Source organism: Candoia aspera, chromosome 1, assembly GCF_035149785.1.
Source record: "Candoia aspera isolate rCanAsp1 chromosome 1, rCanAsp1.hap2, whole genome shotgun sequence".
Lineage (NCBI taxonomy): Eukaryota > Metazoa > Chordata > Lepidosauria > Squamata > Boidae > Candoia > Candoia aspera.
The window spans coordinates 111,711,897-111,856,075 of record NC_086153.1 but is presented as its reverse complement, the minus strand read 5'-3'; the positions used below and the strand labels follow the sequence as shown (position 1 = coordinate 111,856,075).

At 40.4% G+C, this 144,179-nt stretch overlaps 2 protein-coding genes across 3 annotated transcripts; both read left to right on the top strand.

The window, feature by feature from the left end:
- The first annotated feature begins 62,298 nt into the window (after positions 1–62,298).
- Positions 62,299–97,000, top strand: UFL1 (UFM1 specific ligase 1). Its single transcript, XM_063311951.1, has 19 exons — positions 62,299–62,446; positions 65,603–65,748; positions 67,261–67,289; positions 68,065–68,162; positions 69,192–69,306; positions 70,175–70,305; positions 74,578–74,636; positions 79,511–79,657; positions 80,756–80,931; positions 82,991–83,170; positions 84,277–84,397; positions 86,545–86,667; positions 87,747–87,867; positions 89,797–89,960; positions 90,957–91,087; positions 92,343–92,423; positions 93,453–93,538; positions 94,783–94,963; positions 96,752–97,000. The coding sequence occupies exons 1-19, from the start codon at positions 62,370–62,372 to the stop codon at positions 96,968–96,970; spliced, it is 2,385 nt and encodes a 794-aa protein (XP_063168021.1). The 5' UTR covers positions 62,299–62,369; the 3' UTR covers positions 96,971–97,000.
- Positions 97,001–99,805: 2,805 nt separating this feature from the next.
- On the top strand, positions 99,806–135,281 carry FHL5 (four and a half LIM domains 5). 2 transcript variants are annotated; one of them, XM_063311974.1, is made up of 6 exons: positions 99,806–102,038; positions 113,872–114,048; positions 117,255–117,429; positions 120,749–120,918; positions 124,376–124,562; positions 134,912–135,281. In XM_063311974.1, exons 2-6 carry the CDS (start codon positions 113,890–113,892, stop codon positions 135,061–135,063), a joined length of 843 nt encoding a protein of 280 aa, XP_063168044.1. In that variant the 5' UTR covers positions 99,806–102,038; positions 113,872–113,889; the 3' UTR covers positions 135,064–135,281. The 2 variants fall into 2 exon arrangements, with proteins under 2 accessions (XP_063168044.1, XP_063168034.1); XM_063311964.1 differs by having other exon boundaries at positions 99,807–102,038; positions 113,869–114,048.
- The last annotated feature ends 8,898 nt before the right edge of the window (positions 135,282–144,179 follow it).

Genomic DNA, 144,179 nt, shown 5'->3' with positions numbered 1-144,179 from the left:
GCTGTGTGCCTTGCTATCTGAGCAACAATGGGCCAAACTTTACTGGAGCCAGGACTAAGAAGATCATCTTTTTAGTGACAGTAACTTTTTCTGATCGTCCTGTCAAGAGTGCAGCAAGACTAGCTGTTTAATCTTTGAACAATTTAGATATTATCATTTTGTTATGTCTGTAGACTTTTTGTTTTACAAATTATCCCATCATTTCCTTACTTGCTTGAATCAAGCATATGACTAACCAAGATTATGTGGAAAGGATTGACCTCCAGGATGTAATACTGAATGCTGTGGAAAAGAGCTACAAACCCTAGTTTTTTCTAAGTGTCTTTATTATATGCAACAATTATGCTTATAGGAGGCGTTTTAATGAATTGTTATGCTTCAGGCATGTTTCTCTTGTTGGTGTATGTGGAATGAATGAAGAGCAGTATAATGATGACATCTTAGTATTGCTTTTTAGAAAAGTAGTTTGGTTAGCAAACAACACTAGGAGCTCTTAGGTATGCTGTTAGCAGCCATGGGGGCATTCCCCTAGCCCAACACCGTTCAAATGCACCCCACGCCCTTCAAACGTTTTAGTTCAAGCTTCCAACTCTTAGTTTCACAATCATATTAATACCAAACACACCTGGAGAGATTTACATGTTGGCCACGCAATTTATTTAGTTGTGCTCAATAGGAAAGGGATATATTGTCTTTCCAACAATGGTATAATACCTTTCCTAAGTAATAGAATTTGCAGATGAACACAAAAGCAAGATGGTTGGTTCAGTAAAAATAGGATCAGAGTTCCTCTGATATGTTACAGTGTGTGGGAAGCCAGCTTGGCTGTCCTGGGTAATCTCCAATTCTTAGAGAATAGAAAAGCAGAAACAGTCATCACCTAGTATCTCTAGGACATTGCATTATATAGTCTTTCCCCTTTGATGGATAATGTGCCTCAAAGGATGAGCCATCTCAAGGTTTGTTTGCTCCAACTAGTACTGTAGCTTGACCAGGACTCTACTGAAGACTTACCTTGGTGCCATTCAGGTCAAGTGTATAAATGGAGTATAAATACTTTGATAGAGACTCACCTGCCACACTAAGATTCTTCCCCACCCAAAAGAAAGGATAATGGAACCTCGTAGACTATGGCATTTTAGCTTAACTTGAAGTGGGGAATCACAAGTTCTATCAACTAGCTCTACACATCAGTGGAAAGGCTATATAAAGATTTATTTCTGTTTATCAGTTCCATGCCTCAGCCAATGCATCAGCTCAATGAATCTGCATTGTTTCATGGATCATAATGGGAAGAAGAATAAAAAGCAATTCAAAGCACACAAAAGGAGAAGCATTTGACGTTGGCCCCAGGCATGTAGATTATTCTATATTAACAAGCATTTTCTCTTTCTCTTAAAAGTACAACAATTTGGCCTTTCTACTTGCAGAGGTAGTTTTCTTGTAGGCCAAGTCAATGAATAGCAGAATTTGGAAGGGATAACATGACATAGATAATCATCTATGTGTGATCTTATAGTCCACTATAAAAACCATGTGTCTAATTCCTATCTATTATCTATCATCTCCCTCTCTCCCCTATCTCTCTCTCTCTCTCTCTCTCTCTCTCTCATCTATCTATCTCTAAACTACTACAAAAAGACACCCAAATGAAAAAAACAAACAAACCAAAAAGGCTGAAATACATTTGCTTTCTATTGATGCAACTGGCTCTAGATATGAAAACCTTCAACTTTCTGTGGTCCAGTGCAGGCCCTAAGGGAAAATGACTGGTTGCTTAGCAACCCTGATCCTTCCATAGAACTGAAGTGAAATAAATTGGCTACAGCCAAAAAAGTCCTTTCACCCTACTTCCTTAAAGTCAAATTAAAGTAGAAGAGTTACATGGAAAGAAGTCAACAGTATCAGATCTGATCACTATCTTAAAAAGAAAAGAAAAAAAAGACCTTGATAAATTTAGTAATTCAGGGAGGTATATAGAAAACACAAGCAGTAACATGAGAACTGAGGAAGAAGCAGGGTTTTTAGATTAAAAAAAAAGATTATTCTCTAGGATTTATAAATGAGTGCCTTCATTTCAGAGACATTTTATAGAGTCGTAGAATATGAGGCTTGGACTGGATCTTGGAGATCATCTAGTCCACCCCCCGGCCTGTGCAGGAATTTTCTACTGCAGCATCCCTGCCAAATGGCTTTAAGCTCTTATTCCCGAGGTAGCCTATTTCATTGTTGAATAGCAGTAAGCATTAGGACTTTTTTCCTGATGGCCAACCAAAATCTACTTCCTTGTAATTTAAACCAATTATTTCTTGCCCTGTTTTCTGGAATCACACTGGACAATTTCATTTATGTAACTATCTATACTCTGCCTATTAACCCCAAAGAGCCAATGAGGCATATTATAGTAGCATTTGACAGTATATAACCCATAATAAGATTCATGCATCCTTCTAAGCTATAGTTTAAGCCACAACAGGCTGGATTCCTTCCTTACTCTAAGCTATAAACAATAATCTATAACTGACAATAGCCAAGTCTGCATTGTATGCTAACCCAGAATAAAACAAACCACAACAGGCTTAGCATGATATGTAAACTCAGCCAATATAGAAGCAACCAACCAAATACTGGACTGAGCAATAAAAAATGATTTTTAAAAAGCTGAAGCAAAACCAACTATATTTCAACCACGTACCACAAGTGTAAATAAAAAAACAGAGTAGCAGTGCTTTCTGTGGGAGAGCTCTATTATCTGGACCTTCCACCTTGAAACTGCTTATCCTAAGTCTCAAATGCAACAGAATGATTGAAACCACTGATCACCATAGTTGGCAGTTTCGTTCATATGCAGCTAAATTTGTGATATTGTTGATTGACATCATATATCACCACTGAGCAACTAAAGAAAACATACCATGTGCTAGCCTCAGTTACTATAGTCCTAAATGTCATTAAGAAATAACCTTAGCAAAACTAGTCTAGATTATTTGTTAGATCAAGACATTTCAAGACTCTTTGGTTTTAAAAGATTTTTTTAAGTCAATCATGTGAAGTCTCTCTCTCTCTCTCTCTGTCACACACACACACACAGGCAGACACATACACAGACCAGTTTGAAAAGCAAAGATGAAAGGAGAAGCATCACAGTTTTTCACTATAGTACTTCTTTCTCTCCTTTCTCTTGAACAAATACCCACAGCATGTAATTGCTTCCTTAAAAATTGTCAGCTTTAATATCTGCTAGCCTTGCACAAGAACTTTGGTTTACATAAATGTGATTTACAATTCTGTAACTCCAACATTATTGGACAGTGTGATGCCAGCCTTGTTACTCTATCATGTTACACAAGCCATAGAATTATTATGCTTTATTACCCATATCTAATGAGCTGGGAAAATGGGTGAAGTTACAAAAATCGATTTATCATCTCAATAACATTACACATAGGTCCAACTGCCTGTTAAATGTTTCTCATGTATCTGGATTTCCATGATTTAGATCAAGGCCATTTATATAAATGAGACTGAATTGCTCCAACATGCATTCTGAGGCATTTGTTTTATTTATCTTAATAGGTTTTTCAAGAAGAAATACACAAAAATGGTGGGGAAGGAAGGAAAACTTTCAAAAAACAACAAAAGAAAACAATAATAAACTTAAATGGCTTCTTGGATATGTTTATCTTGCAGAAATCAATTAGTACTTTGCTGTGAATTAATATTACATTCTGGTCAGGGTTACACAGGGGAAGTTTCATGTTCTGTACAATTCACATTCAACAAAGATGGAGAATTCTAATGCTGAGGAAATCTGGGCATTGGCAATACCTGTGTTTTGAAAAGTTAACATTGTCTTTTACTTGCATCAACTGACAGCAGATCAATCGGAGCAAATATTTGTAGCTCAGGGCTGAACTGTGGAGTCCTTGGTGCTCTCTGAGCCTTGTTGTTTTCTTGCAGACGTTTCACTACCAGACTAGGCAACATCTTCAGTACGAACAGGGAGAGGGCCTTGCTCTCAGTTTACATACCGTGGCTTGCCCTGCTTGTGTTGGTGGGGGTGTTGTTCTCTCCTTGGGAGTTCTTTGGGCTGTTGTTTGCTGCTTGGTTGATTGCCTGAGTTAATACTTTATTTATTTATTTATTTATTTATCTAATTTATCCCTGCCCATCTCCTCCTCTCAGAGGCCTCTGGGAGGTTTACAACGATCAATTAAAACCATCACAATAATACAAAAAGTAAAATACAGTAAAAAATACTATAAATAGAAATAAAGAATAAAGAATAAAAAATCCAAGTGGTGAAGCATCTAAAACAGTCCAAGTGTGGGAGGAGTGGTCTATAACAACCATTCCCGTGTAGCTCTATTCCCCTCTCCACCCCAAGCGAGGCGGCAGAACCAGGTCTTCAGACTCCGCCAAAAGGCCAGGAGCGATGGGGCCAATCTCACCTCCGGGGGCAGCATGTTCCACAGTTCCTTGATTAGGGTGTATTGTGCTGTTTGATTGTTCATCTGGTGTTAATCCTAGTGTTGATTTTTGCATATCTGGGTGTTGCTTGCTGGTGAGGAAGTGTTCTGGTCTTTTGGCTTTCCTATTGTCTCTTTTGAATGGTATGTAAATGTTGTTTACCTCTGTGTGCCTGTTGATGGCTGCTTTATCTGAGTGCCAAGTTTCCAGGAATTCTCTGGTGTTTTTGGATTTGGCTTGGTTTAGGATGCTCACAGTTTCCAGTTGAAAGTATGGTTGAGTCTGTCCATGTGTTGTGATATTAAGGAGTTCTCATCGTGTCTTCTGATTGCTAGTTGGTGTTCGTAGATGTGCTCTGCTAGTCTTCTGCCTGTCTGTCCTACATAGTGGCTGCTATAGTCCTTACACTGTATGTTGTAGATAACTCCTGTTTTTTTCTTCTTGGGCTACTGGGTCTTTTGGGTTACTTAATACATTTTGAAAAGTTTTAGTTGGTTTATGTGCTACGGTGATGCCATGAGGTTGTAACAGTCTGTTGGTAGTTTCTGAGATATTTCTGATGTATGGCAGTGTTATCCTTTTCATAGCTTCTGTTGGTTGGGTTGTAGTGGGTTGGGTGGTGAGGCACTTTTTGATGAAGTTGAGAGGGTATCCATTTTGCTGGAAGTTCCTGTACAGATGATCTATTTCCTTTTCCTGGTGTTCTGGGTTGCTGCAGTGTGTAAGTGCTCATCTGAATAATGTTCTTACACAGCTTCTCTTGTGGGAGGTTGGATTGTTACTTTGGTAATGGAGCACTTGGTTGGTGTGGGTAGCTTTCCTGTAGACTTGTGTTTCTAACTTGCCATAATTTCCTCTACTGATGTGGCTGTCCAGGAATGGTAGTGTGTTGTTGTTTTCTTCCTCCCTTGTGAATTTTATTCCATTAAATATGTTGTTGATGGTTTCATGAGTTTCTGCCAGTTGTTTCTTTTGTATTATGACAAAGGTGTCATCCATGTACCAGATCCATACTTTGGGCTGTATGTGTGGGAGTGACAGCAGATCTATGGTTCTGCTGCACATTTACTGAAGTTGATATTGGATTTAAATGTGCACTTACAGAGCTAAAAGAAGTAAATGGTTCTGATTCGAAAGGATCATCAGGAAAAATTTAAAAAAACAGAAAAAAAGGATGATGAAGCTTAAATATAGCTGAAGAAAGCTTCAAATGACTCTTGTGAACTAAATTATAACTCCTGAAATTTGATGAAATACAAAACATGAAACTCTAGGCACTGTTTTCTTGCAGTTATTCCTTCCAAGGTACTTCTGTATAGAGATTATTTCATTTTATTTTAATAACAACTGATTAACAATTTACCTCTGTGACTGGAAAAAGAATTATAAACTCTGTGAAATAGTTTTTAAAAAACAGTGGAATTGGTTAAATTTTGGGAAGAATAATCCTGCTTCTCTAAAATTTCCCACAAACACAGAAAATTTGGAGCTTTGGGTGTTTTGACAAGTTATTTTTATTTATAGAATTTTCACAAAGAGCTCAGATAACAGTTTATGCCAATGGTAATTTTCCATTCTTTTCCCACCACTTCTTCAATTACTTTTCTGCCTGGGAAAAAATATTAAGGAAGAAATGGAGTACACAATATCTTTTGAATGAAAGTTCCAGGAATCATCAGTTTGAGAACACCCCCTGCAAAACTTTTTATTAACAGAGAAAGTATTTACAGCAGAACAAATGATTCTGTGCAGACAATATCTGGGCTAAAATTCATAGGATTATTAGGTAAACCTTTATGTACATTCATAGGATTATTAGGTAAACTTTATTCCTGTACAATGTTAGAAAAGTTCACATGGCTTAACTTACAAAGGCAAATGATGTTTCAGTTATCATAAAAAAAAATAAATCAAAATTCTCTCCTTTGTCCCTCTGGTTTTAAAGTAGAAAAATAGCTAGTTTGATTTGCACTGCTCCATAACTGGCTTTGATTCAAACGGGTTTCCTGGAAATTATGAGATTCTAGATAGATCTCTAGAACTGCCTCTATGCTACAGGGCTAAATCAGTTCAACATTAATTGCCTGGCTCAAGGAATCCTGTCAAATGTAGTCTTGTGAAAGAAATAAGATACCACTAACTGAAAATTCTCAGCAATTTCATCAAATTACAATTTTCAGTATTTTTGTGGAATGTGTAAAATAAATACTGATTTAAAGGCTGTTCATAGATGTTTGCATTCTTTTCTGAATGAAAGCTGATGATGCCCTTGCATAAAAACTATACAGACTTATTGCTAAGTAAGAAGCATTCTTCCCCCTCCCCTTCATGACTCTTTCAGATAGAGGCATCACTCCATCAATGGAGTGAGATGACCCCCTGGCATACATGCGTGCAGGCAGTCACATCACATTCTTCTTCCTTCTTTCTTCAGTCACTGGGTTTTGGAGAAAGGAAAGTTCCCTATTTGTCCAAAACCACTCAACTTAAACAGGAGAAAATTGAGATTTATTATACTCACATCTGCCTGGGGGCAATGCTATGGGAATCAAGTGGGTCATCTCACTCCATTTCTGGACACAAACTTCCATTTATGATTGCCCTCAAGCTTTCTCCCATTTCTCTTTCAAAAGTTTGTTCAGAGTAATATCAATGTGCAGGGTCTGAAATTCTGAATACCTAGCAATATAAACTATCACCTTTTAACATTTAACCTCATCAGCACATAAAATACATTGAATAGTATGTATGAATCTTGAGAAATATGTTTAGAATGCTAAAAAGTATCAAGATAATTCACTGAAAAAAAATAGGATAATTTATGTAAAGAAATACGTTTTGGGATGGAATACCAAATGGACTCAAATTATACAAACACTAATTATTTAAAGTGGGTTAATTTAGTGTTACAGCAGTGCACAAAAGCTTTATTTATTTATTTGTTTGTTTGTTTATTTATTTATTTATCAAATTTGTCACCGCCCATCTCCTCCCACCAGAGGGACTCTAAATTGAAAAGAGCTAAAGAAAATAAATATATCAACAAAATTAGAAAACACTCCATGGGGCATAATTGTTTAAACTGAACAAGGAGATACAAGAAACTACACAACCAACTCAAAGGACTCAGGGAAATGATATTACTTTTGTTCAGAGTGTTGGGATGGAGGGGTTACTGTATAGCAAAATTAGTATAAGACAGCTGGTGAAAAGAATTATTATACTGTGTATTCATGATGTTTTGCTTTATAAAAATATGTCTGAAATCTTTATTGCTTTCTGGCTCAATGTTTGTAAAGTTGATTAGTTAACACTTGGAGAGGCTTTACATCCCATTACTGCTAAATCCTGATGTGAATTACCTCTGATGTATAGCTATTCAGCCAAATAGGGTCCGGCTATCTAAGGAGACATCGATCTCTGATAGTTTCTGCCTGGGATGTATGACCAAACAGCATTGGCAGGTTCCTGGCCCCCTCAATTAAACAATGTCATCTGATGGGACCCAGAAAGTGGGCTTCCTCTGTGGCAGCACATGCTTTCTGGAACAGCATTCCCTCAGGGATTCATATGGCCCCTACCCTCACCACATTTAAAAACCTGTGGGTTTTTTTTTTTTCCCTTTCCTAGGCTTTTCCAGACTTTCACAATAGCTATACATTGAATCAACTTTTCCATTAGCTACCTGTCACAACACCATGATCTCTTTCCTAGAAAGTAACATCTTCAAATTTCATCAGTGTAAATGTGAAGTGAGATTTTTTTTCCCAAATGCGTACAGCATTTCTTTAGCTTATACCAAAACATATATGCCAAGTTCAGTCTCATTCCCCCAGTTTTGAAAGATCCAGTTGGAACTATTTGCTGTCTTTTATTATTTTGATAATCTTAAATAATGTAATATATTCAACAGACTTTACCATGTATTCCTCATATCAATTATGAAAAAGTTAAAAAACACTGGTTCCTTTATAGAACCCAAGAGAGAGCACTATTTTCCTTCCTGTATTATGTGAACCTGCATTTGTGGCTTCCCCACTTTTTATTTATTTAAAATATTTGTACAGCCACCCATCTTAAGCAGCATAATCTTGGGTGGCCCTTTCATCTTCTGAATTAAATCTACTCTTCTAAAGTTACACCTTAAGTTGCTAATTAACCAGCAACTTTTACATACATATCATAAACGCATTGTTATCACTGTTTTGAATTTGGTCAATAACACATTTCACATGAGCTCCCTGGATAGCACTTACGATTCTGTCCAAGGTAATATTTCCTCTGGTTGCAGGGTCTCTGATCTCCGAATTCATAATTTGAAAGCCTCTATCTTCTTTCTCTTTTCCCCTGGTCTAACTTTCAGTCATATGTTACCACTAGAAAGACCACTGCTTTAATTATTCTGATCTTTGTTGTCACTGAGTATCTTTGTATTTCATGAATTTGTCTAAGTTTAGTGTACTGTTTATTTCTACAGAACATTATTTACATGTTTCATCTATTCCTCAGCCAAAGAAAGCAAAACTATCTATCACCTTTACCTCTTCATCATAAATTATAAGTTCACCAAAAGTGCAGGTTGACATTACTTTTGACTTCTTAATATTTAACATTAATCTGGATTTTTCACTTAGTATTTTTACTTTTATAATAAGCTCTTCAAATCTTCTTTACTGCCATCTAACAAAGTGTCATCTACAGCCATCAAATTCTTTGTGTTTTAGCCTACTCTTTTGATTTTGTCCATCATCTCTTCCAATTCTGCCATTCACTGTATGATAAATATGACAGAAAATACACATCCTTGTAGGATTCCTTTTCCTATTCTGAACAATTCTCTTTCTGTAAATTCTCACAGTAGCTTAATATTCACTGTAAATATTTCTCAGAAGACCAGTTTCTGGTACAACAAATTAGTCTTAATATATTCAACATTCTGGAACGATTTACATAGTCACAGGCATTAGTGTAAATCTCTTGCTTATATTGTCTTGCTGTCTCTGTTGTCCATCTCATGCTATCTGAACTTGTGCCCTTCTGCCGTTTCTGAAATCTACATATTCATTTGTCATTTCTGTCTCCATGTATGTTTCTATTATTCTTTGTACATTTTAAGCAAAATTCTGCATGAGGAAATAATGCAGTGGTTTGGTAATTTGTAAAATCTCTTGAATCGCCCTTCTTCAGTGTTGTATATACACAATTTTTAGGCATTGGGCCACAGAGTCATGTTGCATAGTTGTTGACACAGGGCTGCTAGAATTTTAACAGCCTTTTCTGAAGCTTTGAGAGTTCACTGAGTATTTCATCTGTCCCTGGTATGTTCCTTTTTGACAGCAGGCTTATTTCCTGTCTTATCTCACTTTCTAATGGCATCAGTTCTTGAATGTATTCTCTTTCTACAAATGTTTCTGCCATTCTACAATCAAGTTTGTAAAGGTTTCCAGGTTTTCCATTTTTCCTTAATATCATTTGCCTCTGTGATTGCTCTTCAGAAGTTCTGCTTTAGCTACTTTCCTGTAATTTCCCTGATCTTCTTTAAAAGATCTTATTCTTCTTTTTGTATGGTATCTCTCTATTTGTGGACAGTATTGATCAAGATACCTTTCCTTGTATTTTCCTGTTTGACGTAGGAAATCTCTGTTCAGTCATCATATGTCCTTTTTGCCCAAGTCTTTGTGAGATGGGTGGCCTTATGAGATAGACAGCAATATAAATCAAAATAAATAAATAAATAAATAAATAAACAAACAAATAGGTATTTTATCCTTTATCTTTCTCTGCTTTAAAGACAGCTTGCTATGAAAGCCATTTGGATCTTTTCCTGTATTAAATTTTAACAGTATATTTTTTCACTTCAGTTTCTATCATGTCTTCCCATACTTCCACAGGTTCACTTTTGTCTAAGTTAAGTGAACTAAATCTGTTCCTATGCTTTGTCTATATGTTCTCCAGATCATATCTTGTTGGCGTGCCTGCCCTCATTAATTGTGTAAGTTTAATATGTATATTTGATACCATAATTTAAAGTCTCTCTGGTAGATTGCAAGCCAATCAACTAGTTTGCACTTCTCTATCTTCTGTTTCTTATGATGATTGCGATGTTGCCCATATGGTTTTGTCCATATGTAGCATCTGAGTTTATGTTACTTTATGTAACATAAAGTTTATGTTAGGTCTTAGTAATGAGCAAAGAATTGTCTTTGCAAGATTACATTAATCTATATCCTGTTTTGTTGTTTGCTTTGTTGTTTTTTTATGCCTTTGAGCCAGACTAGTCCCTGCAGTTATCTTGGCAAGGATTTTCAGAAGTGGTTTGCCATTGCCTCCTTCCTAAGGCTGAGAGGGAGTGACTGGTCCAAGGTCCCCCAGCTGGCTTTGCACCTAAGATGGGACTAGAACTCATGGTCTCCCAGTTTCTAGCCTGATGCCTTAACCATTACACCACACTGGCTCCCTACCCAATCATAATTGTTTCCACCCAATCATAATCCTTTTGTGATTCCAGGTTCCTCTAGTTCTCCACATTTACATTCCAATCATCTATTAATTGATGTTGCATTTAGAACTTCTTGCAATGTCCCATATTCCTTTTAATGTTTATTGGATGCCCATGATTTTAATAGATTTAATCCTCTCAGTTTATTACATTACAGCTAAGAACAGATGTAACAATGCCCCTTTTGAGTATTATTGCCCTCCATTCCTCTCCTTGAACTCAGATTCTGAATATCACATATTCATCTAAGTTAAAGTTAATTCATTCCAGCTCATCTAATTTCACTTATTCCTGCAATACCCAATTTGACATGCTTCATTTATGCTTCGACACTTTCAAGTTTCCTTGGTTCATGTTTCTCACATTATATATCCTTGTAAAGTGAGGAACTTCTCTTTCAGTACTATCACCATAACTAAACAAAGTTACTTTGATCTAGCAACATCATGACCTCTAGATCTACTTGAGGAAATTCCATGTTCTTCCCCAGTAAATAGAGGATATTTTTCTGACCTGGAAGGTCTTGTCATCTGAACAATGTTATCTAACCATTACGGTCATATCCATACAGTTCTCTTCTGCAATGGTACAGGATTGGTTTTCATTGCCTTCTTCAGGTTTGATTTTGGAGTTCCTTCTAGATGGCTTGGCTTCACCTGTGCCTGCAGACTCCACAAGCCCACCGGCTTTCACCTTCCTTGTGGATTGCAATTATCTATTGAGAAAGGTGGATTTAACTTTCCACAGTTCCAGGTTTATCAAGGGATATTTATCCTAGCTCCAGTTACTGAGTCCATATTTTAGCAAGATCAAAGGGCTGAGATGAGGAGACAGTGTTTTTCCATATTCAACTTTGGGAACAGCCTTCCTGTGGATGTTAGATTGTCCCACATGGTACAGTCTTCTGGAGATCTGTAAAGAAAAAAAAAATGTCCTAGAGGATCTTTGGAGGCTTATGGTCAACTTGAATGGATGTATTCTATGAATTTCTGGCATAAATTAGCTATCAACTTATTTGAGTCACTGGATGTTTCTGGGTTTACTGTAGAAGCTTTAATGTTCAAATGTGAAGATACTAAAACAGCCATTATTTTAATATTTACTACTGATGTTTATATTTGTCTAGTTTTACCATAGTTGTAATTCATATATACTGTATATTGCTGCTGTTGAAGTTCTCTGTTTTATATTGATTTTGAGTTGCCATAAATCTATGCAGATTTGGCAGCATATCAATTTAATAAATAATACATTGAAAAAATAATTCATCTCCTTTTTGGACTCACCTTGTGAGTTATCTGATCCCACTGGTATTTTGATCCCTGTTTTGTGTGGGGACTGATTTCAGTACCTAAACAATGCTGCAAGATATATATGCAAAATATTGGGTCAAAGGTACATGTAATTTTGATTCATCCATGAAAATTTACATAGTGGGGTAATCTTAGTTTAAAAATAGCACCTAGATCTGTTTCTTGGGTAAGCTGGCTGTCTCACCAAATTATCTGGGAACAACTCACTTCTCAGGAAATTGTTTTTAAAACTTTTATGGAATTAAAGAATGAATTTGACTTATTTCAGAGTACTTCTTGGTGGTGTATTCAACTTTAGCATTTGTTATTCACTTTATTTGGTCAGCTCTTTCTGAAGTTCTATAGTTATTAGAGGTTCTAAAGGAATTATTTGTGGCTCTCTGCTTTATAGGAAGTTGAAGGAAGGTGATAACAAGTTTGAATGTCCTGACTTGGTAAAGCCAATGGAATTTTATATTAAATAACACGAAATTAATTTCATATTATCTTTAAATGAAATTACACCAGAAAATGTTCATTAAGTTTTATAATCATCCTATTGTTGGGGATGTAACTATTTAATATGACTTATGGATCAATCATTGTGTGTTATAGAAGTATCTTTTCTTCTTGGCTATATCCCCAGTCCCCTCTACCTCCAAGTCCTGCTGCCTCATCAAGGTGGTGAGGTGGTGGTGTTCCTAGGAGGGATGAGCAAAGAACACCAGGACTGTATGCCAACAATATATATTCCCATCAGTGTCACCCAAGACATGAAGGTCATCCCAGCTGCCCAGCTAAGGCAAGCAGGCATATTGAGCACTAGTGATATAGGAAAATACTGGAGACAGATGATCACTTTAGTGACAATGGCAAAGGCATTGATTCATACTGAGTGGAAGAAGGCAATGGTAAATCACTTGTGTATTTTACTAAGAAAGCCACATGGATGGAAAATATAAAATGATTGACAATATAGTGCTAGCTGATGGGCTTTTCAGGTCAGATGGCACTCAACATGCTATTGAAGAAGAGCTGAGGATCTTCTGGAGTACTAATGGTGTTTATGATGTGGCTAGATTAAAGCCTTCAGGACATCTAGTTGCTGATGTTGCCATATAGGAAAAGAAAACCCAAAGTTACAAAGACAGAATTAGCGTGTAAGAAGCATGAAAATGGGAAAGCTCAATACAATGAAAGATGAAATGACTACAGATTGACATCTTGAGATTGGACACTTTCAGTCATAAGATCACACTGTTTATTACTTGGGACATGAAAAACAAAGAAGGAATGGTATTACATTTATAATTATTAAAGGCATAGCTATATTGCAATGAATGACCAAATAATATCAATTAGACTCCGTGAACACCCCTTTAATATGACAATAATCAAAGTTTATACTGCAGCCATTGGTGCAGAAGAAAAAGAGGTTTACGATCAAGTTTAATTTGAAATTGACAAAACATGCAAGCAAGATGTGCTGCTTGTGGTTCAAGGATGGAATGACAAATATTCCATCCTTGAACCATCCTTGGAAATATTAAGGAGGAAATTTGGTTGTATGACTTAGGAAACTGAAATGAAGCAGAAGAACAACCTATTATTTCAGCCATTGCAAAGATTTCTTCATAGCCAGTACTGTTTTCAAACAACCAAAATGATGTCTATATATATGGACATCATGAGATGGAGTGCATAGAAATCAAATTGACTATATTATTGCTGAAAGGATGTAGAGGAGCTAAATTACAGCAACAAAGGCATGGCCAGGTGCTTACTGTGGAACAGATCATAAACTGCTCATGTGCAAGCTCCAGGAAGAGAGGGAGAGGGAGAAGGGGAGGGAGAGGGAGAGGGAGAGGGAGAGGGAGAGGGAGAGGGAGAGGGAGAGGGAGGAGGAGAAGAAGAGGAGGAGAAGAAGAGGAGGAGGAGGAGGAGGAGGAGGAAGTTGTTTCCACAAAATGACCTTGAGCATATACCCATCATTTTCAAGGAGAACATCCAGAATCACTTTGAAGTCCTGAATCTCATTGATAGAGACCCAGAAGACTTAATGAAAATATTAGAGGATGGATGTGGCATCCTCTGCCTCTTTTGCAGACTGCCAAAGATGAAGGCATAGAAGAAATCAAACTGGATGTCAGAACAGATGGAGGAAATTGCCAAGAAGGGAAAAGAAGCCAAGATAGACAAACATCTCAGGAAGGAACTTAATAAAGGAATTCAGACAGCTGTTAGAAGAGGCAAGAAAAACTATTACAACATCTGTAAAGACACTGATAATGGAAACAGGCATGAAAAACAAAGAAAGTGTTTTTCTTTGTTTCCAAAGGATCTCTGAACTCAGAAGGAAGTTCCTACCTCGAATTGGTATGCTAAAGGATGCCAATGGACAGATAGTACTGATTCAAAGGAGATCAACCTCTAGTACTAGAAGATAAAGCTAGGTAACTTTATCTAGTTACTAGTTACACACTCCAGTCCTTGCCAAGTCAGAAGGCTACAGGAACAAATGGAATATCCACAGAAATATGGCAAGCAACAGAAGAAGAATCAGTAAAGTTTTTAACCAAGCTATGCCAGCAAATCTGGAGAATGACACAGTGGCCAACCGATTGGAAGAGGACAATCTACATTTCAATACCCAAAAAGAGAGAGAGAGAGAGGGAGGGAGGGAGGGAGGGAGGGAGGGAGGGAGGGAGAGAGACTTAACAGAGTGTGCAAACTATCATATAATATCCTTAATTTCACATTATAGCAAAATAATGCTTAGAATCATCCAACACTGATTACAGCCCTACTGTCCAACTCCACAGTCAAATGATTGCTAATCGTCTGATCGTGTTCATCTGTGCTGATGAGTCAATGCATGTCAAGAAGGAAGATGGGAGGGGGGAATTGCAAGGAATATGAATCTCTGTTGTCTGGGCTGAAAAGGGGGAGTCAAGGTCATCCTGCTAGGGACATCTGTGGCTGGTATGGCTGACCGTTAGAGGATGGATGAGAAATAGATAGGAGGGGGGAGGGGTGTTGGAAAGTTTTAATGGGTGAGTTTAGGCAGGAATCTTTTAATTGCAGCTTTCTTCTGTTCTGTGTACTTGTCTTCATTAAATCTGAATTCGGCATATTCCAACTGTGCATGAGTTGGGTCAATATTGGGACTGGGTGCCAATTCTTACACCTACATGGAAAAAGAGATGCCAGATGTTCAAGCTAGCTTTAGAAAAGGCACTCCTTGTTGCACTCCTCTGCCAACCTGGAGCCAGTCTGCTTCACCATGTTCTTCCATATTGTGGCTTCCTGACTTACATATAGGTTTGGCATGAGGACAATGAAGTGTTCTGGGATTCTCATTGTTCTAAACATATTCCACAGCTTGGTATGATCAACACAATCAAGAAACTTTTTATAATCAATGATGCACCTAGTGACTTCTTTTTGGTTTTCTTTGACTTTCTCAATTATTCAGCATGTATCATGTCTTGTGTTCCTCTGCCTTTTTAAAAATTATTATCCTTACTAATTTTGAGGTCACTGATACATTAATGTTGTTGTATGTATCTGTATTTTCTTTTGGTGACTAGTTTAGGGAAATCAATGAATAAATAAAGTTTTCCTCCTTCCCTTTTAACCATACCAGTAACTCACACCCTGGATCATTGGAGCTACTGAGTCCTCTCAGCAATTAGCTTTTACATAGGTGTAGAGTAAGGGACATGATCTTGACAGAGATATGCAAGAACTATTACCTAGGCAAAGAGGGCTGAAACATTCTTTAAGTCCAGGGAACCAAGATAATATTTGGCAGCGGATTAGACAAATGCTTCCCTGATTCACTGGGGTAGAAGGAGGAAAGGAGGGGTAGCACAATCAGATCTGTAAGACTCTGTTATTGTAGCCTCTCTCAATAAAGGATAGTTCTAGTCTTCCTGCAGAGTAGATTTTCTGCTCTGGTCTACCTCATGGGGCTGACAGTAGCAGACATTTTTGCCAGGCTGTGAATCACAACTGGGAAAAGGTAACTATTGTCTCCTGAAATACTAAGAAGCCTTCTTGCAAATTATTCCCCTTGTGTATAGCAATAAATTCTAAAGTTGCAACATACCAGTTTGCTATTTATTTTTATTTCATTAAGAGTCTTAAAAAATAAAAACAAAGAGATGTGAAAATGGATAAACTGACTTATCAAACTAGCACATTAGGGACTTAAGAGTTATGGCAACTTTTTCTCCTTCAAATACCTCAGTTTCATTCCCTGATTGATCTCTCAGCATTTTGAGAGGTTGATGATAAAATGTTCCAGTAATAAATTACTTTTATGGCTTGGCTGATTTCACTCTATATCCTTTCTGATATATAAAGCAAATACTATGCCTACTCTGCCCTTTTGTATCCTTCCTACAGAATTGATGTCCAGATAGACTGCTTTCCACCTGTTTCCTTATTTTACCAGGTTTCCATTATATCCACCATAATGGATACAATCCATTATACAATCCTTTAACACCAACTCTCCCATCAGAGGCTTCTGACTTGTTAATATGTATATGTACTGTATGTTCCATTTTAAATATCTCTGCATTCCTTTGTTGTTGTTTTTGATTACCTGTCATACATTCCCACGTAGCCTATTTTTAACCTGTCTCTATTTGGGTTACCAAAATACTATCTGAAGTTACTGTCGCCTTGTTATCCTTGATCCAAAGATAATTTCTGTTACTGAGCACCAGAAATCTGGTTCAGGCTGGACCATTCCATTCATTTAGTCTCAGCTTCTCCAACCTGCCCTGCCTTATTTAGACAATTCTGTCTTCATTTGTGACAACTCAGTTTTATTTAACTGTTCCTATGTATGGTTAAGGAAGCATCTAATTAGAGAAAAATACTTGATAGGTTCTGACTTTGTATAGGTTATGCTGCTTCTTTTATTCTACCTTAGACTGAGAATAGAATTCAAACATTCAATACCACACTCCTTTGTTTTTCCAAAAGCAGATGCAAACACTGGAGATTTGGACTACAATACTGGGATTATGATAATTCTGGAATCTAGAGGTTGATTTTTTTTTATATCTCCCTGGCCATGCAGCCTGCTATTATGACGGTTTATTGTATCAAATAAGTGTATATAGAATTGCAGACTGCATTCCCATAATAATCAATTGTGTGGTGAATAATGGGGTAGGTCTGTTGGTTTTTATTTAGGAAAAGAAACAAGCACGTGAAAAGTTAGAAAATTAAGCCAAGGGTCTAAATCTGCAAATGAGCAATGCAGTACAACCAATATGTGGCAAGAAAACTGAGCTACATTGGCAGTTCAAAGTGTCAGCTGTGGAAAAACTGATATGGGGAATTGGGCTAAATAATGCAAGTGAAGCTTATCTGTTGACATATGTAATATATATTTAATATATCATATAGAGGTAATTGAAGACTTCAGAAACATAAGCTTCCTTGCACCAGGTTAGTCTATTGGTTTGTATAGCCCGAAGTGTATTTGCATGTATTTTATTTTGTTAGGAAGCCAGGCAAGGAATTACCTAAGTTTGACATAAAATTCACGTTACTTTCCTTAGAGCTATAAAAACAAACAATATCCATAGTATCAATTCTGTCCATTACACTAAATATAGAATATGGTATATGTAGATTCCCCTCCCCATTGCAATCTATACAACCTGCAGGGTGACTTTGCAAATAAGGGCAGAATTATCTACATTGCAGTAGGTCTCCTGTATAATAAGGCTCTGCATGCACTTGCAATGTAGATAATTCTGCCCTTATTTGCAATGTCACCCTGCATGTTGTATAGATTAAGAAGAATTGTTTCAGTTCTCCTGCAAGTGCAGCACTCTTCTGCTATTTGCTGAAATAGATCCAAATCACTTCTTCCTAATAATTTTCAAATTTTCAACTTTCTGCCTATGGAAACTTTCTACTTTCTCTCATGCTAGTATCATAGAATGTCTTCAAATCAGGAGGAACTCATTCTGAAAAGGCCTAATCTTCAACCAGTTACATCAGTATGCAAATCCTGTTACCCTTCAGTACAGTTAATTATCAATTAAGATGGCAACTTTTATAGGAGAGGTAATCCTACTTCTTTTAATTACATAATGTATGTGCAAAAAAACTCTAGGAAGATCCAAGCATTTTAATCCATTTGTAAATATTTGAGACACTCCAGGATTTTGAATGGACACCAAAGAAGACTTGAAAAAAGAAGTGCATAATAGCAATATTCACTATGAAATTGCTTTAAATTTTGGCTATTGGAGGTACCCTTATGAATTGACTGCTTCCATTGCGAAGAGCTAAAATCAGCTGCTTGTTACTAGTCATAAATCCCAAACAACATGCTGAAAATCCATTACTAGCCCCTAGATATTTAGATGATGATGATGATGATGATGATGTATATACTACTGAAACTCTCATTGTGTTTATCTGTGTGTTTGTACCCTCAAGTTAGCCCAAATGGTGCATTACACTACAGTAATTTCTGAGTCAAGGTACCTAAAATCCAAGAGCCTTGTGTGGAGCAAAGTGATAGGCAGCAGTATTGCAACCAAAACTCTCCCCACGACCTGAGTTTGATCCCAGCGGAAGCTGGATTCTCAGGTAGCCGGCTCAGGTTGACTCAGCCTTCCATCCTCCTGAGGCAATGGCAAACCACCCCGCTATAGTCTGCCAAGAAAATGTCACGAAAGCAGCGTCCCCTCAAAGGGTCAGACATGACTCGGTGCTTGCACAGGGGACCTTTCACTTTTCACCTAAAATCCACTAACTTAAATAATGTGTGAACAATCCAGGACCCATTACTCCTGTGGAATTGAAATTTCCATAATGTTCAGACCAGTTTTATTTGCAAAGTTGTGGCCGCTGCAGCATCCCTGTGGTCATGTGATCATGATTTCCAATGTTCCCTGCCAGCTTCCCATGAGCAAAGTCAATGTATATACATATACATATTCTAGTCACTAGAATCGCAGTTATCCCAATGAATAGAAGATGTTTATTTCTGTCATATAAGGATTTTCCCAAGAATAGTTTATGAAAACACTAGCTAAACAGTCAATAACAAAATGCGAATGTGGAATGAGTTATTTGGGCTAATTGCAGCCCTTCTTTGCCTTCATCACTATCTTGCATGGCAATAAGGAGCTAAATAATCATACACTAGGTTGTGACTTAAATTGTGTCTCTAATGAGCAAAAAAGTGGGATTGATGAAAATGTTTATGGCATCTGGGACAATTAGTGCTTCATTTTATAGCACAATGGAAAACAGCATGTCATTTTCATTTCAAGTCAAGAATAATAATGTATGCTGATGCTGACCATACTGTTACTGATTTTTGGATTACATATTGATGAAGAATAACCCATATGGCTAATGAATAGAATGAACAGTTCAGAGTGCTGTGTGCTAGGTGGAAAATTAAAAATTGACTCTGTGGGGAAGTCATTTTTGTATATACATAAATCTCTGCTGAGTTTCATCAGCTCTATTGAAAATATGTTCCACTTAAACCAGTAAGATGATTTGGTAACAATCTGGTAAAGACAAATATAATCTAAGCCTATATGGTTTCCAAGATTTTAAATAGCCTCTCTATTGTGATTGTCCCTGCTGACAAACCATTCACATGCAAAATATTTTTAATTTAGATTTTAATGAAACATGATTCATACAAAACAGGGTAATCAAAGACATGTAAAATTAGTAGTACTCATTACATTCCAGATCAGATATTCTTCTTCCATTTGTTTCAATTGCTTAGAAATAACCCTAATGCTGAACCTAGACTAGATTATTTGCTTCAATCTTAGGAAGGAAGAATCATGGCAATTTAAAAAAAAAACTTACATTTTGTCTTCATATGTAATTTTAAAGTAATAAAAAGGAAGGGAAAAAAATAAGATTTTGTTGCCAGTGTCTGGTATTTCCAAATGCTTAAACTTACCCTGGTGTATATTATGAAGCCAAATGAACAGACCTATTTTGAATAATCATTCACCCAACCCTTCTCTTTCTCAAAGGAGATCACACCCACCCATCCTCTTTGCCCTTGCCCAGAGTTGCTCCACTAACCATTTCCTGAGCACATGTCCTCATGTCAGCACCTGTATCTCATTAGCAATTTACAAGTGAGGCAGTCCAAATATGGCTTCAGATTCTTTGTTTTGAAAGAGTCATTTTCCTTATCCTGGCTCCAGATCTTTCATCTGGATAATTCATGGCACATGAAGGTGGAGGCATGAGTGACACAATCAAGGAAGCAAATCTGCTCAGCCCAGTTAGTCTGGAAAGTCTTCTGTGGGACTGCCCCCTTCCATCTGGTTGCTGGCTTGGTGCCTCTTCTGCGGTGCTGTTTTATATGTCACAGCAACTAGAACCCTGCTTACACAGCCATTTTTAAAAACTGATTGATTGATGGGCCAACAGGTTGATCAAGAAAGTATGAAGCCATATAATTGAAAGTGTAAGGAGTTAGCTGTTATACTTCTGTAGCCTACATGGCTGGGACTCCCATTCACAAAGGGTGCTGTTTCTAGAGAAGCCCTTGTTCCTCACTTCCTCTCCTAACATAATGTTCTTAATTCCCACACCAATCCCCACAGCAAAGCTGTTTCTCAGACTCCAGGTTTTTGAAAATACTTATCCAGTCACTTCATAAACCCAGATGATCATTAGATTCTTTGTGAATTCAGCATTCAAAGAAAATTCTGTTTGCTGCCACCTACTGATAGAAGGTTGGTGGTTCGAATCCGCGTGACGGGGGGAGTTCCCGTTGCTAGTCCCAGCTCCTGCCAACCTAGCAGTTCGAAAGCATGCAAATGTGAGTAGATTAATAGGTACCGCTTCAGCGGGCAGGTAACGGTGTTCCGTGTAGTCATGCCGGCCACATGACCACGGAAGTGTCTACGGACAAATGCCGGCTCTTCGGCTTTGAAACTGAGATGAGCACCGCCCCCTAGAGTCGGACACGACTGGACTTAATGTCAAGGGAAACCTTTACCTTTTTACTGATAGATGAACCAGTGAATCAGCTGACACATCGCTCTTAAGAATAAAAATAAAGTTCAGTTTGTCAGTGATACGTGACAAAAATTACAAGCACTGCACATGCCAATTGGAGAAGCCTTTTCAGTGGATAATGTTGTGCTGGGCTGGAATTCAGCTGAGGAACCACCAATCTCAGCCCTTACAATGGTGTGTGTAAAACCGTATGGACAGTAGTGTAGCAAGGACCTGTGTAAGGGTACACTGAGGAAGCAGCAGGATTTAGGGCAGCACAATTTCCTCCTTGCTCCAAAATGTGAGGAAAGTATGGCAAAGCAGCTATATGGATGTTGCCTCTGATGCCTAAGCCAATTTATATAAAATATTTATTTTAAAATCTACAGATAGTGAACACACCAAAAAATTTCCCAGACTTGGTTTAGTTTGCATATGGACTCTGCATGCTCTTATGTCTCTTTAGATTACATTTCAGAGTCCATTTTAAAATGCACAGCCTATCTTGATTTAGGCTACTTTGCTGAGCCTTTGGATTTGCACTGTGTGCATTTTTTAATATCTTGTTAATATTGAACTTCCAAAGTGTATTTTAAAATGCCAAGATGGAAGATTCCATTTAGGAGTTTGGGTGAGATTTCACTGGTCAGAGGCAGGGTTTTCAGGCCTCATATCACATTTTTAAGTGTGCCATTGTGCATCTGAACATCAGGTTATATTCGGAATTGATACGAATTATTACCCAATTTTGAAGAATGTAATTTGTATTAGGAATCCGCTTTCTGAATCAGAATTAGTTGTATTCAAAGGGAAAAATATAACCTCCACAGAGAAAAGACAGCAATAAAAATATCCCTATTATAATATATGGTATGCTTTCTCCATATTTCTATTTTGACAGCCTGATGAGGCATATTTAAAAGAACACTTTGATCTTAAAAATCACAGTAAAAATAAGCACTGAGAGTATATTAATCCCAGGTCATTAAGGGTTTCATAAAGAGACCCAAGTCGTTTAGGCTTATACAAAAAAGATCCACTAAAAGAACATTACTATACAGAATAAACTTCTTATTTTAGATGCACATTTACCTTGCAGATAGTTGTCCTAGGACTACAGCGAAACAATATTTTGGCAATATGTTGTGAAAGACAGAGAAAAGGGGCTCTCACTGTGGGTCCAAGTTCTTCCTTCTTTGCTGTTCTGTTTAGAGTGGGCTTGCTAAAATACCACAAAGGCCAGGAATGTAAAAAGTTAGTAAATTACAACAAGCAGTACAGGCAGTCCTCAGTTAACAACAGTAATCAGGACAGGAGTTTCTGTTGCTAAGCAAAGCAGTTGTAAAGCATGACATCATGTGACCGCATTGCTTAGTGACTGCAATCCCTGCAGTCCACATTGCTGTCATTAAGTGAGAATTCTGGTTTGTTGAGTGAGGTCCTCCTTGCAACTCCTGACAGTTTCCAACAAGCAAAGTCAGTGGGGAAGCCAGCAAGAAGTTGCAAGTCCCAGGCAGCTCGCAAGCAGGCTGGTAGGCAGGTAAGTGGCTGATGCCAGGTATGTGAGGGGCCAGTGTGGCACAGTGGGGCTTGTGGTGGTTGCTGCAAGGTGCAGGAGGGTGCCAGTGAGGTGAGGCCTGATGAAAGATTCTCTGGGGAGACATGACATGACATTCCTTGTTTTCACAAGTTCGACCAGTACAGAAACCATTAATCAGTCATTAGGGGAGGTGAAAGTGAAGTTTCTTGCAGTCATTATTTTATGAGTAATGAATGCAGTATTTTGACCAATACTTTCTGGTTGATGCTGTGCTGGTCTTATTAATTACAAGGAAGACAGTACAAGATTGTCATACATAAAAATTGTGCAGAGTCTTCATCTGCTTACTAAAATTTTGGCTTTCTGTTCTTTGTCCTACAAGGAACTTTCAGATGCACTGAAAGAAGCTCCATATTTCTTAAACCTGACCCAAAATTACCACAGATTCTTCCTGAAGGCCACATGAGCCCTCCAGCTTCATAACGATGCACCAATAATCACATGACTTCTCAGAGAATAATCCAACAGGCTGTTATAAATTTCAATTTACTAGAATCATTAAAGAATTTTGTTTCAAGGAAAAAACCCTTGCCAACTTTACATAAAACAAACTTCAGTGATATTGCTATTTGCATTATACCTGCAAATGAGACAGGCATCTATTTCACAGAGCTATTTCATATAGTGATGTCTACTATCATATGAAAAACATACAGTCTCTAATTTTAGTATGACCAATCTTGAACAGAAAGGTAACTAATTCTACCTTCAGGCCTAAGATAGGCATTGAAGCTTTAGGATAAAATAGATTTTATTTTTTATCTATAGCTGCTGTCATATTATCCCAAAGGAAACCTGAAATATATTGACTCATTATTCACTGAAGTAGCTAATACAGTTTTTTTTATCTCATTTTGTGTTTTTACAAGCTTCACTGTTTTTATTAATATTCTTTATCACTCTGGCATTTTATTCACTTGATACCAAGGTTTTTCAATATGCATCACTCCAGTGACCACAGCATAAAATGTTAAGCTGTTTTGATAAGCAATTATTGTTCACTGAGAAGTAGAGTTTCCTAATAGAATTTAATTTTAGAAAAAAAATGATTCTGGAAGTTAATGAAATTGTATGTTGTGTGTGTTTTAATATCATCACTGAAGGCAATGGTCTATTAAATAAGACCATTTCACAACAACCTGCTACCAACTTATATCAAAATATTTCTGATGATAAAATGTTACAGAATTCCTTGATCATACTTGTCTTCACAAAAAGTAAAACTTATATTTAAAAATTATATATAAAAAAATACCCCAGTACTCAGTATCTCAATAAATGGATATTTTTTGCAACTTTAACTGATCTGATCACTTTTTAAATGAATAGGATGGAACTGTTGTAGGTCTGTGATCAGCAAATAGGCTGGACCAGCTGTGCAAAATAAGCTTATCCGGTCTCCTTAAAAGCAGCAGTCCTGAACTTGATTCTGTAGGGAAAAAGAGAGCAAGCAAACCTTTATTTAAGGAAACAAAACTTTTGGTCAGCATTTATATTACAGAGTTCTCCTTGATCATTTATTTATTCAGTGTTGATGCCACCCAACTGAAATTGACTTTGAGTGGCTCACAAAAACTAAAGAGCATCATAAATACAAAAAGAAAAAAAGTAGACAAATTACAAAAATAACTACAAAATAATTACAAGATGGCAATCCAGGCAAAATATCAAAAGACAAAACAACATAAGCAAGGGTGTCACATCCACTCAACCCCAAGGCTTGGGAAAATAGCCAGGTTTTCAAGGCCTTCTGGAACATCACCAGGGTGGGGGCCTTACTGAGAAAACATCCTTCCTGTGTCCTGGAAGATAGCACTGTTTAACTGAAGGAACCTGGAGCACACCCATTCTGCTGGATCATACTGGACAGGCAGAAACTGTGGGAGATAGGCAGTCCTCAAATAACCAGGCTGTATACCATGTAGAACTTTACAGGTAATAATCAGCACCTTGAATCATACCCAGAAGCAGTGCAGCTTGTGAAGCAGAGGTGTCGCATAGGCATGCTGAGGCAAGCCCATCACTACTTGCACCACTGCATTCTGGACCAGTTGAAGCTTCCTGGTGGTCTTCAAGGGCAGAGCCACATACAACATGTTGCAATAGTTGAGTTGTGAGGTGATTAGGACATAAGTGACTATCTGGAGGGCCGACCAATCCAGGAAAGGGCACAACTGGAGGACCAGATGGAGTTGTGCAAAGGTCCTCTTAGCTATAGCCATCACCTGCTCTTTGAGTAGAATCTGTGAGTCCCAGAAAACCCACAAGTTGTGCACTAATCTAACTGTAGAAGTACAACCCACTCAGGAGTAAAGATGAAAAATCCCTGGATCTAGGCAGTCCCAACAACCACAGCCATTCAGTCTTGGTAAGATTGAGCCAGGTCTGCACAACTTCCAGATGCTCGGTCAGAACTGAAACAACGTCACTTGACCAGCCTGGGATTGAAAGGTACAGTTGGGTATCAGCAGCATACTGATGATACTATACCCCAAACTGGTAGATGACTTCATCTGGCAGTTTCATGTAGATGTTAAACAAGAAGAGGGAGAGTGTCAAGCCCTGTAGCATCCCACAAATGAGAGGTCAAGGCAGTGACACCCCACCCAAAAAATTGACTAAAACTGGCCATGAAGGAAGAGAACCACTGTAACGTGCTGCCCACAATTCCCAACCGCAGAGTCGATCCAGAAGGACAACATTGTTGATGGTATTGAAAGCTTCTGAGAAATCAAGGGCACAAGGATGGACATACTATCTCCTTCCCAGTTCTGCCACAGGTCTTAGGCAAGTGCCCCCTCATGGCTGTCTTCACACTAAATCCCAGCCTGAACCCCAAGTGCAATGGGTCTAGACAATCTGCTTCCTCCAGGGTTTTCGGGAACTGCAGCCAGGGTCCAGGGATGGCCTTTTCAGGAGGGGGCACACCACAGTCTCCTTCAAGGCTGCCAGCACCACCACCCCTTCAGTGAGGCCAACACCACTACATAGACCCAACTACAAATGACTTCTCTGGCCATCTTAATGAGCCAGGAAAGGCCTGAGTCCAACAAACAGTAGCCAAGCTAAAAGCACAGAGAACCCTGTTCACTTCCTCAAAAATCATGACTTGTACCCATCCCAGATCATATCACCAGACTGTACCCCTGGCACCTTAGCTGAACCTGCCCAGCTGGAGTCCAACTTAAGGCAGATCTGAGCAACTTTTTCTGCCAAATAGCCAGAATATACCTCATAGCAGCCCTGAAGATGATCCAGTGGCCTGTCCCTATCCAACAGGTGACCCTGCTAGACAGCTATCAGTGAACACAATAAGGATGGAGAAATATTGTCATTTTACACCCTTATAGCCACAAGGTACTCTTATCAGCATTTGGTCAGACTCACTGTTGGTCTTTTTCCAACAGTGCTTCTGGGTCTCTTCTGGTGCTTCAGCTCCCAGGGCTCCTTGGGGAACCAAAACACAACCCAGGATCAGCCTACAGGGAGAGGCCACATAGAAGCAATCCAATCCAGGGCTCCAACCATCCACCCAGTCCAGGCAGTGATTAAGACCTTGATCAAACTGTCCACCAGATCTTCAAGGAAAAACTCAAGTTCTCTCTGGAACCCATACAGGTCTATCAGTCACCTGGAGCAAACTGATCAAATAGGCTCTATCTCCCTGGAGGGGAGGGTGGCACAAGCAAACCAGAAGGAAATGAGAGAGTGATCTGTCTATGGCAACGAACTGATGTTAATGTCTTCCATTACCAGATCACACTGCCATGTCTTGAGACAACAACCAAATCTAATGTGTGGCCATCAGTATGTGTTGGGCCATGGATTTGGGACAGGTTCATGGTTGCTATGGAGGGCACAAACTCCTGAGCTATTCCAGACTCTATACCACCCAGGCAGCAAATTTTTAAAAAACTTAATTAAAAAACCCATCCAAAATTGGTAGAATATGCAATACAACAATTATTTTATTTTATTATTTTGAATGTTCTTCTTTTGTCTTGTGCAGAAACTGCTGGGTATGGGTGAAGGGAAAGATTTCATAGCCTAGTATGGTGAGGAACAGTAATACCTCACAGAGGTCAAAGGGGGAAACATTGTCTGAAACTATGTGAATACATGCAACTTGTTTTTCAAATGACTTTAGGCACACATTTTGGGGGAATAATATTGAGAGCATTGAATCCGATCCACAATAGGGTTAGGCAGATGATGAGTACTTGCAGTCATAGAATGGGCACTTCTGTCAAGAGGCTAAGGCAAGGGGAGGCCTCATATGTCCACCTAGATAGAGAATTTGAGGATTGGACTATCCCAGCCAATAAGAGAAGGTAGGCAAGACTTCAGATCTCATAGGAATGTTATAGGAACTAGCCATCCCCGAAGGTTGCCCCAGCACAATAGCTGGGGAGAGTGATGTAACCATAAAGTACAAGGTATTTTGATGCAGGCTTTATGTTGCATCAACATCTTATGTTTGCTATAACTAATGCGGTTGTAACCAATTATCCCATTTTCTGAAACATGTGATCAATTCAATTATAACCCCATTTTATCTCCTCCAACATCCTAAATTTAGCACTGTCAGGCACACTGAAACGCAGTTCCACACAGGAAAGTTTGCCAAGAGGCAATTCAGTCTGAAACAAGGCAGCAGCTCTGTATCCAGTTTGTTTTCTGGAATGTTATCCAATCCTTCTCTGATTTTCTATAATAAGAAGAACTTAAGGTTGATCAGTGTTCTTTCAGTTGCATCAGGACCAAAATAAATGTTACATTAAGCAAGTGGACTTTGTGACAAGAACAAGTCAAAAATCTGAAATCTCAAGTGTTATACTGAACACAGGTCACTGAGATCAACATGAAGATGAAAATGGAATTTGGACGAGTCCAGTGGATGAATTTAGAACAACAGTAACCAGAGGCTGAATTCAATGCTTTGATACAGAACAAACTTTTGGGATAAGATTTTTTTAAAAAATTAATATGTTGTTCTAATTGGTAAATCAAATCAAGCGATATCTCAATATATCTCAGTGTTTCTCTCTCTTTATTCTCTCAAATACCAGTTAATGAAAGAATCTGACATTTTTATTGCACTTCTGTGCAAAATTCCATGGTTCAGTTACAGAACATTCTGTGTTCCCTGGAACATGCTGATCCAATCATTCCAGGGGTGGTTTATTGTTTTCTGGAAAAGAAAGACTTCCAAAACATTCCATGACTGGATGACGAGGATTTTGCACATCCATATTTTAATATTTCTTTGAAGACTACATTTAACATGTTGTGACTATTCTTCTGTAATAAATGTTTTTGTACATGGCTGTCAAGCAAAAAAAATTTTTTTAAGTTTTTAATAATTTTCCCTATATATTCCAACAAATACTTGTCCCAGTGTAAATAGTGGTTTTTGCAGATATAATTCATCATTATTTAGTGTTCTTTTTAATGTTATAGTTACTGTTGTTGCAAATTCTCTGCTGTAGGGCCTACCCTCTGGAACATTCTCCCTTCAGAGATCAGGATGACCCCAACCTTGTTGGCCTTTCATAAGGCCGTGAAGACCTGGTTATGTGCCTGGGCCTGGGGCCCCAAGCATTTTTTTTTTCCTATAAGAATTTTATTAAGTTTCAAACAGAGATAAAAACTACAGAAAAACTACAAACTACAAAGAAAAAGAAGAACTAAAAAAGTGTAGAAACACAAGAGAAAAATTGTTTAAGTTACAATAAGAGGTGACTTCTGACTTTTAACAGCAAGGATATACAACAAATCCATAATCAATACCTTACTCAATATTAGACCAAGATCATATTATTTCTATAAATCGTACCATTGGCACATTATAAAAATCACTAAGTACAGTTACTCCCTCCTCTTACATTAAAAGAAAAAAGAATATATATATATATATATATATATATATATATATATATATATATATACACATACATACACACACACACACACACACATACATACATACATACATACACACATACACACACACACACACACACACACACACACACAAAGAGTATATGTCTCCTAATCAACTTCTTTCCCAAAGATAACATTCATTTAATTATTTACTTCCTACTACTATTCTATGCATTCCTGTCTACTATAATAAAGATCAAACTAAAAAGCATATAAATTGTCTACCATTATACTTGATAGTACAGCAATTTTAATAATCTTAATCATGTCAGGCCAAAAACCAGATTTTTTATGCCTTAATAATCATAATCCAAATCGTTAAAGATAAATGAAATCAGCCAAACCTTAAAGCAATCCAGATAAATTTCTTAAACCCTTATCTCACTTCAAAATAAACCAAAGCATTTACATATCCCAATACACACAAAGCTTTTTTCTTAAAGAAATCAAACAGCCCAACTGCCCCCCTCAAAAACTCTGACTTCTCTTCAGGAAATGTCCCATACATAGTAACACCTTCTTTTCCAAGGCATTCCATCAGAAGATCAATTTCACTTATGGCTTGCAACTCGATCTCTTCCTTTAATTTCTTCAACACAACTATCCAATCTTCCTCCAGCATCTCAGCAGAAGTCGAAGAGACATTCCTGACACTGTTAAATTCATCACTTTCATCCACAACATCCCACACCAGATGAGACATTTTAAAGCTCATATTTTCCACAATATCCTAAATGCCTTACATAAAATCTTGATAAAAATCAGAAAAAAATCTGCTTCATGTCCTGATAGAAGTCTGAGAAAGTCTGTTTGAGGTCCTCTATGTCTCACGCAGTAGATTAATATGCTCCCTAAGAGTTTAACCAGTGAAAGTTGAAGATATGAAAGAACGTGTTTACTTAGAGTGAGAGTGAGATTGCAGAAAATTCCCCAGAGAAAGTAGAAGCAGAAAAGTGAAAGTCCAAACAGCCGATTCAACATGTAGGAAAATGTTATTTATTTATTTATTTATTTATTAATCCCTCCTTTATTATTTTTATAAATAACTCAAGGCTACGAACATACCTAATACTCCTTCCTCCTCCTATTTTTCCCACAACAACCACCCTGTGAGGTGAGTTGGGCTGAGAGAGAGAGTGACTGGCCCAAGGTCACCCAGCCGGCTTTCATGCCTAAGGTGGGACTAGAACTCACAGTCTCCTGGTTTCTAGCCCAGCACCTTAACCACTAGACCAAACTGGCTCTCTGAAATGCTAATTCTTAATTTCTTAATTGAAGAAATGCTAATTTCTTCAAATTTAGTACAAAAATAATAACAGGGAGACAATTATTCACTCTCAGTCTTCCTTAATATTTGGATGGAAAACAAGCCAAAACTTGAAAAGAATTTTTTAAAAATTAATCCCAAAAATAACGATAAGCACTAAGACAGCCTGCTTCTCCTTGTTGTAGAAAGCCTCTCTTAGGGTACATAAACTTAAAAATATATATAAATTGAGTGATTTAGAAATGGGGTGGCCGGTCTTAGTGTCCCTTTAAGGCTACAGCGCAGCTTGGAAAATGGTAACATCCCAGCCTCCTGGCAGCTCTTACCAATCGAGTGCAAATGCTGTTTACAATCTCCTGGCTACAGGCCACTGTCCTGGAGGACAAATGGGGTGATCCCAAGCATTTTCCTTTACTGGTAAAATGCACCTGGGCTTCAGGAAAAAGCTGCCTGAGCCCCCAAAAAACCTGCCGCACTGTCAGTTCTGCCCACTAAGCCTGCAAGCACAGCTGTTCAGTCCGCCATGTCCCCACTGGAAGTCATCGGGCCCCAAGTGTATTAAGGGCCCCTTTCTTGGCTATATTAACATCCATGGCAATAGTTTTACTCAGCAGTTGCATATATTTATTTTGAATTGTTTAAATTGTTTTATGTTTTTTATGATTGTATGACACTCAGAGCCACTTGTTGAGATGGGCTGCTATAGAAATCAATCAAACAAACAAATGTGAGCTTTATAAGAAATTCTTCTCTTTGCATTTTGAAAGTAAATAAAAGTTTTAAGAAATTGTATTTAGGCTTATAAAATAGAAGTCTCCAACCTTTGGAGCTGGAGGGCATATCTGGAATTTTGAGAACATATCATGAATATTTGAAAAATCACTGCATGGAAATTATAAATTGATACAACTGGTGAGATGGCTTTCTGCCATCCTTTAGGATATTCCATTTCATCTCTTCCCAACTTACCTTTGCTTTTGTTCTTTCAAAATAGACATATTTCCAGACAAATAATTGGGTTGCAATTGTATATTTTTATTTTGAAATAAAGTTGATGGGGCCCATGTGGAATGGGGCATGATTAGGAACTGCACATAGTGGTTTGATTAATTATGTGCTGTCAAGTCAGTGTCGACACTTACAACCACATAGATTTTCTCCATAACAATAATTTTCTACCCATGTGCTTTTCTTGGTAACAGTATAGGAGTGGTTTACCATTGCCTTCTCCTGCACAGTATGAATTAATGCATTTGCCATCTGGTTCTGCCACCTCGCTTGGGGTGGGAGGGGCACCAGTTCACCTTGGGGGTGGCTGTTATAGATCTCTCCCCAACTAACAAGATCTATGCTGCTGGATTTTATATTTTATAGTTATTCTATTTTATAGAGTTATTTATATTGTAATTTATGTGTTTTAATTCTGACTGTAAACCGTCCAAAGTCCCCTTTTTGGGAGAGATGGGCGGTGATAGAAATTTGAAATATATATATATAAATAAATAAATAAATAATCACTAAAGTGATTATCTGCCTCCAGCATCTTCCTATATCATGCTACCCAACATAAGTGCCTGCCTTCTTTAGCTAAATAGCTAGCTTCATGCCTTGGGTGACAGGCTCCCTCCCTGCCCACACCGCACCCCAGTTCCAGACCTGGAGCTCCAGCCCGGATTGGAGAGCCCCGACGGAAGATGAAGTCGGGGGCCAACAACTCTTCACATGGGATGGCAGAGCAGGACCCCAGATGGGGACATCCTACACCACCTGGAGACTCCACTACCCCCAAACGCCCGAGCAAGGAGTCGCAGGACTGCCAATCGGGCAGCAACCAGCAGCACCGAGGACGAATGACCCTGGCATACCGGACAGGGTCAGCACCCTGGAAGCCAAGGTACGAGCCCTGGAACACATGCTCCAGTCCATGGCATCGGTGGTGAGTGAACTCACAAAAACTGCTGCTGCACAGGGGGCAAGAGGGGATCGGGGCACCCTACCCACCCCATCGACAACCACGAGAGGAAGGGGCCAAGCACGGGACTCTTTTGCAGGGCTTCGTGGTCCCAGCCCAGTGGGGGTCATCCCTAACCACCCACAGGTGGGGGTCTCGCAAGTTGGGGGATTCGCCAAGGACTTCCCCGTAAAATTTGACGGAGACCCCACGAACCTGTCATTCTTCCTCACGAATGCCAGGAACTACATGGCCCAGTACGGACATTGCTTTGGGACGGAAGCGTCCAAAATCTCGGCAGTGGCCACAAAACTCAAAGGCAAGGGCTGCGGACTGGTATGTCCAGATGTCCGAGTCCGGAGCCCCAGCCCTGGCCACTTTTCACAACTTCCTGGCCGCACTGAAACAATACTTCGAGGACCCCCTGGCAAAGGAAAGGGCCAAGAGTACCCTCAAAGGACTTCACCAAGGGAAAAAAGTGGTGGCTGACTACGCCCTCAAGTTCAAGGTCCTAGCGGGCAAAATCCCGGAATGGTCTGAGGCCACCTTGATCAACATGTTCAAGGATGGCCTCAACCACGAGGTGCTACAATGGGCACTCTATAGGGACGACCCAGACTCCCTACACGGGTGGATTTGTCTGGCCGGAAAGGCAGAGCACGACCAGCACACTTTCATGCTAGCAACCGCAAATGACAGGACCCCTCCCAGCGCGAGAGGACCAGTCCCACAGTCAGGCCCGACCTGGGACGCAGAGCGACAACAGAGGTTTGCCCGCAGACAATGTGCCAGGTGCAGGAAGACAGACCACCAAGCAGCAGACTGCTTCAAAGACAGGACGATGGATTGCCCGCCCAGACCAACACAGAAGGCGCCACACAAGCCACCCAACTCTCCCAGACGGCTGACAGGAGCGCTAGTGACCCTGGACGAGGAAGCGGATGCCTACCTTGCAGGGGACGTGGTTGACACCCAGGAGCAGCTGGCAGGAAACGCCTCCCACCTGCCCTAAGCAGCGCCGCCAGGCAGGTGGTAAAGGAGGGGCGCAACAACCCCAGGGTGAGTAAAGATTGCTCCATCCTGGCAGGGCAAATCGAACTGACTTATGGCTCTAGAGACATCGCGGTTGAAGCTCTGGTGGACTCTGGGTGCTCCAGAAACCTAATCCACCCAGACATTGTCACCGCACTAAAACTGCCCTGCTCCCCCCTCCCTAAACCGCTGGTGTTCCAACAACTCGACGGCTCTACAGCGGGGGGGGGGGGGGACCAGCCACCCAGGGTACAAGAAAGGTCACCCTGAAAATGGGCACCCACAGGGACTCCATAGACTTTGTGGTAACCCCGGTGGGGAAGCCCATAGTGGTGCTGGGGATCCCCTGGCTAGCACGCCACAACCCCTGCATAAATTGGAGGACCCACTCTATAACGTTTGAGGACGGGGTCTACCAAGCACCAACAAAGGAGAAATCCTCCGCTCTGACTGTGGGGAGGGCAGAGACCATCAACCAAACCCACGCCCGCCCCCCCCGAAGGACTGCCAGAGCAATACTTGGACTTCACAGACGTCTTCGGAGGAGGCGGACCAATTACCCCCCCATCGCAAGACGGACTGTGCAATCGAACTGCTCCCGGACGTCCCATTGCCCAAGCCCAAAATCTACCCCATGACCCAGAGGGAACTGGTGGCGCTGCGAGAATTTTTGGACAAAAACCTCTCCAGGGGCTTCATCGAACCAGCGAACCCGCCGGTTGGAGCACCCGTCCTATTCTGAGAAAAGAAGGACGGCACTCTGAGACTATGCACAGATTACCGCGGATTAAATTCCGCCTCCCTATCCAACAAATACCCCCTTCCCCTCGTAAAAGACATGCTGGCACACTTGTCAAAGGGAAGGGTGTTTTCCAAACTCGACCTCCGCGAGGCATACTACAGAATTCGCATCAGGGAGGGGGACGAGTGAAAAACGGCATTCAACTGTCCCTTGGGCTCCTTCCAGTACAAGGTACTGCCTTTCGGTCTTGCGGGGGCCCCGGGGGTCTTCATGCAACTCATCAACGAGGTACTGCATGAACATCTGTTCAAGGGCGTACTAGTTTACCTGGACGATGTCCTAATCTACACAAGGACTCAGAGGGAACACGAGAGACTAGTGAGACAAGTTCTCACTAAGCTCCGGAAAGCCAAACTCTATGCTAAGCTGTCCAAGTGCGAATTCCACAAGTCGCACTTGGACTACTTAGGGTACAGAATCTCTAACAAGAGCATAGAAATGAACCCCGCAAAGGTTCAGGCAGTTTTGAGCTGGGAACGCCCACGCACCAGGCACCAGCTTCAAAGCTTCCTTGGGTTTGCGAACTTCTATAGGTCCTTCGCGAGGGGGTTTGCGGAAACTGCCCTGCCCTTAACTGATTTACTAAAGACCAAAGGCGTCGGGGAGACGCGCAAGGTCAAAAACCCAGGGGCTGTGCTTAATTGGACTCCCGCCTGTCAAACCGCTTTTGACAGGCTAAAAGCGCTGTTCACAGCGGAGCCCATTCTATCCCACCCGGACCCCGAATGGCCTTTTGTGGTGCAGGTGGACGCCTCTGACTTCTCAATTGGGGCCATCCTGCTGCAAAAGGATTCTGCTGGAATCCTGAAGCCATGTGCCTATCTCTCTAGGAAATTCTCAGAGACAGAGAGGTGCTGGCACGTGTGGGAAAAGGAAGCCTTTGCAGTTAAAGCAGCACTGGAGGCTTGGCGTCACCTTTTGGAAGGGGCGACTTGCCCATTTGAGGTCTGGACAGACCACCACAATCTCGAGGCGCTCCGTACGCCCCGGCGCCTCAGTCCCAAACAGATACGCTGGGCTCAGTTCTTCAGCCGGTTCAAATTCCAGCTGAAGTTCATCCAAGGGAAAAAGAATTTCCTGGCAGACGCACTCCCCAACTACCCCAGGATGCAGAGCCTATCTCTGACATTGTAGGGACAGTGCTCTCTGATTCCCAGCTGGGTCTGGCAGCTGTCACCCGGGGATGCGCTCAGGGACAGACTGCCCCCCACCTTACAAGCAACTCCGGCGCAACCCGCCCCCAGGCGCAGGCAACCCCAAATGCCAGGTGGGTTATGGGCAGATTTTATAACAGCGATAAAATCTGACCCCTGGCTCCTTGCCAACCCTAACAAAGTCACTATGGAACAGGACCTCGCATGGGCGGAGGGAAGGTTATACGTCCCTGACTCACAAAGGCAGACGATCCTCAGCAGATCGCATGACAGCAAACAGGCTGGTCACTTCGGGTTCCTGAAAACCCTACACCTAACTCGGAGACAGTTTTGGTGGCCCTCGCTGAGGAAGGACATCAAGATGTATGTGGCGTCCTGCCCGGTGTGCGCAATGGCCAAGCGACCGGCTGGCAAACCCCAGGGGCTGCTGCAACCCGTGGCTGAACCCTCCCGCCCTTGGGATGAAATCTCAGTGGATTTCATTGTAGACTTACCACCTAGCCAAAAGAAAACGGCCATTTGGGTAGTCAAAGACTACTTCTCAAAACAAGCCCATTTCATCCCCTGCGCCTCGATCCCGTCAGCACAACAGCTGGCGAAACTGTTCCTAGTACATGTGTACCGCCTACACGGCTGCCCCTCCTGCTTGGTGACCGATAGGGGCACACAATTTACCTCGAGGTTTTGGCAGGCTTTTTTGAAGCTGATAGGTATCCAGCAAGCCCTGTCAACCTCCTGGCATCCCCAGACGGACAGATCTACAGAGATCCTTAATGCCACACTGGAGCAATTCCTCCGCTCCTACATAAACAACCACCAGGATGACTGGGTGGACCTACTCCTGTTTGCAGAGGTCGCATACAACAACGCGATACACCAAAGCACGGGACAAACCCCCTTTGGGGTGGTGTTGGGTTGGGAGTTCGTTCCCATCCCTGAACTACCTCAGCCCCCGTCCCCAGCAGTGGCCGCCTGTGATTGGGGTGCGAAACTCGCAGATTCCTGGCCGGTCATCAAGGACGCGCTTAAAGAGGCACAAACCGCATACAAACTGCAAGCGGACAAACACTGGTGCCAACAACCGTTTCGGGTAGGGGACCTGGTCCACCTATCCACCAGATTCATCAAATCACCGCAACCGTCTAAGAAACTGGCCCCCAAATTTATTGGGCCATTCCAGGTGACACAAATCGTGAACCCAGTCACGGTGCGCTTGGACCTGCCCCATAATTTAAAGAGGCTGCACCTGGTGTTCCACTGCAGCTTACTCAAGCTGGCAAGTGACCCCTCCCAGTGGCACCCACGCACACACACACCCCCACCAGTGATGATAGACGGACAGCAACACTTCGGAGTGAAGGAGGTACTTGACTTCCGCAAGCTGCGGGGCTCCCTCCAATACCTAGTAAAATGGAAACACTTCCCACACCGAGTGGGTCGCTGCCCGCAACATCCAGGCTCCCGACCTGGTCCGCAACTTCCATACCACCTATCCCTCCAAACCCGCGGCTTGACTTTCTAAAGGGGGGCAGTATGTCATGATCACCGTTGCGATGCTTGTGACATCACAACGGCTCGCATGACAATACAGGGAAATGGGTCCCTGGCGGATTAAGGCAAAAGGCAACCATGAAACAAAAAGAAAGCAACAGGTGCTGGAAACTAAGTAACAACCAAAGCCAGCAGCACAGAAGACAAAGATACAAAGTTGCCAAAAGGTAATTGACAGGACAACAGGAGAGGCGTGCCCGAGCTGTCAAAGGGATTAAGAGCCTGATCGCCCAGCAATGAATCATTACCGTTCAGGAAGGCGATCGAGGCCCGGGGCACAGGGGGGCTGAACGACCTCTCACCTGACAAGGACGAAACCGGTGGGACTCATGGGACACACCTGGAATAAGGTGGGGTGGAGCGCTGACCGGCGCGGGCTATTTAAATCCCGTTCCGGCGCGCTCCCCTTACTCTCAGCTTTTTAAAGGCATGCACTCTGTTTTCTCAATAAAGCCAGAACCTAAGCCTACGCTAGCGTCTGTGTCTTTACTGGTTAGCAGGCAGAGCCTGACAGCAAGTGTGAGAAAGAAACTCACAATACCCTACCATGATTTTGTTTAGTATAAGGTGAATGAATGAATCTGGACAGGCTTTCAAGATAGTCTACAACACAGTAACATTCCTGAAATCCCTGTGGTGTCTGTTTCTTGACCTGGCCTACTTTAAAGGGCTGACACAGATTTTATGTTTCATTACACACTGTGTTTGTTGGGCCATTGACTTCAATGGACAAAAAAATAGGATGGTGAGAAGAAAGGAGTGGTCTCAAAAGAATGTTCTATTCTCCTGGACAAGATTAACCATTCACTACTTTCCCCAGTATTCCTGACTCAAATTCTAGGAAACCCAGGCTCTGTGCTTCATGCTAATCTAGGATCAACTTAGACTGACAGCATTTCCATAATCAGACAGACAATAATGAGTCTTATACTGAGTTATTTAACATTTTAATTACATATCTTGCATTAAGATAAACTAATTGTCAATACAACATTTACATTTGGAAAGTATCATTCAAAAGCCCCATATCTATTTCTTCCTAATCATTATTTTAGTGTGTCCTGTCCTGGTACTATATCTACACATCTGGAGGCTTGAAAGGACTTTGGGGTTTATTGGAAATATTTGGGGTTTATAGGAAACTAGTTAAGTCACCATGACTAACTAGGGGGAATAAAGTAGAGTTGATAAGGGTTGTACGGTTGGAGATTCCCTTTTACCTTGTTATTGAAGACCATTGGATGGACAAAATTTTGGGATGAATCACTGTTAAATTCCAGTGATCTAAAGCATAAGGCATTTGTTCTGACTTCCTAAAAATTGAGAGCATAATATTTAATAGTATATTCTAAGAGTAAATAACCAAATACAACACTACACTCTGACTTTTTAAACTGAAATCGTACTAGCTGGTTGCAAGGAAGATCCTGCACATTATGTTTTATAAAGAGAAAAGAAACCACAAGTACCTTATCATTTAACAATTCTAATGTGTTAAAAAAATTGTCTTCACACCTTCTGAGATAGTTTGAAACCTTTTAATGTGAGTTCAGCAAACCCTTGATTAATCATGCTATTAAAACCTCTTTTTTTCAAAATGATCACTCTGAGATCTACAATAGTGTCCTGATATTACTTTTGTCATTGAGTCCTGATGTCAAATTTGTGTCCATTAATTCTTTTGCACAAAATATATGCTATTTGTCCCACACAGAACCCAAAGGGTTGCTGACAAATGATGGCCTAGGTCATGTGAGAGAAGAACATGTGAAAGTGCCTCTAATCTTGCATGTGTACTTGCTGGGGTCTGTAATGGTGCTACTGGTGTAGATGTTGGGGCAAAATAGACATCTGGGTTTGTTGAAGAATATGGTTCCCATGTTAGTGTCATTGGCTTATTATTTCTTGCTGCTTGTGAGAATCTTTTTTTGGGTTGGGTGGTTGTCAGTGTGCAAATATAGTCTGCCACCCAGTGCCTGAGAAAGTGCAGTGTCATTGTCCAATAAGGGGTGCAGCTCATTAATAATGTGTTTCAGTGGTTTTAACTGTGAACTGTAGGTGACAACTAGTGGAGTTCTGTTGTTCTGTTCTTGTGGTCTGTTTTTTAATAGGTCCTCCCTGGGAATCCATCTGGCTCTATTGCTTTGTTTATTGATCTCATTGGCTGGATAGTTTTATCTTCTGAATGTCTGGTTTAATGTTATCAGTTGAGCATCTCTGTCAAATGGGTTGGAATGAATGCAGTGGGAGTGTACAGCCTCCCATAGGCTACATATTAGTTGCATGTTCTGGGTGGAAGCTGGAAGCATCTAGGTATGCATGGTGATCTGTAGGTTTAATGTGTCCATTGTGTAGTTTCACTGTGACATCAAGGAAGTTGACTTGGTCAAGGCTGAGGTTGATGGTGGGGTGGAAATTGAAGTCATGGTGGAATTTGATGAGAGATTCATTTTCATGGGTCCAAATAATGAACATGTCATCAATGAATCTCAAATAAAGGAGGGGCTTCAGGAAGTAAGAGTTGAGGGAGTGTTGTTCTAGGTCAGCCATGAAGATGTTGGCATATTATGGGGCTGTATGTGTGTTCATGGCTGTGCCACTGATTTGCAGATGATTGCCAAAGATGAAGTAGTTGTGGGTGAATACGAAGTCACACAGTCTGACAGCAAGGCATAGTATGTTGACATCAGTGATGATATTATTGATGGCTTGAAGTCCAGGTTTGTGGAAGATGTTGGTATACAACACAGGGCCTCAACATCCATGATGGCTGAACAGTGTTATGGAGATTGCCTATGGAGTTCAGTTTTCTTAGGAAGTCTGTGGTGTCTTTTTTGTAGCTGGGGAGCTGGTGGCATAAGGTCTGACTGCAGGGTCTATGAAACTTGATATTCCAGCTGTAATGGTTCCAGTGCTTGAGACAATGCCACTGCCTAGGTTGCCTGATATGCATTTTGAGAAGTACAGTAGATAGAGGATGCCTGGTCAGGGTTCCTGGGGTGTTTCCATGTAAGATCTTGTATGTCCTTTGGGAAATTCTTTCACCAGATTGATTAGTTCACTCTAATATGTTGTTGTGGGATCTGAGGAGAGAAGTTGGTAGAACAGGGTGTTGGAGAGTTGCTTCTCAGCTTTCTTGCCATAATCCACCTTATTCATAATGACAACTGCCTGGCCTTTGCCAGTTCATTTAAATAGGAACTTACTGTCATTCTTGAGGCCTTGAATGGCATTTTTGTTCTGCTCTGTGGAAATTATTTCATGAGGGGAGGGGTTTTTAATTGAAGATTGTGGCTTTAGCTTGTTGGCAAAAGCATGCTATGCTTTCTATATTGCAGACTATAAAATCTGCTAGTTGGAAAAGGTGATACCAGACTTCTGATTTTTGGCTACCATTGACTATCATGGGTCTCCTACAATGACTACTGTGGCAGAAAGAGAGAGAGAGAGGGATGAAAATGGAATCGAGTATATCATACAGATCTTGGACTCAGTCGTAACAAAAATGTAACCATCTGGATATTTTGTCAACTCTGTCATTTTTGCTGGTGAATCGTAAGCACACTTACAGAAGAGTTCTGTCTATGATCAACATTTCCTATTCCTGCTTTACTTAGCAGTAAGTTACCATCTATGATCTGAAATGGTGAATTTATCTGAGCAGAACTGTCCTTTTATTTACTTACTTACTTACTTACTTACTTACTTACTTACTTACTTACTTACAGGACTTACATGGCCACCTCTCTCATACAATGACTCTATATATTTCATACACGTCCCTACAGTCAAACTAAGCAGTCATGACAATAACTCTGTGTCTAGCCATCCCTTCAGAATTAATATTTCTATCAATCTGTATTGTAACCTAACTTTTTTGGTATAATATTATTAATAGAACAAACAAAAACGTGGTAGATTCTTTTCTGTTAAAAAAACATGTGAAGAAGAATATTTCTAGCTAACAATTTAACTGTAACATCCACACTGTGAATGCAATTGGTTAGCAGTAAATTAAAAGATTTCTCAGGGCACATCCAAGCACACACAATACAAATGCTGCAGCATGCTGGAAGAGGACCAACACCACCTAGAATAGATGCTCTGCTGGATTATTTAAGTTTCCATTTTGGAAAACAACCTTTTCCTCCACAATTTCTTTTCTGGACAACAAAAAAATAGATACATCTTCAATCCTGAGGGCATATACACTAATTTAAATAAAAATATTCTTTATAACATTTAAATGAAAACCAACGAAACATAAAAAGTTTTATCAGATACAACTTGGTGCCTTTCCAATCATTACTTTTTTAAACTGTTCACATACTTTTTAAACGACTGTAGCTCCATCCAATTTATCTGTTTACTATGAACTGTCATGAGCACCGTTGAGCTGAACGCGTCAGCACAACGGCACAACAAGAGCAAGGGATTAAAAGATAAGCAAAGCGATGCACAACAACAGACACAGACCCCGAGGAGAAGGGAACGACCTCGGCCGGAAAATCCAGTCAAAAGAACGCAAGGAGGAAGAAAGAGCGACAAAGACAGGGCGGAACACGAGGCACGCCTGGAGCTGTCAGCAGGAACGCAAAGGATATCGCCCAGCTGAAAGCAATCACCGGCCGGAGGAGGAAGACGATTACGAGAGAAGCCCGGGGCACCAGCAGGGGCCCCGCGACCCCTCACCTACCGGCAACGAAGCATACAGGGCTTGGGGGGATGACACAACCCGAGGTGGGGGGGGCGCTGACCGGCGCGGGCTATTTAAATTCCGTACCGGCGCGCTCCCTTCACTCTCAGCTTTTTCTAGCTATGCACTATGCTGAAATAAACCAGAACCTGATTTTCCTTAAATTAGTGTCTGTGTCTTACTCAGTAGTAGGCAGTGCATGACATGAACTTATATTGAGCTTTGGTTTCTATTTGATAAATGTTTGAATTGGAGGTCCTTGATTATTCTAAACAAGCTTTTTCTTCTGGATTCCTATCAATAATAAAACTCATTTAACAACACAATCTGCCTCTACTTCTTGAGTCTGATTGTGTACAAATCTTACTGAATCAAATCCATATTAGACTACTTGTTTGTTTTTTTTAAGTGCTTTTCCATGACTAGGTAGACCAGAGCAGGAAATAAACTCCACAGGAAGGCTAAAACTACTTTTATTTATTTAGTATATCTATCTATCTATTAATAAATAAGCATCTGTGAGTTCTAGTCCCGCCTTAGGCATGAAAGCCGGCTGGGTGACCTTGGGCCAGTCCCTCTCTCTCAGCCCAACTCACCTCACAGGGTGGCTGATGTGGGGAAAAGAGGAGGAGGAAGGAGTATTAGGTATGTTCGCCGCCTTGAGTTATTTATAAAAAATAATTAAAGCGGGATAAAAATATAAATAAATAAATAAATAAAACTACTTTTATTGAGATTGGCTATAGGAACAGAATTCTACAAATCTGATTCCACTGTACCTCCTCCTCCTTCTAGTTCAGTGAATTAGGGAGGTGTCTGAGCCACTTCCAAATGTTATCTTGTTATAGGCTAAAAAATGCTTCAGTCCTTTTGCCTAGATAATAGTTCCTGTATATCTCCATGAAGCTTATAAGCCTTCCTCTCTACTCATTATCCTTACTGTGGTGATGTTACTTTTATTTAGTGAACAACTGTCATAAAGGAAGCACAACAGAATTCACTAAGAATGTGAGTCTGGTAATTGATGTTGGGAAGTTACTAAATCAAACTTACCAAAGCAAAATCCTTTAGGAAGAATTGCACAGAATAGGGAACATGAAGGGCAGGAGACAACCACTAACAACAGAACACATGAAGTATTACTTTCTGTTTTTAAAGAATAGTTATTCATCATTATGCTTTCTCCTCAAGCCTGGTCCTCAGAGTAATGAAACAATCCCTGTCTTAAAGGATTTACTTACATGCTATCAACATCCTCAAATACTTTGTTGAGATCTTGGTCTGTAATAAAGTACTCATAGGTAGTTATTTAGAGCAGCAGTGGCTCCAACAAAATGTTTCCTCCTAGTTTACTGTGTGTTCTGAGCCTGTCCTGAGTCTATGGCTAACAGGATTATCTGTGACCTTCTGACATGCCTGTTTCACCTATTCAGCATTATTACATATATAAAAGCAAAAATTATGGTGTCTTCAAGCCACCATAGGCAGTCATGGGCTTCTAGATTTAAATGATAAATCCTTTGGACTTTTACTGTATGTTTAGGGGAAATAATAATACAGAAATTAAAAAAGGAAAAAAATCTGGTGATAAAAGGAGAAAATTCTATCAGCATATGTTTGAATGTACTTGTTTAAAGCAAAAGAGCTTTTCTTCCATCATTTAATATCCACTCATCTATGCTGCCATCTAGAGTTCACTGTCAAATATAAGGAAAGAAATGAAATCAGGAAAGCAAAATAATATTCACATAATAGTTACTAAAAATGTAAATCTCCGTATTTTTGCAGAAAAATGATAAATAAACGCTCCTGGTTTGGAATGACATTCAGTGGTAAAAAACAGATATATGTCATTTTCCTTTTGTTGATTGACAGAACACTGCAAAGGTATATATGCTGCTTTATTGCCTTGATAGAATTTTCAGAGTTACAGTAACCCATAAGTAGTTTGCTCCAAGGAGAGTCACATTTTGTCATTTTGAACAGCCTTTGAAATTGACAAAAGGTTGTGGCCAGCTCTCAGTGAAATTTTGAGAAAGTATGATTAAGGTTTTCTTCCTCAGGAAAATGCTACAAAAGTAAATGAATAAGGAACCATACGGGGTAACCTACTTTGATATCCAAAAGGTAGCTTTGAAAATGAGCCATCCTGCCATTCTTTAGAAATTTCTAACAGTGGCAGCCCAATTTCTCAGCTAACTTGAAGGAGATGGTAACATTAATTACAATGCCTCAGTTCTGAGCTTGGACTCCCATGCCACATTGAGTTTGTTTAGGAATACGCTGTGAACCTGGATCTCAATTTTGCACAACAGGATATGGTTAGATTAAGTATTTCTTGTTATAGCTGCAGTGGAATTACAGATTTCAATTAGGGACAAGCAACAACCACAAAAAGTGATATTCTTTAATGTTACTTTCAGAAGTCTACATCAAGGGCAAAAATATTAGCATTTGTCTCCACATACTTCCTTCCTTTTTGTTTCCTTTTCATCTTTCAAATTGTATTTTGGAAGCCAGAAGTTTAAAAATAAATCTTAAGCAGAAAGCAAAAAGAGCCAAATGTTTAGCATTCCTCATTATCCAGTATAAAATTCCTACCGCCTCACAGCTATTTCTGTCAAATGGAGAAACTTGTTCACAGATTATGAGCATTTCCAGAAAATTAACTATTGTCCAAGCCCTGTTATTTCAATATACAATGCAGCCAAATCACTGTGTTTGTACCTTTACTGTGTTCATATATTAACATTATGTTATGTGCACTTTAGTTGGCAGGAAATGTTCAGATATTTGCTGATCAAGTTGACCAAGCACCACTTGCCTCTGCCACCCAATCAATGATTGCCCTTGCCTGTTTGCGCCTGTTAATAGATGGATCTTGGAGCAGATTTTTTTCAAAAAAAAAAAGCTCTCTATAAGAAGACAAGAAATGAACACACTGGCTGTTTACTTCCTCTTTCCATATTCCTTGTACTTGTTTATTATAATCACAACATAAGCTTTAGCTGCGTGAACGCTGAAAGACGACAAGAAGTATGATTGAACAAGTGTCTACATGAATAAACATCTTGGAGATGCTACAGAAAAACCTTTCTCCAGAAGGATAGAAGAGTAATGAAATGTCTGAATATTTAAATGGTGTTGGACATGATTGGTTTTTGAAGAAAAACATTTTTTTTTTGCATGATGTAAAATCAGGGAAGAATTATACATGCAAATATTGGACTATGCAGTGCAGTCTGTTTGGCATCATCAGGGAGTCAATAAATTTCCAGTAAATGGGGCTTTCCAGTGGCACAAAAAAAATAAAAATAAAAATAAACCAAAACAGCCATACAGCAGACCTCCTGTGTTTCCAGATTGTAAGATAATTACATTTAGCAGGCTGTAAGCAGTTTACATGGACAGACCAAGACAGCTGTAAAAACAAATAAATTAATTAAATGTCATTCCTAAACTGCTTTTGTTGCCACCTAAATAGCGATCTTACTCATCTCATTATAAGCAGCACCTGGCTATTAACAATTTCATATGGGTCATCTCTTCTTATTAAATACTATCCACTTCTCCTTTGTTCTTCTGTGGTATCTTCAGGACAACCTTTCCACAATCAATTTTTCTTCAGAGTTCAAATCAGTACAGCTTCATCTAATCAGGTGTTTTAAAAAAGGAAGCAAATTTAAATACAGGTAGCATTAAAATTGCAAGAAGGAGAGATGTCATCTGTATCCTTTACCATCTGCAGTTCTACAAGTGCTTTTAAAAGATACAGGGCAGCATGAAGTGGTTGAAGTTGGGGTTAAACTTGGCAGTTCAATAAATAAGGCTCTGATTTGTACATTTTAAGGGAATTAGGATAGGCTGGGAAGACTGTAAGGTAAAGGTAAAGGTTTCCCTTGACATTAAGTCCAGTCGTGTCCGACTCTAAGGGGCGGTGCTCATCTCCGTTTCAAAGCCAAAGAGCCGGCGTTTGTCCTTAGACACTTCCGTGGTCATGTGGCCGGCATGACTACACAGAATGCCGTTACCTGCCCGCTGAAGCGGTACCTATTAATCTACTCACATTTGCATGTTTTTGAACTGCTAGGTTGGCAGGAGCTGGGACTAGCAACGGGAGCTCACCCCATCACGCAGATTCGAACCGCCGATCTTCCGATCGGCAAGCTCAGCAGCTCAGAGGTTTAACCCGTAGCGCCACCGCGTCCCTTTAGGAAAGACTGTAATTGGCTTTAAATAAATTTGGCATCAATAAAAAGAAAAGACAATGATCTGAGGGAGCAAATTACAAAACAAAAAACAAGGAAAAATTGCAATGCATCCCCACCCCCAATTTCAATTTGTCCCATATATTCGCAAACCTAGAATTTATTTTCAAAACTACCAGTTCTGGAGTAGATATTACAGATCTTGTCTCCCCCTTTCCCATTTTTACATTAAACTGTAATTTAGAAAAATAACACTTACTTTTAGAGAAAAATTAAAATGTGAAAAACAAGTTTGAATTAATAAGTAATTACAATGAACATAAACCCCAAGTATGACATCTCAGATCTCTTAGTTCACAGCATACGTTCCAGACAGAAGGTTAAAAATATACATTTTCAAGGCAATTCTTCTTATAAGAGCAACTTTTTCCTGTTTTTAAACCACTCTGATACAGCTTTAAAAGAAAATATAACAAAGCAAACACAAGGTTCACCCAGTAACATGCAAGTAAGTTTGATAAAAAAAACCAAGAATAAAATAAAGACCTAAAAGTTTATAATTTTTTAGTTCAGTGGAAAAAATACTGTCGTTTCTATCCCTCTTCTACAGGAGGGAGACAATGCAAAACAAAAATACAGGGAAGTGTTGCATACAATACCATTTATCTACCAAGGATATATTCCTTTAAATGTTTAGTGGCTAAGTCAAATTATCCATTGCAGCATCAGTGTGACATTATTTTCTCACACTTGTCATTCTTTAGCAGCAGTGTTTTCATGGAGTCCAAGGGCCTCATTTTATTGGAAACTATTCAAATATCAATACTAAGGTCTTTTCTACTGTTCCAGTTCATTAAGTTGAGCACACCTAAAAAATGCTGATAATCAGTAAGGCATTTCATCCCTACCTCCTGTATAGCAGCAATCTCTCCAATGCACCACAGAAGATACCAATCCAAAAACCAGAGATGCTTCCTCTAATTCATGCCACAGACTGAATTCACACTAGGCCCTGTTAACTATTGAATTAATCACAATTGGCTTCATTCACAAAATATGCCAACTACCCAATAGTGGTTTACAATGCACAACAGCTGCATTCAAACAACAACTAACCTAAAACCAAACAAACCATATTGGTTTTGACATAGTGATGAAATGGAAGAATTAAAAATGCCTCTCCCTCTCCATCTGAGTTCAGTAATATTGCTTTTAGGAGGATGAAAGTAAAGGTTTTCTTAGACTACACAGACTTAGACTACATAGACTACAGTAGGAAAAACTACATGCAGTGTTTTTTTTCTCCACTTTGCAGTTCTCTTGCGCACTGCAAATGTTTTTATTTCTATACCATTCTTCCTCCAGAAAAGCCGAGAGCTATTTGCCAAATGCCAATTACCTTAATAAGCACAATAACCCTTCACCCTAGTTCAAACTTATTCAAATGCTGGAACACAACTTTATTTTGAGGAGAATGATGAAACTAGACTAGAGCAGAAAAAGAAACCAGCTTCATTTTGTAGTTATTGAGCCTGATCCACTCCAATTCAGCAATTCGGCATCCTCAGCGATGTACCTTAATAAACGAGATATTAACAAACTGGTGAGCTAAGAGAAAATGATATAACTATGTGGGCATAAAGGCACCAAGGCAATTCTTGAGGCAGATCCCAAATGGTGCTCCTCTACTGTTTCAATCACAGCCAACTGCATCAATGCAATAGGCTCCCTGCATTTCAGCAGTGGTATCCTGTTTCATTCAATAACAGACAAGAAGGCCTTTGATAAAAACAGGACAGGAAGGAAATGGGCAGTGTTAATATATTACCATATTATTCAAACAATTCCAAATGCATTCTGGGTGGCTCCATGGTTCACCAAGAAGCCCTGGAAGAAGAAGTGGCAGAAATGACCTCTGGAATGCTAGTGGCCCACGGTGAAGCATGAATATGACTGGACACAAAGATGAATCAAGGTTTGGGCCTACATTGTGGTGGTGATGATGGTGGTGAAATGCCAGCATTTTTCTGCCTGTACTGCATTGTTGGAATGTTATCCAGCTGCGTTGTTTGAGGTATCTCACAAATCATTGTGGAAGTGTGGGTTAAACTTTCTTAGGCTGCTGGACATTTCATCCACTTTCCTTTGGAGTTAGATGCCACATTGACAAGTCCTTATGAGATAACTGGGACAATGAGAAGCAAGGCTACATGGGATTTTCTTAATCTTGTGAACTATGAGAAAGTGGACCAAAGTCTTTGTCACTTGAGTCTGACCACCTGTATATTGGATCCTTGCCCCACTTGGCTCTTTCAAGCAGGGATGAAGTTTTAAGGTTGAGAGGTGATTGTCTCTTTAAGGGAAAGGGTTGCACCTTCTGTCCTAAAGGAGGCAATTGTGCATCCTTATTTAAAAGACTACCTCTAGATCCAATAGAGTTGGACAACTTCTATCTGGCCATTAAACTTCCCTTTTAAGAAAACATGTTAGAGGAGATGGTGCAACTGCAGTTACAAAGAACCCTAGATAAATCAGATTATTTTGACACCTTTCAAATGAAGTTCAAACTTGAGTATGGGATGGAAAGTGTATTGGCCATCCCATGGGCGATCTCCATCAAGAGTGCAACTTTCCTGTTCCTATCAACAGCCACTGATACCATCAGCTATGGTATCTTTCTGAGCTGCCTGCAAGAGATGAAAGTTAAAATGTCCAGTCCTTCCTTACTGAACAGTTCCAGTAGATAGTGATGGAAAAGGATCATTCAAGCCTTTTTGTGTGTGTGCCTTCAGGTCAGTTTTTGACTTCTGGCAACTGCTGGACAAATCCCTGCAGTTTTCTTGGCAAGGTTTTTCAGAAGTGGTTTGCCATTGCCTCCTTCCTAGGGCTGAGAGAGAGTGACTGGCTCAAGGTCCCCCAGCTGGCTTTGTGCCTAAGGCAGGACTAGAACTCAGTGTCATGGGGGGCTTGGAGTCCAAGTCTGAGGACGAGGAAGGGCAGCCAGGCCCTGGAACAGCCTCGGAGTGCAAGCAGGCAGTGACAGGGGTGCCAGACGAGGGGCTGGCCAGTGAGCAATGGGATCAGGTGCTGCTGCTCAGCAAGGGTGAGGTTATGGAGCTGCCACCCACTCCCAGCTCAAGAGCAAGGAGAGCGGAGATGAGAAAGGAACAGCAGAGATTGGCAAGGCTACGTGCAGGAAAGAAGCCCTGCCCTCCTAATTAAGCCCCACCGGGATCTGCTCCTATAAAAAGGGACCTGAAAGCCCACTGTCTGCTTACCTAGACTTCATGTGCCTTGACTCTTCACTGGAAACTGTGAGGTTTCAGCCCACTTCTGACTCTGAAAATGAAAGTTATCCAGAGTCAGAAGGGGAACGAAACTCAACAGGAGAGAGTTGAAGAAGCTGAACCAGGAAGTGACTCAGAAGAGCAGGAGAATTTGCAAACGTGGATTGGACAAACTCCAGTGGGGGATTTGAACTCTCCAATCAGCATCTGAGACAGGAGAGCTGAGAAGCACACGAATCAGAAAGCAGCTCGATTGGCTGCTGGAGAGAAAAGGTGTGGGAGGGATCGGCTTAAAAGGCAGACGCGCAAAGAGCAAGCTGCCGGAGACAACCAATCCTCTGAGCTCACAGCCATTGCGGAAGAGTCCTTACCTGCGTCAGAAGCCTTGCCTGTAGCCAGAGTGGAATCAGCACCAGAGTCTTCTACCTCCGCGGATTTGTCTTCTGCACAAGCTGCTCAAGTCAAGCCTCTCCTTGCCGTCCCTGCCGAGCACAGCCTCGTGTCTAGCTCCGGACCTCCTCGCCGCATTCCAAGGCATTCCAGGCGTGCATCCAGTCTTGCCTTTAGCTCTCAGCCTTGCCTAAGATCTCCAGTCCAGTCCAGCCTTGATTCCAGCTCACAGCCTTGCCTAGAGTCTCCAGTCTTTCTCCAAGCTCCCAGCCTTGCCTAGAGTCTCCAGCCCAGTCTTTCTCCAAGCTCCCAGCCTTGCCTAGGATTTCCAGTCCAGTCCAGTCATGCTTCCAGTTCTCAGCCACGCCTAGGATCTCCAGTTCATTCCAGCCTTGCTTCCAGCTCTCAGTCTTGCCAAGGATCTTCAGTCCAGTTCAGTCTTGCTTCCAGCTCTCAGCCTTGCCTAGAACCTCCAGTCCAGCCCAGCCCTGTCTTGTTTCCAGAGATCAGCATTGCCTTGATTCTCCAGCCCAGTCCAGCCTAGCCTCCAGAGCCAAGCCTCATCTAAAGGTTCCAGCCCAGTCTTGCCTAGCCTCCACGCTGCAGTCTGATCCTTCCTGCATGCCAGTCCATGAGACCTTGCCTTCCACTTCCTCCTTGACTTGCAGTCTAGCATCACCAAGTCTGAGATTCAGTCAGAGAGTTAGCTGGATTCTGCCCTGAGGTTCTGCCTCAGTCTGACACCACAGTCCTGCCTGTTCATCCACCATTGCCTGGGTGGTCTTGATTGAAATTGCTTGCTTTATCACTCACATACTCTATTGTTGTAAATAGTTGTTTTTAATAAAGAGTTTGATAATACTGCTGTCTGGCCACCTCACAGTCTGAACAGCACAGAAACCTTGTGTCTTGACTTTGGACTGGCTGACAAATCTTTTACAACATGAGAACCCTTGGAACTCTCTTGACTAGTGCTTTTGTACTCAGAACCCCCGTAAGGCAAGCTCTCTGAACTTTGGGGGCTTGTATCTTGTAGTGTGTGTGTGTGTGTGTGCGTTTTGTGCTCACACTTCCTTGCCGCCTGTTTGTTTACCTCACAAGTTCCTCAGTAAAGTTTGCAATTGCCTCCCTGGTGTACTGCATGTGATTTGGGCTGGGACAGGACACTCAGGGTTTCCTGGTTTCCAGCCTGGTGCTTTAACCCCTACACCACACTGGCTTTCTCAAGCCTTTAGCTACTCCAATATGGGGTTCTACAGGGTGCACCTCTCTCCTCCATTTTTTAAGACCTATATGAATGCATCATTGTGAGTTAAGATACCTCAGAATTGGAGTGGAGCAATGGGCAGCTTAGCCAATGTTTGGAAACCATAAGGGATTGGCTGCGATGAAATACATTGAAATGCAGTTGGAGTTGCTGTTCCAAAAACACTTCATTGTTTCTTAGTCCCTCCTGCTGGCTCTGGTGGGGACTGAATTCCCTTGAAGGAGCATGTTTGTGACCTGGGAGTGCCCCTAGATTCACAGCTGTGACTAAATTAACAGATCAAGTCTTTAATAATAATGAAATCTTTGGTTTTGGTATGATCAATCACACTACAAAAATAGTGTAAATAATAATTAGTTTTGAGGGGAAAATATTTTTGCACACACACTTTTCTTTAAAGTGTTATAGCCAATTTAAATAACAAACATGTTGTTATTTGCTTAGTCTTGATTAAAAAGAACACACCTGAAGCAATACATAGATGCTACATATTTCTTTGTGATCAGTAATCTAATCCAGGATATACAAATGAGTGCATGTCAAAGGATGGCGATAGTACTGAATGATTTATTTTGAAGGATGGGATTAAAGGATTATGTTAATACTATTGCCAGTGATCAAAATAAACTGGGCTGATCTCAAGTGTTTCTGTATTTATGAGCTTTTTTTTGGCCTGTATTCAGAAAAGGATTATCTATGTCCTGAAAATTTTCCAACTCTTAGAATGCTGCTATATGTGAACTCATGCAGCCATGCACATGGACATTATCAGATCAGTTTCTGGAAACAGGAGCACAGTTTGGCAGCATATGTATATGCTAAATGGATTAAACTGACTTTCTGGTCCTTTTTTATTTGGAGTTTAGTCCAGAATATGATCCTGAGACTGCTTTGGTCACCTTTGTGGATAACCCACATTGGAAATAGGGGGAGTTTAACCTTGCTAGTTCTCCTGAAGTTCTTACAGCTTTTGATACCATCAACCACAGCATCCTTCTGGGCAGTCTGGAAGGGCTGAGCTTTGGGGACACTGTTCTGCTGTCAATCTGGTCCTTCTTGTTGTGCTAGGCCAGAAAGTGGTACCCCCTGTCTTGTTTCCTATGCAGATCTAGATTATGGCTAATTAGACCATGAAAAGAAACCTAGTTTACACATGTAAAAAAATTGTCCACTATTTTGTATATGCATACACAAAGCCCATCCTAAACTACAACCATGTGAAACCCTGTACTGTGGATAATGAGGTCTGGTTTGTATTTTGTGACTATGGATACACAAAACTGCAAATAATAAGAGCATGGCTAATGTTCATGCTATAATTATTATGTTTTTAATCTATAGGAAAATGTCTTTTGAGTCTCAAAATATTTTTGCATGGGTATGGATGAATTAGGAGCTTTAATTCCTTATTCTAGGTTTCTCTACACATTTGACAATCTAACTTAATATAATAAATATAATATTATAATATAATACAATACAATACAATACAATACAATACAATATAAAGGCCAGTTATAAACAATTATAGACCTTTTATTTCATAAGGAGTCTGTTAATGTCATGAGTGCCGTTGAGCTAAAGTCATCAGCGCAATGGCACACATGACAATGACAAGGAAATAGGTGAAGGGGTACAAGTTAAGTAGCCATCAACCCACAACGACTAACGGCCAACAAACAATAGCCAAACGGATCACGGAGCCACCCAAGCCATCAGCGGCAATACAACGAGGATCGCCCAGCTGAAAGCAATCAGCAGAGGAATGGAAACCTGATGATGGGCGATCCCGAAAACCCTCACCCACCGGCAGGGCAACGCATGGGACAAAGGGGGGTGACGTGACCGTGAGCGAGGGGGCGCTGACCGGCGCGGGGTATTTAAACCCCGCACCGGCGCGCTCCTGTCACTCTCAGCTTTTTTCTACCAACGCTGTACCTGCCCTGCAATAAACCAGAGCCTGATTCGCAAACCAGTGTCTGAACGTTATTCAGAGGTAGGCAGCGCATGACATAAAGCTGAGAGTCATAAACTCAGCCTCGCCGAGCCCCACCGGACGACAACGAGCCGCGGGAGGAGTAGACGGCGAGAAGACCAGCAAGATGAGGCCGGAACGGCGCGGGCAAGGAGGGCGAGCCGCGCGGCAAGAGACAGAGGAGGACCGACCAAGGCCAGAGGCGCCGCGGACTCCCGGAGCCATGGACGCCCACCCCACCCGACCCGAGCCTCAGCTCCAACCCCAAGGGGAGATGGCGACGGAGGCAACCCGATCGCGGGAGGGAGCAGCAAGACTTCCGAAACCAGCGGAGGACCCCGCGCTCCACATCGCACCCCAGCAACGGGCGTGGAGCGACAGCCCCACGGCGCTCAACACGGAGGAGGACGACGGAGACACCCATCAGACGGCGGAGGAAGCGGACCCGTGGCAGAGGGACGATGAACCCCGCCGGCAACCCACCCCCGAGGACGCGCCAACGGAACCGGCCCCAGCGGCGGCGCGGGCTGTGGACGAGGAGGCACGAGCTGAACTCGCGGCCATGCGGGCTCAACTGACGGAACTCCGGACCATGCTCCAGGCGCTTATGCCCCCCGCGCCACCCAACGACGTCCCCGCACAAGCCCACACCCCGAGCGAAGCACCGAACCCACACGGGCCAGCGGAGGGCCAGCAGACGGCACAGGCGGCCGACACCACACCCCGGGAAGCGAGAGGCGGGGCCGCACAAAACGCCCGGGCCCCAAAGGACTTCCCCATCTTCTTCGATGGGACCCCCACAAAACTCTCGTTTTTCATGACCAACGCTAGGGAGTTCATGGGGAGGCACGGACACTCCTATGACTCCGAGGCCGACAAGATCGCCGCCGTGGCGATCAAACTCCAAGACAGGGCGGCGGACTGGTACGTCCAACTGTACGAGTCCAGCTCCCCCGCCCTCGCCACCTTCCCTGCTTTCATCAAAGAGATGAAAAACTACTTCGAAGACCCCCTAGCCAAAGTACGGGCGAAAAGCGCACTCCAAAGACTTAAACAGGGCACACGCACGGTCCCTGACTACGCCCTGGAGTTCAAAGCCCTCGCGGGGAAGGTCAGCGACTGGTCCGAGACCACCCTGCTGGAAATCTTCAAAAGGGGGCTCAACCGCGACGTTCTCCAATGGGCCCTCTACCGCGACGACCCAGAAACGTTACACGGGTGGATCCACCTCGCGGGGAAAGCCGAACACGCGCACCGCACCTTCCTCATGACAACCACGGAAGACACAAACTATGCCGGGAAAAAGGTACCCGCACCACACGGGGGGATGGCCGGCCCCATATACCCAAAAAAGAAGTTCAACCGGGAGCCCTGCGGGAGGTGTGGCAAATTAGGACACAAGACGGCGGATTGCTTCGCCAACCGACCGCCGACCAGCGCGCCCAAGCCCACCCCAAAAATTAGCCCCAAACCACCCAACCCGGGGCCGCCTCCTCACCGCCGAATGACCGTGGCCACAGCGACACCGGAAGAGGGCTGGGACGCTTACTGGGGGGAAGAGGACAATACCGACCCCGACCAGCCGGCGGGAAATGCTCCCCGCCTGCTCTGAGACGCGTGGCGAGGCAGGCGGTGGGACAGCAACGCGGACCACCTCAACGAAACGACAAAAGCTCCGTAATATTGGCAGCAATTCAACTCTCTGCCGGCAACGGAGCCACCACGGCCGCGGCGCTAGTGGACTCGGGGTGCTCAAAAAACCTCATCCACCCCGACCTAGTCGCCAAACTCGACCTCCGCTGCTTCCCCCTCCCCACGCCGCTGGCATTCCACCAGCTGGACGGCTCTACAGCGGGAGGGAAACCAGCCACGCTACAAACCGAGCCGGTCACCCTGCAAATGGGCACTCACACCGAGCGCACATCGTTCGTAGTCACGCACATCGGACGGCCCATTGCAGTCCTGGGGATGCCATGGCTCGCGACAAACAACCCGCGGATCAACTGGGCGACCCGCACCTTCACATTCGGCGACGGCGAGTATCGAGCACCAGTCCCAGCTGGCAGAAGCAACCCCACGGTAGGACGAGCGGAGGCGACCACACAAGACAACGCCGCTACCACAGCAGACCTACCAGAACAATACGCCGACTTCTCCGAGGTCTTCGGAGAGGCAGAGGCTGACCGACTACCCCCCCACCGCAAGACGGATTGCTGGATCGACCTACTGCCCGACGTCCCCTTACCTAGACCAAAGATCTATTCGATGACCCCGAAGGAGATGGCAACCCTCCGGGAGTTCATCGATAAAAACCTAGACAGGGGATTCATAGAGCCAGCATGCTCACCGGTCGGAGCCCCCGTCTTATTCCGGGAGAAGAAAGACGGGACCCTACGGCTCTGCACCGACTACCGGGGCCTAAACGCGGCTTCCCTGTCCAACAAATACCCCTTACCCCTGGTGAAGGACATGCTCGCCCACCTGTCCACGGGCAAAGTCTTTTCCAAATTGGACCTTCGCGAGGCGTACTATCGCATCCGAATCAGGGAGGGGGACGAATGGAAGACGGCGTTTAACTGCCCCCTAGGCGCTTTCCAGTACAAGGTACTGCCCTTCGGACTCGCGGGGGCCCCTGGGGTGTTCATGCAGCTCATCAATGAGGTACTGCATGAACATCTGTTTAAAGGGGTCCTGGTCTACATCGACGACGTCCTTATTTACACAAAAACGCACGAGGAACATGTAACCCTAGTCAGGCAAGTCCTCGACAAGCTCAGAAGGGCGCAGCTCTATGCAAAGCCTACAAAGTGCGAGTTTCACAAAGAGCGCCTAGACTATCTGGGGTATCGAATCTCCGGGGACGGCATCGAAATGGACCCCGCAAAAGTCGAAGCGGTGCTAAACTGGGAGCGGCCCCGCAACAGACGGCAACTACAGAGCTTCCTGGGATTCGCGAATTTCTACAGGTCATTCGCCCGGGGGTTCGCTGAGATAGCCCTCCCCTTAACGGACCTCCTCAAAACCAAAGGGGTGGGGGACACCCGACGCGCCAAGAACCCAGGCACAGTGCTGAATTGGACTCCCGCGTGCCAGACCGCATTCGACAAGCTGAAAGCGCTGTTCACTACGGAGCCAATCCTCGCGCACCCGGACCCAGAACGGCCGTTCGTGGTCCAAGCCGACGCCTCAGACTTCTCCCTGGGAGCCATCCTGCTACAGAAAGACCCCACGGGACTCCTGAAACCATGCGCCTACCTGTCAAGGAAGTTCTCCGAGACAGAGAGGCGATGGCACGTCTGGGAGAAAGAAGCCTTCGCGGTGAAATCGGCACTAGAGACTTGGCGACACCTACTCGAGGGAGCCACCCAACCATTCGAGGTCTGGACGGACCACCGGAACCTCGAGGCCCTACGAACGCCTAGACGCCTTAGCCCAAAACAGGTCCGATGGGCCCAATTCTTCAGCCGCTTTGATTTCCAGCTGAAGTTCATGCCGGGCAAGAAGAACTTCCTGGCCGACGCCCTCTCCCGACTGCCCCAAGACGAAGAGCCCGCCCCAGACACCATTGGGACGGTCCTATCCGCCTCGCAACTGGGGATGGCCGTGACCACCCGAAGCGGCGCACGGAGGCAGCTCGACTCTATGGCGCAGCCGACGGCGGGACAACCGGCGACGGAAAGAAGCCAACCGCAACTACCAGGGGGAATGCGCACGGACCTCGCTGCCGCCCTCAAAACCGACCCCTGGTTCCTGGCAAACCCCAACAAGGTAACAATGGCGCAAGACCTGGCATGGGGGGAAGGCAGAATCTACGTCCCGGACTCGCAACGCCAGGCGATCTTGCATAGGTCACACGACGCCAAGCAAGCGGGACACTTTGGGTTCCTCAAGACCCTACACCTAACACGGCGTCAATTCTGGTGGCCCGCGCTCAGGCGAGATGTAAAAACCTACGTGGCGTCCTGCCCAACGTGCGCTAGGGCCAAACGGGCACCAGGCAAACCCGCGGGGCTATTGCAACGGGTGGCAGAACCCTCCCGCCCATGGGAGGAAATCTCTATGGATTTTATAGTGGACCTCCCACCCAGCCAGAAGAAAACGGCCATTTGGGTGGTGAAGGACTACTTCTCAAAGCAGGCCCACTTCATCCCCTGCACGTCGGTCCCATCCTCACAACAGCTAGCCAAACTCTTCCTCATCCACGTGTACAGGCTACACGGATGTCCCGCACGTGTGGTGACCGACAGGGGCACACAGTTCACCTCCAAATTCTGGCGGGCCTTCCTGAAGCTGACGGGGACCCAACAGGCCCTATCTACGGCTTGGCACCCTCAGACGGACGGAGCCACTGAGGTTCTTAATGCCACCTTAGAGCAATTTATACGATCATATACCAACTACCACCAAGACGACTGGGCTGAACTGCTCCCGTTCGCCGAAGTCGCATACAACAACGCCGTCCACACGAGCACGGGGAAAACTCCGTTCGAAGTAGTCTCGGGGCGCGACTTCGTCCCCATACCGGAGCTACCTCAACCCCCGGAACCCCAGGTGGACGCTAGCGACTGGGGACGGAAGATCGCGGAAGCATGGCCAGTAATCACGGCGGCGCTGAAGGAGGCACAGGCTGCCTACAAAGAGCAGGCCGACAAGCACCGGCGCCAACAACCGACGTTCCAGGCGGGGGATATGGCCTATCTATCCACCAAGTTCCTAAAGTCAACCCAACCCTCGAAAAAACTGGGGCCTAAGTACATCGGGCCGTTCCGAGTCACGCAAATAGTGAACCCGGTAGCAATACGCCTGGACCTGCCACACAACCTCCGGAGACTCCACCCGGTGTTCCACACCAGCCTCCTAAAACCGGCAACCACCTCCCGATGGCACCCAAGCACGCCACAGCCCGCACCGCTAATGATCGACGGGCAACTCCACTTCGAGATAAGGGACATTCTCGACTCCCGCAAGCAACGAGGAACTCTACACTATCTGGTCAGGTGGAAACACTTCCCCCACCCGGAATGGGTGGCGGCGCACAACGTTAACGCGCCTGACCTGACCAGAGAATTTCACCGGGCATACCCCGACAAACCGCAACCAAGGTCAGCAAAACTAACCCCCCCCCCGCAGGCCCCCCCCCCGCCTCCCGTGCCCCAAGGGAAAGGGCCCCCCCCAAGCCCGCGACTTGGGTGGACCTTCCCCCCCCCGGGACTCACTCCCCCCGCCCCGGGCCCACGGGGTGGTGACAAACGATCGCCAGCACCCTCCCCCCGCCCCCCGGCCGCGGGGGAGTGGCAAGCAAGTCAACAGGGCAACCTGGGGGCAACGCCCAGGAGACACAACAAAGGCGACGCACTCTAAATAAGAAAAGAAGGGCCCTACCTGGAGCTGAGAAGCACCCGACCAGCCACGCCTCTCGCCTCGCCGAACTGAGCCAAACAAACAGGGTGTGGCTGGAGCATGCGCACGCCAGGTCAGGACCCGAGCATGCGCACCATGGACACACCCTGGGAAGGCACGTGGTAGAGGGAGGAGCGAAGGGAGGGGCGACAACTACTCCGGCGGGAACTTTGAAAAAAAAAAAAAAAAATGTGGCGTTTTGACAGCTCCACGGGGAAAACCCAGAAAACCGGGGGAGAACACTATTCGAAAAGGGGGCAGTATGTCATGAGTGCCGTTGAGCTAAAGTCATCAGCGCAATGGCACACATGACAATGACAAGGAAATAGGTGAAGGGGTACAAGTTAAGTAGCCATCAACCCACAACGACTAACGGCCAACAAACAATAGCCAAACGGATCACGGAGCCACCCAAGCCATCAGCGGCAATACAACGAGGATCGCCCAGCTGAAAGCAATCAGCAGAGGAATGGAAACCTGATGATGGGCGATCCCGAAAACCCTCACCCACCGGCAGGGCAACGCATGGGACAAAGGGGGGTGACGTGACCGTGAGCGAGGGGGCGCTGACCGGCGCGGGGTATTTAAACCCCGCACCGGCGCGCTCCTGTCACTCTCAGCTTTTTTCTACCAACGCTGTACCTGCCCTGCAATAAACCAGAGCCTGATTCGCAAACCAGTGTCTGAACGTTATTCAGAGGTAGGCAGCGCATGACAGTTAATTTCCCTAAAAATAAGGCATTTAGTCCCAAAGCACTTAGGTCTGTAGAGTCACACATTAATGTCAAAAGATGTTCAATTGTTTTGAAATACATGGGATGTTAGGATATAGTGGCAGATCAGTAGATATAATATATAATATTGTGACTATTATGTATTGAATTAGAGCAAATTATTAGACTGGTGTGATCAACTATGAAATCAGGCTGAGATGTTGAAGGTTACAGAGACACTAAAACTACAGGAGGAGACCAGGCAAGAAGAGATAATAATGTAAGTATACTCAGCTGGATGAGAAAATTATCTGTCAAAGACATTTGAGATGTCCAGAGAGAATGAAGGAATTGTTCAAAATGTGACAGTCCAAAGTGGGATGGTTTGCATCTGCACCAGTCAGAAAGAAAAGAAGTCTGGATCTGAAGCATAAAACAAAAACCTTAAAACCCAGATTCAGTAGTGAAGACTTCATTAGACCTACGCACATGCACAAACCCTGCTTACTGGTGTTCTTCTTTTCAATCTGTCCAGAGGAACATCTCCTAAAAGAAATTCCAGGTTGTTGTTGTCATAATTCCTAGTAATCTGCCTTGCATCTTGGTAATAATTTCATCTCACATCATGGCTTTTACAGTTTTCTTTAAGACAGAGGAACAGCTTAGCAATGTTGGGTTGACGTTGTTTTCCTGTAATGTATTGTATGGGGTAGTCTTGCCAGCAAACTGCATGCATACTTGGTATTTGTGTCTGTGAGTATATATGAAGTGTGTGCATGGAGTAAGTATGAACTTGAATGCATGAGTTCTTTTACTTCCCTCTGAGCCTCAGTTCGGCTGAATGAGCTTTTTGCCAAAGACAGATCAGTTTGACCCTAGATGTGAGTTAGGTAGAATATGCTAAAAGAATTGGTAGTAAATTTATTGATTAAGGTTGTCATCCAATGCAAAAGCCACTGAGGCATACAACTGAACTACATGAATAAATCATAGATTAGCTCCTAACAGAATGACTCCTCTTTCTATATTAGATTCTAATATAGCACCTCAGGTCTGGTTTGAACTTGATTAAATCAAATATTGTCCAGCTTTTTGAGTATCTTGGGATTTTTGTGGGAGGAGGGGGGACTTTTTTCACAACAGTAATCATTCAAACTTTCATTATTGTGACTCGTAAATTATCTGCTACTTTCTTTCCCTCATCTGTCGACTGACTCAACAACCTAGACTTACATTATTCAATTTATTTCCTGATTCCAGCAATCGGCTTCAATCCAGCCCCTTCAAATCTTCAATGACTGTAGTCTGTAAATCATGTGACTCATCATACATTTCTATGGTAAAATTTGAAAAACGCATCACTGTCAATTCTGTATTATTGCTAGCATATGTTCTTGAAAATAAAGATTTGTTGGAAAAATATTGTGATTGAAAAATCAGTCTTTCTGATACTAGAAAAAGTAATTTCATATACATGTAGGCCTAAGTACTTTTTTTTCAGTTTTTCACTGTATTTTTTGAGGTGGATGCCAAGAAAGTTAAACAGTTAGTCTGTCCTCCTTTTCTCTCATTTGTCCTTCTTCCCAATAGTTTGGGTCCTCCTCCTGTTCAGATATCTAGTAACCCTGTCCAGGTTTGAAAGGATCTTGTATAAGGTAACTTTGGTATTTCCTGTATTCTAAGCTGCACTTAGTTTTCCATAATGACCTTTCCATTTTCCACAAAGCTAAGTTAGAGAGTAAGGAGCATTCAAAGGGATAACTGTGTGAACTATATGAAGTGCTGGATTACAAAATAATTTGTAAGTGGAACCTAAGGAAAGAATTAACAATAAAATGAATAAACTATTCACCTCACTGGGTTCTTTAATGGCCCCATTAAAGTATTATCATCCAATCTGAGGGCTCATCCTCACAACCAAAGACTCCCCATAAATCATTTTTCGGTGACACATCCCCACTGTGACATTGCCTTTGTCTCATCCCCAGTCCACAGTGGAGATAGCTTAAAATTCTATTTTTACTGATAATTACTATAGGTACTATATCTGATAATAAAAATTTACTGGCATATACTAATGTTCTTCTTTCAGGCTGCAACCATGCTATCACCAGTACAGTAGCCAAATTTTGTGTGGCTGCAGTAAAAACGTGGCAACTACAAATGTGACAAATTTGTCAGTCTGGACTCATTCTACTACTTTTATTAATTTTATCTTGGGGGGGTGATAAGCTGATCTTTGATTGCAGAAATAAATTTGATTTGATTTTTACCTTTTTACCTTTTTTGATTTGATTTTGAGAATTGCCAGATGTATAAGCTGGGTTTAGAAAAGGCAGAGGAACTAGGGACCAAATTGCCAATATCCGCTGGATAATGGAAAAAGCCAGGGAGTTTCAGAAAAACATCTATTTCTCTTTTATTGACTATTCTAAAGCCTTTGACTGTGTGGACCATGACAAATTGTGGCAAGTTCTTAGCGGTATGGGGATACCAAGTCATCCTGTCTGCCTCCTGAAGAATCTGTATAACGACAAAGTAGCAACAGTAAGAACAGACTATGGAACAACAGACTGGTTTAAGATTGGGAAAGGAGTACAGCAGGGCTGTATACTCTCACCCTACCTATTCAACTTGTATGCAGAACACATCATGCGACATGCTGGGCTTGAGGAATCCAAGGCTGGGCTTAAAGTCGCTGGAAGAAACATTAATAATCTCAGATATGCAGATGATACCACTTTGATGGCTGAAAGCGAAGAGGAACTGAGGAGCCTTATGATGAAGGTGAAAGAAGAAAGTGCAAAAGCTGGCTTGCAGCTAAACCTCAAAAAAACCAAGATTATGCCAACCAGCTTGATTGATAACTGGCAGATAGAGGGAGAAAATGTAGAAGCAGTGAAAGACTTTGTATTTCTAGGTGCGAAGATTACTGCAGATGCTGACTGCAGTCAGGAAATCAGAAGACGTTTAATCCTTGGGAGAAGAGCAATGACCAATCTCAATAAAATAGTTAAGAGCAGAGACATCATGCTGACAACAAAGGTCCGCATAGTTAAAGCAATGGTGTTCCCCGTAGTAACATATGGCTGCGAGAGCTGGACCATAAGGAAGGCTGAGAGAAGGAAGATCGATGCTTTGGAACTGTGGTGTTGGAGGAAAATTCTGAGAGTGCCTTGGACTGCAAGAAGATCAAACCATTCCATCATCCAGGAAATAAAGCCAGACTGCTCACTTGAGGGAATGATATTAAAGGCAAAACTGAAATACTTCCGCCACATAATGAGAAGACAGGACACCCTGGAGAAGGTGCTGATGCTAGGGAGACCGGGAGGCAAAAGGAAGAGGGGCCGACCAAGGGCAAGATGGATAGATGATATTCTAGAGGTGACGGACTCGTTCCTGGGTGTGTTGTCGACCGACAGGGAGCTCTGGCGTGGGCTGGTCCATGAAGTCACGAAGAGTCGGAAGCGACTGAACGAATAAACAACAAAAATCTTGGGAAATGTCAATCATCAGAAGAATATGTCCTTGCAGCTGCCACTACAGGTCACACTTTCCTCCTCCTTCAGGATACAGAAACTCACAGAAGCAGCCTGCCACGCCTCCGCTCTCCCCGTTGCAGCTCCGCTTTCTGCCCCGCCGAACGCGCTCTCCTGCAGATGGCGCCGTCACGGGCCGAAGCTCATTTAGCGAAGACGTGAGGAATATTGTTCCTCCTCGCGGCCCGTCGCTGGAAAGGCTTCGTTGAGCTGACGTGTGACTTTCGAAGCCCTCTTTTGGGCACGCCCCTTTCTTCCTGCTCCGCCGCCTCTCCTCCCTCCCCATCAGGACCTGGGGCTGCGATGGCCGCTACGTGGGAAGAAATCCTCACGTTGTCTCAACAGTTTCAATCCGCTCAGTTCGCCCAGGCGACGCAGAGGTGAGGGGAGGGGAAAATATTGGCAGGCGGAGCGAGGTAGAAGCCCCCCCACCCCACCGTCACGAATCACGTCCCCTCCCAGGCCGCGCGGGACGCTTCCCGCTGCTCTGTAATGGCCCTCATTTTCTGTCCCTTGCCGCTTTCCCTGATCAGGACCGTAATGCTTGTGGAAGCGACGCGCCCCTTCCCCGCTTTTAATAAAAGGGGTGGTCTCTGAGCATGCCTACCGTACTCTCAAATAGGGCTGCTCTCCCTCCCTCCCTCCCAAAAGCATTACCTGAGATCCTCCATACCACACTGCTAATGATTTTTCCATCACTTATCTTCATGTCAGGAAGCAAGCAAACAAGCAACAAAGCGTGGGATTTGCTAGATTTTCCTGTAAGCCTACTGTCAAAGGGATAGTCCAGATCCATAAAAACAAAACTGCCCACGTATATCTGTTCAGCATGTCTTGAATTTCCTTGCTACTGTTGCTGCCTTTCCTGTACGTGAAATCTACCAGGGTGGTCTTCCTGTCTGGAACATACTTATAGGTGAAAGAGTTTTCCTGGTGACATCTTCAAATGTGTAACACTTACAGTACCAGTTTCTTTCACAGACTGCAACGCTCTCATAGCAAAGCTTTACTGTGGAAGGCATTTTCAAAGACCAGAGTAATGCAACTTCTGTCTTCTAAAGTTAATGTCACAAAAACTGTTAAAAATTCTTTCCACTGACATAGAAAGCCTTATAAACGTTTTTACTGGTGGGCAGGTATTGGAAAAGCTAGAAATCTGAAGCTTCTAAATGAAAATCAAATTGTCATTCTCCTATTAAAGGATAACAAAGAGGGAGTTCAGTTTGTTGTAAAATGACAGCCTTTCAATTTTGTCCACACACTTAACTTATTTATGTTAGAGCTTTGATGAATATTAGAGCAGTACAAGGCTTTGGATTCAATTCCAAATAAGAGCGTTGGAATGCATGGGGATACATATGTAGAACATGTTAACTCCTTAAAGGAGAGGAAAGCAGCCACACAATCCTGGGAAAAGATGTGGTTGTTTTAAAGAGTTGCAATGATGTGCTACATTTGTGCCCCCACATTCTGAAGCATCTTTTGGTAATTTAATCCAAAGCATTGCACAGCCCTAGTGTGATAATCTACATTATATTGGTGCTTCTTACTTTAGTACAGCATATTTTAAAAACACCAAGTTCTTCCTATAAATGTTTGAAAATACTGTCAGGTCCCCCATTCAAGAGTGGCATCTGTCCTTACTGGGAAAAAATTTCTGGAAGATGGCAGTGACAGACCACTTCCATATTGTTGCCAAGAAAGCTACCTAGATCTATCCATGAAGTCTTCAAGATGTAGAATTTAATTATAAAGTGGAAGATTCCATGCCAGGTCTAATGTTTGTATATATAGCAGGCCGCATTTTTGTGAATTAATGTTCACATTAGCAGTTGCTTTACTTCAGCATAACTCAAACTCTAGATCAACTCCTGAAATATTCTATGATGATCATACTGGTTGGGGAATTCTGGGAATTGAAGTCGATACATTTGAAGAATATCCAGATTGAGAAAAGTGGTTTCAGTTTGTTGCTAAGAATTATCATGAAGTATATTATGAACTGGGTCCATATCAGCCTAGGAAATGGGTGAATAAAACTGACTTTCATACTACTCTTTTCATCACCAACTGCATAGGTATACAACAGGAAATTGAGAAAGAAGGTGGCTTTTTCAAAAACACATGTGGTGAAAGAGCTACCAAGCTCCACAGGCTTCCTGAAGAAAATTTTTCAGGGAATGAAGTTACAAAAAGAACTAATCAGCTTCCATTACTATTTTGGTGTTTGTGAAATATTTTGAGTTCTGGAAGTTTGGTGGAGTTTGATAGAAAATAGACAAGAAGCTCCAGAGCTGATTTATAAACAGCTTTAAACTTTTAATTTTTGACTTGTGATAGCACATACCACAATGCTGGCATGTGCATTTTTTCAAATATAATTTTATTTTAACTTGAAATAAATGAATTAATATATTGGTATGTATATCAACATTCCTAAAATCACCAGTATCGACATAAACCTTACAACCTTAAGCATGGGAAAAGAACATTACTTACAAAAAATAAGAAATTATTGAAAATGTTTAAAATTACACAGATATAAAGGGATAGCTTATTTGTGTTCTATACCTGTAGGGAAGAAATGTCCTAACAAATACATCTGAAATATAAATAGATTATTGAAGTAACTATAGATTATATTACAGGTAGTCCTTGTTTAGCAACCACAATTGCTTCCAGCAACTTGGTCGTCAAGGGAAATGGTCACTAAGTGAAAATTATGTGACTGCAACTGTGCTTACGATTTTACTTCAGCTTTCCTTTGTTTTACAGCATCACAAGGATACAACCCCAGTCCGGTGAGCCCAAATGGCAGGGAAGGTTGCCAGAACTCAACTCATGAGGAACTGGGAAAAAGGGCAAATCGTAGAGCCCTTTTTCTCCATTCCCCCGCACTTTGGAATGCTCAACCCAGCGCTGGGATAATTAGCAAGAAGACAATTAATGTTTGTATTTACATTAATTGGAGAGGAAGGGGTTACAAGAGAGTAACCAGACAGATGATGGAGAATAGGCATTGAAAGAAATGAGCTTGTGCCAGCTGTGACCCTATACTGGTCACAACTGTGAGCCACTAGCTGCTTAGGAGGCAAACAAAAGCCTTTAGTGTGAAATTGACCAGATTAAGGTCTGGTCAATTTCAGGTGGCAGAGCTGTATTCAACTAAGGTCACAGCTGAGCTTGTTAACTTGCAGTAGGGACCCTCTGTGCTGTGGAGAAAAGCAGCTCAGGAAGAGATAGCTTGTTAAGGCAGTCTCTCCACTCTGTGAGAGGGGAAAAAGAAAAAAAATGGGTCAGGCACAGGACAACAGGTATTAACTCACTTTAATGGCAAACACGTGACAGATGCTGCAAAGGTTGTAAATGCAGGCATTGGTTGCGAAGTTACTTTTTCATCACCATCGTAACTGAATGGTTGCTTTCCAAGGCGGTCCCTAAACGAGGACTACCTGTAGTTACAAAATGTCACTTATTTAAAGTCAGATGTTTAGAATTACATGCAAGTTATCTTGTCTGTTCTTTCATATATACAGGCTGTCGGAACGTAATTGCATAGAGATTGTTTCTAAGTTAATTGCTGAAAAACAGTTGGATGTAGTACATACTCTTGATGGAAAAGAATATATTACTCCTGCACAGATTAGCAGAGAGATACGTGATGAACTTCACATTCGTGGTGGTAAGTGTTTGTGTATTAATGTAATGTTCAAAATTGACCTAATTTGTTAAGCTTAAGTTCTTAAAGCTAACTTATTAAAAGGAAGATGTTACTGAAATGTGTAACTTTCTTATTTAGGCATTGCAGAATTATAATTCTAAAACTGAAGTCATGTTCCAGTGCTTAACAGTAGATACTGAGATTCTACAAAGTCATATTTGCAGTAGAAATACATTTTTTCCTGACATTACAAGGTTGAGGGAGTAGTTGAATTTAGCAAGAGAAAGATTTTAGACATTTCATTTCTAAAAACATTAGCCAAAATGCTAATGATAATTTTATTTAAGTTTATGTTGAAACATTAAACAACTCTATTCAGAAATTCCACTGAGTTCAGTGGCATTTGCTGTCAGGTAAGTAGGTATATGAAATCCCTTTTTTCTAGCTAGATAATTGCTTAACTAGTGTAATACTCAGTGGTCACTGCTTAAAAGGAATGGCAAGAAAACTATATATGGATTACAAGCACAGTATTCCTCTCTGATGGAATAATACATATCTGTATTGAATAGAACCATTAAAACAATTCATTGGACACAGATTTTTCTTTTATCACTACATTAATTTACTGATATTTTATCCATAAAGTGAATAAGAGACAACAACTGGATCTCTGATCTCTTTACATTTTTATAAGAAGTGCCTCTGAAGTACTTCAGTTTGATTCAGGACTACTTTGCTTGGAGTATTTTCTCCCTCCAGTGAAGTTTTCTTGACAAATATTGCATAACTTCCTTCACCCTCCTGAAACTGATATTTGCATAATAAAGGCAGTACTTCTGTAATACAGTATGTAAAATACTTTCCAAAGCAACTTTCACTCCTGTGGATATGTTCATACTAACACTTAGTCATCAAGGAACAGAGATGATTGTCTTAGCTCTTTTAATATTCATTGTAAGGATTATCTCCATGTCTGTAATGTGATTGCAGTTTATATTGCAGAATCTAGAAAAAAACACTGTCCATCAAGACTTCACCCCTAGGAATCTTGTTCTTTCTTTAGACAAATTAATGTTTGCATTGTTGACCTGACTTCATGTTCACTTCAGCCAAGAAAGAAGGCATCTTCACACCCAGCTTATTTTTAAAAATTCATTGAATCAACCCCTCCACAGATATAGCATGCCATGTCAGTTTGGATGGAAGGGTTCTTTTGCATGCTTGTATTCTGGATATCAGCATTTTCTTCCTCTTTACTATTCCTGATACAATTTTTGCATTTAAAATTGTAGAAGTCGCACTCTGCATTGTAAATGGTATATTTCCCTCAGTGCAAGAGAGCATATACAGCTGAAAGTAGCATACAGACAGTGGCAGCCATGCTGTAAAAAATAGTATAGTTAGCAGTCATACACATAATTCATGTTTAAAGTTGTCCCAAGTAACTCTTGAGATTTGGGGTCACAATGTAAAAGATAATGAACAAATATTAATATTTCATGTACATTCATTTTTTTTATCTTACTACAGGTCGGGTGAACATTGTAGATTTGCAACAGGTAATTGGTTTTATTATAAACATTGTTTATTTTTCCTATATTCAGTCAGTTTGAAGTTTATAGGTATTTTTAATAGTTCTGTCATTACAGAATTTTTAAAGGAGGTATAAACTTCTAATTGCTATATATAGATATTAAAATAACTGTAGATATCACCTATTCATTTTCTCTTATGTTTTTTATCTTTATAATTTTGTAGTTAAATACTTCATTCATATTGAAATATTCTATCATACCAGTTTAATTTCTTTAATTTCTTTTAAAGTTGTAAATTTCAAGAAAAGCTTTCCATTTATTATGCGTCCACTGTTAAATGTTGGTGAGCGAAAAAATAAAAATGAATGTTCACCAATGCATGCAAAAAATTAATATTCCATTTCCATTAATCTTTTTTTCTTCTCAGACTTCAAGTAAATTGAATTATTTCATAACAGACATTATATTTTTTAGTGAAATGTGTTTTTTTTTGTTTTATCTTGTCTTAATTGTTCTTTTTAGGATCCATATTTTTTAGTTAAATTTTTTTTAGTTGGGTATTGAAATAGCTGCTATGTAGGAATTTGACAGTAGATTGTTTTAACGGGAAGTAGTAAATTAGATTTTTTTTTTTTGTTATACTATTTGTAAAACCAGATACATTTTGATTGCACTGATGATCTAGCTGTAAACTATACTGTTTATTCTGTTTCAACTGCTGTTAATTTGTTGAATTCTGGTCAGTGATGGTAATAAAATACTAATTACTAACTTATTTCCCACTTCCTTGCTCTCCCAGGTAATAAATGTCGATCTGCTCCATATTGAGAACCGAGCTAACAACATTGTCAAATCAGATCGAACAGTTCGATTGGTATTGGGACAACTTATAGATGAGTGAGTTTTTCTAAGGATAGTTAAATGCAATCTAATTATGATTAAGACCATTTTGAGGAATAGATTTATCTGCATTTACATAAACCTTTCAGGTTTCAAATCCAATCAAAATGCTATTCTAAACTCTTACTGTAAACTGCAATACATTGTATTTTTCTAGTTAAACTGGAGACAAATGGTTCATCTTGAAATTCATAGTGTCATAGTCTATGTGGTAAAAAAAATCCAAAGTAAAGAAAAGCACTCTGGATTTATGTTATATAGTATGACTAAGTAAGACTTGGAGGGGAAGAGCTAGAAAGAGAAAATGCAGTGAAAATAGCAGCTTTTATGTCAACTGTCTAAAATGAAGGTGGATGAGAACAGCTAATGTCAGCAACAAGTAGTCTGTGTTTGGGGACTACTAAAAGAGACAGAAACAAATAATAAAAAATCTTATTATGTACAAAATTTCCCATACTTTTAAGTTCCACTATTTGTGGAGTTTGGGATTTTAGCAGAAGGAAATACTAAATTTTATGAACTACATGGAAGTTTATGGAATAACAAAAACAAGAAAGAATTAGCTATTTGTATATCTCACCTTACATTTTGCAGTTACATAGGCCTGTGTGCAGTTATATTCCATTATAGACTGGCTGTGAACAGCTTACAAGAAAAGACATTGCATTAAAAACAGTAAACAAAAACAATATGAAAACAGTGCCATCTACTAGGGGCAGGCCCAAACTAACATTCCCCAAGCCCTATTAAAACCCAGCAAGGAAACAGGCCCAGAGGTGTGATTGCAGACTGTTCCACAAACAACAACAGTTTTGTTTCATTATTTACCTGAAAATACAGAACTTAACTGTAGCTTCCATTTCAATAAAATGATTCTGTTCCTTTAAAGTTTTATAGTCAGGCATCATACAGTTATATCTTTTCTGTTTTATCATCAGGTACCACTCATAAACCAAATACTGGTATGATGTACATTAATAGCCCATTTGAAACGTTATACTAATACTGATTCTTCATTTCATTTAGACATTATTTAGATCACATAGCAGAAGAAATAAACGACAAGTTGCAGGAATGTGGCCAAGTGAAAATATCTGACTTGTGCAAGACGTATGATCTTCCAGGAGACTTCTTGAAGCAGGTAATTCATCTGCAGATTACCTCCTTTCACTGAAATTAAAAATATTTCACTTGGCAGCTATTTGGATTGGCAAGTATATCCTAAATATTGATCTTAGTGTAATAACACTATTTTCTCTTGAGATTTAAATCTTAACTCATCTCATATGCATGGGTTTAATTTAGTTATTTCTGCCATATTGTTAACTGCTGCATTGAATTCAATACCTTGGCAACTGCGTGCTTAATAACTAAGGTATCTTTAAATTATAAAAGGAAATTAAGAACTTATTATATGATTGATTGTTCTAATGAAATTCTCCAAAAAACAGTACTAGCTTGCATCCTGAGTTTGTGTCAACACATTGCTTATACTGTATCCCCTAATTTGTGGGATGCAGGCAACAGTAAATCCTATGAAAACCCAGCAGCAGGAAAGAAGTCTAGCCTGTACCTTTCCTGTCTGAATAAGAAGCATTATGTGAAAGCCTTGATTGACCAAAGCCATGATGGATGGTGGTTGTTAATATATTTGAGCCTATCTCTTGATGTCCATGGTAAATGAAACCATGTATTTTGGCATGTAAGAGAAGTAAATGGAAAAGAGCAGGATGAATTGACAGGAAGAAAAATAGACAATAAGTGATAGTGATCCATTGCTTTAACATTTGAATTACATATTAGCAAGGTCAGTTAATCTGTAATATTGGGAAAATAGTTGCAGCCAGAGGTAAATGAATCATTTTCCTGAATTAATATACAAGTAAAATAAGATAAGGTGCGAGTTACATATCACTCATGTGTTGAACTTAGAATTGTTCTGCACTTTCTCCTACTCATTACAAAATGTAATGTGATTCTTGACTTAATTGCTGTATTGTTATTCTCAGGTATTTTCTGTTCGCTTGGGGAAAATTATCCACGGCCAACTCGATCAGGATAACCGAGGGGTGATTTTCACTGATGCCTTTGTCACTAGACACCGGGCCCGTATTCGTGGTCTCTTCCGGGCTATTACTCGGTAAGTCAAATAAAATGCACAGGTGCTTAAGAGTAATTTAGTATATTTATAAATATTTTTGGTGAAATCTGTATTTTGAAGGCACAAGTAAGATAATTTGGCCTTCTGCTCTTTACTGATAGTCATGAAATTCAGGTTTGTGCAATGCCCAAAGTTTTAATGCGGGTTGTTTGTTTTTTGCTTAGCATCCAGCCATTCAGATTTTAAATGACATTTATGGCTTAGTGTATTGGGGAAATTAGTCATTTGTGATTTATTTAATGGCCATGGTTAAATAAATCATAGTTTAGTGTGATATCCAAGTCTAGCCTGTGATTCTTCTGCAAAAGGTTAAACTGGGTATCAGTGAAGTCTTCCACAATAAATCAGATAGTGGTTTGTTTTCTTATTTTTTAAAACTTAGCAGTGACAGCACCATAACACTTGTTTTTCTGCATCTATGACCATTTCACCAATTAATGAGCATGTTTTAACATCCAACATCTAGCTTGGATGTCTCATTATTACTTGTTTTAGAATCTTTTAAAATGGTACCAGTCTGTATTAACTTTGGTGGGAGATGCACATCAAGCAGATTACCATATGTGTATTTATGGTCACATTATCTTGTTTTTCATTAATTCCCCTGTATAGTCTGAAAGGAAAGGATTTTTTAAAATTTATTTTCTATCCCGCCTTTATTATTTTATAAATAACTCAAGGCAGCAAACATACCTAATACTACTTCCTCCTCCTATTTTCCCCACAACCACTACCCTGTGAGGTGAGCTGAGAGAGAGGGACTGGCCCAAGGAATTGCTGGTAAAGTGTTCTCTAGAACACTGAAGAAGCAAGAACATATATTACTCATACTCAGACCTCAGATTCCACTAATATACTTTTATGTGCAAATAACCAGTTTGGTCAATGCAATTCAGCCTTACAATCATCCCACACAAAGGAAAAATATATTGTTCCTAATATTATCAATGAAGTCAGAGGCCATGTTTGACCAAGGCTTGGAATGAGAAATAGTTAAATGTATCTCTTCCCTCTCCCTATTTTGCTCTAATCCGTGCTATGGTCTCCAGTGGTCTTTTCAGTTGCCTGTTTTGTGCTGGTAGTAATCTAGCACATGGATTTTTCCTCACTGCATAGCTCATAGCATCTGTATAGAGACACAGTACAAGGCAATATTTCCAGGAGCATTCTGTGTACATGATATTCACCTTTTTAAAAAAAAATGCTTTAGTATGGCTACAAAAGAAAACATATAAATACAGATAAAAATTCTGAAAACTAGTAAAACTAGAAGGGAAGAAAAACCTAAATCAGATTCAGTAATAGTAATTACTTCTATATAAAAATGGTTACAGTTTAATTTTTAGAGAATGAATTGAACCTTGACTACATGAAATCATACTGTCTTTCCTTTACATCTGTAATCCAATTCAAAGGCTGAGAGCTTCAGATCAAGTTGTAACATTATCTGGAACATTTCTACTCAGGGCTCAGAGGGTTCTTTCTTTGATTCCCCTTCCCTTTGCTTAGGCTTAACGGGGGGATTCTTTCCACCTTCAGTCCCTTCCATGCCTGCAGGAATAAATGGAAGGAACACCCTTGGACTAATAATGGATTGTTTAGCATCTGGTACTTAACTGTCTTCCCAGATCAGTCTTTTGGGTAATAATCCAAGCACAGTAAAAATCCAAAATTCTATGTAAATAGAAAATTCCAAATATTTAGAACATAATTTAGCAACATATTAACATATTTAAGCCTTAACCTGTAGGGGCCACAGTGGCTCAGTGGTTAAGACGCTGAGTCAGAGGACCATTAAGGTTGGCAGCTTGGCAGTTCGAAACCCGAGTGCGAGCCGCGTGACGGAGTGAGCTCCCATCAATCTTGTCCCAGTTCCTACTAACCTAGCAGTTCGAAAGCATGCAAATGCAAGTAGATAAATAGGTACCTCTTCGGTGGGAAAAATAACAGGGACATGAAAGGAGCCCCCATGGGACATCCCCTGGGCAACAGTGATGTCACCGGCAAATCCTTTCAATACGGAAGCTCCTTGGTAGGTGCTTCTGACACAGGGAAAAAAAAAAAGCCTTAACCTCCTTCCAAGAACCTCGTTCACTGTAATAAGAATATTTAATCAGTAAGAGGCAACCAAAGGCATAAAGCATAACTAGCAACATTCCTTCAAATTTACTGCATCTCCAGCAGTAAAGCTTTTTAAAAAAATATCTATTGAGGAATGTAATGGCCTGAAAAAGGTTATACTGTATGAATGTATATATATCTCATTTTAAAACTTTAAGACATGTATCTGATTTTTTAAACCCTGAGACCATTGGTCTTACAACATAATAAGGAACTCCAATTCTCTATTTTCCAGGTTTATTTTAGTAAATTTTTAAATTATCACTAAAACTGAATTGTTGCTTTAGCCTCTGAAGATATTTTCTCTAATACATTCAAAACTATGCATTTCCAAAGCAGCCAATGTACTGCTTGTTAGCTGCTTTGGACAAATTACATTCTTGATGTAATCTTTCAAAAGTTTTAAAAGCTGCATAAAAGATCTATATAGAGCAATAGAAAAGATCTGGAATGGTTTTTCACTCTTTTCACTCATTGAAGAAAGGAGGCAGGAAAAAGAATACATCCATGCATCACAGCTTCTTGTCCCTATCCAAGAACTTTTAACCTCCATTCCATATGCTCTTATTTCATTGATTTTTGAAACGCGGTCCACAGACCACTGGTGATCCATAAAGGTCCACCAAGAAATTCATGGACCAAAGCCTACTAGCTTCTGCAGTCCCCACTATCCCATGTATCCTGACTAAAAACTGGTTCACTGATATATACAATTGATAATACAAGTAGCAACATGAGAACTAAAATTCAGAATGGACAATAGTAAACAGGTCTTGAATGAATTTACTATAATTCCAAGTATGCAGTGCTAAGTAGAATGGTGATCTTGCACAAGCAGCCCAAAAAGAAAAGTATGAAAATGGAAATATGATGTTGTTGTTTATTCGTTTAGTCGCTTCCGACTCTTCGTGACTTCATGGACCAGCCCACGCCAGAGCTTCCTGTCGGTCGTCAACACCCCCAGCTCCCCCAGGGACGAGTCCGTCACCTCTAGAATATCATCCATCCATCTTGCCCTTGGTCGGCCCCTCTTCCTTTTGCCTTCCACTCTCCCTAGCATCAGCATCTTCTCCAGGGTGTCCTGTCTTCTCATGATGTGGCCAAAGTATTTCAGTTTTGCCTTTAATATCATTCCCTCAAGTGAGCAGTCTGGCTTTATTTCCTGGAGGATGGACTGGTTGGATCTTCTTGCAGTCCAAGGCACTCTCAGAATTTTCCTCCAACACCACAGTTCAAAAGCATCGATCTTCCTTCGCTCAGCCTTCCTTATGGTCCAGCTCTCGCAGCCATATGTTACTACAGGGAACACCATTGCTTTAACTATGCGGGCCTTTGTTGTCAGTGTGATGTCTCTGCTCTTAACTATTTTATCGAGATTTGTCATTGCTCTTCTTCCAAGGATTAAGCGTCTTCTGATTTCCTGACTGCAGTCAGCATCTGCAGTCATCTTCGCACCTAGGAATATAAAGTCTTTCACTGCTTCTACATTTTCTCCCTCTATTTGCCAGTTATCAATCAAGCTGGTTGCCATAATCTTGGTTTTTTTGAGGTTTAGCTGCAAGCCAGCTTTTGCACTTTCTTCTTTCACCTTCATCATAAGGCTCCTCAGTTCCTCTTCACTTTCAGCCAAATGGATTTCATTGAGTTGCAGATCCATTCACTCTTAGTATTTATATTGAAGAACATCCTTAACCAGGAAACGTACTGAGAGTTGCTATTATGATATAGGGTACATAAAATAATTCAAGTAGTAAATAAATATTTAATTTGGAGTTAAATTCTGTGGCATAAAATCAAGTTTAAAAAGGCCTTTAAAAATGAAGAAGATGGGAAGGCATTCCATATTCATAATCTTATTAGCCAACAAAGCCTGTTAAATATAAAAACAAAGGGGGGTGTTAATTGGTGATCCCTGCATTTTCCAAATAGTTATTTAGGAATAAGCATACTCCTGCTCCCAGAATATCCACACATTTTCATTGTCTTACCATACAGTGATAACAAACACAAAAACAGTATTGGTTGTTGAATATAGTAAACACTAGAAAATAGTTCATCTATACTCTAGATCATATCTGGTTATTCAGAAACTTGACATTTGACATGCTGTTTATGTCACTTCTTTCTTAGACCTACACCAGTAATTAACCTAATCACTCGGCATGGATTTCAGGAACATCTGCTTTACTGTGAGTTTTGCTCAGACACTTTGCCTGTTTATTTTTCATATAGTAAAATTAGCATTTCAAAGTGATAACAAGCTCAGTACCCATTCTCCTGCTATATCTCTGTCATCAACCATGGTATCCTTTTGAGCCACCTGCAGAGCTTGGGAATTGGAGACATTTTTTTTGCATCGGTTCTACTCTTTCCTCCAATGGGCAGTGTCAGTTGGAGCTGTTGGGGGAGGAGCTCTTGGGCACTTCAGTGTGGAATGCACAAAGGCTTGACCTTCTCTCCCATTTTATTAAAAATCTACATAAACCTGCTGGACAAGTCATCCATTCATTTGGGATCAGGTATCATCAATATATTTATGATACCAAGATTTACATGTCAACCCCAGGCTGAACAGGAGATGTGGTAGAACTCTTGACTCAGTGGCTAGAGGCTGTGAGAGACTGGATGGGGCAAAACAGACTGCGACTCAATTCCAGCAAGACATAGCTCCTGTTAGTTCAGAAACCTTCTTGTGTCATGGATGGTTCATCTCTAGCTCTTGATGGGGTAGCATTTCCCCTGAAGAAGGTAGAGTGCAGTGCCAGGGTTCCCCTGGAGTTATGGCTCCTGCTGGATCAGCAGATGAAAGCTGTAGCCAGGAGAGTCTTTGGCTAGCTTCAGCACATCTGCTAGTTGTGCCCTTTTCTGAAAATGGTAACTCAGACAGTTGTTATCTCTTAGTTAGGCTACTGCAATTCACTTTAGGTGGGATTGCCTTTGAAGATGACTAAAAAGCTGCAACTGGTACAGAAAGCAATAACCTATGTATTGACCTGCATTAGTCAGTTTAGCAGGATATCACCTGCTTCACAAAAGCTCCACTGGTTGCCAGTTCACTTCTGGACCCAATTCAGTTGCCAGTAGGCTTGGGCCCTTGTTACCTTCAGGGCTGCCTTCTTCATGTAGAATTTGCTTGATTTACACAATCTAATAGACAGAAGATGTTCCAGGTACCTAGCTGGAAGTAAGTAGAGGAGATGGGACCCACAGGTTGACTTTCTCAGTTGTAGCCCCCTGCCTCTGTAGTAGCTTGCACCCAACGTTAAAGAGTGCCCCTACTACCCTGGTGATGTTTTGGAAGATGGTGAAAACAATTATCTTCAAGAGAGAATTTGAGCAAATTTGATATGGGTTTATTTATGGATTTTCACACTTTTGCTTATTATTATTGATTTCATGAATGAATGTTATTTTATTAATGTTTTATCTCATACGTTGTAAACAACTTAGAATCAGAAGACTAAGTGGCATATTAAATAAGTAAATTGGTTGCTATGAACCATCTTGTTTGCTCTTCCTGATTGCCACAGGAAGCTTATCGACATTTAAATTTGCAATCCTTCTGAAATTATTCTTCCCACTTGGTAATATTTGGAAGCCTGAAACCACATGTGCATTTTTCTTAGCGGAATATCAGTTTTGTTTTTGTCAGCTATCTGTTGATTTAAAAAAAACCATAGAATTGGGCCTGCTCTAGTTGTTCTGGGTTTCCAAATGACTAGCAGAGAAGTTGTTATGGAAAAATGGCTTGTATGATACATGTCAGCACCATCATGATAGTTGATGGTATACAAAAGGTACCTTGCATCCTATAGTTCAATCTCGCATTTCTAGGTAGGTCTGGAAAAAAATGGTGTCTGAAACACTGGAGATCCACTACCTGTCAGTGTAGGTAACCATAAGCTAGAAGGACCAGTGAATCTGACTGTATAAGGCAGCTTTTTAATGTTTTTTTTATTTTTTTAGTTTATATCCTGCATGCTCACCATTAAAACAGAGCAGCTGTTGGTCAACAATAACAATGAAAGAATCATTTTAAAAACCAACTCAAATCATTCAGTCATCTAAAAAGGCTTCAGAGAAGAGGTAGGCTATAGCTCTCCCTGAAGGTGGGAAAGGTGGAAAGTAAATGATGTAACTGCCTCTGCTGTACAGTGCAGAGATTGGGACAGTGCAGTTTTACTGCCTTACTCTAGGAAGAGGCCTTGGCTTTCTTCTGTTGTCATTCACTATGTCAGCCTTGTTTACATGTTACTTTCCATTATCCCTAAAAGAGCCCAAGGCACTTTGTTCTGGCCATTCAACCACTTTGTTGTCTGTCCTTGACAGAAAACAGAAATTAGTAGCTACACTGTCAGTACTGTACAATGGCTGTTGCCTTGAATGCAATGAACTGGATTCAGATGCATACACACTTAAAATAGATTCACTGAAGTCAATACACACATCATGCCCTTCCACCCCACCCCAATCTTAGTTGTTCTTGGAGTTTTAAGTACTGCAACTGTGAGAGAGATCAGCAGCTGCTTGCTTTAAGAAATCTGGCTGATATTCTCTGGACTCATCATTTTTGAAGACCTGGTTGTTAGCTATATTCTGTAATAGCTGGGTGATTTATCATGTCTGAATTCTAGCTTCACATGTTTTAACTGATGAATAACATGAATTGCAACACAGTTTCTGTGATTATATTTCAGTGTATGAAGTTAAAACATATTTAAATCAATGTATTTGGATTGTTATATTTGGAATTACTATTCAACTCCTTACTGTTTCTGTGATTATATTTTCAGTGTATGGAATTAAAACATAATATTTAAATCAATTTATTTGGATGGTTATATTTGGAATTACTATTCAACTCCTTGTTAGGACTATGCAAAACTTTGTAGTCCTGATTAGATGTTCATGCATCACCTTTGGGGTAGTCTGTTGCAGCTTATTTCCATTTCAGAGAGTGTTTTAAAAAAAAAATGGAGCTCCATTCTTGCTGGGAGGATTTACCTGAAATATTAAACAAAACCATTCCCTTCAGGGATGTATGCTTCTGTGTTCTCCTTGCTAATTGAGAAAGGAATTGGGGCCTGGCCACTGCATAGTCTCAGGCTTCTCTTTATCTCCTCTCAGGCAGCCAGCTCTCCAGAATTTCTCTAGAGAAACTCAAACTTAGCCACTGGCTAAAACCTGCCTCAGTCCTATTACTATGATGCCTTGAGGCTCCAAGTCTCTAAAGGAAAAGAAGCAGGCTTGTTGTTTGTATAAGAAGAATAGGGGGGAGCAAGGCCACCGTTACAAAAGATAGAACCCCGGTGTCTCCTAAGAAGTCACATTCTTAATGTTGAGTACTGCAGGAATAAAATACAGGCATCTGAACTGTATTTTGATGTGTTTCCTTTGTCTTTGGAACATAGCAGCTGTTTACTCAGATATTTCCACAGCATTCTCAGAGCGGCTTGGTCCCTATTATTTTTCTGCCTCTCCGAAAGGCTGAAGCTGGAGCAGTAAATAGTGGTGTGATCACAGTGGTCATTCTGCCTGAAGGATAGACCTAAATTCAATATTCTTCCTTCCGTATCAAAGTACTTAAAGAAAACAAATGCCATATATATGTACATACCTACGCATACACACTGCTCTTTTAAAAACTCTACTTTGACATCACTATTTTAGCCTAAGCCAAACTGATAATTTGGGATTGCAGGGAGATATTTGCAGAGTTTGTGAATCAGGATATGATGAACTGGAGCTGTCCAGTGCCTCTGGTGAGTAAAACGTTTCTCAGATTGTCCTGAATCACCCTGGATTCAGGTTTCACCGTGAAGAATAAGAGCACAGTCTTATTGTTTATTGCAATGATGCGCAGACATTTATGTGGGAATGGTATAATATAAATTAAAGTAGAAATAGCAATATAAGAAATCCATTAGGATCTATGAAAATTCAGACAAAGAAGACATGGAATAAAAAGATTGGGTGAGAAATTAGTTGCATTCCAATGTTTATCAGAATGCATTACTATAATTTTTTAATATAAATTGTCCATAAATTCCTAAAGGAAAAACAGAAGGCTTATGCATGTCAGAATCCATAGTTTTTAGTATTTTGCGATACAATACAGAATATACTCATTAAGTATATTCTGTAGTTATTGAGGAAATTTTTTTACAAAAATATATGTAAGGATAAATAGCACATTACTGCTTGCAAAAACTACATATTAGAAAAGTGTATTCCAAAAATGTGCATACAAATGTGTATGAATTGTATACATTCTATGGCTGAATTTATAAGCTGATGCAGAAATGGGGCTAAACAGAATTGTGCTTAGTAAAATATGAAACTAAGCAAACACTAAATGTGGTCATTTACATATTTGAAAATATATTTGCTATCCAGTCCCTAATCGTCTATGGATGGCTTACACAACACCATAAAATCATCCATAAAAATAACAGTAAAATATTATTAATGTAAAAAATAGAAGCAAAAACAATAGTGTTCAAAGCCCAAGGAAAATTAAAATGTTTCGTGCTCTCTCTTAAACTGTACTAAGGGGGCTTGGGTCAACTCTTATGGCAAGCTGTTGGATAATATGGAAAGAAGAATTGGTTGTTGATGGTGGGATCTGTAGAAATCTGATGAGGTAAGAGTGGGTGGCAGAGTGTACAGAAATAAATGGTCATTTAATCTAAGCCCAGACGGATTTGTACATGCCTAGAAGCATTTCTTCATTTCACTTTTGATAACTGTTTTAAGAGGGAGATGGGATTTGTGAAGCAAAAACTATTGTTAAACATTAAAAATCACTTTTCTTGCAGAAATCTGTAAAACCATTTATGCTTCCAAATTATAAATCAAGCTGGAAACTAATAGAATCCAGTCTTAAACTATATAATTTTACAGAAGAAATCCAGCTGCAGACCATTAAACGTTCTTAACTCCTATACTCTGTCAGCTCTGTTCCTAAAATGCAAGGGTATATACTTCTGTATTGCAGTTAAATTTGCTTTTATTACATTTGTAAATCTTTCTAATACTGTGGCTACTTCATTTCTTTCCTCAGCTTTGCTTGAAGAACTTGTTAATTCTGGATGTCTAAAAGGCACAGTGGTTGGTGGAAGACAAGATAAAGCTGTGTTTATCCCTGACATTTACGCCAGAACTCAGAGTAATTGGGTGGATTCATTTTTCAAGCAAAATGGTTATTTAGGTAACAGAATCCTTGTGAGCCGACCTTTTTAAAGTAATTGTTTAAGAGAGGTACATATTAGAGATTGTTCATACACATATGTATACACCCTTTGTACACTTATTTGTCAGTTCTCATTATCCTTGCATGACCAAGAAACAGAACCTACAGTGTCCCTTTCTATCTAGGAAAATCATGCATTCTTAGACGTTTAGCATCACCAAACAGGAGATTCTGTATTTGCCCTTTTATTTTCTCCTATAGGGAATTTTGGCCATTAATTGTTATAGAAAAGAAAGAAAGCAGGTACTTGGGAATAGAAGCTGCCCATGATTCCTGAACTACGGGTCACAGTCACCAGTTGTTACATTGCCAGAATGGGAACAGTATGTTCCTCTTTCTCCTGTAAAGTAGAAAGAACGGAGAAATGTTTTTATAGTTCTTCCCTACCACCGAAGCCCATAGATGCAGATTCTAAAAGTAGTTTCTGACTCAGAAGAATAATACATTGCTTTCTTACTTTCTCAGGCTCCAGAGGAATGATTAATTTGGGACAGTATCACACCTGCCCATTTACCCCTTTAGGCACTGCTAGCGAGTTTATCACGTGGGAGAAAGCCAGTAGCAATCTGAGTTGTGGAAGGCTCTCTGGATAGAGCTGCCCTTACCCTTTGGAATAGTGCTGTGGCTGACGTGAGGTCAATACTGACCTGTGGTGAAGGAAAGCTTCTAAGGCAGGGCTGTTTTGGAAAGAGTTTGGGGTGGTCTGAATGGCGGGTCCCCCCTTCCAGTAGGTATTAGTTGCTGTTAGTCCTGTTTTCCTTGGTGTGTCAATGGCTAGGAAGCTGATCGATACTGTTTTTTGTGGGGGTTGGTTGGTTATTTCTTCTGTTAACTTTTATATTAATAGAAGTGGCTCAGAGTGTTTTTGGAATGTAGTAGCATATAAATTGCAGAAATAAATAAAATAAATCCAACACAAAGATGTTTGTGTAAGCCCAGAATAAAACCCACCGTCAATCTATAAAGAAGGATCTAGAATTGATTGAGAGCTAAATATTAGCCCCCTGTGCTAAATACTTTGAATGGCATTGTCAAAAACTTCCTGTAATTTTGTAGAATTCGATGCATTGTCAAGACTTGGCATCCCTGATCCTGTGAACTACATAAAGAAAAGATACAAGTCTTTGCCAGTTTTGTTCCTGAAAGCATCTTGTGTTGGTCGTGAAATTTTGGATCAGGTGGAGGCATCTGTGGATGAAGCCATCAGCTCTGGTCTGTGGGTGGATATTATGGTACGCACTTTCATTTTTCTGGCTTTCAGTTAGTTTTACTGTTGAGAAATAGGCTCTAGTTTTCAATGGCATGCTTTCCTTGCAGAAAGCCTTACATTCAGTCCCAAGTATCTGAGAAAAGCTGAGAAAGTTTCTTAAATTAAATCTTACAGAGCCACTTCTAATCGTTATATGTGATATGACGTACCTGTATTTGTATGTAGATCTATAATATAATATTGCATACCTGATTGTAACAGACGGAAACAATGTGAGTTCTGGAAGTGCGCTAAAATTTCCAAAGCATGAGACTGTTGAAAATCATTTGACAGTCATCTGTTCCAATTTAAAAAGTATTACATCTAATTTCAAAGCACAACTTCTATCAAATCAATATTTAGCCTAAGCAACAGAATGTAATGCTGCTTGAAGTGCTATTTTATTGCAATTCTTGAATGAATAGATATACTGGCCAACTTTATTTCTTAATATAGCCTTCCATAAAATATCAGAGACATATTCTGTATCGCATCCAGTATTCAGCTGGGAAGAAGCATGTATTCTTTATTTTAAAAAGCTGTCAGATTTCTTTGAAAGTGGAAATCTAATTTCTGTTTCATCAACTCTTTAGAAAGCACTTGATACTAAATGTCTTTGAATGAATGTAGGGGTAAAATTGAAGTCCGTTGTTAAACAGACAGATATGAATGAGATTAGGATTCCTAAATTAATAATGTAGCTCCCTTATGCTCAATAGGAACTTATATTTTGACACTGTTTTTAATGCCAACTTGAAATACTCATCCAGCTTATTGCAGGACACTGTCTAAAAACATACCAATTCTGAGCTTAAGTTCAGTTTTCTGCTATAGATGACTGTTGAATTTTATGTCTGGAGCTAGGAACCTTCTTTAGAATGAAGCTGCAGTAATAATTTCTTCACTTCCCTATAGCAAGGCTTACTAGACATATATGCATAACTGTTCTCATCTAGGTAGAGCAGAGCTTGAATACAGCTTCCCACAACCGAATTCTACAGACCATGATATGATTTGAGTTACAATTTCTTAAATTATAATTTATTTTAATACAATGGAACTTTGCATTAACAGACTGTTGGGAGATGTCTGTTATTCTCTAATATCTGTTAAATTCAAAAGTATGTCATTGCTGTGATTTATGCCATTTATGTACAGTAATGACATTATTAAGCAAATGATGCATAATGACATCATTACCCAAATAACATAATTGCCACAGATGTCATAAAATGAAGATAAAATCAATGAAAATTTAACCAGACTATCTCAAAAAAACAGATGTGTCTGTTACTGCAGGGGATGTTCAAATTTATGTTATTTATTTATTTATGTTTCAGATTTACTCCATTGCATCTGAAGTCTGCTAAATAGGGTCCATTAAATCAAGATTTCAGTGAATAAGCATGGCAGTGAAATATTTGAAGCAGTTAGTCTTGTGAAAGTTAAAAACAACAAACAAAAACTTGACTGATTCCCCAACATCTCCTTTTCTTACATTTATTTATTTATTTATTTATTTATTTATTTTACAAATCTTCTCACCGTTATAATCTTGGTGGTTTATTCTTTATGGATTCTTCCATACAATTATGCCCATTCAAATCACTGTAAATATAACACAAGAGAAAATCAGTGCTCATCAAAGTTAACTTAATTCTGCAGCATAATCAGTAAAACCTGATTTATGCAGATGCATGTGTAGATTTCTCACAATCATCACACAGTGCCATGATGTTACCAGGCATTGTGTTTATATTTTTATACCAATTGTTGCAGATGTAAAGTTTTGAATAAGGTTTGTTTCTTTCATGAAACTGAGATTTACATTAATAAATTCTGTGCCAGGTTTAATATCATGTATCATATTTACGAATGACTGCATACGTGAAAGCAAGAAGAAAACTTCAGAAGGCTATGATAAAAATATGAAGCTTTGTAAATATCTTTTGCATACACTCCTTGATTTTTAAATATTTTGGGCAGTTCATTAAGCAATAAATATAAGCTTGAATGTGACTGTTTTTGTTTTATGATCCTAGCCTCTTCTTCCAAGTTCATTATCTGTAGAAGATGCCAGCATGTTGCTTCAGCAAGTGATGAGATCCTTCAATAAACAACCTTCAACCTTGGTCTTCGGTGACACTAATGTAGTCAGTGAGAAATTTATCAGCAGCTGTGTTGATTTGTTTAGTGATCTTATGCACCAGAAAGCTGAAAAGGTTGGTTTACCAAGCATAACATTTCAAAATAATCCTTGGAGAAGATTGCTTGCCTAATTTATTATTTCTAAGAGGATAGCCTAAGCAGAATTACAGCCAAGACATACATAAGCAATTTTGTGATGCGTTGGGTGTAAAGTGTAAAATTTCTCTGCAGGAAAAAAATAGCCATTTAGAGAGAAAAGAGAGAGTGAGATTCAATGCTTATTTTCTGTCAAAACTGACATAATGCAGTATGTAGTGTCCAAGATAATACTATTGAATTTGGCTCTGACATATGTGCTGCCTCTACAGAAATTATTTGAGCTTGCGTCTGTCATCAAAATGTAATAGTCATTCTGCATTACAGAAAAGAATATCCAGTTCAGTATCACCTTTCCAGAGGTAGCCAGATGACTCTGGGAAGCTTATTAGCTGACTGATATGAAACTTTGGCCTTTCCTTGTTTATGCTTAACTGGTAAGCAAAGATACAATGCTTTGCAACTGGGCCTCTTCCTGTGTGTCTCAACTGATTGACTGGAGCGGCAGTGTTGCAGATAAGCCAAACATAACAGAAAGGAGAAAGTGATTTGCCTGTGTGCAAAAATGTGCAGGCAGGTTTTTTTTATTAGGGGGACACAAAGCAAAGTGGCTGAACGTGCACATGCAAACCCATAAATGGAACAGCTTCTGAAGCAGCTGTTTGAAAAGAGATGATTTACAAATACCTCTCTTGAAGGACTTGCCCTGAGTATTTTTATTTGCTGATCTCTGAACAAGGCTACAATCACATGCTTGTAACTGGAACTGCTGTCTGATGGGGAAAGGGATGCACCAAGGGCTTGGCTTCCAGTTTTTATGGCAAGGAGGGTGCATTTGGGCTGCAGATTGCTCACATATGAATAAGCATCCAACCATTTGTTGAACCACAGATTCTCTCTTCAGTTCTGGGTTTCAAATTTAAATGAGATAAAGTAGGACCTTCATTGATGGATGGCATACTGCTCCAGACTTCTATGGGTCTCAGGCTAATATTAAACTGGTGGGAAGAGAACTTTGAAAATCCTGACAACCCACAGGAAGTCCTAATAGAACACACATAATTGGATATGGTCTTCATTTCAGGAAATGAAAAATAACCCGGTTCATTTAATCACAGAAGAGGACTTGAAACATTCTGCTCTTATAGAGAACGCATTTTTGAGTAAAAAAGACAAAAAGGATGACAGAAGGAAGAAAGCAATAGGTAAAGAAGTGGGACATAATCATGGCTATGCAAAATGCTTTGTACACAGAACAACTCTTTTTGGGCAGTCTGGGCCTCAACTGAAATACGGTTATTTTAGATACTTTGTTCTGGACATGGAGGGAAGTTGGATGGTGGTGTTTCAGATATGGACCAAACTTTTTTTTTTTTTTTTTTTTTTTGGACAGAAGTGTTTTGGGTGTTCTGTTCTGTTTGCTGCAGTGGTTGGTTGAAACCTATCTTGCCAAACCATAGCTGACCCAACATTTGTTGACAGATTTTCCAGAATTCAGTGTTTTGTTTTGTGTTTGAAACAAATCACATTTTCTGTTTTGGGCATACCCCTATACTTATTTATTTGATTACAGCTTTCTCTTGTTAAAAATCGGCTCAAGGTTTGCAAGTAATGTAGGTCAAAACATTTGAAAGAATGTTTTGCACGAGTATACTTCAGAAAGTATACTTGTGCAAATAAAGCACCTCTCCTTGAAGCATTACAATAACTGCATGTTTTAGAAAATTCTACACAGCTGCTTGGGAGGCTTTCCCCAGTTGTCTGTGCATGAGTTTGTGCATGAGTACAGGTAGTGCTTCCACTGGAGTGCCCACAAGTGTCTGCAAGCACATCTGGCTTTGAAGAGTCACTTCGAGACTTCTGGGAGATGCACCTGCTTTCATGTTTCAAGGAGGAAACTTTATTCATGTTAACGCTCTTTATAAAATGCCCCTTTCTAATGTTCCTATCTACTTTTGATCTAGATTCTAAGTAGCAGGTATGTGTTCTTTGTCAGTTCCTCCTCGTTTTTGTTACCACTGTACCACTATAATGGCTTAGTTTGGGCTATTTGTAAAGTTTGATTATCAGAAACAACGAATAATTGTCCCTGGAAGAAAGGTTGTTTTTGTTGTTTTTGAGCCAGAACCAGCTTTGAGTTGGATGGAAATTATATTGATGGGGAAAAAAATGCCAGAAGCAGGTATTTCTAACCAGCAGTTCTCAAAGTAGCAACATTCAAAATGATGTTACACCAATATTTGCTGTATATAATACAGCATTTCTACTGTCCTTTATATTTTTTTCAGTGCTTATTTGTGCAAACCACAAATTTCAAATGCTATCATAGAACTATAATACTTCCATTATGCTGCTGATGATAGTAGTACATGATTTTTACTCAGAGTTAAAGCCCTGTGTGTTTTCTGGGGCCCGACTTCAAAGGCATTTTATTCTTCCCTCAGCCCTCGTTCATAAACTTTGTGGATTTTCTGGCATAGGGTTTGCAGGCGGTGAAGACGTAGAGTGGGAGGAAGGAGGAGAAAGGCCCACTGAACAAATAACAAAATTAGTGTAGATCGCATGAAAATATTCCTTGTGTTAAGTGATATTTATCACAGGATAGACAGCTAAAAGACAGTTTTGTTCTCCAATAACAATAGCTAGGGAGGAATAAACACAGAACATTTTTGAAGAATAGAATTTATTCAGGCATTCCTCTGTAAAAAAAAAAAAAAAAGGTTTTAATATAACAGTTTAAGCCCTCAATAACGATGCAGCCTTGTAATTTTTCTGCTCGCACCTAAACTGTATTTAGTGGAACATACTTCTAAAGCATTTGAACATAGCTTGTAGCTAAAGTGTTTTGGCTGGTTAATTGAGGTCATTTTATATAAAAAATACGACAGGTCCTTCTTCTGTTTAAATTATCTACAATAATAAAGGTTATTTTTCCCTTTTTAAAATCATTGTTATTTTAATTTCATTGTTGGAGATATAAATGCATTTTCTTTCATTCTTAAGCATTGTATCATTGGGGTCCTGCTATGGATGTTGTTTTCTTTCTTTTCCCCACTAGCTTTGTTTGATTTACATAGGAGTTACCTTTTTAAACCAGTTCTACATATATTTTATGGATGAAGGGGAAAATTATAATAAATATTGAATTACTGTGCTCCTGGAGCTCTTTTATTCAGTATTGTGCATCATGTCATAGTACTTTTTACTGATTCCATGCATACATTCATAAATTCAAGACTACCATTTTTGCTATTTGTTTTTACCAGCATATCAGTTCCATTTCATTATGTTAATGAAAATATGACTTGATTCATTCATATGGCCAACGTTAACCATATTGTTTTTCCACCAGAGGGCACTGGACGGGTGAGAGATGGTGGTGGTGGAAATGCTAGAGAAATCAAAATTAAAAAAGTCAAGAAGAAGGCAAGAAAAGATGCTGATAGTGATGAAGAGTCACAAGCAAGTAGCACAAGTAAGTAATACTTGTTTTTAATTATGCTGCCTCTTGTAGTCTTCTAAGTCTAGTTGTGCTTCATTTTATTTATATACATGGCTGGATTTATTGCAAAATACATGCTTTCAAAAATGTGTGTGTATATGAACATATCCCCAATAAAATATTAAATATATCACTGTAATGATGATTTTTTAAAGATAATTATTTGAAGAGTGGCATGAAGTTAATTAATGATAACACAGAAATGACACTTCTTGAAAAAATTTAGCTCAAATATTAAAGAAATGAACATGAACAAGAACAAGAACATTCAAAATACCATCTGTAGCTACTTTAAATGTTAATTACTTTTTTGTCGTATAGAATTACATGTGATAATTTCATCTGGTGGGGCTATGCAAAGCCTTGAATGAGGTGGCTGCTTTAATAATTCAAGGAGAGGTGAATCATTTACATTCTGCATGTTCTGAAGGACCTTAATCAGTTGGTTTGCCCAGCCCTAGTACATGAGCACATTATTTACAGCAAGTAACAATGACGAATCATTCAAACAAGTAGTTTGGGATAGCAAATCCATTTTATTAAGGCTATTTTACAGACTATTTTCCTGGATGAAGTAAGTAAAGACTTTGAGTCAGATGTGTCTCCTGGTGATTTCATGTTCACGTCCATGTAGTTTTTGTGGCAGCTGTGCAGAAGTGGTTTGCTATGTCTTCTTCCAGGATGTTTTTCAGTTTCCTAGTCTAATCTACAACCTAGTATTATCTCCAATCTAAGTTCTAACTAGGTTTGACCAAGCTTAACTTTTCATGATCATCCAGGGCTGGTTAGGTAATGCCACCTGTCTGGGCTCTGAATTCAATTCATCACAACTTTATAAGAGAAGAAAGAAAACATAGCTTTGTGGTATGAACACATCTATAATTTAGAACAATTTTGGAATGATGCTCAGCACTTGCTGTTTCCTGTGATCTGGAACAGTCTTTGGAATTAAGAGGAATTTATTTTGCACTAGGTTTTACTGTAAAACTCTGATATCCTTTTCTACCAGGGGATGTTTAACTCAGTTAGAAATGCTTGTCATATCATGACAGGTAGGAGCAAGCAACCTGAGATACCTTTTATGTCACAAGAAGGAATTGAGGATGTTTTAAGAAAGCACGTAAGGGACTGTCCTGAAGAACTCATCACGGAACTTGCGGATCACCTTATAAGGTAGCTGCGATCATTTATTTTGGGAGAATATTAAACTGTATTTCCTGTACTCAGAGGCGCCTGCAGAAGGAGCAGAGGGCAAGTTACAAAATCTGCACTGAGACACACATTCCACTCCTTACGTACTTGGTTGCAATTTCACAGTGCAAGTATGGAGAGAGTTGAGTTTGCATTGTGAAATCCTGGTGGAAGTTTTGTCACTGTTGTAGTTGGAAATGGATGAAATGGATGCCTGTGCCTGTTTTGCCCAGAACTGAAGCCAAGCAGAAAGGCAGTATTCCATTTTGTAAGGAATACATAGAACTTGAAAGGGCAGAATTTTTTTTCAGTATTTTAAAAGATGGAACTACAGCTGAGGGTAGTTTGTATTGCTCAGATATGGATCACTGTAATGTTTGTTCTTTCCAGGGAGATAGAAACTGATATTATTTTAGACTATCCAGCAACTATCTGAGGATATCCTGTCAGATTCAGCTGATTGTCAAATCCCTGCAAATTTGGTAATATCTTTTCATACACACACACAGAGATAAAGTGCATATATAGGCTCACTCCCCATAAATGTCTAAAGATCCAAAGGGCAAATTATATTTGTATGTTCTCATTTTGACAGCTGCATTTCCTGTGGGTTACTAATTTTTCCCCCTCTTCAAGTCACAGACAGTAATCTTTGTGGAAACTTTGTAAATACAATGAGAGCCAAGAAGATGCTTATCTTGGTCAGAAGGATAGAAATACAAATACAGCCACCATGGACTAAAAATAGGCCTCTGGTCTGATCTAGCAAGTGTGTTCTGATTATTTTATAATCATCCAGCTTTAGCTAAAGCTTGTAACCATCTGTGCTTTCTTATGTTCATGACCTGGAATCTTCCACAAACCAGGAGTTCATTCCTTCAGGCAATTCCAGCTGATGAGTGCAAATGCTCCTGCTCTGTTAGGCATTAGTGTCCCTGAAGAAATGAAACTTCTTTCATGGCTCTGTTTGACTGATTGATTAATTGTTTGTTAAATAATATGATCAATCAGCATATCACAGGTAAAAAAGTGAATGCTGCTATTAGCACCCAGCACCTTCAGATGGATATTAGAGAAGCTGCACTAAGCATCACAGAAATTGCTAGCCTTTGATTCCAGGAATTGCACAGGGAGCATCAAGTGGCCTATAAGAGTGTCTGGCACCAGAGGAGATGGAGCCATGTATTCTGTGCTTCTCCCCCACAACTAGGGAGGGTCTTGTCTGAGATGTTTTCTCAGGTTACAGTTCTGCCCCAGGCTCAGATTTCTTTTATCTGACCATTGTCTTGGTAGCAGCTCTTCCTCCTGTCCCTCAGGATCATTCCTTCTGCCCACTATACCCACTGGGAAAATTATTTTTAATAGGGTCAGTAGACACAAAGTACTGCAGGGCTAGTTCTTTTTCATGCCTGGGCTTTTTATTGCCTAGTAAGTCTGGAGGAAAGGGCTTGGTGTCCTGTGTGATGGGGGTGCTAACTAGAAGGTGGTGGAATGTCCCCTTAAACCTTGATTTGGCCCTGTCCTTGATCATCAGCAAAGAAAATTGAAGTACTTTTGGTAGCAGTACTATCATTTTATAGCTATAATAACAAATATTTTGATATATTGGAAAAATTGTAATAGATATATATTTCTATAATAGCTTAGTTTAAAAAAAAAAAACAATCTGGCTTGTTGAATTTTATTGAATGTCATCCTCCCCTTCCCTATCTTTACTGGAAGTTATTCACTCCTCTTCACTGACTTCTGAAGTGGCTTCTTGCCATGAGCCTCACATATGTGGGAGCCAGCCTGACATCAGCAGTTCTCTGATTCGCAACCGGTCTGTTTTTGTTTTGACACTACCATTTTGGACCAATAGTTGGCTTCTGCTAATTGTCACCCTGTGTTCTCTTTTCCCCTATTCTTTAGGCCCTTAACAAAGAGCTATCAGGAAGTGTTGCGCTCGGTATTCCTGTCCTCAACTTCTAACTCTGGAGCTAGCAGGAAAAGAACCATTAAGGATTTGCAGGAAGAAGTTTCCAATTTGTATAACAATATCCGGTTATTTGAAAAAGGAGCAAAACATTTTACAGGTGAAATAAAGAGTTCCATTTCAGAACAAATGAGCCCATTAGCATTTTGTTGTTCAGGCAGGGAATTATTGATTATAGAGAATCTGGAACATTAACAGTTAAGATAAACTACAGGTAGATTAGAAACACACAGGAAGTTACAGTGAATATCAAATTATAAAGGCTGTGTTTACACATCTTGATAAGTCACAGTTTGCTTTAAGAGTGATTTGTTGAAGATACTATAGTGGTTTGGTCCAAACACAATTTTTAAGTCATAAACCTTGTGGCTGGGTTCCCATGGTTTCCTAAGGAGAACTTAAAGAAATCATTTTATAATAGGGTATAATATGTGTGCTACCGCTTGACTGATCATTCTAGGTTTTTTCTTCTCTTTAAACAGAAGCAAGAAAAAAGCAGTTATATGTATTTAGCTGATTACTGTGCAGTGGCTGAAGTACCTCTTCTTTTGTTCCAGCTTTATTCCAGCCCTTTGTTTCATATGAACTATTTTTTAATTGTTTGCTGAATGCTTTGATTACCAGCTGGTTGATGATACTGCCCCTCCATTTTCTTAGACCATTTCCTGTTACAGCTTTGGCTCGTTCTCTGCTCTTCTCTCTGCTGCTTCATCTCCACAATACTTTTGTGTTGATCATTATTAATTCTATAATTTGTGATCTACATGGAATGAGTTTTTCTCTGCTGGAAGCAGGATAGCCTAGTTTGAAATATCTGACCTTTCCAGTAACATTTATAGGCTTTTCGTGCTTTTTGATGCCACATCTTAGTACCAATAAAAGCAGCTGGAAACAGAGTTTCACGCTGTGACCAAAAGAAAGCTTACTGGACATAAAGGGATAACTATAGCAAGAAATCTATTTATTTATTTTGAGATTTCTGACCTGCCCTCTAATCCATATAATGCGCAAGTTTCATGCTGAACTTAGATTGTGGAGATTTGTTACTGTAATTTACAGTAACTAGCTTTTCAGTTACAGAATTTTTCTTTTACAGATGAGACACAGAATAACATTACCAAACACATGCTGAAGACAGTTTGTACAGATATCACTAATCTTATTTTCAACTTCCTTGCTGCTGATGTAATGATGGCAGCTGATGACTACACCGCCATTACAACTGAGGTACAACAATACAATTTTCTGTAGGCATCTTGGTTCTTAAAGAATGATGGGGTATTGATTCCCAAGCTGTGCATGAAATTTGCAAATCTTGGCAGGGTACCACATTTCACTGTGTTTGATTATGGCCTGTAGGACGTACCAAAACACACCAAAACTTGCACCGACATAGTTTTATCCAATTGAGATACGTTCACCTCAGCTGCTTCCTAGTTAATCCGATTCCCCGGCCAGATTAGCATGTTGTCTCCTGGAATAGTGCTTTGGTTTATTATTTTATTTCAAAATCCCAGGTTTTGGGGGAGAATTGTATATAAAGAGTGGAGTTTAGTTTTAAATGTAGTTGGGCATAGCCTTTCAGCTCAGAAAAGGACTCCAAGGTGACTTTAAACTAACCATTTTAAACTTAAAAAAAAATAATATTTAAAGTTTAAATCTTAAATTGATTTTCAAAAAAGCTGAAGTAAGAGGGAGGAGGGAACTTGAGCCCTTTATGAAAGAAAATTGGAGCAAATACATTTTAAATTAGTTTTAAATAAATAAATAAATTTCCAGTAGCCTGTGCAGATGGTACAAGGAAAGATGAGCACAGGATGCTATTGCCCCACATTCTGTCCCACATTTTCACTATCTAACCTCTCTTGTTGATGAGGCATTTGAATGTCCTTAAACTATAGGCCAGTTTACAGAGGAATGGATGATCTTTCAGATGTCCTGACCTTAAAGCATTTAGTACTTTATAAGTAATAACCAGTACCTTGAACTGTGCACAGAAACAGCTCAGCAGTCAGTACAATTAAGATGAAACCTGTGTAGTAGGGTCAACAAGTGACACATTGAAAGGCATCTGTTGTGCTACATTGGGCTCTAATTGCAGCTTCAAACACACTTCGACAGCAGCCTAGAATGTGTAGAAATAATCTGAACAGGAAGAGATTAAGCCAAAGATCTTGTCATTTAGGATTAAGTTGCTGTGATATATGTATCTTCCTTCCCCACATATAAAGTACCTAAGGATAAAACTTTCAATATTTACTGCCTGTTTCCCAGACAAGTGACAAAATTACTTATGACACTATCATCCAGTCCTTTTCTTGTTTTAAGGTGTATATATCAGCCAGTTTTCAGAATAAACTGATATTTTTAAAAAGAGATATTTGAGCATTCTGATATTCTGATATTTCAGAAATAAATAAATTAGACCCTTGAAACCTTACATTATCTTCAACATTTCATATTCTTCTTCAAACTCAAACAGATGAGGAAAAAAATTCTAAGTATATTATCTGAAGAGACAAGAGGTCCTTTAACAAAACTCCACATTTCCTTGAACGGCAAGGTAAGTTCCAGTCTTTAAAGTGCTTTGTTTTGAAATGTATTTATTGAAGGATTTTGTTAATTACTTATTCTCTTAATAACATTTTGAAATATGTAGATATTAAGCCTAAGCCCCTCTTCCCCAGCCTGATGTAGGGTTAGTACTCAGCAGGTTGGGAAAAATGAACTAAATGAACCTGGACATGAAGTTTTATCAGTACAGAAATCAAAATGGGGGTGAGGGTGGGGACACCAGTGGTAGAAAATTAATTCTCAAAAGTCAATTTGGAAGAAGAGAGTTATAAACATCCTAACAGGACTAGGAAAAGTTAATTACATTTTTGTCAGTTAGTGGAAAATGTCAGATTAGCTTTAAAAAATACACTGTTTTGCTTATGAATGAAATCCATATGAATTGTGTATAGTTTTCATTTGATCCATCATACTTTATTCCAGCCCTTGTTGTAAGGATTGTATTTAGCTTTTTCTTAATTGATTTACTATGATAGAACTATTCTTACAAAGTGTAGTGGGTAAAGAGAGAGAAAATGGAGGAGCTCCTTTGAAAGGTATGTCCTCATGATCAGTGCTCAGTGATCAGATTCAGGGATGGAGTCACTTTTCAGTTGACTGCATTTATCCAAAATCATATATTTAATTGAATTTTTATTTATCAAAACATTATATCTGATCCCTCAAAGCAGTGTTTCTCAACCTTGGCAACTTTCAGATGTGTGGACTTCAACTCCCAGAATTTCCCAGCCGGCATGGCTGGCTGGGGAATCTGGGAGTTGAAGTCCACACATCTGAAAGTTGCCAAGGTTGGGAAACACTGCCTCAAAGGTCTACCCTATATCTCACCTACACTATTACAGTTCTATCTGTGGTACATAATACCCCTGCTTCAGACAGGTGGATAGTATTTTCTCTCTCTTTCTCCCTTTTTGGTGATTTATTGATTTACTCCTTTTATACATGTAGAAAAGAATATTTCTTTTGGAGAAACTGGTGGAATTTGAAATGATACCAGTTTGCTTGTATTTTTTTAAAGACTTTGGAAGAATTTGTTTCCTGTCTTGATGCAGCTGCAGAGGCTTGTGATATTATGGTGAAAAGGGGAGATAAGAAGAAAGAAAGGTAACTGTTAATTTGGGGGCAATGGAGGATTATCATCTTGATGTGGTGGGGATGTACAGTGACTCCAGTGACCCTGAGAACAGTGCCATTGGGAGTAGAGTCACCTTGCCAATAAGATTGAAAGGGGGGTGAGAAAGCTAGGACTAATCCATAGCCCAGGTAGTAGCAGGTGGCATTTGGCCTGAAGAAAGTCAACTGATACAGGAGAAAAAAAACTTCAAAGTTGAGCCTGGAAGAAGACAATGACAAACTACTTCTGTATTGTTGTCAAGAAAACTGTATGGTCAAGACTGTAACATTCAGACTGGCTGGCATGCCAGATGACCAGACTTCAGTATGAAAGGCACTCATCTAGTTCCTGGAGAATTGTTTAAAAAGTCCACAAGTAGATCAGGAGGTTGTGACATGGTCTGACCAACACTGCAAGGATGTCTGCTCACTGACGGTGCCAGTACTGAAAGAGCAGTGTACTGTTTTTTTGCTTGACAACAATCAGAACATAGACTGTGGGGAAAAAATGAAATTAAAATTGTCAAATCAAAAATAAGACATACCAAATTAAATGTAGGAATCAGTGACTTTAGTTGGACCAGAATGGGCAGCCTTAATTAAGATGATAACGGGACAACACTAGTAATGGCATGAGTCCATATGAAGGAATGGAGTAGCCATGAAGAAGGGAAGACACCAGATGAGGTAGAATGATGGGATCAAAGAGATTATGGGAATGTCCTGGAAAGAGTTATAGGTAATTACTACAGACAAGTCCAGATGGTGAGCGTTTGCCAGTGCTGTTGCACTTAATTAAAAAAAAAATTCTACGCAAATGGAAATTAATCTTCTAGCCATGATTTCCAGCTTTGCTCATGAGGCTAGATTTCTTTGTAATATTTTATGGATAGAGAAATTGAAATTTTTTACAATATTAAAATAATGAAGACCTGTTAAGTTCTTAGACATTTATTATCCTGCCACTGTATTTAAAAGTTACAGTATAGGAGTCCAAAATTAGATATAGTTGAAATATTTTTAATTTTATGGATGGGTGACTAGGTAGGTAGATAGGGCAATATTTAGCAGTATTTAATATGCATATTTGCTCCCAGGAGTATGATCCAAGCCCATAGCTTTATATGTTTTTTTAACACATTGTTTTGCAAATGTGTTCAACATTATGGTAAATCTCAACATAATTCAGTTGATAAAAAAACTTTCTTAAACATTCTTCCTGTTTCATTTCTTAGGCAAATCCTGTTTCAGCATAGACAAGCTTTGATTGAACATCTGAAAGTCACAGAAGATCCAGCTCTTATTCTCCATCTGACATCAGTCTTGCTGTTCCAGTTCTCAACCCACTCCATGCTTCATGCACCAGGAAGATGCGTGCCACAGATAGTTACCTTCTTAAGTACAAAGATCCCAGAGGTATTTTCACTGAAAACTAGGAGGTTATTTCATTGGAGTGAGTTACAAAATTTTCCTTTGTCCCAATGAATGAACGAATGCATACTTCATTCACTGACCATAGGGACTCAAGTGCCAAACTCTCCCCTTTGTGTTTCTGACTCTAAGGGTCATTGGCTTTTGCCTTAGCCTGGAGGCTAAGAGAAGAATGATGCTGGGTTAATTTATGGGAAACCATATGGACCCTCATTCAGCAGGCTAATGAATTTTATGCTGTCACAGCTCAGGCATTAAAGTTCCCAGTGAATACTGAGAGGTTCTTCTAGGAATTGGGAGTTTGTTTATTTAAGCAAGGCAAAGCCAGGCTCCCCAAACACACCATACTCACAACACACTCCTGCAACTACTGTTGGCCAGGCAGAGTCTAGGATGTGGGAAGAAGCCCAGTCTGGGTCCCAAAGCTTCTTGTTTCCTTCCTGGTCTGACTCCTTTTCCTTTTTGGACTTATTTTGCACCTGACTGGCCTCATGCCTTTTCAGACATATGTGTACAATTGAGCCAGTGCCTTTTCATTCTGTCAGCTTTGGTGGTGATTTTTTTCACCCCAGCAGTATTTCTTTTTTGTGGTTGCTTCTCCCTAAGGCTATCTGCAGCTTGCAGTAGAATCTCTATATTCGCCCTGGCCTCATGATAATTATTATTACTATCATAGTCTGGCTTGCTATCTTTGGGTCCTGGGCTTTCTCACAAGTGTCCATTCTGCATCTGTAATAGGGGTTTTTTTGGGGGGAGGGGTTGCAAAAGAAGGGAAAATGCTGTCATTCAGGTAAACCATTTTTGAATGACTTACAGTGGATTGGTAAACCACTATTTTTGAAGGAATGGCAGAACTACAGTGAAGTAGAGGAGGCCTTTGGCCAGGAGAGGAGTCTTTGCTGTGAAAAAGTTCCTGTTGTATATTAGCAGGTCCAGAACCCCTAAACTATATATTTTGGGGATGGTTGAAAAGTAGAGTTTGGGATCTACTGGATCCAAAATCTCATGGACCTTTCAAAGAGTATGATTCTTGGACCTTAAGCTATGCTAGCCCAGCATAGTCAAAAATAACTTTCCCACGAGCACACAGGATTTCTAATCTGACCAATAGAAACTGGTGTAGCTTGGGATGCAGTCACAGATGCAACGTTCTGATCATCTCTGGCCCTTTCTTAAACTGCACGTCTCGTAGGCCTGGCTGTGCTCATTTGCTGGAGGAGATCCATTGAATTTGATGTAGATGTATAGGATTGTGCTGTAAATGGTTGCATTCCTATTACCTTATTTAGCAAAATATTTAAATCTGCAGGGAAATGAAACACAAATAACTCTGGGTTAACAAATTAGGCCTTTGGTGCAGCTATTACGTTACATTCCTGGATCTGAAATAGTTTTCATAAAAGAACTAAAAATATTATGTGACACTGTGTACACAATTTCACCTTTCTCTTTTACTTTGAACCCAAGATGTACTTATAATTACATGTATTTAATTTGTTAGATTTGTATTCCACTTTTATTTTGTGCACCTCAGGGTACATAATTCTCCCACCTCCTCTTTTCCCTACAACACCAACCTGGTGAGGTGGGTTGCCTGAGAGAAAATGACTGGTCCTAAGTCACCCACCTAAGGCAAGACTGGACCTCATGGTCCACTTCTTTTGGTCCATCCTGCTTCTCTGCACTTTTGAGTTTATTTTTGTCTATTTCTTTTGTAACATCTAATCAGCCTTCATTAAGAAGCTCCTTTGAATTTTTATTTATTTCTTCTAGGATCAGCATTCTCTTCTTGTCAAATACCAGGGGTTAGTAGTGAAGCAACTGATCAGTCAGAACAAGAAGATTGGGCAAGGTGATGATGATTCAGTTGATAGTACCTTGAACACAGAAGAAAGCACAGAAGCAATCTGGAAAGAACTTCAGGAGCTGTCTGGCTCTGTCAAAGATCTTGTTCTCAGACCGAGAAAATCTTCTGTAACAGAGGAGTGCTAAACCTAATAAACTTCATTCAGGATTCTCAAAGAGTCAGAATATTTTCTTAGAGACAAACATTGATGATAATGCCTGAAATAGCCTTGGTTTTAGAAGCTTTGCTTGAAGTACTGTATTACAAAACCCAGCAGCTGATGGTATTTTATTTTTTTTATTTATTATTCAAATATCTATCACCACCCATCTCCCTCCAAAAAGGGGGACTCTGGGTGGTTTACAATAAAATAGGTATGGTAGCAGTGTGTGTATCTACTCAAGTAATACTCATTGAATATTAATAATGAAGAAAGGGAAAATAACCAACAAGATCTTTTAACAAAAATATTTATGTTTTGGGTACTGGGCAGCTGATTTGCTTAGTTTTCATATAGCTAATAATTCTGAATCTACTGATTATTAGTCAGGCTTACAAACAGAATAAATACTCAGTTCTGGAGGCTCTGGCTGCCTGCAGCAATGATCTCAAAGTTTAAAATATATTAGTTGTAATAGTATTATTAAATTGCTTTAATTTTATGTATTGCTATGCCATCTTTCAAATTTCCTAGAATGCTGTCTAGGAAATTCTTTGAAATTTGAAAACCTACAGTTTCATACATTAAGCTGATTTGGTCTAGTACAACACAGATTTTTTTTTTTCCACTTAGGAATTCTAGTATTTTCACAAAATCATGACTTGCCTTAAGATTGAATTATTCTGAAACATTTGGTAACATACAAGAGTGTGGTTTGGATCTAGAGTGTTATCCTCCAGAACTTCTCACTGGAGAAAGGTGGAAATAGCGATCTTCAGACTTTTCCCCCCTAAAATTGATTATGTGCCATCAAGTGAGTGTCGACTCTTAGCAACCACACAGACAGATTTTTCTCCATGTCAATCTATCCCTAACCTGGTCTTTCAGGTCTTCCAACTGTGTACCCATCACCACTGTAACTGGTTACCTTTTTGCAACACACATGGTGATTTTTTGGTCAGGAATACATAGCACTATGTGTAAGCTCTTACAATAGCAAAGTCAAAACAATGTTATCATGGAGAAAATGGAAGTGACCAAAATTGTCTGGTATTCTTCTCAAAGTCACTCAAAAAAGTTAGATACTATCTTCATATATAACACCATTGTGATCTTTTTGCTGGGGGGTTGGGATTTGCCCAACCAAAGTTTTTAAGATTCCTTAGAAGCCAAGTGTACTTTATCTTACGTTTTTGTTAGCATATTTGTATAGTAAATGAACTTTAAATAGGATCGGTGGCTGCTTATTTCTAGATGCTTCTTTCACAGTATCCATGATGTAGGATTTTATTTTCTTTCAGAAGAAAAAATAAGTTATAGCTCATCACTTGCCCTTTCATGAGTTTTTGTATTTCTCAGTTTTGTTGAGTGAGTTATTTTGTCCCAGTGCTATTCTTAGAGGACTTTATTTTTGTACCAAATGTAACTCCTTTGTATTCCCCTTGCCGCTGTTTTCTTTGATTGTATATATTTGCATTAGCAGTGTAAATTAAGTCAGTCTTTAACACTATATTAGGCATTTGGTTTATTGACACTTATGTTTAATTCCTGTTATTTTTCAGTTTATATGCAATAGTATGGTACTGCTTTTGTGGACACTAGCATGTTAGCAGGTTTTATAATGCCAAATTCTTTTTGGTTTTCCCATGTCTTGTCTGCATTTGTAATGTAATTTGCATCAGCTGGCTCCGGGGTGCAAGGAACGAAATAGGGTTGTGACAAGACAGCTGGATCTCAAGGGGAAGCAGAATTGTCTTCTACCAAACTGGATTCCTTGGAAATGTGTTTGGTCTTGAAAACATAGCAGAATTGCTTGCCTCAGTATGAGAATCTTTTCTGTCTTCCCTCCCTCTGAGGCTGTACCTATCTTCCCCATTCTCTCTCTCTTTCTCTTTCTCTCTCCCTCGCTTTGGGTCAGACCTCTGCTGCTTACATCATTTCCATTTTCCTTCTGCTTTCATTCTTCAGTATTATGCCTCACTGCCTCCAGATTTCATTTGGAGAACAGTCTTGTCTTCTATATTCTTACATAAACAGGAATTAAACATTGCAATACAATTTTGATCTGGTGATTGAAAAGAATCGTTTTGGAGCAATGCACAGTAATCAACTCTCCTAAACACCCCCCAATTATGTCCAAATGTGAAAGGATCTGAATCGATCTGTATGTTTGTTTTTTTTCATACATTCTCATTAAATTCTGACATTAGCTTTCAGGTTTTCCTTTTAATGAAAATAGTACTAGCTTGATTCATTTTCTTACCTTCTTGCTTTAGATACTGGAAAGGATCAGAGAAATAAAATGACAGGGTAGTGATTTAAATCATAGGAAATGTGGGAACCAGGAGTATCCAGCAGGATTCCAGCCCAAATTTGCATGGAGCACTCAATCATTTACAGATAGGATAAGTTGCTAATTTATTACTTACTATATGGTAAAAGCAGCCAAGTAAATAACCACATGCTGGCTTTAGATGTATGTTAGCTAGTGGTCTCTCTGTCTTGTTTTGAAAGTAACTATGAGCTTTAGCATATATGGGATCTGTAGTAATCAGTTGTGTACCTCGTATCACAGCCAAACAGCATAGCATTATACCGATAAAAAATAGATGACAGAAGCAAATTACACAAATATTCTAACTCTCATTTTACACAAGCCTGTTCAGCCTATTTACCTTGTTACTGAATATAGCTTTATGTGATTATCTACCCTAAACTATAAATATAATATATAAAGTGATGTATTTTGTAAAGACTTCTGAATGAAATATTTTTAAAATGTTTTAATTAAAACAAATGAGGTTTTCAAATATTTATTTTAACTAGAAGATTACAGATCTTTTGCTATTTCTTATAAGTAGAAAGAACCAACTTTAATATGTTAGGATATTTATTCTATCTTTTTAATACCGTGAGGTATCAAAATTACAACTTTCTGATACTTTTAAACCAGGTAACCATGGGCATTTATTAGGCACTTCTGGGTCCCTGCATGAATCTGTATTTCAAATTTGTCTGGTGCAACAGATAAAGGAAATGATACTGGTAGTTTTTATACCTTTTGTAATACAAAAAACAACTGTAAAAGTTCCATGCAGAAGTGAGTTTGGAAGAGGGCATGAATAATAGATTGGACAGGCAATTAGGATGAAGCTCAACATTTTTGCAGTGGGAACTCTATGTATTTATTTCACTATTTCTTTTAGAAAAGTCATTAGGGAAGCCTAGAAGAAAGCTCCAATTATGTACAATAACTCCTACCCATGCCTACAAGTAATTTATTCTACAGATTACAGAGTAATTTGCAACTAAAGCGAAACTAATACTGATCCTTGTGCTTTCTGGGTTAAAAGGTTTGTTCAGTTCCAGTTAAGGAATACCATTTAGGCAAACTGAAGGAAAAACCTCTGGATGAGCCTGGAGTGCACAAAACATTTAAACACAGAAGCACCTCTCCAAATCATGAAAGCAGCTGCATCTTTTCCCCCAAAGTTTCAGCTGCTTTTGGAAACTTCCAAATGTTTCACTTGTGAGTGCATGCACAGCCACCTCAAAATGTGAAGGCAGCCAGTAGTAGCTACCATGGACATCCATGGGTTGGGCAAGGGAGGGAAACAAAAACATGTGCATGATGATGTAATCACAAAAGTGCTATGACTGGATCAGACATCCTGAAACAAGTATGTAATTGCAGCATTTGCGTGATTGTGGCAGCATTGTGACATCACTGGTTTGCGGTGGAGGCTGCTGGTAGTTGCACAAGCCTTTCAAAAGACGAAAAGCAATGCTTGCTTTGTGCTCCAGTACGTTCCAAGCACCTTGTTTGAATGCTTTGTATAAATCAGTAATGTTACTCTCCATCATAACTGAATCAATTACTGGACTAAGCAGACAATTGGCTTAGTTCAGCATAAGTTTTAATTTCTTAAAAATTAAAATAATGTAATGAGGCTGCTGTTTGATAGGGTCTTATCTGGAGTAAGCTCCAGTGAATTCATTTGGATGCATTTCTCAAGGAACATGTACACTATAGCATCACACTAAAATATCAATGATTTGAGACCAGCTTTGCTGTCCACACCAACATAATTGCAGTTGGCAAAATTGAAATGAGGAGCTGTCACCTGTGTTGTTGGATCCACCTCAGAGATGACACCTTGGTGATCTTGATTTCATTAACGACCCATTGCCCTAAAAGAGGAAATGCATAACTAAAAAAATGGAAACAGTTTTGGTGTGATAATGCATGATTTTTATGTGTGTTAATACATGTCTAATGCTGCAAATACACTATTATTCACTATGGTTTTCTACAGATAACATTTTAACAGGGTAGGGAAGACAGTGATCAAATGAGCTATCAATCTGCTGCTTGGGTGTCAATTGCAGATGAATGGCTTCAAGACTTTTCCTATTTGTTATTCTCTGCCTTTAAATAAAATTTAGACTGAAATCCTTTAAGATGTTTCCAAAGGAGGATGTTGTTCTGAAAAGTCGAGCTCCTGGCCACCCCAGTTCATATTAGGACTGCTAGAATTTATGGAAACATGGCCCAACTTGGGCAGTCCCATAAAATGTGGCACCTCATGAGTCAGTGGCTGGGTTCATACATTTCACTAAGCCACCATGTGATTGGTTTGGTTTTAGCTTAATTCAGTCCAGTATGTGAACCAGCCAACTGGGACTTAGTAAACAACTGTTCCACATGATCACTGCTTTTATATGGAGAATCAATAAGGGGCAAGTTATTTTGCCAGTTGTGGTTTCTAAAATGCCCAGATCTTTGAAATGTCTCCTCCCTGTTTCTGAAGTATAAGCCTGTTTAAGACCCTCCTACATGCATTTTCATTCCAATTTGCAAGCTGTGTGTAATGATAAATAGGAAGGGAGTCAGCTGTTTGAGATCTAAAGGAAACAGAATGACCTTCTTGGCTGCCTTTTCCAAAACCAACAAAATCTCACAGAAGAAAAACGGGGCTGGAGGGCTGTGCTTCTTTCTTTGGGATCCTTTGTTCTGATGTCCAAGTATCACAAGAAGCAACTGTTAGAAAAAGGTGAGTATTTCAACAAGTTTTTTTTTCTTTTCTAATTCATTATTTGTTAATATTTCAAAATATTAATCAAAACTATACTAAGCCTCTCCTCCCACAGTGCCATTATGAAGTACAATGTATAACTTGAGTTCCTTTTATTCCTGTAATCCTATTGACAAAATGTATAAATTATTATTCACTATGTGGATAGTGAAAAAATACCCATATATATATATATAAAGGTCAACTTTTAAGGAAGTAAGCATACTATGGGTTGGAGGGACCAATGTTAGATGCTCCAGAAATTATTGTGCAGTTATATTTGTTCTAAGAAGAACTGTTAGAATGGAATAAGGAACATTTCTGGAAAAATGAAAAAAAAAGTTATGCTACAAAATTTTATGTTGCTAGTGTGGTAAGATTAGTGTTAATCTGCAATTAGAAGTCATACCTATTATGTGTGTCCTTATTTACAAGCAATTATACCATATATTTTTTTTAAAAAATACAGGTTCCTTGTTACATTAAATAAATTCCAACCAAGATATTTACTGCTATCAAAAGGAATCTTCCACCCTTGTGTGATATATTGCTAATAAGATAATTCTTAGAGTATGGTGGAGCAAATGGCATAGATGCAAAGAGAAAGTAGAGTAAGGGGCTATAAAGGGATGAGCAATGCTAAGGAGGGAACAGGGGAGATGTAGCTTGCTTCCTTATTTATTTATGAGGAAAAAAGAATGGATGAGTGTGTTTTACAGAGCACATTGTTCTCACAGTAAGAAATATAAAGGTATCTTAGAAGAACAGATCATCACACTGCCCTTCTTAAAAAAAAAAAAAAGTTCTAATTAAGCAAACAAAACTCCTTTGAGCCTGTGAGAGGTGAAAGGCCCCTGTGCAAGCACCGAGTCATGTCTGACCCTTTGGGGGGACACCACTTTCAAGACGTTTTCTTGGCAGACTATAGCAGGGTGGTTTGCCATTGCCTTCCCCAGTTGTCACCTTCCCCAGCAAGCTGGGCGCTCATTTTACCGACCTCGGAAGGATGGGAGGCTGAGTCGACCTGAGCCGCTACCCAAGAATCCAGCGTCCGTTGGGGTCGAACTCGGGTTGCGGAGAGAATTTTTGGTTGCAATACTGCTGCCTGCCACTCTGCACCACACAAGGCTCTAAACAAAACACTAGTTTTGATAAAGTATCTTTAAAAAATGAACTCTTAAATTGGACCATATGTATTTCCTGTGCCTGGGAATTTCACAGGCACAGAGAAGCCACAGAACAGGTGGCTGCATAAACTTACCAAATAAATCCATCAATCTAACTTCACTTTCTGATGGGCCATAATCCTACCATGAGAAGATCTCGTTATTTGTCATTCAGTATGCTGCTTTAGGAACAGAGGTGCAAGCTTGAATTTCTCTCATCCAATGCCAATTATTAACAATTCAGCACAATTCACCATTCCCAATGGAGGCATCTGCATCCTACAACAAATGGAACCAGAGATAGGGATTTGTGTTTTGAATTAGTCTAACAGCTAAATTTTTCCACTTTGTTGGAGGCCACTCTTTGTGACATAGCAACATCTACTGTATGTATCTGCCTAAGCTGGAAATAATACCTTGAACTAAATGTATTTTTTTTATTTTTTGTTACTTCTGTATCCTGATGTGCAAACCTTAGCTTTAGCAAGGTGATTATTTTCATTTGCCTTTGGACCGGATTACTGAGATCATTTTTAAAATTATTCCATGGTCAATAATCATGTCAACCCTTTATGATAGTTTCAAGCTTTAAAAAAAATAGAAAGAGTCCATCTTTAGACTTTCAGAAACTGCACCTAATAGAAACAGGCTAATATTTAAAATTCAGAAATGCCTCAATAAGAAGGACCAGCTATGACTGAGAATACTACCTGGGCATCAGCAGATACCTCCTGTTTGCTATTCTGCAAATATTCTGGATTCACTCACACTACATTTGTGGAACAGCATTGCGGTGCTGAAACTGCCACATTTGTTTTTGTAGTTAGAGATCAGAATCGGGCTCTTTTTCTCTACAATTTCAAGATAGCACCGCAGTTCTGAAATGCAAGAGGCTCCTTCATCACAAATGGTAGAATCAGCAGAGCTTCCTGATCCTAGCCCCACCTTACCATTCAGCCTCTGCCCATCAGCCCAGTTTTACGGAAAGGGTTCCCAAGAAGAAGTTCAATTCACAGGACCATGCTCAGTGCTCATTAAACTCTTTGGGGAGAAAGGGGGGGAGGGGCTTTGTAAGCCCCCCCCCCCCCCGCTTTCTAAAAAGCTTTTTGTTTTTTTTACTTCTGTAAAACTTGAAGGTCCTCCAAATAACTACCAGATGTGGCTTTTTGGGTGTAATCACTCTGCTTCAAATTCAGGACTTCTACGTCTAGTGCATATTCCCATCACTCCTTACTGCTTTTTCTTATGTAAAACAGATAGATAAACAGAAGAACCAAAGGCAGTGTCTTGTTATTAGTAAAACTAGGAATCATTTGGAAGCACCTAAAGCTTCCATTTTAGGTATGGGTCCTGCCATATTTGGTTGATTTGGCCTTGTTGAACAAATTTGGTGTTCTAATGAAGCAAAAATTTGTGTATAAATATGAACCAACCTTACATACAGGAGAGTGTCATGTTAGCTGCAAGAGATTAATGTACTACTATTTTGAAAAATTCCTGGGTAATCTGACATCAATTAAAGAATTTTAAATGGATGAAAGATCAAACAAAGCTTACCATAAACATTTTAAAATATTAAATCAACAAACTGCATGTCTAAATGGAACTTTCTTAGAACTAAGAGGTGGGTTGGTGCTTTTACCCAAAAAAAAAAGGGGGGGGTAAAATTAGCAAGTATAAACCTTAATATATTACAATGAGAAGAAAAATTCTGACATGTCATTTGTTCCCATGTGATGTTTATTCTATTTTTTTCTTGATATTCTATACTCTTGACATTTCTTAAAATATTTTTCCCAAGCTGGATAGGGTAAATTTGTCTATAAATCTGTTATCATTGTGGTGTTTGAAAGCTGAAAAGATAACTGCAAAGGCAGATACTTAGTTTTCTTAGTTAAGAATTGATTTTTCTGTTTAAAATCATACTTCTATGCTAGCAGTAAAAATGTAACTATGTAAAACCAACAAGCTAAAAACCAAGAAAGCTAAAAACAAAGTACTGTTGGGTGTTGTAGTTTAATTTCGTGGGATCCTGAGGAAGGGAGCAGAAGCTGGAATGTGTAAAAATGTCAAGCACAGGACAGTGTAAAAAGGGCTCATTTTATAACACTTGTAATATTGAAGGAATGTAGATCGGGGTAGAGGCAAGAATGCAGCACCAGCTTCAGGGTTTAGCTTTGGGTGATAACTTCACTGCTGACATAGAGTTAGGGGCTTTTCTTGCCTGTGTGAATGTAATCAGTTATTCATGAGTGATAACCTATTTTTTTTTCCTTTATAATCCTTTGCAAATCTGTATTCCGGGCTTTTGGTCTGATTGGCTGGAAGCCCAGTGATCCAGTTTTGTTCTTAAAGTATCATAAAAAACTTTGTTTCAGATCTCCATTGCTATGGTTCACAGTATCGTGGATTGTTTTTTTTCCCACCACGTCATATGGTTACCTCTGTCATTTCATTTCATTTCATTCTGCTGCCATTCAAGTTATTTTATGATGGCATAATCTGTAGAAGCAAAAGAAAATATTGACAGCATTAATGATAAACAGTGTATTTGAAAATGGCTTTGATCATTACTGACATAGGTGTTTCTCAAAGTCTTTTCATGAAAGGAAAAAAATCATTTAATTGCACATTTTACAGGTATCTATGACAAATTAACACTAACAGTACGATCCTACTAATATACAGTATAACAGTAATTAATTTCAGTGAGGCTTACTCCCAGGTACATGAAATATGACTGTAGCCCAGAAGAGTCTATACCAGCTAGTGTTTGAAAGAAAATATATTTCTAAAATTGCTTCTAACTCCTTTGGATAATTTTATTTTGTATTTTAAGTTACTCACAGACTTGGGCAATTCTGTCCATCTGTTCCCCAGCTCCCCAGTTCCCCAACATTGCAATGTTGACCAGAACTTTTAAACTTCTAGGAAGAAGTTCCACAAATGCAATCATAGTTTGGAAAGGATTAATTGAACTAAATAAAATAACCCTGTAGGAGGAGAGTTCTACCACATCAGCATCTCTTCCGTAGTGTTGATGAGTTCAGCATTTCTTGAATGATTCTTCCATCTTAATGGGATTCAGTGAAGATAACAGAATAGGAAGACAAGGATCAATACTGGTTCTGTGCATCTGCACTTTTTCTGTGGAAGTCTACTTTGGGAATCCTTTGATCTCTAAATACCTCAATATATCTAAGACTATTTCTATATATATAAAACGAGGTGATTTCTCAAACGGGGTGATCTTTAGTTTCCAGCTTGGGAGGTTCCTGCAAATGATTCTATGTATGTTAAGGGCAAGAGCCTTCTAAACTGGCAAGCTCTGTAGTTTCCCAAAGTTTTAGTCATTATTACCTGTATGGTGTTATGCGGTCTATCTTTATGCAAAGATATCTTTATCTTGCCTGGACAACAGTAATAAAAAACTGCTTTTCTCCTAAAGGAACCTGGAGTTTTATTTTATACAATCATAATCTGTGAAGGAAGGGTGACAGATACAATATACAGAAGCCTGAATGTAAGTTTCCATACTCACATGGCTTGGAAACTCTGGGGGCCGCAGGGCAGGTTACCCTATCGAGGTGGTGATGGGCCGGAGATGTTATGATGGGAATTGAAATATAAATAAATAGTAAATTGATTTTCCTGTTTGTATACTTCTGTATGTTTTTTGCTTTGTCATCAAATCAAATATGCTTGCTTGCCTCAAAATAGGGAGAACCCATTTGTTGTAAATTGCTTATAACTTTTATTGAAACAGTTGTTAGCTTTAAAGAGCCAAAAATGTCAAAGAAGGCAGGCAGGCTATTTTGAAACAGAAAAATGTTTTCCCCAAAGCAGTAAAACCAATGCTAATAAAGCCAGATAATACTTTATTCTGTGAACCACCTAAAGCAACTGTCCATCATTTGTCACCTTGATATCTTAAACTGTAACTTAAAGACCAGCAGCAGACATTATCGGGCCAGATGGCTGGTGGGCAGTTTGGAAATTTGTGGGCACTCGTACAAAATGATCATGATAGTGGATGTTGGCAGCCACAACACCCCCATTTACTAGAACTCAACCTTCTTTCTAGCTCTATGGGATGCTGTCTCTGCCACCTTTCTCTCTCTCTCTGACCAATGGGCATATTCTAAATCCAGTCATCAGCCATTTATATGGTCCAAGAAGGCCTGTGTGGAGCCCAGAGTTGGTTTTGTAAAGATGATGTTTGATGCCTTATTTTGTATCTTTCGCTAGAAATATAATTAAAATCAAGTGACAGCAGGAAGTGTGGTGGGCACCAAGGGAGGTGTCTGTGGGCACATTGTTACTGACCTCTATTCTACTGCTAGGAAATATAATGTTAAAATGCCAATTTTAAATAAGAAATGAAAAAGTGTGAAAAGTATTACTGTGATCTAGGTTTAATATATAAACACTGGCTCTACATGAATGTAGTCATGAAGTTAATAAATCTCTACACTGAGGAACCAGACAAAGAGACATGAACTTAATCTTTTAGTCCAGCAATGTCAGCAGCAGCAGCAGTTCTCTAGTCATCTTGTATCTGATTCATCCAAACACGAGATCTAACTTCTAGTGAAATTAAAGTCAGCATGTTCCTCTAAAGATTGGGATCAAAGGAGCAGAGAAGATTCCTTTCCCATATGTACCTTCTAGGGGCAGAAGAAGCAGGTGTTAATCAATTTGGTATGCTGTTTTAGGCCCATGCCAACAGCCATGAACAAAGCTGGATTAAGTCACCCACATTTTTACATTTTTCATCGTTTTTGCCTTGTGGTTTTACCTGGCATTTGCTGCTTCTAATGTAGGGTCAAGATCAAAAGGTCTTAGAGAGGTCCCTTTTCTATTGATGCTGACAAGGATTTAATTTAAAGAAATGGCACAAGAGAGGACCACAATGCCAACTTGCCTTTCCCCTTTTCAGTAAGGCGATTGACAAAGTTTTGGGAGTTGGGAAGATGACACAATGAAGCTCAAAGCAATATGTTCAAATGTACGTACAAAAAGCAGCATATGTTTATCGGGATTATGTTAGTTATAACAAAGCTAACTATTCGGGACAAGCACATCTAACTGGTACTAGTAGTCACTCAGTCTTTGATTCCTAGTGGATAACCACTCCCATTAACCTTGTGGATCTGATAGGGAAAATGCAACAAAAAGGATTTTTTTTTATTTACTTCAAAACTAAAATGAAATTTGGGGAAAGAACTCTGATCTATCCACCTTAAATGGAACCCCCGGCATAGTCAGTTAATATAAAACAGAGAAAACACTTCATTATCAGCATCTGTATAGCTTTTAAGGGTTCAAGCTACTTCACCCTTCACAGGGTTATCTAACTGTAATCCTTATCAGCTCTGATAAATCAATGTTTCTAGGTCCCATGCTGTAGATGGAAGGATTGAGGCTTAAAAAGCACACCTTGCTCTTTCATTTACAGAATTCATAGGAAAGAACAAGAATCAGATGAAGGGCTCCCTTAGCCATATGTTGTCACAGGTCTTGTATGTTCTATGTTGTTCTTTTGTCCAGCTAGGATCCCTGATTTGTTTAGGTCTATATTGCTAACACAGTCACATGTCCACTAAGCCCTGGTTTGTTGGGTTCACGCAATATGCTCAGACATACATCATGATTTACCAACCACAGTGGCTGGCTTCTCATAACACTCTAAACTAAAACAAACACATTATGACTTAGAGTGATAAATGAACCCTACTGATTGAATCTGGGTGTTTCTGCATGGTTTCCTATCCTATCTTCTGCATGTTTTAAATGTATAGAGGAAAAAGTCGATGCTCTTTGAATGGTTAACTGGCAAGAAATCTGTGCTAAATGATTCCAGCTATGCACTCTTAATTCATAACTCTAAAGAGTGGTTTGTTGGATCAGACCAAAATTCTTTCAATCTAGAATATTTTAACAGTTCTAATGGCCAGCAGATTAATTGAAGAAAAAAAGAAGATGGTAAGTGATCCACAGATGACTCGGAGTCCATCTTCTACCCAATGTTCTCTTTCAAGTATTTATAAAATAAGCCACAGTATGGCTGTAATCTACACATACAGTACATTTCTGGAAATAAAACTCTGGAAATCGATGCTCTTTCAAACAGCCTTGCTATATAGGGTATAATGCTTGTTTGTAAAGGAGAGAAGTAGTTAACAGTGTCTATTTCTTTATTATAAGGGAATTTCACTTAGGAGTTCAGTATTCCTGTTTCAATGGTTCCAGAGGAGCTGCTGTCTTCACATCTTGAATTACAATATTGGAAATGTTCCTATTGGGACATTTATCTCTGTGCTTGGAATTTGTGGTGCTATTCTCACTCATATGATCTAAAACAAACGAACAATATTTGTGGAAGTATGAGGCCCATTTGTTTATGTTGTGGATTGTTTTAATGGATTGTGTCATCTGTCATTCTGGAGAGCAGGGAGCTTTGACACAGTTGGAGATGCAGCAAAGCACTTAAATGCAATGGTTTTGAATGTGCTCGGGTAAGAAATTTTCCACTGCTTATGCCAAATAAAGCCATTGCTATTTTTGGTCTGAGATAGCATTCCATCTTTGTCATCCCCTTCTACTCCCCCTCGCTGTCATACCGCAAATCCTCTAGGAATAGAATTAAAAACTCGGTTCTCAATCACTAACTCATTTTTACCAGAGAATTCTATATTGGTTATACCTCTCACGCATGTGCTTATATATTTAGACGATAATATCTGTTATTTAATGACCATTCCCAAGCCACTTCAGCACAGATCTGCAGGCAGGGAGAACCAAATGTAAAGCAGCTTTACTATTGATGAGATCCATACTAAAAAGTTTTAAAAAGCAGATCTTTTTAAACATCTTTCAAGAAGTACCCCTCTTTTGCAAGTTGATGTGGAACATATCACACCAGAAAACGGTTTGTGTGTGGCATGTAGTTCAGACTCAAGAAGAGAGACAAAAGAATGTCTACTGGTTTTGCCTCCCACATTGCATCTCTCAACCCAGCGAGGTGATCCATGTGGAAAACCTGTTCTCTTCCACTGAATTGCCTTGGTTCATGTGCCTGGTATGAGGGGGGAAAGTGATAATCTACTTTCAGAAGGATGGAAAATCTGTATCTGGGAGCCAGGGTCAGCTCCATTCACCAATTCAGATTTGAAAACTGCTCCCCAACTGATAAAAAGAGAGCACCTGCATCTTCTCTTTTCCAGTTCTAGCAAGTGATACCAATGCTGGTAAATCAGATCCCTGTCTATAGCTTAATGCTGTGTGAGAAGACGCAGGAGTACCATGGTAGATGAACTACACAGGTTATGTTGGACACCAGGAATTGAAAAGATTGACAATATTGGTAGTTTCCACACCACTGAAGAGTACCACCTTGGGGAAAGCTGCCATATAACATGCTGGTTTCTTGCACTGGTTCTATTCAGCACTAGAGGAGCATTTTCTGGTATTCATATAGAGTGACACATTTCAATTATTGAAAGTGTAACCTACACCTTTCACCTTTTCAGTGTTCACTGCTCAGCCACTGAAATAACAGATAGGTTATTTTACCTATTATATAGGTTTTTCTTTTCTTTGCAAAACGTTGAACAGTTGTCCAATGACCTATTCAGGAATAGAAAGATGGATTTGGTCTGTTCTCCTTCCCAACCCAACAAGGAATGATTGGAATTTGCTTAAAGTGCATGTGGGAGTTCCTTGCACTTTTCCAAGGACCAAGTTAGAGCTATTTTGGCAGAGAGGGAGGGAGGGAGGGGGAGAGAGAAACTAAGAAGGAATTAAATTTAACAGGGGATGTAGAAATGAAATTAATAGTAGTGAAAAAAACTGTAAAGTGAAATTCACAAAAAAATATAGGTCAGTGCAGCAGAAGGTAAAAGAGTAAGCCAACAAAATGAGGAGAATTATATACTGTCATCCACTATGTCAAAAATTGCTTGGTAGAATGATTAAAACTGAAATACAGTAGCACTGGAAATAATTAAACGATCACTTTCAAGATCCAGAGAGAGAATCAGAAAAGAAAGATGGGGGGGGTGTTCTATTTTCCCATAGTTTAGCTGGGAAAACCTAAATGACTTTAACTTTTTTGGTTTTTGATATGAATTTTTCAGAAAATCATAGCTTGCCAAATATGTTAATTATACTTATTTAGTGTTTTTTTTTTAAGAAACAGATTTTAGTGTTTGGAGGCTGCATACAATGGAATCTACAGCAACAATGGCTTCTATAGTGGGGAACAGCCAGCCAATTTCAAACAGTTAAACTGAAAGGGTCTAGTGCAAAGGAAAGACATCTTGTCTGTTGAGGTAACCTCCTTTGCATTGTTCAGATTGCTGGAGAAACAGAGCAAGAGCAGAGCTTTGCAGAGGCTAAAATCAGAATGAAATTAATTCATACCTGTCTTCTTCATTCCAAAGAAATGAAACTTCTGTCCTGGGATCCCTCAATATAATTCGATTTCTTCCATTGACTACCATTCGTAGCAGGAAGCTCTCTTCTCTCCTTCACCCAATAAGCACTTGTTCAGCTAATTATCTATATTTATCCTCAGCTGCCCTTTACTTAGGATGATATCTGCTCTTGAAAATCCTGGTACCACCCTACTATTGCTGTTTAGCAGCACAGAAGCAGATACCCTAGAATGCTCCAAGTCCTACACAAGAGCTGGTCACTTGATGTTGCATAGCACATAGACTTACCATCTATGAAAGGAATAACTCTCAGAATTGCTCAGGCTGTCAGAACCTAGTTGGTGACTATTTGGATGACAATTTCAGATGATCATTGCACACTAGCAGACTATAATAAGCCAGCATGATGTAGTTAAGGTTCTGTATGTGGATCAGGGCCATCTGGTTCGAAGTTCTCACTTAACCATGGAACCCCATGGAGGACTATAGGCCAATCACACTCTTTGCACACCTACTGTATCTCACAGGGTTATTGTTGGTAAGATGGAATTTGGGAAAGCCCTCTATAAACCACCTTGCATGCTCAGAGAAAAGGTGGGATGCGTATGCAATAAAATAATATTTAATAATAACTTTAAATATAATTTTGTAATAATTGTAAACAGTCAATATCATTAATACATAAATAATCAATTTTCACATGCCAAATCAGTGATCAGTCAGGTATTCCTGAACTGCAACTTCAGATATCCTTCATAACTAGCCAAGTTGGCCCAAGCTGTAGTTCACCCAAATCCACATATTTAGCATTTCTAGATTAACATTGTACTGTAAGTTGCCACAAACTGAAATTTTTACATTATATTTTCTCCCAAGACCTCTAATCTAAAATGACTTGATTTGCAGCCACACATGTTTTAATTTTTTAATTAAAAAGATTACTCTGTGTCTATTTTTCAAGTTTTTAAGAATCTTGATGCAAAGAGAAACAGAAAAAAAGGCTCATTAAACCTGAGGCATAATTCCTGCTCTAGGTGAGAATGCTCCCACCTTAGGCAGCTATCTGGCAGGCAAGATCGATAGCTCAATGCCTTAAGAAGTTTTGGCTTAAGGAAGCATTTGAAGGACTACTGCCAATCAACATGAGCCATCCTGGGCTTGATAGATCAATGAGCTGTAAGGCAGTAAGTCAGTTCAGACAATATCCAGCCAGCACTAGAATAGGACCAGCGATTCATCGCATGGAGAAAAATACACAAATCGAGAAATAACAGTAGCAGAAGACAGGAACAAAGGTTTTCATTTGGTTTATTCGTTCTAAGACATATTCCAGAACACACTCCTGTGTGGCGCTTTACACATCTATGCTAAATATGTGGAAGAGTTGTGGGTTTTTTTCTCCCCAGATAGTTGTTCTAATAGACCCTATGCTACAGGTGGGAGCTGCACAGAGATATTATAGTAGTGAGAATTCAGCAAAACCAGCAGATGGTTTGTGATCAGCTTCACTGGGAATTCTTCTGGATTCTGTTTTTCTTCATTCTCAGGAACCCATGTCCTAATTTTAGCAAAGTCCTTCTGGTCCAATGGGCAAATAACAAGACTAAAATAGTTTGCCTGCAAACCTCAGAAGATTCTGTTGTAGCTCAAAGTTTGAATGTTTATCTAAATGTGTTTTTCCCAGTTTGTGTAGGCCAAAAATACACATGTGTGGGTGGGTTGGGATAAGGAAGATTCACAATGGACTGGTAATTAATCTGGAGAGGCACTTCTGAAAAATGATCAAAGGTTGGCAGGCTGATGCCTCATGCGGCCTCTCCTAATAGCAATCTGCCAGCCACTTTTCTGCTGATCTCAGTTGGTCCTACTGAGGATCATTTAGCATCCATAAAGAACCCTCTACTTACTGATCCAAATCTACACTATCACAATTAACTCTGACAAGTTATTTAATTTTTATATTTTAAGGAACTAGGGAAAAAAAATAGAAAGTAGAAGACAGACATAGTCATTGTCAAAATCATCAATGAGAAGATTATTTTCACTGATGATTTTGGTGATGATTTAAGATTTAAAACTGTTCTATCCTCTGTGTTAGAACCTGGCAGTTCTGGGTTGCTGTCACTGCAGAACTTCCAAAATGAGGGATCTTGAACTTGCAGCCATATTATTTCACCAATATATGCCTTCTCTTTCCACCTCCAGCAGCACCAAGAAAGCTTAAAAATGGCAAGTGATCAGTCAAGCTGCTTTCACTGCAAGGATTCACTTTGTGGAAAACAGTATGCCATGAAGGAAGAAAATGCTTTCTGCGTGAAATGCTATGACAGCCTGTTTGCTAACTTTTGTGAAAAATGTCGGAAACCCATTGAATGTGACTCCAAGGTAAGCACTGGTTAGTTTCATGGCCATCTATACTCCCATAGAAAAAGATACCTTGAGCTACATCATTTCTATTTGTGGTGTGAGTCTATTCTATAGTAATAATTTGGAGATTCTTCTTAATGCTTCTCTTGTGTTAATGCAATTATAGACACTGGTCAGGCTGAGATTTCCTAGGCTGGAATCTTTCAGCTTCATGGGTTCATTTTCAGCATAAGCAGAGGACAGAAGGGTGCTTTCACTTATTTAAAACTTTACGCAGGGTTTGGAAACATTTGATTTAACTTGGATAACTAATTTAGTAATTCACGATCTATTCTTTCTGTACTATCTGATGTGGATGTACCAAATGAAATAGCCTAGAGATTGGCAATCTACCACTGGTGGGCACCAGGGTGACCTTGGATATCTACGTACCTTAGCACCTGGGAAGCTCACCACCCACTTTTTTTTAAGCAAAAATTCCTAGCAACCTGCTAACCATTAAAGGTCATGTGCAAGCTTCTAATACCATCTTTATCTCTGAGTGTATCTCTGGACCCCAGGATAGCACATAGATGTTAAGACAAACAGACAATAAACATGGATGGGTGTTTTGTTTGGAAACATTCCATCTACCAAGAAAGGGAAAGAGAGATAAAGTAGGCAGAAGTGATAGGAATCATCCTGGAGGGGGACAGGAGACTGCAGGGAACAATTTCACTAGTTGTCTCCTGGTGAATGTATGTTTTCTGATTGGCTGCATCACAAAAACCACTATGTTTTGAATAAGTAGGATCTTTATGGCAGGCAATTTGTGAGAGTACACAGAACATTTTCTAAATATTTCTAAAATGTCCTGTGGCTGCACGAGACTGCTTACTCAGAATTAAGTAGAATTTGGAGAGCTGCCAATTTCACCTCTTTATTTCCTAGGTATTGTATCACCCATTGATAAGATTTAACTCTTGCGAGCCCCAGCCAGCATGACCAAAAATGAGGGTAACGAAAGATGGAATCCAACCTTGTCCATCCCTGTCCTGGAGAAGCAACTGCTGCTGAGATTCCAGTACTGTCCGTTATAAAAACTTTAAATAAAGATTTATATCTAATATTGCTAGCACAGAGACAGACCCTCACTATGACCTGATAAAGATGTTTTTCTGTGCATTAATATATAATCCACTGATGCATTACTATATAATCCAATTAAAAGAAACGCAAAGATTATCTCTAATTTATACACACACATACATTAAGATCTATAGATTTTGTACAGATACAAAGACAAGTAGGTGATTAAGCTTCAGGAGAGATACTGAGAATTTTAATGGTTTGTAGATTCCCTACAGATCGGATAGTATTGGTTTCATCCATCATCTGCCTGCAGAAGCTTTAGAAAGAAGTTAAACAGTTGTATTAACCTCAGTGCAACATCTTAGCTCCCACAGTATCCCATTTGTTAAGAAAAAGTACTTGTTTTATTCTCACAATTTATTCCACAGAGATAACAGCATTGATTTCCTTTTCTATTCATAGTTTCATTCAATTGATAAGATCAAGAAAAACCTTTAAAATAAATTCCACTGACAAATGGCTAGTGAAAAATGGCTTGCTTTCCTCTATATTGCCAATGGCCTCCATTGTAACTGTGAAGATTTAAGATTTAAGTTTCACTAGAAGATAAATGACATTCATCATTTTTATGTTTATAATGTTAACTAAGTAAGCCTAAGAAAGAGAAAGCAAGAAAAAAGGAGAAAGGTTGACGTGTTTGGAATAAAATACTGTATTTGCTAAATGGCAATTTAATTTTTGGATTTATCTCTTATACCTCACAGTTCCAGGAATGGGGCAATCCTAAATAAACTAACTACATCTTTTTTTTTGGGGGGGGGGGGGGCTGGCTTCATCTTTTCTTTCAGATTTCATCAGAATTTTCATTGGAGCAAACTACACTTCAGGAATGCCTTCCTTCCTTCCTTTCCTCCTTCCAGTTTTGTGCTTCCTATGGTTAATTATTAGAAATTATCAATAAGGAGGGATGGTAGCCTCAATCGCTCCATCCAGTCTCTCTAAACACAAATGCACCCCCCCACACACACACACACAGACATATTTACCCCTTATCTTCCATATGCACATAGGCAACAGCCAACATAGACAACAGCAATGAATAGCTGCCTTGATTGCCCTCTGATTAGAAAGGTGATATTTAAATTGAATAAATAATTAATCATAATTGTAAAATCATCAAGTGAAATCACACAGTGAGGAGGAGATCTAGGTGATGCTTTGCATGAAAAAATTTCAATCCCTAGACTCTCCAGAGAGCCTTAGAGAAGAAATCTTTGAAACTCGATGCCCATTAGGACCAAAGCAGCTGAAGTACAAATTATATTCTATGTTGATCCAGTTTCTAATTGCAGCTACTTAATTTACTATAAATCTGTAGTGGCCAAATTGGATTAGAACTACCATGGGTAGTTGTGGGGAAGCTGATCTTCTTGTGTCTCTTTTTTAAAAAATTATGTTCCTCATACAAATTTTGTCAGATGCTGGTGAAGACAATGATATCTATTATGTTGCAAATTCCATTGGAGCCAATCGGGCAGAACCACACAAAACGTATGTGTTTTCTAGTTTAGCCCTCAGGGAAAAAAATGAAGTCAGCCACTTTCCTACCTAAAGTAATAACAGAAGCCTTGTCTCACTCCATGCATTAAAACTGACCAGACCAGCTGTATTTCAGCACTGTAGCAATACAGGGACCAGAATGAGGGCAGAAGGCTAGATTAAATGGTGTCAAGAAGGGTACATGGCTTTTCTCCCATTTCCCTCTCTCTTAACTACCAACCATCTGCTACTCAAGGCAGAAGCCTCACTCTGCCTAATAGCTGAGTGCAGATACTTTATGTCTGCTGTAGCTGTGGTGCAGAGGCATACTTTCTTCATGAATCCTTTGCAGGGAAGGTAATAATTTAAAACATAAAACCATAACGAACCTAAGAGATATACAGTAAATCCTTTGCAGATAGTGGTAAATATGCAATCTTCTTGAGAACATCATAGGGAGAAAGAAAGACAAAAGAGGAATAAAGGGCAGGAGAATCTATCTTCTTTCAGGTCATTGTTGACAATGGTTATGAAGCCCAACAGCTCATAGTTTTGTCCAGTTGGAATCTGGGTAGCCAATGCCTTTTTACTAACATTAATTCACTCTCTCCAAGGATCTTGCTTATAAAGGCTGCCACTGGCATGAAACATGCTTCAAATGTGCCAAATGCCATCACTCCTTGGTTGAGAAGCCCTTTGCAGCTAAAGACGAGCTCCTGCTGTGTACAGCATGTTATTCTAATGAGTATTCATCTAAGTGCTTTCATTGCAAGAGGACTATTATGCCTGGTAAGATAATAGGGAGCTGGAGACGGGTATTCCTTAATGGGGATAAATAAATCAGAAGGGTGGGATGACACTTTAACCTTGAGAAATTGATTGGAAATTGGTGAGGAAAAATATGATGGGGGAAGGTGAAACGCTCTTCTTTTTCCAAGGGCCTTTTCAGGTGAATACTTCATTGTATGTGCACTGCACAGACCATATGCCTTTGCAGGGGATCTGCTGTTTGCTTTTCCATCCCCCAACCTATTAATACTCCTCCTTCCTTCAAGCATTCGGCAGAGGTGAGTATAATGGGAAATGACTGGCCAGTGTCTCTGTAGAGCATGTCACTGCTGATCTAGTCTCCACAATGCAGAGCCATACAGTTTTGAAGTACCTTTTCTTCTAATAGAATTGTAATTAAAATTATTATTCAGGGACGTAAATGCTCCCCACTGTTCCATTCCAGTGGCATCACTGTTTCTCTCTAGCAGTGCCCTTTCATACTCTGAAACCCATATTTCTTTATTTACACATACACTCCAACTACATTTCAGAGTTGAGTTGTCCCATTGTTGCCACTGAAGTATGCCAAATTGTCAGGCCTCTCAGGTAAACCAGACAGGAAACACGACCAGTTGAGCTACTTTATTGTTAGGCTACATTGACAGAATCTTGCAAGTCTGAAAGTACAAATCTCCCACCCTCCGTATTTATCACCTAACCAGTTAGGGGTGGTCCTTTCTAAGTGTCTTTCTCTGCCCGTTACTCAGTTGGGGACTTCTTCTTTTATCAAATTGTTCCCTAGGCAGCATCTACCCCCCACCCCCTGGTCTTGCAAGGTCATTCTCACATTCCAAACATTGTTTGCTGACATCTGGGTTTGTGTTCTCTCTCTCTCTCTCTCTCTCTCTCTCTCTCTCTCTCTCTCTCTCTGTGTGTGTTTAATCCAGTCTTAATCCATTCTTTCCATCCATAAAGAAAAGGCTATTTTGCTTACTTTAATTTTATTTCAAACAATGGATTCCCAAGGAACTTGTGATAAACACATTATTAACTTTTCTCATGTTGATCTGGACTAGTAATACTGATATATCAACACAGAGAAAGGTTTCAGTTCATAGCATATCCATAACAGTTCTTTGTCTTTGTCTCTTATTTTAAATGAATAAAATGAAGAATAAGCTCATGAAAATGTGTATCGGTACAGGTAAAACACGGAACTGAAGCTAAAATGAAGTCATTCCGTAGTGACTCAGTTTGCAATGCTGGTGTCTAAAAAAAGATACTTAATTCACTCACTGATTAGGAACACGTTTTCACCATGCTTTGCTTATATTCAAATTATTGCATATATAAGAAAACTTTTCTAATTATTTGTCTTCCTCTGCTTTGCGGGGTCTCCCTTGCATAGCAATTTCAAACAATGCTTCTCAATTCCTTGACGTAATGATACTGGAAAGTTCCATTTAACTGATGTCTGTGAATTTTTTGCTGGCATTTGTTATATTGCTTTATTTAGAGAGTGGAAATTGAGAGCACATAATTATCCATACTTGTGTGTGTGTAACATACAATGCACTTCCCAACTCATTCTTCTAAAGCTATTCCTCACTCACTCTCCTAGTTTCCCTGGGCTTGTATGTTCAGCATCTAGATGGCTATGGTTTTGATATGTGCTCTCTCTCTCTCTCTCTCTCTCTCTCTCTCTGTGTGTGTGTGTGTGTGTGTATCCATCCTAAATATTGCCAGTATTAGTAGTTTGAAGTGATTCTAAGGAAGTCATTCCAAAACAACAGAACCTATATTGCAACACTTTCCCTATTTCTCCCTTGACTTCAAGAGAAGGGTGGACAAAGCACCTGTAATTGCTGTAGAGGACAAGAGGAAGGGTAATTCTCAGCAACAGCTTACAAAGTGCGAGTAACCAATCCTCTTTACACTTAAAGCAGCAGCAGAGGTGGATGGGTAGTTCTCTTATGTCTTCAAAACAAAGCACACTTTCCCCGTTCTCTGACAAATGAAGTTCTGAGGCATGTGTCCACACTAGAAACAGGATGAGGGCAAGCCACACACAACATTGAGGCAGCCCCCTCTTGTGTGTGCTGTGCTACAGCCTCCCCATGCATATCTGCGGAAGGAGTGGGGAGGCAAGAGACAAAACATACATTAAACAGTGACTCTTAAACTTGATGCAGTACCTAAAGCAGGGATTTGTGTCGTCATGTCACAATGAATGTTTTATTACTTTCCCCCTCAGCAGAGATCTTACTACCTTATTGTTTCAATTCCTGTGCCCCTTAGGAAAAAGTACAGCCTGAAGTTGCAAAAAAAATTTCTAGCCCTGGTATATATTCAGATGATAAAATATAGGATATTTAAAATACCATTTATTTATCCTGTTGTTATGTCATTAAGTACTAATGACCTAAGCATGGAGCTTAGGTCACAGTGTAAATATGGTCGATCCTGTGGACTGTTTAAATTATAATTAATGTGCAAGTTTTAATTGTGTTTTGGTTCCTACCATGGACATTCCAATTGTCTTTATTGTGTTTTTGCTTTTGTTTTCGTTTTTTGCTGTGGATTTGTTGTAAGCTGCCATGGGTCTATCTGAGTTGGCAGCATGTAAATCTAATCAATAATTTAATCATGTGTCCACACAATTGCAATTATGAAGATTGCAAAAAAGTTCCAACATAGTGGTGCCTTCGAAACCAGTGTGGCGTAGTGGTTAAGGCACCAGGCTAGAAACCAGGAGACCGTGAGTTCTAGTCCCGCCTTAGGCATGAAGCCAGCCAGTCCCTCTCTCTCAGTTCTAGGAAGGAGGCAGTAGCAAACCACTTCTGAAAAAACCTTGCCAAGAAAACTGCAGGGACTCAAAGGCACAAAAAAACAAAAAGTAGTGGTGCCTTGGAAACCAGAGGAACTGTAGTGCAAAGAGTGGCCAGTTGCAGAAAGCAGCTTCCAGCCTTCTCCAACCAGGAAAAGCCCACAATTTAGAAGTTTGAGATCTGAAGGAACTTAAAAGAAGGTTAGAAGAAACGTGTTGAATCAAACATCATAAACTGTAGGGACACTCATTCATACCATTATTTTGCTTTTTATTAACACATTAATGTTCATTCCAATATGTTATCTGTATACCCTTTGATTAGCTTGTGAAAATCTTTATAGTGCAAAAGAAATATTGACAGAAAATATTCATTGACAAGCTTGTGCCCTTTTGCTGCTGTGCTCAACTGGTTAAGAAAGAGTACCTTGGCATCTTTGTTTCAGTGCATTGTGATAAAATAAGAACTGTTTGCCAGGAAAGTAACTGGAATTGCAATTCAATTTACAGGTTCTCGTAAAATGGAATTTAAAGGCAATTGTTGGCACGAAGCTTGCTTTGTCTGCCGGTACTGCCGCCAACCACTAGGAACAAAACCTTTGATTATCAAGGATGATGACAATTACTGTGTGCCCTGTTATGAGAAGCAATTTGCACAGTGTTGCTACTCCTGCAAAAAGGTAGTATGGCAAATAAAAATAAGAGCAGGGAGCAGCGAAGATGTGAGTTAGTACAGTGGCCTTTCAGGCTCTTATTTAAAAAACCAGATTTGCTCTCTAGGAACACAGTGAGACTTTATTCATTTGTTAGATATATATCCTACCTTCTGTTTGGAGCTCAAGGAAGCACACATTTTTAAAACTTATGTCTATTTATTAAATGTTTTTCGATAGGCAGTTTACAATAAAAGAAATTAAAATATACGATTTGAATAAAAGCATATGCAATAAAATCAAATTAAATACAGAATGAAAACACCATACAAACGGGAAGGCAGCAACACAATCATTCAAAGTCTAAAATGATACAAATTAAACTACATTAATTTTACTAATTAAAAGGCCTGGAAAATAGGAAGTTCTTCACCTGGTGCCTAAGTGATATTAATGTGGGTGCCACGCAAGCCTTTCTGGGGAAGGAATTCCATAAATGTGGTGCCACCACCAAAAAAGCTCCTCCCCTTGTTAGAGGTCCACCTCACCTCCTTTGGTGGGGGGACCTGGAAGAGAGCCTCATTAGAAGATCTTAAGGTCCAAGTACATAGGTACATCTGGGAGAAGGCTCCCTGTCAGACAACCTGGTCCTAAGCCATCTAGGTCAAAACCAGCACTTGAACTGGGTCCAGAAATGAACCGGCAGCCAGTGTAAAAGAGGAAGAACTGACATAACATGTACATATTGGCCGGTCCCAGTGAGTAGTCTAGCCACTCTGTTTTGAGCTAATTGAAGTTTCTGGACCTTTTCAACGGCAACACCATGTGCACTTTGGGATAATCCAAATGGGAAGTTACAAGAGTGTGAATAACTGTTGCAAGGCTGTCTCTGTCCAGGTAAGGTCACAGTTAGTAAATCAGCTGAAGCTGACAAAAGGCACTCCACACCATCAAGACCACCTGGGTCTCTAATGATGAGGGAAGTAGGAGCACCTCCAGATTACAAACCTGCTCCTTTAGGGCAAGTGCTGATCTCTCCAGGACAGGCAGGGTATCATGCAACTGAACAAATGCACCACCCACAGCAGTATCTCTATCCTCTCTGGACTGTGTCTCAGTTTATTGGTCCTCATCCAATTCTCCAACCTGCCCAAGCACTGGTTCAGAATCCCAACTGCCTCACTTGTGTTTCAGGAAAAGGAGAAGTGGAGCTGGGTCTCATCCACGTATCGATAATACTTCAGCCCACATTACCCAGATGACCTCTCCCAGTTGTTTCATGTAGATGCTTAAAATCATAAAGGATAAAATGGAGCCCTGAGGGACTTCATACCTCAACTGCCATGAGGCAGATGAGTAATCCCCCAGCACCACCTTCTGGAAATGACCGAATAGGAGTGGAGCCACTGTAATTCAGTGCCCCCATATCCCAACATTGACAACCTGCCCAGGAGCATACTGTGGTTGATGGTACTGAAAGCTGCTGAGAAGTCCAGGATAACCAACAGGGTCACACTCCCCATCTTCCTGGCACAGGTCATCACACAGGGTAATCAAGGCAGTTTCTGTGCCATAGCCAGGCCTGAATCTGGACTGAAATGGATCTTAAAAAATCAGTTTCCTCCAAGAGAGCTTGTAATTGATTAGCTATCGCCTGCTCAAATGCTTTGCCTAGGAAGTGCATAGTGGCCATTCCATATATAGTAGTTCCTCCTCCTATTTTCTCTAGAACAGCAACCCTGTGAGGTACTGTAGGTTGGACTGAGAAAGAGAAACTGGGCCAACACCTAGTGGGTTTCTGTGGCTGAGGGTAGACTTGAATGTGGGTCTCCCTCTGCCAGTCCAGCACCTTAACCATAACACCACCTGGGCTGTCTGATCTCCAATAGTAATGCAGAAGATGGTATTCTAAATATCCACCCACCATTTATGTAAGCATAGTTGAGAAAGCAGCCATCAAATTTCTACATTCTCCATGTGCTTTTTCTTTCAATGGAAGCAGTCCCAGAACCATCTCTGTTTATTTTTTATGGGAAGTCTCTTGTAGAGGCTTTGGTTTGGTACTGTTGGGACAGATAAAACCTCTCGTCTACAAAAAGGCAGTGCTCACTAGGGCAGGAAGAGGGAATCGCCAGCTCCCAGGTCTAATTTAAGCCATCAGGTTGGGTAAAAGGCCTCCAACCAGATCTCACCATCAGCCCCAGGGTGACAGTTGTGTTTGGAGACAACCCAGCTGGGCCCCTGCAACTGTAGCTCTGTCTTAGCCATTCCATACTTTCCTTAATGGAAGAAAGCACAGGATGGGAAAGTTCACCAGAACACCTCATGAAGGCATGGCACAGAAGCACCTGTCTTAAAAGCCCTGCACACTCCCAAGAAACAGCATATCATCTGAGTAAATTTCAGAGACCAATTTCATAACATCTGATGATTGTTGGGTGAAGAGAGGGAGCATTTTGACAAGGTATAGCTATAGACAGACAATATACAGTAGATGTAGACATACCTATCACACTCTTCCCTTTTAGGGGAAGGCAATATTATGCAAAGTGCAGGAAAGGAGCAAGAAATAGCCCATAGTTACTGTCCTGGGCCATCCATCATTGCTTTGGTCAATCAAGGCTTCCTCGTAATTATTTTTAGCAAGAGTGGTGTGGATCAAATTACCAGACTTAGTTGCATCTGTGCCACATGCATAACATATAACTAAAAGAGATTGTTGGTTTATAATATGGTAAATTCCAAATTACTATATTACCTCGGTTTGTATGTTGGGTACTCATGCCTCTTCAGATGCATACCAGATGTTTTCAAATAATTAAATGCAAACTAAAGTAGCATGGGCTTTAGCATATAAAATCTACGAACAGTGATGTAAAGGACATAGGATATTCCTGAGGATAAAGTATCCAGCTCCCTAAAACAGCAAAGGGGAACCTTAGACTCCCCTGATCTTGATAAACTGCTGCCAGCCTGTCTCACAATAGCCTATGCTGGTTGGAGCTGCTATAATTTACCAACAGCTGGAGTGTTATTGCTTCCTCACCACTGCCCTAAAGAGAAGGAAAGAAGGAGATATTAATTACAAAACTGCTTAGTTTTTTAGAGACTGTGATACAGGTAGTCCTTGCTTAGCGACTACAATTGGGACCAGCAACTTGGTTGTTAAGCGAATTGGTCACTAAGTGAAACCACAACTGTGCTTATGATCTTACTTCAGCTTTCCTTTGCTTTACAAACCTGCAAAGGCCATAAATGCGACAACTGGTTGCAAAGTTACTTTTTTATCACCACCGTAACTGTAAATGGTTAGGGTTAAACAAGGCAGTCGCTAAATGAGGACTACTTGTAGTGCTTCCCTTGATGTTCCATTTACCTCCTTCTGAAATTTAATCAAGCAGCAGTAATTATTGTTAACTGTAATTTTGGTACAACTATGTGCCAAATCATCATTTGGCACTAATGATATTTTCTCATGTATTAGGTGATCACCAATGGTGGTGTGACTTACCATGACCAGCCATGGCATAAGGAATGCTTTCTATGCACTGGATGTAAGAAGCAGCTTTCAGGACATCAATTCGTTTCCAAAGATGAACATCCTTACTGCCTGGAGTGCTTCAAAAGACATTTTTCAAGGAAGTGTGTTGCCTGCACTGAACCCATTACAGGTGATGGTTCACAATCTTGTTACCTATAAGCAACTTCAGTTTAGACAGTCCTAGGACAAGTTGTACGCATTTGTCTTCCTTACATCATGGAAGTATATATAATCAGATAGCATTGCCACAATTTTCTGTCATGAATAAGACAATGATATTCAGGCTAGATAGAAAGTGAGCTGAAATATGTGGTGACACAACCTTAATCTTTCCATTGTATCTGATACCACAACAGTATAGGTTTAATTTCCACCAAATGGATCTGGAGTGAAAAGGGATGGACAAATTCCATTGAATTACATGCTGGAGGAAGGCCAGGATTGAGGAAGAAAGGAAAAATGTTGCTGCTTTTATCAATGGGGGGCTGTGCCTTGTCCAACAGCCTCTTTTTGTGGCCAGTCTGATGCCACCAGAAAATCATGGCATGAGGGCTCTTGTTTTAAAGGGAAGAGCCTCTACAGTTGTGGTTTCCTGGCAAGTTGTATACAGAGGTGTGCTGCCTCTCTTCTTGGAGATGGCCATCATTATTAGTAGGCAGGAATTGATTTAGTCTCCTTTTAAAGTGCCTAAAATGATTGCCACCGTGTTCTGTGAAAGCAAGTTCCACTGTTTAAGTATGTAATGAAGGTCTATCTAAGTGGTCACTAAGTTTCAATACCAACCTGACACATAACCAAGTATATATTGTCTGAAGAAATTCTTCCTTTAGTCTATTTTGAATAACACTTGTACTTCGTATCATCTAATGCACCTCAGCATCTGGGTCACAGTTTTTCCTAAACCAAATGTGCTCAAATGTTATAATTTTTCCTTGTAGGGGAGTGGTTCCAATGCCTTGATCATTTTTGTTGACTTTTCCAATGCTATATTGTATAGTTAAATTTTGGCCTTCTCCACAATTTTTGCCCAGCATATGAGTCAAAGCAAAATGGTAGAGGGACCCTTCCTTGAATTTGGTACAGGGAAGCTCCAGTAACAAAAATAGATACTAAATTTTCATGATATTCAAGTAGCTAAGCCAAAACCACTTTTTTCCTGCTTGTCCAGACATAAGGAAAGCCAGAAGCACATCTGACAGGGATCATCTTAACTTCACATAACAAAACTGTGCTTCAGTACTGGAAAATTGTAATTGCAAAAGAAAAGATTACAAGTCTAGGCCTCTGAGCAGGGTAACCCTACCAGCAGGAAGAATGAGGCAACAACTTCAGGCAACAGGTTTGGGATAACACAGTGGCAATAAATGGTTATTACATTTTTGTGGCCACGTGGAGGGGTGAGGTACCTGAGGGATATTATACTTCATGGATGAAAATACTGAGGCTACTTCTAAGGAATGCCTAACACCAAATAAAAGACTCAGACTCTAAATCAAGTTTAAGCTCTGGCTTTTATTTAGAATAGAATAGGTAAAGGTAAAGGTTTCCCTTGACATAAAGTCCAGTCGTGTCCGACTCTAGGGGGCGGTGCTCATCTCCGTTTCTAAGCCGTTAGAGCCGGCGTTGTCTGTAGACACTTCCGTGGTCATGTGGCCAGCATGACGACACGGAACGCCATTACCTTCCCGCCGAAGCGGTACCTATTAATCTACTCACATTTGCATGTTTTCAAACTGCTAGGTGAGCAGGAGCTGGGACTAGCAATGGGAGCTCACCCCGCCGCGCGGTTTCGAACCGCCGACCTTCCAATCGGCAGCTCAGCGGTTTAACCCGCAGCACCACCGCGTCCCACCTTAGAATAGAATGCACGCCAGTAAAAAGCTGAGTGAGGGAAGCGCGCCAAAAGTTGAATTAAATAGTCTCACACCAAACAGCGCTCCACCCCCACACTCCCCGGATGTGCCCCACGAGTTCCATGGAGTGACAGGCCATCAAGACTTGATAGGTGAGAGGTCGTCCAGCCCCATTCGCCCCGGGCATCGCCCTGTTTATCTTCCTGCGAGGTAATGGTCCAGTACCGGGCGATTAGACCTCGATATTCCTCGAAAGCCCGGACGCACCCCTCCGAACCTCACCCTGATCATTTCTTTGACAATGGTGTCAATGGTCGATTACCGGGCGATGAGACCTTGTTGTTCAATATATCTCCCAAACCCATTACCTTCTTTGTCCGGTTTATCGCCCGCACCTCTCCAGTCATTGACACGCATCCACACTTTGTCATGCGAGCCATTACAATGTCACAAACATCGCAACGGCGATCATGACATACCGCCCACCTGAAGGAAAACAAGCTGAGGGCTTGGAGGGATATGCAACATGGAGGTTGCGGACTAGCTCGGAGGCCTGAATGTCATGGGCAGCGACCCACTCAGGGTGGGGAAAGTGTTTCCAGCGCACTAAGTATTGGAGAGAGCCACGAAGCTTGCGGGAGTCGAGAACCTCCTTGACTTTGAAGTGCTGCTGTCTGTTGATCATGACGGGTGGGGGGGGGTGTGGATGCCACCAGGAGGGGTCACTGGCTGGCTTGAGTAAGCTGCAGTGGAACACAGGGTGCAGCCGCTTCAAATTATGAGGTAGATCCAAACGCACCGTGACCGGGTTCACAATTTGTGTAACCTGAAAGGGGCCAATAAATTTGGGGGCCAGTTTCTTGGAAGGCTGAGGTGAGTTGATAAATTTAGTGGAGAGATAAACCAGATCTCCTACTTGAAAAGGCGGCTGTTGGCACCTGTGCTTGTCAGCCTGAAGTTTGTATGAGGTCTGAGCCTCATTGAGACCATCCTTAATGACGGGCCAGGAGTCTGTGAGTTTGGAACCCCAATCACAGGCTGCCACTACTGGAGACGGGGGCTGTGGGAGCTCAGGAATGGGGATGAAGTCCCGACCCAACACCACCCCGAAGTGGGTTTGTCCCGTGCTTTGATGCACAGCGTTATTGTATGCAACCTCCGCGAAAGGAAGCAAATCCACCCAGTCGTCCTGGTGGTAGATGATGTAGGAGCGGAGGAATTGTTCAAGGGTGGCATTGAGGATCTCAGTAGATCCGTCAGTCTGGGGATGCCAGGAGGTTGACAATGCTTGCTCGGTGCCAATTAATTTCAAAAAAGCCCGCCAAAACCATGAGGTAAATTGTATGTCCCTATTGGTCACCAAGCAAGAGGGGCAGCCATGAAGGCGGTACACGTGCACCAAAAAGAGCTTCGCCAGCTGTTGCGCCGATGGGATAGAGGCACAGGGGACAAAATGAGCTTGTTTGGAAAACTAGTCTTTGACTACCCAAATGACTGTTTTCTTTTGACTGGGCAGTAAATCCACGATGAAATCCATAGAGATTTCATCCCAAGGGTGTGAAGGGTTAGCCATGGGCTGCAGCAGCCCCTGGGGTTTACCGGACGGTCGCTTAGACATTGCGCAAACAGGGCAGGATGCCACATACGTTTTGACATCCTTCCTCAGTGAGGGCCACCAAAATTGGCGTCGGGTCAAGTGGAGGGATTTGAGGAACCCGAAATGACCAGCCTGTTTGCTGTCATGAGACCGGCTGAGGATAGTTGATCGTTGCGAGTCAGGGACGTATAAACAACCCTCCACCCAGGCGAGGTCTTGTTCCATGGAAACCTTGTCAGGGTTAGCAAGGAGCCAGGGATCAGACTTTAATGCGAGGGCAAAATCTGCACACAACCCACCCGGCATCTGTGGTTGCCTGCGGCCCAGAGTGGGCTGCGCTGGAGTCGTTTGCAGGGGGGGGGGGAAGCTGTTCCCGAGCGCGGCTCCAGGTGACAGTGGCCAAACCCAATTGAGACTCAGAAAGCACAGTTCCCACGATGTCGGAGACAGGCTCCACGTCCTGGGGCAGTCGGGAAAGTGCATCTGCCAAAAAATTCTTCTTCCCCAGAATAAACTTCAGCTGAAAGTTAAAACGGCTGAAAAATTGAGCCCAGTGAATCTGCTTAGGGCTGAGGTGCCTGGGCGTGCGGTTGCAGTGGTCTGTCCAGACCTCAAAAGGGCAAGTTGCCCCTTCTAAAAGGTGACACCAAGCCTCCAGTGCCGCTTTTACTGCAAATGCCTCTTTTTCCCAGACGTGCCAGCGCCTTTCCATCTCGGAAAATTTCTGGGAGAGATAGGCACAGGGCTTCAAGAGTCCGGCAGAATCCTTTTGTAATAGGATAGCCCCAATTGAAAAATCAGAGGCATCAGCCTGAACAACAAAAGGCCGTTTGGGGTTGGGATGGGATAAAATTGGCTCCGCTGTAAAGAGAGCTTTCAACCAGTCAAAAGCAGCCTGACAGGCGGGAGTCCAATTGAGCACGGCCCCTGGGTTTTTTACCTTGCGCGTCTCCCCGACGCCTTTGGTCCGCAACAAATCAGTCAAGGGCAGGGCAATCTCCGCGAACACTTTTGCGAAGGATCTGTAGAAATTTGCGAATCCTAGGAAACTTTGGAGCTGGCGCCGGGTGCGCAGGCGCTCCCAGCTCAAAACAGCCTGAACCTTTGCAGGATCTATTTCGATGCCCTTATCTGAAATCCTGTAGCCTAAGTAATCCAGGTGGGACTTATGGAATTTGCACTTGGAAAGCTTAGCATAAAGTTTAGCATGCCGGAGCTTGGTGAGAACCTGTCTTACCAATCTTTCGTGTTCTCTCTCAGTTTTGGAGTATATCAGGACATCCAGATAAACCAGTACTCCTTTAAACAAATGGTCATGCAGAACCTCATTAATGAAAACCCCCGGGGCCCCTGCAAGACCAAAAGGTAGTACCTTATACTGGAAGGAGCCCAAGGGACAGTTAAAAGCTGTTTTCCATTCGTCCCCCTCCCTGATGCGAATGCGGTAATATGCCTCGCAGAGGTCCAGTTTGGAAAAAACCTTTCCAGTCGACAAGTGTGCCAACATGTCTTTCACGAGGGGGAGGGGGTACTTGTTTGCCAAGGAGGCTGAATTTAACCCACGATAGTCTGTACACAGTCTTAGGGTACCGTCCTTCTTCTCGCGGAACAGAATGGGTGCTCCAACCGGCGAGTTTGCCAGTTTGATGAAGCCCCGAGCGAGGTTTTTATCAAGGAAGTCCCACAATGCCACCAATTCCTTTTGTGTCGTTGGGTAAATTTTTGGCTTAGGCAATGGGACATGAAGGAGCAGTTCAATGGCACAGTCCATCTTGCAATGGGGGGGGTAACTGGTCCGCCTCCTCCTCCCCGAAGACGTCAGCAACGTCTGCGTATTGTTCCGGCAGCCCCTCCATGGGGGAAGCGTGAACTTGAGGGTCGACAATCTCAGCCCTCCCTACAGTCAAAGTGAGGGATTTCCCCTTAGCAGGTGCCTGGTAGAACCCATCCTTAAACGTTATCGTATGGGTCCTCCAGTTAATGTAGGGATTGTGGCGAGTTAGCCAGGGGATTCCCAGAACCACTATAGGCTTGCCCACCAGGGTGACCACGAATTCTATGGTTTCCCTGTGCGTGCCTATTTGTAGGGTAACATTCCCTGTACCCTGGGTTGCTGCCCCCCCCCCCCCGTCCCCGCCGTGGAACCATTGAGTTGCTGGAAGATCAGTGGCTTCGGGAGAGGGAAACAGGGTAAATTTAGCGCAGTGACTAGGTTGGGGTGGATCAGGCATCTGGAACACCTGGAGTCCACCAAAGCCCCGACTTCGATGGTCTTGGAGCAGTAGCTCAGCTCAATTTTTACAGCCAGGATGGGACAGTCCGCACTCACCCTGGTGGTATCGCGCCCATTCTCCACCACCTGCCCAGTGGCGCTGTTTAGGACAGGTGGAAGGCGTTTTCTGCCAGCTGCTCTGGGGCGGCCAACCCATCCCCCACAAGGTAGATGTCCTCTTCTTCGTCTGGGGTCGCTAGTGCCCCTGTCAGCTGTCGGGGAGGGTTGGGTGGTTTCTGTGGAGCCTTCTGCGTCGGTCTAGGTGGGCGATCCGCCATCCTAGCCTTGTGGCATTCTGCCGCATGGTGACCTGCCTTACTGCACTTGATGCATTGCCCACGGGCAAAGCAACGTTGTCTTTCAGCGTCCCATGTCGGGCCCAACTGTGGCACTGGCCCTTTCCCGCTGGAAGGAAGCTTGTCTCTCTTAGCCGCCAGCATGAAGGTGTGCTGGGCATGTTCAGCCTTCCCGGCAAGACAGGTCCAGTCATGCAGTGAGTCTGGATCATCTCTGTACAGCGCCCATTGCAACACCTCTCGATTGAGGCCATCCTTAAACATATCGATCAGGGTGGCCTCCGACCATTCAGGGACCTTCCCTGCCAAGACCTTAAATCTAGGGCATAATCTGTGACCGATTTATGCCCCTGATTAAGTTCTTTCAGAGCGCCTTTAGCCCTCTCCTTCGCCAGGGGGTCTTCAAAGTACCACTTCAAGGCAGTCAGGAAGGTGTGGAAGGTAGCCAGGGCTGGTGCTCCAGACTCTGACATTTGTACGTACCAGTCCGTGGCTCTGCCCTTAAGTTTTGTGGCAATAGCCGAGATTTTAGCCCCTTCCGATGCAAAACAATGTCCGTATAGCTGGATGTAGTTTGTTGCGTTAGTTAAAAGAATGACAGGTTCGTGGGGTCACCATCAAATTTTACTGGAAAGTCTTTAGCAATCCCACCAACTGGAGAAACCCCAACCTGTGAGTGAGTAGGGGTAACCCCCACCAGAATAAAACCACGGGGCCCTGGGAAAAAGTCCCGCGCCTGGCCCCTTCCTCTCGGGGCCAGCGATAGGGTGGGTGGGATGCCGAGACCCCCCCCCTGCACCCTGCGCAGCAGCACTCTTCGTGAGCTCACTCACCACAGTTGACATGGATCGCAGCATGTGTTCTAATGATTGCACCTTGGACTCCAGAGCCCTGATCCTGTCCAGTGTGACGGGATCGTCCATCCTCGGTGCTGCCAGTTGTTGCCCAATCGGCAGTCCTGCGAATTCCCTCTCGGGCGTCTGGGGGTATTGGAGTCTCCAAGTGGTGTGGGATGTCCCTGGCCGGGGGTCCGCTACGCCGTCCCACCTGAAGTGTTGTTGACTCATGACTCCCTCTTCCATCGTGGCCCTCCACTCCGGGCTGGGGCTCCAGGCTCCAAACTGGGGTGTGGTGTGGGTAGGGAGGGGGCTCATGTCCCATCTCAGGAGCACCGATTCCAGAAGCTGTCTGGTCACCTCCCCCACTCACGTTGAGTCCTTCGCGTCTCCGCTCTGAAGCGCCGACTCCAGGATCGTCCCCGGTTCAGTCATTGCTAGTTGCTTCTCTCGCAAATTTTTTTTTCCTGGTAGAGGTTAGCAAGGTTCGTTCTTAAAACACACTCAGCTTTATGTAAGGAATGCCTAAGACCAAATAAAAGACTCAGACTCTAAATCAAGTTTAAGCTCTGGCTTTTATTTAGAATAGAATGCACACCAGTAAAAAGCTGAGAGTGAGGGAAGCGCGCCAAAAGTTGAATTAAATAGTCTCGCGCCAAACAGCGCTCCACCCCCACACTCCCCGGGTGTGCCTCACGAGTTCCATGGAGTGACAGGCCATCAAGACTTGATAGGTGAGAGGTCGTCCAGCCCCATTCGCCCCAGGCATCGCCCTGTTTATCTTCCTGCGAGGTAATGGTCCAGTACCGGGCAATTAGACCTCGATATTCCTCGAAAGCCCGGACGCGCCCCTCCGAACCTCGCCCTGATCATTTCTTTGACAATGGTGTCAATGGTCGATTACCGGGCAATGAGACCTTGTTGTTCAATAGATCTCCCAAACCCATTACCTTCTTTGTCCGGTTTATCGCCCGCACCTCTCCAGTCATGACACGCATCCGCGCTTTGTCATGCGAGCCGTTACGATGTCACAAACATCGCAACGGCGATCATGACACTATTTTTGATACTCTAAATCTTGGAAGCATGGGCAGATGCTCATGTTGTTTCCTCTAGGAAGTGATCTTGTTGGGTGGGTAGTTTACTATCCTGAATGCCTGGTTTAATTCAATCAGTTGATCATCTCTGTTATGTGGGTCAGAACAAATGTGGTTGTAGCATAGAATCCACAGGTTATAGGTGATAGATTTGATGGTGCATTCTGGGTGGAAGCTGGAAACATGTAGACATGCATGGCAATCTGTAGATTTCCTGTATAATGCAGTATTTATGTGTCCATTGTGTAGTTTTATGGTGTAGGGAGGCAGGGAGACAACCTTGGAGAATGAATCTAGAGGATGTCAGGAAAACAGGTGTGGAAGAAATACATGTTCAGTCCAGAGAGGCAGGAGAGAATTACAAAGAGTCTCAGACTAGCCCTCATCCCCAACATCATGGGGGATAAGAGTGGGGGGAAGAGAAGACACAGACAGACCTGCAAGACTCTGTTATTATAGCCTATTTCAATAAAGTATAGTTTAGTCTTCCTATGGAGTTGGTTTCCTGATCTGGTCTAACCATATAGGTCTAACATATCGTAACATCAAGGAAGCGTGCTTGTTTTGTAGATACGTCTAGGCTGAGGTTGATGGTGGGGTGAAAATTAAAGCCATGATAGGATTTGATGAGAGATCCATTTTCATGAATCCAAATGACGAAAATGTCATAAATGAATCTCATGTAAAGGAGGGTCTTTAGGGAGTGAGAGTTGTTCTAGGGCAGCTATAAAGAAGGTGGGATATTGAAGAGCCATGTGTGTAACCATTGCTGTGTCCATGATTTTAAGACTATTAGCAGGATATCTTAAAAATAAATTGAATGACCTCTTGCCCCAGTACTGAGGTATAACATTGACAGTTAATTACTAATCCTTCCAATAAAAAAGGAATGGGAAAGTTAATCAACTATGACAGCTAACCTCTTCCTTCTCACATGAATATACATATATATATATATATATGGGTGGCATTTCCAATACAGCTTGAAAGCTAATTTCAGGCTACTGGTTATGGCTGTATTATGGTGTTATATAAATGTGCCTTTCTACCTAACCAAAACTAGCTCATATGCTCTAGATGCATAACCTATTTTACCAAACACATTCATGATTGGTAACTATTAACTATTAAAACTGAGAGGAGGAATCTTTCAATTCAGAAGTTTCCTTCTAATAGCTTATATAAGAGTATAAAATATAAATAAACAGTTCCAAACCACCAAAACATTTCATTGAAAGAAAACATTAAAAAGTACATATATATGTATTGATGGTTCCACAGAATCTGTGTCTAGGTTTAAAATACATATTGATCAGCACTTTGTCATTGTTTATGGAGTGTATAAGTCTATTGTATCCTTCAATCATATATGTGCAAAAATCAAATCCTTCTTTGAAAAAAAAAACAGTTTAGATCACTGAAATGGTTAGGAAGGAATTGATGAGTGTGATAGAAAGTCAGATACACGCCTTGACCAAAAGGATGAGGGAGTCCTGTTTTATTGCTAAGTTAAAGTGCTAATGCAGGTGCTCTCAAACTTTCTACATCCATGGTCCAGTATGTGAACACTCAGAAAATGCAGAGATTAAACAAATATTCCCACCCCCACATATACACATTTTCATCTTTGGGACTGTAGGAGTTCCCATGTTTTGGCAAAATAAGATAATGAGTATGAATGCATTTATGTACTTTATGCCTCCCCATTCCCTTCATTTGTAAAAGGATTTCTAAACTAAATGCTGTACTAAAAAAATAATCCAAAATTGGGTATTTACCACCTGAATTGTAATATGTATCCATGCTAGAACAACTCTTACCATAAACTTGCTGGTCAAGAATAGACTTCAGTGGAAATCTCTGATTACTAAGAGAACAGAGGTGAATGGATCTCCAGGCTGACAAAATCCTGCTTTTTGATATTCATAATTGCATTTCCTATTTGCACTTTTCTCACTGAGATACTTGTGTAGGATCACAGTCCCACTTAGCATGGCACATGCAGAATCATCACCAGTAACCACACACGAAATCTGTTCACCATTGTCAGCGTGCTGAATTTTGTTACTTGCATTACCCCTTACATGCTCCAGTTAACCAGTTTCAGATGTTCATCGTGTCAGTGCATGGGAGGAGACGGTGTTGAGACAACTAGCAGGCTTTTGCCTGTGAATGTGGGGAGTATGCGGCCAAATGCCTAAAAATCACTCTCCCGGTGTAGCACTCATTCCTTTTTCAGAATCTGTATCTCTCAAGAGAAAAATGAACTAACCAGGCATATGAGAACGTAGTAATTCAGTGTTGGATCATACCTTTTCCAGCCAGAAGACCAAAACAAAGAAACAAATGAACAACCTACACTAGTAATTTATCTCAACTATAAATGGCTTCTCTCAGCTTTTGAACTGTGTGAGATTTTTCAGCAGAAAAGGAAGAACTCTGCTTATTAGAGCGTAAGCAAAACGCCTTTTAATCTGCTGAAAGCTCCATACAATCCCAGCATCTCATCTCTTGCTTTCTCTTTCTAGCTCTTGGAGGAGGCAAGTTCATCTCATTTGAAGATCGCCAATGGCACAGTGACTGCTTCAAGTGCAGCAAATGTGCCTGTTCCCTCGAGGGAAAGGGGTTCCTCGCCCAGCAAGATGAAATCCTCTGCTGCAATTGCGGGTGTGCTACATAACTCAGGAGCGCTTCAAGGAGGCCCATCCCTTCCCCTGCATTATTTTAACCCTGCTCAGTAGTCAGAAATCCATCTAACAAGAACAGGGGAGTTCAGTCTTACAAATCAACAGCATGTCTATCACAGCAGTATGTAGCCCATGCATCCAGTATAGCCACTTTCAGTAACAGAACCCTTGTTTGAAAGAAATTGAACCAAATATACAAGGACCAGAAAGAGTCTGTTGTCAATTTGTTTTTCTGGTAGTAGAGTGCACTCTGCTGTTAGGAATCTAAGTCTGTATATGATCGGGCTAAAATTCCCAGGAAAATAAGTTTATGTAATAGCACTGTTGCAGGAAAAAAACCTTAAAACTCTCCAACAGTAGAATATTTTTCATTGTGTGGCACAAACCTATAAAAAAAGTTGCTGGCAGGCAGGCAAGATGCAATGGTTTATTTTTGCCTGCTTGCTTAATTTGGAAAAACAAAAAAAGGGTTGATTATATTCTGCTGCCACAAAAGGTGCCATTCTAATATTTCAACCCAGAAATGGAGCCTGCCACATGCAGTTATTCAAACCTTTATCTCTCCCCACCCCCCAGTGCAGGCCACTAAAACTGCTATTACCCCTGAGGAACAAAACCGGAGGTCCTTAGACTATATGTGGCTCCTCAAAGGCTTTGAAGGTGGCCCCCAGAGACTTTTCCAAAGTTGTCACCAAACTATAACTGTTAATGGGGCCAAAAGAGAGAATTATTAACTACATGACTAAAGAGCAATCACATTAAGTAAATTAATTAAGGTTAAATGTAATTAAATGTGAGTTAGAGGAAATCAAATTTAGTTCTGGTCCTGGCCAGCCCTTTGGTTGGATATGCAGCTGTAGCATCTGATTCAACAGCCCCTTACCCTGGAAAAAATGTGTAGTGCAGGAGTAGCATATCACATATCATGGTTTGATTGGTTTTAGATTAGTTGGATATGGAAAGTTAGGTACATTTAGCATATATGCTAAAATACTTTTGTAGATTGACCAAGGGGGATATATGATGGCTTCCTTAAAAATTCATCTCAGGAGACTGCAAAATTATTTAGCTCATTTGAGCCTCTAATAGAGAGCATGGGCAGGTGACAAATATTTTTACCCAGCTATATCAGATAATCATTAATCTGGCTCACATCATACCAAGCCATACTAATATGGTTTGATTGGTTTTAGCTTAGTTGGATATTGAAAGCCAACTACATTTAGCATATATGCTATTTTTTTCTTCTAATGGCTTTGTTTAACATGAGTTAGCTTGATGAAAGAGAGGGGGGGAAATACATGAAATGGAAAACAATGGATATCATCCTAGGATGAGTGAATTCTACTGTGGTAGTTTAGTGTGCTGTATGTGCACGGCAAGATCTTAAATTCAGGACCTTATTCATATAATCGAAACCCTGAACAAATTGTTCCTGGTTATCTGTACTTTAGCTATTGTTTTTTTCTATGAGTAGCTTGGGCCACTTAGAGGCACAGAAATAGTATCAGGTGCATTTCAATAGTCCAACCAGGATGTGACTAAGGCATGAATGACCATGAGCAGAACCTCCCGATTCAAGAATGGGCATAATTGGTGTACAATATGGATTTGTGCAGAGGTCCTCCTGGCCACAGCTACCTCTTGCTTCTCAAGCAGGAGCTGTGAGTACCCCAAACTACAACCAGTTCTGTCTAAGGAAGAGTACTCCCATCCAGAACTAAAAATAGAAAGTCGCCAGATCCAAGGGATCCCTAAAACCCACAGCCACTTAATCTTGTTTGGGTTTAGCATCCAGATCCTCACAGCTTTCAGACACTGGGAAAAAGTCTTGATGGCATCATTTGGTTAGTTCATGATAGAAATATATAGCTGAGTATCATCAGTATATTGATGATACTTAAACCTGTACTGACAGATAACCTCACTCAGCAGTTTTATATAGATGTTAAATAAGTATAGGGAAAAATTAGAACTCTGAGGAATCCTGCTTTGCAGAGGATCTAGAATTGGACCTTTCACACACATGCCCACACTGACTGGAACCAGAGCTGAAGGAAAGAGGACAATCATGAAAGCTTCTTCCACACTGGCCCAGCTCCTTAAGCTGGTCCAGAAGGATACCACGATCAATAATATTGAAAACCACTGAGAGATTCAAAGGGCCAGAATGGATGCACTATTTCCATCCTGAACCCACCAAAGGTCATCAGCCAGTGTGATTAATCCTATCACAGTACTATCACCTGACCCAAACCCCAACTGAAAATGGTCCACATAATCTGCTTCTTCCAGGCCTTCTAGAGCTAAAAGCCTACCATCTTCTCAACAAGCTTTTCCCCAAAAGGAAAGCTTGCAGACCAGGTAGAAATTGATCCAGTTTTGTTGGATCCACTAATGGCTTATTGAGGAGAGGGCAGACCACTTCTTCCTTCAGAGCTCTTTTCCAAAGGGAAGGAAATAATAGTTTATGCTGGTATTTCATTTTTCCACAATTATATTTTTATTGACAATGCCAATTTTGCCAGTTTAGTTGTTGTGCTTACTTTTCTGATTATTTTAGGTAACCCTGTTTCCTGACCACAAGGGGATGCAGTAGACAGCAAGTGGTATCATCAAAATGGCTGTGCTCCACCCAGACAGCTAACATCATCATCCTTTTGTTACCTATATGAAATCCATATTCCCCTTTATCCAAAACAGCATCATACTTTTTTGCACCTGTATGTACCGCCTGCCCCCACTTTGTATAATCCCTGCTTACCTTCTCCAGCTGCCTGCTCTTCTGTACTCCCACAATTTTCCCTTCTCAACAAGGCTTTAGTTAGCAAAAAAAATAGAACTAGGTTGTGAAGGCTAAAAATAAAAATCACGGATAGAGCCACATGTGTGCCATCATTTATAAGAACTGAATGTATCAGGAAGTGCCAGATGGCTTACAATGTGAGATCATAAAATAAAAATTAGAACTAATCTAAAGTAAGTGTTTTATATCCCTTTCAGCTAAACTTTCTTTTAAAGAAAAGGCTCATGAAGGAACACTGAAAAAAATGTAATGTTTAATTCAAAGACAGTATTTAAGGAAATTTGCTTTAGAACCTACAGTAAGTAAAAAAAAAATCACATATCCCTTTCTAGATAATAAAATATATAGACTGAGGTATCATCTTAAAGCTGGTTCTGCATCCTGGAACAGAATTCTCAGCTTCTAAAAGTTCTAGGCATAAATTTATGCTTATCTTTTCAAAGCAAATTTTGAAATAAATTCAAGTTTATATTTCCTAGCGTAAGTAAAGATATACAGTACAAAATATACCTTTTTATTTTTATTGAATGTTTTGCTTTTCCAGGCTTCTGATCTTTGATATCCATGCAAACTTTGCAGCTGCCCTTGATTTCTTTTTGGAACTGTAGGTATTAATCTAGATTTACAGGCACCTCTAAAGAAGAGGGTAACCAGCAGCAAGGTGGATGGACTTGATAGAAGCAATGGATGCATAGTTGGAAGTCATGAAGGGCTAAGTTGTGGACAGATCATCCTGGAGAAGGTCTGTCTGTGTAGTCTCTAGGAACTGACACCAACTTGATGGCAAATAATATTCAACAACAACAACAACATACTGTATTTCAGTAAGATATGTGCATAGTGCTGATGCATCCTTATTCAAGGAAATGCTTATATTGATATAGGTATCCGTGCCTTAACCCCACTGCCAACTTGCACAAGAATTTTCCCCCACCAATTTTTCTCTAATAACAAAAAAGCATATGAATCAGAGTGTGGCTCTGTGATCATTATCTGCTTCTCATGTAAACAGTTTATCACATTTGCAGGACATCTTTTATTTTTTAACAATAGAATATTTCTCACTGAAATAAATATTGCAAGCTCTCTTCCTAAAAGTCAGTGTTCCACTTCTTGAATGGATTCTAAGGTTCGCTGTTGAATGGGGCCCAAGTCAGCAAACTTTTCTGGATCTGGATGTATTGTACAATCTGATGGCTTGAGCAACCCCCCAAATTAAATGCTTTGAGCTCATGGGAAAACACTGAAACTCACACTATTTCACTGGAGAATGACAACTTCTGCTGAAATTTCAGTATTCTTGCAGCTCAGTAGTTCTCTGTGAATCCTCAATATCTCACATGAGATTGGTGAAAGTCTGCCAAATCTCCCATGATTTTTAGAAATATTTATCTAGGAAGTGTGGATACCTCTTGATGGCTCAGCAAGCACTCTGATGTCTGCAGATGTTGTAGCAGATGCTGCAAGTACTGTAGCAAAAATGTGTCCTCTGCCAGCCTATTCCTCTCTGTTTAATAATAGTTTGATCTGTGGATTCAATAGGGTTTTTCCTATTCCTGAGATTTTGTTCTTTCTGAAATAAATGTGATTGAGTGCTGAATAGGGTTGATTTCTTAAACAATGATGTAAGGGTCTTAAAATAATTGGAGGGGGGGAATCTAACAAAAGAGACCCATTACTCTTTGAGAGAATCCCATGTTTTTATAATGTTTTTTTTTCATTCTTTATTTTGTGTTTTATATATAACAATATGTTATACATAAAACTATTATAGGAGAGTGTGTGTATGTGTAGAAACACACATCCATAAACATACACACACATCCCCTGGTGCTCTTAATAATTGCTGAGATTTAGACATGTCTTTCAAGGAAACACTACATACATTTTATTTAGCCAGTTTCTTCCGTAGACCACGATTTTGTTTTTTCTCTGATTGTGCAGCCAGAAGCATGAAACTGGATTTCCATACAATGAAATCTGCCCAACAACTAGTAAAAATTAAAATAAAATCCAATCACCCAGGATGCAACTGCCAAGTGATTCCTTTATACATAAAATCACTAAAAACATTGTATTAGTTTTCTAAGAGGAAGAAAAATATAAAAAGACATTAAGGACAAAATTAGGGACAAAACAGAGGAAATCTGTCTTTCCTCTCTCTCCTTCTATAAACTTTTAGGAGGCGCCAAGTTGACAAAATCTCTTCTGACTTACAGCACAAACCAGACTGTTTTATCCCTTTTGGTTCCACCTTATTCATTCATTCTTATTTATTCTTAATGAGATCATCATTATTGGTGTTCAAAATGTCTACATCAGTGTTTCTCAACCTTGGCAACTTTAAAATACATGGACTCCCAGAATTCCCCAGCCAGCCTTATCAAAGCTTGTTGGATTAATGCTATCTATGCACAGAGGGGAAGGTTGTTACTTATCCCTTCCCCTGAGACTTATTTTCTCTGCCATCTCTGGCTCCTTTTATGGGAAGGAGAGCTGACACACTGAGTGTTCCATCAAACTCTTCTCCCAAGGTTACAGACCCCCAAATGCCCAGTTTATTTCAATGTAGATTGCATTGCTGCAGGCAGGAAGAATTGCAAATAAGAACATAAAATAGCTGGTGATTTTTCTCAAAGTGGCTTTGAATGAGGAATGACAAAAATGGCAGGCTCTCATATTACTACTATTCCGCAACAATAATAAACTCCATCCAAACCAATGGGCTGTTGTATGCAAATCGAGCAAAGGTTCTTGAACCCACTAGGTGGCATAAGATGCTGCTTTCAGGACCACCAGTGGGTATACAATCTGATTTCTTCTGTTTTGTATTAGTAAAAAGCTGGTAGGAAAAGAAACAACAAGAAAATTGAATTCTTGGAAGAAATAAACTGGCACTGCTGGTTCCACCTCTGCTAATATTGATTGTTGCCAACTGTGCACCTGGCCCAATGACATTATTAAACATTTCCAGCCATTGTGGCTCAATATTATGCAATTTATCACATGCACTGAAGAGCATATCTCATATCTCTCTCTCTATAGTTTATGCTGCTTGGTCAGGTACCATGGAAACTGATACACAAAACTCTTGAACTCGTAACTGATTTGCTCACTGTTCCCACAATTGCTGCAGCTATTTAAAGTGGAGCTGCTGCCCAAATTTCATCAGTTCTTCCTAAAATGATGCTAGCAACTCCAGCACCAGGAGAAAATCACATCGAAGGTATCACTTGATTTGAGGAGACTCACTCAGTCTCCCCATACTTCACCAAAGAGCTACACTGAGCTTGCATGTATACAGGAGCAATATCCCTTCAAGGTTCTTAGACCATAAGAATTCCAAAAGGTTCAGGTGGTCCCATTCCACAGAAAGAACCAGCTCTTGGTTAAGCTATGTACCTGCAGTCTCTGGGCAGAACTTTGTCTGAAAGTCAAGGATTGCATGTGAGGTTAACTGCCACAGTATTATTACTGCCCTTGCATTCTATATGCCCTACAAATTATCTCAATGGAGTGGAATTATCAGTTAGCAATGGGAACAAAAATTGCTATGGTTGGATCAAAACCCAAGGGCTATGGTAGATCAACAATCTGTTTCCAATCTGTGGCCAGCTGGATGTCTACGAAAAATCAGCATTATTCTCTAAGCTAATGACATTGGCCATGCTGGATGAGGATGATGAAAATTTCAGTCCAAACAGAAATGGGAAAGCAGTCTCACAATCTCCTGGTTTCCAGGTCAGCGCTACACCAAACTGGCTCCCAGATATCCTAGCAAAATTATCTGTATTGGGTCATGAAGAGTCAGAAGTGACCGAACAACAATAAAATTTAGTGAAAACGTATTCTTTATAACTGGAAAATCATGTAATGTAATGGATTTCAACTAAAACAGAAAAATAAGATACTCATTTTAAAAATGAAGGAGATTATTGGAGGTATTTTTGTACAGTATCCCACTTCGCTCGGAGCTGTCCTTGGTCCTGAGTCAAGAAAAATGAGTGAAGAAAACAGAGATGTATCTTCTTTCCATTTCTGCCATCATCTTATAACACTTTTATGCATTTTATCAAATAGTTAGGAAAAGATCACACACTATTTGGCATTTGAACATTTCATAACAAAGTTAAAGAAGTTAACACTCTTTCTTAGATTTCGTGACTTTTGTAAAATAATATGAGTTCCAACAGAATCACTATTCCAGCACTCTGTTTTTAAAATATAATATATTCTTTTTTACATATTTGTTAAATATCACATGACTGTTTCTGCTGATATGGTGTTTCTCAGATACAAAAGAGAATATAATGGCAATATAAAAATAAATAGATCAATGTATATGTTGTACTGGTGGGAATTCATAAATAAGTGGCTCTTGAGGTTTGGTTAACTAATTAACCAATTGATTAACTGATTGAAAATACAATTCAAAACCTTTAAGCTGGTAATGCAATTCTTTGAAGCATAAGATCAGTTTTCAGCTTAACTACTTGTGAAAACTGTATTGTCTCAAACACAATAGATGGCATTATGCAACAGACAATTGAGAATTAAAGCTTTAATTAACTTATCAAAGATAAAATATTGGTTTTATGAAACCTACTTTCTGAAACAAAAACTATGAAATACCATAAGATTTTTCTTAGAAATTACTCCACAGGATCACAATTTGGGTATGATGACAACATAAGAAGAGGGGGCAGGGCACACTTACTGCCATTGCAAAAGGCCTGATAGGTTGATACTGGCAGGGCAGAACAAAGAGTTAAACTGTATTTCTGTAATTGCCACTGCAGTCAGACATATGTATTTGCTTAATGATAGCTTTCTAAATTTATCTGAGGGACAAATAAATACAATTTAAAATCTTGCTGCCACAACCCCCAAATCATAAATGCATAGCTCTTATACTGATGTTAGATGGGGCGTGGTGGCTCAGTGGTTAAGATGCCAGGCTTGTCAATCAGAAGGTTGCAAGTTTGGTGGTTCAAGATCCAAGTGCTGCGTGATGGAGTGAGCTCCTGCACTCACCCCAGCTCTTGCCAACCTAGCAATTCGAAAGCATGCAAATGCGAGTAGATAAATAGGTACTGCTTTGGAGAGAAGGTAACAGCATTCTGCAACTGTCATGCTGGCCACATGACCGTGGAAGTGTCTTTGGACAATGCTGGCTCTTTGGCCATGAAACGGAGATGAGCACTGCTCCCTAATGTCAGATACGACTAAACAGGAATCTTTACCTTTTTATATTGTTGTTATTTTCTCTCCTATCAGCTCTTCTTCTGATAATGCATTATCTAAGGCTTGCAGAAGGTGGAGAAGAGGTATTATAGTCTGTCTCTCATTTACTAACGGACCATTTATCAATGATGAAAACTAATTATCTAAACAGTTGATATGAAAAAAAGTTGTTTTTCGTGAGAAGTACAGAACTTCATGCTTATGTACAGAATAAGACTACTTTTTCATAAGGCCTACCAGTGTTTATTTGTTTGTAAACACACCTATACCATTACACACACACAGCATATTTTTTTCCTCTCTTCCACCTTCCCTATTTTTTCTGTCTCATTTGTCAACTATCCACTCACAACTATCAATTGTCTATCCCTCCAAATTTCTTTAGCTCACTTCCCCACATTTGTTATAAAGAAGCATCCAGGTATGTATTTACTTGGATTAGTAAAATATTCTACCACTTCTTTTCTGCCCCTTCTCCAACTTTTCTCCCATTCACTGCAATGGAAGAGAATGACTCTATTCACTGTTAGAAGTGAAGAGCTCTGTTGCTTCATGAAGCAAATTTGAATGATGTGTTTTGTCTGAGCCTTTCTCGAAACAAGTACGCTTCAAAGATCAGTTTTAGGGCTAATATAGATTTGAGCTGATTTGTAGGCATGAAAGCAACTGAAAAGTATCCGATCTTTCAAATAAAGATCCCACTGCCCTCTTTAACCAAGAAGCTCACTGGATGAACTTGGGCCAGGCAGTTGTTGTAAGGACAGGATTAATGATTGAGGGGAATATGTTCAATGCCTTGAGCACCTTTGAGGAAAAGCAGGATAGCAGCAGAATAAATAAATTAAACAGCAGCTTAATTTTCATTTTTAAACTCACTGCAGTCTTTAATTAACTATCACAACTGATTAACTGAATGAAGTGCTCAGCGTAAGGACGGTATGGCCTGTATTGATGGAAAGCAAAATCAATAAGGAAAGTGAAAGGAAACAAGGATGATTTGAAATGTGGTGCCAAAGAAGATGAAAACACAATTGTTATTAAATAATTGATTGTAATTGT

What these genes read in the sequence shown, in the direction of transcription:
- UFL1 (XM_063311951.1), top strand. Translation starts at nt 62,370, where the DNA reads ATGGCCGCTACGTGGGAAGAAATCCTCACGTTGTCTCAACAGTTTCAA. An exon ending in GTCACAAGCAAGTAGCACAA is followed by an intron (nt 86,668 to 87,746) that starts GTAAGTAATACT and finishes ATATCATGACAG; the next exon opens with GTAGGAGCAAGCAACCTGAG. An exon ending in GGAGATAAGAAGAAAGAAAG is followed by an intron (nt 93,539 to 94,782) that starts GTAACTGTTAAT and finishes TTCATTTCTTAG; the next exon opens with GCAAATCCTGTTTCAGCATA.
- FHL5 (XM_063311974.1), top strand. Translation starts at nt 113,890, where the DNA reads ATGGCAAGTGATCAGTCAAGCTGCTTTCACTGCAAGGATTCACTTTGT. An exon ending in CAAGAGGACTATTATGCCTG is followed by an intron (nt 117,430 to 120,748) that starts GTAAGATAATAG and finishes TTCAATTTACAG; the next exon opens with GTTCTCGTAAAATGGAATTT. An exon ending in CTGCACTGAACCCATTACAG is followed by an intron (nt 124,563 to 134,911) that starts GTGATGGTTCAC and finishes TTCTCTTTCTAG; the next exon opens with CTCTTGGAGGAGGCAAGTTC.